At 34.9% G+C, this 144,179-nt stretch overlaps 1 protein-coding gene across 7 annotated transcripts; it reads right to left on the reverse strand.

The window, feature by feature from the left end:
* Positions 1-2,191: 2,191 nt before the first annotated feature.
* CEP162 (centrosomal protein 162) lies at positions 2,192-82,112 on the reverse strand. 7 transcript variants are annotated; one of them, XM_016158106.2, is made up of 29 exons: positions 81,822-82,111; positions 80,664-80,776; positions 77,219-77,330; positions 74,193-74,339; positions 73,686-73,869; positions 71,645-71,712; positions 69,306-69,424; positions 67,760-67,790; positions 62,812-62,928; positions 58,095-58,286; positions 57,437-57,521; positions 55,462-55,527; positions 53,028-53,310; positions 51,880-52,141; positions 45,464-45,594; positions 44,992-45,219; positions 44,320-44,460; positions 42,432-42,544; positions 40,271-40,370; positions 35,744-35,870; positions 34,306-34,469; positions 33,598-33,702; positions 30,534-30,746; positions 29,048-29,495; positions 28,846-28,963; positions 26,163-26,304; positions 24,115-24,213; positions 13,688-13,822; positions 2,192-3,756 (listed from the first exon to the last, which is right to left on the reverse strand). In XM_016158106.2, the coding sequence occupies exons 2-29, from the start codon at positions 80,715-80,717 to the stop codon at positions 3,547-3,549; spliced, it is 4,194 nt and encodes a 1,397-aa protein (XP_016013592.2). In that variant the 5' UTR covers positions 80,718-80,776; positions 81,822-82,111; the 3' UTR covers positions 2,192-3,546. The 7 variants fall into 7 exon arrangements, with proteins under 7 accessions (XP_016013592.2, XP_016013588.2, XP_016013589.2 ...); XM_016158102.2 differs by having other exon boundaries at positions 28,846-29,495; positions 81,822-82,112; XM_016158103.2 differs by having other exon boundaries at positions 28,846-29,495; positions 81,818-82,112.
* Positions 82,113-144,179: the final 62,067 nt, after the last annotated feature.

Here is a 144,179-nt window from a genome sequence, read left to right on the forward strand (position 1 = left end):
GCATTTTGTTATAGCAGCCCAAATTGATTAAGGTCAAAGAACGCCTCAAAGTTTATAACTGACTGACTGAAGAATGTTGAAACCCAGGGGAGTGGGCAGCTGGATTCAGGGAGAAAAAAAGCTGGTTTTAAACATGCTGACTTTTTTGAGGATGATGAGGAATTGGGAATAAGGGCTGGCACTCAGGAGAGAGGAGAGGTAGAGGTGCAAATCCAACATTATCCTGCTATGCTGCTGGTAGTGGTAGTTGTGCCACGAGCATGAGAGTAGATACAATCTCAGGATTGGAGGAAACAGAGGGTTGTATTTGTAGATAGAGGTCATGGGACAATAGGAGGTGATTTGTTACTAAGCTCCTACTGTGTGTGAACAATTGGGCTGTAGTGAATGCTCCCGCCCCAAGCCAGGGGAGTGAGTGCCTCGTGGCTGTTCTTATTAAGGCTCCTTGCATGTGACTATAATAATGAGCAAAACCGCTAGCTATTAGAAGACTGAGGGCATGCACATGTGTAGTTATTTACACTGCCTGGAGGTGGTGAGAGTTAAAAAAAAAAAAAAAAAAACTTCATTCCACTCAGCCTTCTCTAATAAGCAGGCTCAATTTAACCATTTTATAAATATTCTTCCCCTTTGACTTCACTTCTGGCCTTCTTCACAAATCCTTCCCCCAAATCTCTTCCAGACTTTTCTCCAAAGTTACTAAGGCCATGTACAATTCTGCATATCTGTCCTCTGCATCATATCTTTTTCACTGTAATATAAATACCCTAAGGTGAGACCAACTGGCAGGTGACCAGGAGAGGTTCAAGTGCAGGGCAGGCTCTGACACTAGCTCCACTGGGCCAGACTCCTGTTGTGTTCCTGCCTCTTCACTTTTGTGCTCCAAGGATGCACACCTGGTACATTTGCCCTCTTTCTTTTTTTGATCTGCTTCTCCACAAAGTCTAGTTCATTTCTCTTGTTCCTGAATTTATTAACAACTCATTTTATTGTAGTAATGAAGCTCGATACTTCTCTACCTCCTACAGACTTCTCTGATCGCTACTTTCAAATTTATTTTTTACAACAATCTATAAAGGAGGTGTAGGTGGGGAATAATACGTTTCCTCCTATTTATACTATTTGGGTGGTTGTGATTGAAGCTTTCAGCAAAAACCAACTACGGTTTAAGCTTGAGGGGGAGCAAATAGGTTAATTAGGGCTAGGATCTACCTTTATCAAACTGCAGAGGGTGCTGAGGAGTATATTTCTTCTATAGAAACTGAAAAGAAAGGCTGTTAATGATTCAAATACTAAAAGAGAATGATTAGTAACTTGGAAGGATTAGAAAATATTCAAACTTCACTTTTCCTACCATTCACTGCTAAGGAGCTCTTTAAAGCATGATGGCCGTTGAATGGCTACATAACTACAAAGTGTCCATCTTATTCTGAGTAAGATTACCTCTGTTATTTAATGTGCCTGTAGGTCTTGGACCTACCTAGAGTCCTTACTATTATGGGTGAGAAAGAGGAAGGTTTCGACGTTTTAGGCATTTGACAGAAATTTAGAGTTTTTGCAATATGGAATGGACCCTAATGCTAAACCCGGATTTCCCAGGGTCGACGGGTAGACAGAAACTAGTTGTAGAATGCTATGGTCTCATAAGTAGTAGTACATCTGATCACAAAGTTCTCCACAAAAAAGCAGTGGTGTCTGCCACAAGCCACATATTCTGATAAGGTTCTGAAGAGAAGGGCTGTGCCTTATGAAACTGAGAGAGGATGGAACTGGCAGCAGAGTATTGATATTTTCTGGAGCTTAGATCTTCATAAAAGACATCCTACTCCAGATAGCTCATTTTCTGTGTTCTCACCCTGGACCCTTAGTGCAATGACTAAGGAATAGAGTATGTATGGTTCCTGAGGTTTTTAGTTGTAATAGTTCTTATAGTACTTATGGATCTTTAATCTGTAAATAGAACTGAAGAACTGTCATGTGCACAGCTTATTCCAAAAAATATAGAATTCTCATCAAATAGAATGTACTTTTGCTCTAAGTAATCATCTATAATTGTACTTCCTTGTGTCTCAGAATCAGCCGTTTGTGCCTGAATGAATGGTTCATTAATAGAATCAGCCAAAAGGACAAGGGATGGTGAAGCTATGAATTAATAGGCTTGCAGATAAAAAATACACAAAGTACACTCAAATAATAACCAAAATAGTTTATAACTTAAAATAAGATTTTACATAAAAAAATAGCAAACTATAATTAATGCTTTTTCCTACTCTCTTAAGAAAAGGACATCAAAAATGCTGGACATTAAGACATTAATTGTATTTCTTATATTTTAATTTTCACATTTCACATTTGCTACCCATAATTCCACCAAGATCTATTTTACCTGTACTTTATAAAGTATTCACTTTGTCATTATTATTCTATAATTGCATTTATTGGCATGTTGTTATTGAGCACACAGAATGTGTCTAGTCCAAACTGAAATGTGTAAATGTAAAACATATCAGAATTTGGAGACTTAGTACGGAAAAAAAAAAATGTAAAACTCAAGTTTCACATTCTGGCTACATTAGATTACATAAATTACCAAAATTAATTTCATTAAAAAAAAAACTTTTAAAATGTGGCAACAATAAAATCAGAAATTACATGTGGCTCACACTGTATATGTACTGGACAGAACGGGGCTAGGACATTTGAGAGAAACTGGCTATAGCTTTAACTTACCAGTATTTTATATACTATCTGCTTTTGGAAATGGGAATTGTAAAATAAAATAACAATCTGGCTACTTTTATGCATGTTTTAAGTTTTCTAATGGACATATATTATTTTTTAATAGAGAAAGTAAAAATGTTAATATTGTTTTAAAGTCTTAAGTTATAGAAAAGAACTGGAATTTAAGACATGTAGCATGAAAGATTAAAACAGTGACTAAATCAAATTCACCGAGTACTTGTGAAATATATTTTGTACCTGTATCAGGTACAAAAATGAGGCACTTACAGTTAGGAAAAGAAATCTGGGAGAACACAAGAGTTCACTGTCTACTTGTACAGAAGTTACAATTCTCATCAAAATGACGGTGGTAGCTCTATTAAGGTGACCGTCAATGTCACTGTCCAAGCTACTGTGCTCTCATATTCCTTCTTGCATTTCCATAAGAGGACCTGTTTTTTTGCACCAAGAACTGAGAATGAACACTTAAGTCAACAATGACAGAGTACGTGCAATTTTCTTTTCCTTCCATATCTAGCATGTGAGAACTTTTACAATAAATCTAACATTAATCACCTGGCATAAAGGGATTTGTTCACGAATTATTTTAAATAAGACTAGTTACTGATTTTCAGTAAAATACACCATAAAGTTTTTCTGTTTCTTATTGGTTAAGGGCAATTTATTCTGAAATGTTGCTTTTGTGTTTGCTTTCTGGCAACATACTGGAACACTTGTTACCAAAAGCTTCCTTCTGACAGTGGCACAATCTCAGCCATCATCCATCTTCAGGCGTTCCCAGGAGGTCACTGGAATTCTGAGTGTCTAGTAATACTCTGGTGCGTTTACTTCATCTGCAAAAGGAACTGGCACAACCACCCCCTGCCGGTGCAGCTCTCTGAGAACATCTAATATTGAGTCTAATTCTGTGCGGAACTTGTCCAGCTCACGATTCTTCAACTGTGCGAGTCTTTTCCATTTCTCAATTTCTTTGTTTTGCTCAGTTTCTACTACCTGGTGTGTTTGCTGTATTATCTGTAAATAAAAATCCATATTACTGTTACAGTTCATAGTGGGGGTGAAGAACACTTAACAATCTCAAGGAGCTAAAGGGGGACAATGCTGGCTATGGTAAACTGGTGACCTATGTATCAGAGGGGAGTGGGAGGAGAGGGAGCCCTACCCAACCGGCTCTACTATGTCAATGAACAGGCTTGCAGGTGAAGAGGGTGAGAAGTGGGACATTTAGAATCTAGTTCTGATAGAAAGTCTAAGTTTTTATTTTTTAAGCTGTGAATATATGAGTACCATATTGCATCAGAAATTTCTAATAACTTGGTATGAATCCAAACATCTCCAAAAACCTCTTCCTCTTAAGAACAGCACCTGAGATGCAATCAAGATAGTTTTAATATACAACATATGTCATTATGTTATAGCACTAGAAATGATAAGAAAAGTACACACATGCAGCATCTGTCATGTGCCAGGCTTGGTTTTGAGAATTTTATCCATGTTAACTTATTTAATCCTGCCACCACACTAGAAGGTGAATTCTACATATTTATCCCCACTTAATAGGTAGGGAAATGGAGGCACAGGTAAGTAAAAAAAAAAAAAAAAATTGGTCAAGGCTAACACATAACCCGTTGAAGCAGTCAGGATTCCCACCTAGGCAGCCTGGCCCCAGAGTCCCTGCTGTTAACCACCACATTAAACTGCCTTGCTTACGTGGGTCCATTTTTTCAGCTATGAAGTGAAGGACCCATTCCAGTACCACAGGGGAATCATTAGTCACAAGCATTACAAACCAGAGAAAGAGACAGACAAAAACGATTACTGAGGGCAACAAAACCAATAACATTTCTAAATATTGAATATGCTGAATGAACATCTCCAATATAATTTTTATCAATAACCCTGCCTTGCTATAGAGTTAACTTCTTAATTCTAACATAAAAGCATTTCAGAAATATTGTTAATAGGTGCTTGAGTTCAGGGGAACACCAAATGGTACATGAATTTTTAATTCTAAGTAAAACATTATACTTAAATTTTAAATGGCTATTATATGGTGGAATTAATTTGGCATTTAACATTTTTTCCAGTTATATTGAGATATTATTGACATATAATATTGTATGTTTAAGGTGTACAAGGTGGTTGACTCGATACACATACACACACATATCATTTTATTATGTGATGGTAAAATTACAGTAAGTTAACATCTACTGCCTCATATAGCTTCAAAATTTTGTCCTTGTGATGAAAATTTAAGGTTTACTTTCCTAGCAGTTTTCAAATATACAATCCAGTATTGTTACTATAGCCAGCATGCTGTACATTACATCACCAGAACTTATACTGAATGTTGTACCTTTTGACCATCTTCACCAATCTATCCCATACCACCCCTCCTCTGGCAATTACCAATCTGATCTCTGTTTCTACGAGTTTTTTTTTAGAGTCCGTATATAACGGAGATCATACATTATTTGTTTCTGTCTGATTTACTTCACTTGGCAAAATATCCTCAAGGTCCACCTATGTTGTTGCAAATAGTAGGATTTTCTTTTCTATGGCTGAATGCTATTCCACCATAGGTATATACACATTTTCTTTATCCTTTATCCACGGATAGACATTTATGTTTCCATGTATTGGCTATCATAATGTTGCAGTGAACATGAGGCACAGATCTCTCTTTGGTATAGTGATTTTGTTTCCTTCAGATATATAAAGTGGAACTGTTGGATCACATGGTAATTCTATTTTTAATATTTTGAGGAACTACCATACTGTTTTCCATAGTGGCTGCACCAATTTATATTCCACCAACAAGAGTTCCTTTTTCTCCACATCCTTACCAACACTTGTTATTTTTGTCTTTTTGGAGGACAGCCATTCAACAGATGTGAGGTGACATCTCATTGTGCTTTTGATTTGGATTTCCCTAACAATTAATGACCTTGAGCATTTTCATGTAACTGTTGGCCATATAAATATCTTATTTGGAAGAATATCTATTCAGGTACTTTGCTCATTTTTAATTGGATTTTTTTTTTGTTTTTTGTTTTTGCCATTGAATTATAAGTTTCTTGTACATTTTGGATTTTAACCCCTTAACAGATAATGTGGTTTCCAAACATTTTCTCCCGCTTCATAAGGCTGTCTTTTAATTTTGTCGCTTATGCTTTAAGTGCCATAATCAAAAAATAATTATCAAGACCCATGTAAAGGAGTTTTTTCCCTATGTTTTCTTTTAGGAGTTTTACGGTTTTAGGTCTTATTTTTTATTTAAGCCCTTAAATCCATTATGAGTGGTGTAAGATATGGGTCTAGTTTTATTCTTTTGCATGTGAATATACAATTGACACAGAATTATTTATTTAAAATGTCATTTCTCCATCAAGTATTCTTGACTTCCTTATCAAATACTAGTTGACTGTATATGCAAGAATTTATTTCTGGGCTCTTGATTCTGTTCCACTGGTTCACAGTCTTTTTTCAATGTCAAGACCATAATGGTTTGATTACTATGGCTCTGTAATATAGTTTGAAATTTAATAAGTGTGATGCTTCCAACTTTGTTCTTTTTTGTTGAGATTGGCTAGTTGGTGTTTTTTGTGGTTCCATACACATTTTAGAATTTTTCTTTTTAAGTCATGAGTCACTTAACAATGGGGATACTGTCTGAGAAATGTGTCATTAGGCAACTTTTGTTACTCGGTGAACGAACATCATAGAGTGTACTTATGCAAACCTAGATGGAACAGCCCACTTCACACCTAGGCTATGTGTATAATCTTACGAGACAACCAGAGTATATGCAGTCTGTCACTGACTGAAATATCATTATGCAGAGCATGGCTGTACTGTAAAAACTGCCAATGGAATCTTGTTAGGAATTATACTGAATCTATAGATTGCTTTGGACATTTTAATAATACACGTATCTCCTGCTTCTCAAAAGTTTGTGCTATGCTACTTTGCTTTTATGGGAGATCAACATTAGTACCTGTTCTGGCTAACCAAAAGAAATGCAAAGATTTTTGTTTTTATGAAAAAAGCAAAATAGTGTTCCATGTCTGTTTTGTAAGTTATTATAAATGCAGCATGAAGTAAGAGTGGCAATGCTGTTACTATATGTTAGTGTTGTTTTAGGTTTTACATGACTAGGTAGGTTAGTTTTGGGATTGGTAAAAATTTTTACATATAAATTTAACAAGTAATTGCTTCTTTTTATGCCATTTCAACTTATCAAAGGTTTCACAGGTCGGTCTACTTTTGGATAGTGTGGAAAATCTGCATTAATTCTCCCAATCTATGAATATAGGATACCTTTCCATTTATATGTATCTTTAATTTTTCTTCAATGTCTTATAGTTTTCAGTATACAGATATTTTACTTCCTCAGATAGACTAACAAATATTTTAATGTTTTTGATGCTACTGCATACAAGATTTTCTTACTCAGATAATTTGTTTGTATATAAAAAAATTAGTGTTTTTTTTCCACTAGTAGATTTTGTATATAGATTTTTATACCCTGCAATTTTACTGAATTTGTTGACTAATGAACAATTTTTATGTGAAGCCTTTATATACATTTTCTATATATAAGATCATGCCATCAACATAGTCAATTTTACTTCTTCATTTCCAATTCTGATGTTTTTTCTTTCTTGTTCTTGCCTGACTGCTCTGGCTAGGAATTCCAGTAGTTTGGAAGTCCAGTACTGTAGGTGTGGTGACACTGAGCACCCCGGTCTTGTCCCTGAGCTTAGAGAAAAAATTTTCAAACTTTCACCACTGAGTATAATGTTAGCTATTGGCTTGTAATGTATAGCCCTTACTATGTTGCAATACATTCTTTCTGTACTTCATTTGTTAAAGAGTTTTTGTCATGAATGGATTCTGAATTTTGTCTTTTTTGTATCTATTGATGATCATGTTTTTATCTTTCATTCTATCAATATGACATATCATACTAATTCATGTGCATATGATGAACCATCTTTACAAATCTCAGGGATGAATCCTACTTAATTATGGTTTATAATTTTAGTGGTTTTTTTTTTTGTTTTGTTTTGTTTTTAAGAATTTTTTGCACCTATATTCATCAGAGATAGTGACCTACAGTTTCCTTGCAGTGCCCTTATCTGGCTTTGTTATCAGAGTAATGCTTGACTCGTTAAATGAGTTTAGGAGTGTTCTCTTCCACTCTTTGGAAAATTTTGAGGACTGGCATTAATTGGTTTTTAATAGTTCGACTGAATTCACCAGTGAAGTCATCTGGTCTTGGGCTTTTCTCTGTTGGGAGGTTTCGATTACTGATTCAGTCTCCTTACTAGGAATTGGTCTGTTTAGATCTTCTGTTTCTTAATGATTCAGTCTTGGTCAGTTTTATGTTTCTTGGAATTTATCTATTTCTTCTAGGTTGTCCAATTTGTTGAGGTATACAGACACACCTCTTTTTACTGAACTTCACTGATGTAGCATTTTTTACACATTGAAGACAAGATACCCTACCAGCAAAAAGATTATGACTAGCTTTATTATAATATTCATGTAGTTTTAATTTGCATTTCTCTGATGATTAGAGATATTGAGCATCTCATTCATATGTCTATTGGCCATCTGTATGCCCTCTTTGGAGAAATGTCTATTCAGATTCTCTGCCTATTTCTTAATTAGATTGTTTGCTTTTGGTGTTAAGTTATATGAGTTTTTTATGTTTTTGGATATTAACCTCTAATCAGATATATCATTGCAAATGTCTTCTCCCACTTAGCAGGCTGCCTTTTTGTTTTGCTGATGGTTTCCTTTGCTATGCAGGGCTTTTTAGTTTGATGACATCACATTTATCTTTTCCTTTGTTTCTCTTGCTCACGGAGACATATCCAAAAAAAAAAAAAAAAATACTAAGCAATGTCAGAGTTTACTGCCTATGTTATCTTTTAGAAGTACTTAAGTCTTTAATTTATTTTGAGTTTATTCTTGTATAAAAATAAGGAAGTAATCCAGTTTCATTCTTTTGCATTTATCTGTCCAGTTTTCTCAACATTTAATTGAAGAGACTGTCTTTACCCCAGTGTATATTGCTCCTTTGTCACAGATTAATTGACCATATAGGCGTAGGTTTATTTCTGGGCTCTAGGTGGTAAGCTTAGATTCCTTTATCTTTTGTGTTTCTACTAGAAGTTTTTGCTTCATGGTTACCATAAAGCTTACTTACATAAGACAACTTTCATTTTTAACAGTTTAAGTTGATAACAACTTAAGTCGAATGTATTCTAAAGTTCTACATTTTTATTTCTATTTTATGTTTTTGATGTCACAATTTGTATCTTTTCATCTTGTGCAGCCCTGAAATTATTAGTTCTATTTTGATTACATTTACCTTTTAACCTTTATATTAGATTTATAAATGATTAGCCCACTATCTTTACAACATGAGACGACTCTGAATATTAGCATATATTTACCTTTACCGGTGAGATTTATACTTTCAGATGTCCTGTTACTGATTAGCACCCTTTTGTTTCAGCTTAAAGACATCCCTTTAACATTTCTTGTGAGGCTAGTCTAGTGGTGATTAACTCCTTTAGCTTTTGTTTGTCTGGAAAACTTCTTTTATCTCTCCTTCAATTGTGAATGACAGCTTTGGTGGGTAGAGTATTCTGGTTGGAAGTTTTTTCTTTCAGCACTTTAAATATATCATGCTGTTGTTCCCTTCTGGACTGCACAGTTTCTGCTGACAAATCTGGTAATGGTCTTAAGAAGGTTCCTTGTATAATATACCAGGCTCTTTTACTCTTGCTGCTTTTTTCTTTCATTGTCTTTAGATTTTGGTAATTATAATGTGCTTTGTTGTGGGTCTTTGGGTGTTTCTTATTTGGAACTCTGGGCATCCTGGATCTGGATGCTGTTTTGTTCCAGGTTATAAAAGTTTTCAGCCATTATTCTTCAAATTGTTTTCTGCTTTTTCTCTTTCTCCTTCTGGGACTCCTGTTTGATGGTATTCTGTAAGTCCCTTAAGCTATCTTAACTTTTTTTTCTTATTTTTTGTTGCTCTGATTGGATGATTTTCACTACTCTATGAGTTCACTGATCTTTTCTTCTGCTTCATGCAGTCTACTATTGAACAACTCTATTGTATTTTTCAGTGCCGTTACTGTAGTCTTTAGAAGTTACAAACTATTTGGTATTTTCTTATAATTTCTACCTCTTTGTTGTAGTTTTCACTTTGTTCAGAAAAATCATTTATTTGTTTCATAAAGACCCTTTTCTGGTGTTTAACTCATTCTTTCTTTTGGAATCTATTTTCTTGTTTCTTCATTTTTAAAAATTCTGTTAGTTTCTATGCATTAGATAAAATAGCCACCTCTCCCAGTCTTGAAGGAAGGAGTGTAGTAGATGAAACTATTATTCAACCTTGCACTATCTTCCCTAGTTCTTAGTTCTATTTGTAATTGTCTGAGCAGCCTATTCTATTTTCAGTGTCTCCCATTAATTAAGAGTATGTCAAGATCTGTATATATCTTAAGGTGAGGACCTTAGCACCTAGATTTAGGTTGAATGAAATCTAGACCCTCAGGCAGCAGATTTTAAAGTATGCAAATATATACTGTCTTGTGGGACTTCAAGTGTAAGTCCTGCTGGCCACCAGATCCAAGCAACCTAGAGATGATTCCTTGGCTGTCAGCCAGGAAAACTGAGGTGCCAAATGAGGGTACAAGCTCCTTTCCAGGAGATGCTGGCAAGCTGTAGCAAGGCAAAAGGGAGAGTGCCAGCCTCCCACTAGCCTCCGTCCCCAGAAAATATTTCAGTAGGCTCCTTGATGTGTGTTGTATTAGATGCCTGCTCCTCAGGTCAATGCTTCAAGATAAGCAAATAAACCTCTTTCACAAAAAGCCTGGGCACTTTCTAGTCAGCTGCCTCTGCATTAAGCCCTGGGGTAGGTGTATAAATTAGCTCTTTTCTTGAAGAGCTGTTTCTCAGTTCACTATAACATTGTGGGTCTCATGGACACAAGCCCCATTGCCTTCAAAGCTAGATATTTTGGGGGCTCATATCTCAGGTACAGGTCTTTTTTTTTGTTTGTTTAAGTACCCAATGTGGGGTTCAAACTCTCCTCATCATGGAAAAGCTTGGGGGATTTGAGCTCCCTATTGATTGTGGGTCACTGCAATGGAGGTGGGGAGATTATAATAAGGTTGTGTCTCGGCCTCTCCTACACACTTTGATATCGGTTTTTTCCTTGTTCACCTGATGCACAGGAGTTGTTCAGCTAGTTTTTCATTTCCCCCCTGAGAGGAAATTGTTCCATATGTAGCTGTAGATGTAGTGTGTCTATGGGAGATGAATTCAGGAAATTCCTATGTTGCAATCTTGAAATGGATCTTGTCTTTGACTTGAAGACTTATTTATAATGTGTCTTGGTGTAGACCTTTTAGGTTCTATTTAGGGTCCTTCAGGCCTCATGATTTGAATGTCTGTTATCTCTCCCCAGTAAGTTTTAGCCATTATTGCTTTAAGTATACTTTCCATTTTCCTTTTTCTTCTTCTGGAGTTTTCAAAATGGAGACATTATTTTTTCTAATTGTGTCTCAAATTCTAAATTTCATTCTTTTATCTCCTATGACAAGATAATTTCAAATGATCTATTTTCTGGTTCACTGATGCTTCTGCTAGGTCAAGTCTACTGTTGAACCTCTTGATTCTTTAGTTCTGTCCTTTGTTTTTTTCAGGTGTACAATTTATTTTGATGGTGTCTATTTTTGTTGAACTTGTGTTTTGCCTATGTATTTTCTTATTTTGTTTAGATGACTCTGTGTTCGTCTAGTTCCAACTTCTTTAAGAGGACTCTTCTGAATTTTTTTGTCTGCGAGTTCATAGAGCTCTAGTTCTTTAAGATCCGTTATTAGAGCTTTATTAGTTTCCTTTGGTGGTGTCATGGTTACCTAATTCCCATGATCCTTTGTGTTCATATCTGTGCATTTGAGTAAGTGATCTCCTTTTTAGGAGGTTTACTTTGGCAGAGAGAGTTGTTTGCCACTCAATTCAGCTTGGGGTTTTGGACAGGTTGGCAGTAGTATCCTTGGGTAAGTCTCTTGGAAACTATTTTGTTGTTTTTTTTTTTTTTTTTGACTGCTATTGGAATCTTTTGGGGGGGGGGGGGCAGGGCGAGGCCCTGACCTCATACCTTGATTCTGCAAATGAACACAACTGTTGGTTAGTATCTCTACTTGGGCACTGGTTCGGAGGAAAATTCAGTCTATCAAGGCGTCAGTGCTGGTTGCTGTAAGCTCTGCCACCCTTTCTTGTCACAATATGATCTCCAGGGCTTGAGCCCTACAGATTCACTCTGAAATCCGTATGAGGTGAGACCCACGTGGGCCTCTTGGAAACAACCCACAATTGTGGGCAAGCTGGATGTTCACCTTGGGCTCTTTTTTCACTGTAGATGCTGTAGGCTCCAGGGAGCCTCATGGTGCACATTGTGCCAGCCTGGGGGAGGGGTGATGCTGTCAGAGTATGAGCGTTGCTCTTACCCTCCTTAATGCACTCTGTGGTCCAAATGGGTACTTTAGCCTCATTTCTGTGTTCTTAGATTTTAAGGATGGTTGCTAGTTAGTCTTGTGAGGCAGACTGAAGTTGGAGTGACTAATGCTGCCATCTTGATGATATCTTAATTTATCATTTTACCACGCTGTATGTGAAAGTGAAATCCGTCACCTCTATAAATCAAGGATGTCCTAAAAATCCTACTATATTTCTCCTTTAGTAAATAAAACAGTCAAAATTTACAAACCATACTAAAATAATGTATACACGATTTTTTAATATATGTACATACGTTAATCACATTTATTTACAACAAGACTCCAAATTATCAGCTGCCATAAGGCTATCATACAGTGTGTACAGGTAATAAGTGAGGAGGAAAATGTTAAACATATTTAACAACTTACAACCGTTTCCTAGGACAGGCATTAAAAAGTGACACATGGGGTAGGCTCTGGTGAAATGGGGATCCATTAATTCTATTATGGATAAATGGCTTCTTGGTGTACAATGTGTTTAAAAGAAGTCCACAAATAAGGATGAGTAAGAATGAGAAATAAATTTCATTAATCTCTTTGTTCTCCAATTCACATTTTGTAGTTCTGATAGAGATAAAAAGCTGGAATCTTGATATGACTAAATCGAGCTAAGGTTTCTCTATGAAGTTTTGAATGATGGTATTTTTTGTTTTCAAGGGATATATAAAGTTACACTGTTTTAGAGTGGACCTTGTATGCTTCCCTCTTCAAATGTTAAAGCCTTAAGCCACAATGTGGCTGTATTTTGAGCAAGGAACTAATTAAGGTAAAATGAAGTATCAAGAGTAGGGGCCTGAACATTTTAGATGGATTGGATTAGTGTCTTTATAAGAAGAGGCATCAGAGTCTCACCAGAAAATGAGAAAATTAGTTTTTAATCCACCCAGTTTGATATTTTGTTGTTCCATTCTAAGCAAACTAAATATCAGCACCGAGGCTCATGCCTAAAAACATATCGTGTCCTTACTTTTGTCATTTTTGATTTCTATTAATTTACCTGTTTATAATTAAGTACGGTAATTATTACTAGTATTAGGCACATAATAATTTAAATGATCACATTTTAATGTAACTATATTTCTTACAAACTTTTATTGAAATGGACTTTTTAGGTACCATCAATCATTATGAACATGATATAAGTTGTATCTTTATTTCTTCGGATGTAAGGTAAACCAATCTTCAATATTTGAGATTTAGTCTTCCTCTTAAAAGGTATATATTTATTTTACAAATATCAATATATAATGGAAACACTTTAAGAAGTTTTGCTAAGAACGACAAAACCTTAGCAAACTGGAGGTACTTAAAAGTGAAGAACTATATAAATATGTAAATGTGATTTACCACTTTACCTGTTGAAGTTCCTGCTCTCTTTGTTTATGTCTCATTTCCATCTGTTTAATTTTCTTTTCTAAGCCCATGAAATGTTTCATCTCTGGTGTATGGCTTTCTTTGGCCTCTCTCAATTCTTCTAAGAGTTTTGTAATCTAAAATTGAGTTATGAAGTAAACGAAAAACTATGAGAACAAGGAAATAAGTAATTTTTAACAAGTAGTCTTAAGTAAGAATGTTTACCACATCTTTATATATATATAAAAAAAATGTATATAAGAGGCTTCTTGTTACCAAAGGTATCTTGAGTTTTTAGAATAACTAATAGCCTTCATTCTCTGTGCCCATGGCAAAAATGATAGTCTACGGAGCAAAGCCAGTGTGGCCTGTTCAGGCAGCAATCTTGGAGTACTGGTTGGCTTGAGTAAAGACCACAAATAAAGAGCCTTACCAGCACTTGAGCTGGTTCTCCCATTATGCCTAGGCAGGGAAATATTTTGTAGCCCCTCACATTGCTGAATAATACAGCTTTCAGCTTCTCTGACCAGGGAACCTAACTAGAGCACTGCCTAAAGCGGCAACTGAACAGTGAGCACAACCTGTGGGTCTCCCTATCTATGGAACAAAACAGATGGCCCCATTTGTCCAGAGAATTCAGCGCACAGTCTTGCTTGATTCAGGTCCCCAAACAAGGTGAGCAGGCCTTGGGGTCTGTCTTGCTGCCCTTCCAGGGCAGAGAAGCTAAGTGTAATATTCAGTCCTGACTGTCTAGTAAGCCTGACCAAAGAACCATGGAGCCCTTCCTACAGGTAACCAAGCTAGATAAATGTCCAACTATACTCAGACTTCAGAGTTTGGGCACTGGTCTTGCTCCAAGTAATAGGTGCTGCTTAACAATGGGGATATGTTCTGAGAAATGTGTTAGGCAATTCTGTTGTTGTGCGAACATCACAGAATATACTTATATAAACCTAGATGGTATAGCTTATTACATATCTAGGCTATAAACCTTTATAGTATGTTACTATACTGAATATTATAAGCAATTGTAACACGATGGTATTTGTTTATCTAAAGCAAGAAAAAGTACAGTAAAAAATACAGCATAAAAGATGCAAAGTGGTACACCTGTATGAGGCACACACCTGTATGAGGCACTTACCATAAAGCTTGCAGGACTGGAAGATGCTCTGGGTGAGTCAGTGAATGAATGTGAAGGCCTAGAACACTGCTATATATTATGGTAAATCAATAAACACTGTACACTAACACTACACAAAATTCATAGAACATGAGATTAAATCAAGTATAAGAGAAAATTATGCGATCAAGAGATATGAACACGAGATGTATGAGGTTGCTGCCAGTGTAACAAGGTATACTGTTTTACAGCAAACTTTTTTTTGAGTAGAGAACACTGTAAAATAACAATTAAAAAGTATAGTAAATATATAAACCAGTAACATGGTCAAGTATTATCATCAAGTAGTATGTACTATACATAATTGTGTTAGTTTTATATGATTTAGAAGCAGAGTATATTTATACCAGCATTTCTATAACCAGGTGAATAATAACTGTGCTATATTGCAATGGCTATGATGTCACTATGCAATAGGAATTTTTCAGCTACTTCATAATCTTATGGGACCACCACTATATATGCGGTCCACTGTTGACTGAAAAGTTATATGGTACATGACAGCATACCCTTATAGCAAGCCCCACATGTTACTGGTAGACATGGCTAGAAAACCAAAATGAGCTTGTTAAGAACTTTCTCTGCCAAAGTGAACCTGTAAAGGCTGGAAGAGGAGACCACTTACTTGAATACAAAGATACCAACAAAGAGAATCAAAGATCAAGAAAATCTGGTAAAAATGACAACTTCAAAGGAAACTAATGAAGAAAAGATCTATAAAATATCACACAAAAAATTTAGAGCAATCATCTTAAGTTTAAAGCACTACAAGAACACACAGACTTAACTAAAAGAAATTAGGAAAACAATGCAGGAACAAAAAGACAAGTTCAACAAAGAAATCCTAGGGCTGAAAAATATGAATGAATTGTAGAATTCAATAGCTTTGACAACAGACTTGACCATGCAGAAAAAAGGCAGTGATCTAACAGGCCAATTTAAATTATCTCATCAGAGAAGCAAAAAGAAAAAAAAAAAGATTATAGAAAACCTATGTGACTTATGGGCCATAATCAAGAGAAACGATATCTCTATTTTGGTAATTACAGAAGGAGAAAGAAAAAGAGACAGAAAATATAGTTAAAGAAATAATAGAAATTTTCCAAACCTGGGGGGAGAACTAGACATCCAAATCCATGGACCTCAAATATGTTGAACTCAAATAGGGTTACACTGTAACAAATTATAATTAAACTGTCAAAAGTCAAAGAATTTTGAAAAACAGCAAGAGAAAAGAGAAATCACATACAATAACCCCATTAAGACTATCAGTAGATTTCTCAACTGAACCATTCAGGACAGGAGAAAATGGGAATGATATACAGTCATGCACTGCCTAACATTTAGGTCAATGACATTGCATTAACAACGGTGGTCCCAAAAGATTATAATGGATTATAAGCAAAAAGTTAGTTTACAATGTTGAAAGTAAAGGCTGGATCCAACAATGATGTTGAATTTACTGCTGGATCTAGGAGGTTTAAATATGTGAAGAGGCTCAGCATGCTGTCCACCCACTGTGTATCCATGGACCTGACTTTGCCAGGGGTAGGAGTTGACAAGGGAGCAAGAGGAGTGGGTGGGGGAGTCTGGAGCCACTCCCCACACATGTGTGCACATACTCGCTTCTCTTCCTTTATCTCTTTCCTCCCAGTCCCCTTTCTCTCTCCCCCTCCTCCTTCCCTCTCTTGCCCTCTCTCTTTCTCTTCAGCCTCTTATTTCTCATTTTGAGCTATCTCTCTGTATCTTTTTCAATTCTGCCTCCCTCCCTCCTCCAAACATCTACTATCCCTTCCCATGGTGCCTTTTTCCAGTCTTCCCCTGCTCCAACATGCATAGCATACACGCACAGTTTATTATCTAAATGTACCTCTTTTATGTTCAGATTTGTTTAGATACACAAATACCATGATGTTACAATTGCCTACAGTATAAGAACATGCTGTACAGGCTCATAGCCTAGGAGAAATAGGCTATATTATAATAACCTAGGTATACAGTAGACCATACCATCTGGATTTGTATAAGTATACTATATAACTTCCCACAAAGACAAAATCGCCTGATACATTTCTCAGAATCTATCCCTACTATTAGTGGTGCATGACTGTATTCAAAATATTAAAAAAGACCTGTCAATTAAGAATGCTATAACCAGCAAAGCTATTCATCAGAAATGAAGGAGAAATAAAGGACATTCCTGAACAAACAAAAGCTGGGGGAGTTCATCATCAGTACACTTGCCTCACAAAAAATATGCTAAAGAGAGTACTTTGAGTGAAAAAAAAAAAGAGGTAACATCATAAAAACATAAGGTACTGTAAAAACTCACTGACAATGGTAAATATATAGTAAAAGTTACATTCTGTAATATGGTAATAGTGGTGCATTATTCACTTACAACTCTAGTTTAAAAGTTAAAAAGCAAATGTAGTAAAAATAATCACAACTACAGCATCTAAAAAGAAATTAAAGGGGAAATAAAAAAGGTATCTTGAGACAAACAAAAACAGAAACACAATATACCAAAACTTAAAGGATGCAGTAAAAGCAGTTCTAAGAGGGATGTCCACAGCAATTAACGCCTACATTATGAAACAAAAAAGATCTCAAACAACCTAACTCTATGCCTCGAGGCACTAGAAAATGAAGAAATGACCCCAAAGTTAGAAGAGGAAAGAAATAATAAAGATTAGAGCAGAAATAAATGAAAGAGAATAGGAAAACAATAGAAATGATTAACAAAACTAAGAGTTGGTTCTTCAAATAGATATTAGCAAACCTTTAGCTACACTAACCAAGGAAAAATGAGACATTTCAACTGATACCACAGAAATACAAAGGATCATAGGAGGCTACTATAAACAAATGTGTGCCAAGAAACTGGACAATCTAGAGAAATGGAAAAATTCTTAGAAACATGCAACATACTAAGACTAAATCAGAAAGAAGTAGAAAATCTGAATAGATCAATTATTAGAGTAAGGAGACTCAATCAGTAATCAAAAACTCTCAGAAAAGAAAAGCCCAAGACCAGACGGCTTCAAAGGCCAATTTTACCAAACATTTAAAAAAACTCATGTTAAACTTTCTCAAACTATTCCAAAATATAAAGAAGTAACATTCCCAAACTCATTTTACAAGGCCAGAATTCCACTGATAGCAAAGCTCGAAAAAGACACTACCAAAAAACTACAGGCCAGATCTCTGATGAATACAGATGAAAAATGTCTCAATAAAATACTAGCAATCTGAATTCAGTATATGAAAAAGAGCATTCACCATGATTAAGTGAGGTTTATCTCTGGGATGCAAGGATATTTCAACATATCAAATCAATTAATGTGATACATCACATTAATACAATGAAAAAAATCATACTATCATCTCAATAGATGCAAAAGGAGAATTTGAAAAAATTCAATATCTGTTTGCAATTAAAACTCTTAACAAATTATGTATGGAAGGAATGTACCACAACATAATAAAGACCATATACGAAAACCTACAGATAACATAATACTCTACAGTGGAAAGTTAAAAGCTTTCCCTCTAAGATTAGGAACAAGACAACTCTTACCACTACTATTCAACATATTACTGGAAGTCCTTATCAGAGTAATCAGCAATAAAAACACAAAGAAAAGGCATTTGATTGGAAAAGAAAAAATAAAATTGTCTCTATTTATAGATAACATGGTTTTATATATAGAAAATCCTAGAGTAGACACACACACACACACACACACAAAACCAGATCTATTCAATGAATTCAATAAAGTTGGATACAAAATTAACATACAAAAATCAGTAGTGTTTCCATATACTAAAAGAATTATTTGAAAAAGAAATAAAGAAAATGATCCCATTTATAATAGTTTTGAAAACAATAGTTAGAAAAGAATTTAACCAAGGAGGTGAAGACCTCTACACTGAAAACTATAAGATATTGATAGAAATTAAAGTAGATACAGATAAATGGAAAGGCATTCTATGTGCATGAATTAGAAGAATTAATATTGTTAAAATGGCCATACTACCCAAAGTCATCTATATATTAATGCAGTCCCTACCAGAATTCCAAGAGCATTTTTTACAGTCATAAAAAACAAAACAAAACAAAAACAAAAACAAAAACAATCCTATAACATAAGGAACCACAAAAGACCCCAAATAGTCATTAAAAAATCCTGAGAAAGAAAGGCAGGAGGCAGCCCACACTTCCTGATTTCAAGCTATGTTATAAAGGTATAGTAATCAAAACAGTATGGTAATAGAATTAAAAACAGACACAGACCAGTGGAACGAAATTGAGAGCCTAGAAATAAACTCACACATATACAGTCAACTAATATTTGACAAGGGAAAAAGACAGTTTCCTCAATAATTGGTGCTTGGAAAATTGGATAGTCACATGCAAAAGAATGAAACTAGATCCCTATCTTACAAACTTACACAAACTAATGATAAATAATTAAAGACTTAGATGTACGACCTGAAATCATAAGACTCTTAGAAGTAAACATATAAAAAAATCTTGACATAGGTCTTGGCAACAATATGTAGAATATTACCTAAAACACAAGCAACAAAATAAAATACAAACAAGCAGGACTACATTAAATTGAAAAGCTTCTACACAGCAAAAGAAACAAGAGAATATGAAATGAAAAAAAATTTACAAAACGTATCTTATAAAGGGTTAATATCCACAATAAAGAACTCATACAACTCAATAACAAACAATGATAACGACAACAACAACAACAAAAAAACAAAATAATTCAATTGCAAAATGGGCAAAGGACTTGAACAGTTTTCCAAAGAAAATATGTGAATGGCCAACATGTATATGAAAAGATGTTCAAAATTATTAATCATTATGGAAATGAGAATTAAAACTGCAATGTGATATTACCTCAGGCCTATAAGAATGGCTATCATCAAAAAGACAAGAGATAACATACTGGAGAGGATGTGGAGAAAACAGAGCCCTTTCTCACTTTTGGGATTGCAAATTGGTGCAGCCATTATGGAAAACAGTATGGAGGTTCCTCAAGAAATTAAAAATAGAACTCACATGATCCAACATTTCCACTTGTGGAAATATATCTGAAGGAAAAAAAACCCCACTATGATAAAGAGATACCTGCACCCCCTTGCTCATAGCAGCATTATTCACAATAGCCAAGATGTGGAAACAACTTAAGTGTCCACTGACAGATGAATGGTTAAAAAAGACATCACAATCACACACACTAAAAAAGAAAAAATTCCATTGATGAAAAGGAACCCATGACTAGTAAAATACATATACTAACTGCAGAACATGAAAACAAACAATAGCATCGAGCATCTCCGTTGTCTCTAGGGAGTCTGAGTAAAGATTTAAGTCTTTGCTCTATAACTTCAGGGTGCAAAGAAATAAAGGAACAGATTGTTGGAGTCAAGCAGGAAGTAAAAAAACAAAACTGAAAATCTATGACGAATGCTAAAACTTGAAAAATTAACTGTTTTTATTAGAGTATAAAAAAGAAAAAGCGATTTGAGAAATACATGAGGAATATATAAGTTAGCATCAACTAAATGAAGACACACTAGAGGCTCAATAAAGTTTTCACCCCATTGCAGCAGATATGATTTTAAACAGATGAGGTTTTAAAACATTTTAGGTAACAAAGTCATGGAACAAAATGCAGAGTATAGAAACATCCTTTTGGGTTTCCAGAATTAACATGCTAAGTGGGAGATGGTTCACTACCCAATGACTTGAACTATGTTGAAAAATTTGAGATCACTAAGTTTTCTAATAGTTCTACATAATTAGTTAAAAAACAAACAAAGAAAACAAGCAGTTTTAGGAGGTGGGTCCAAGATGGCAGCGTACATGGAGGCTCACTCCCTTTAAAGAATACAATGAATGTACATCTATTTAGAGCAATTCCTCCTAAAAAACAGCTATGAACCAAATGAACAACTTCTACATAAGCAAGACAGAGGGGCCACATAGAGAAGGTCAGGGAACCACAAGAACTCTCTGAGAGTTGAAAGAACCTAGGACTGTAGGAACCAGTGAGTGCTGTTTATGTTTCCCCTGAACATGGATAGAGGGTGAGGGCACCATCTAGGTTCTCTGGTACCAATGAGTACAGAACTAGCAAAGTGCACACATGCCTGCCCCACTGAAAGAGCAGGCGGAGTTAGTGGGGCATTGAGATGCAAGCACGCAAAGCAACCCTGCCTAGACCCTGCTCTGATCACAGACAGTTAAAGCAACTGAGCACAACAAAAGTGCCCCAAGAGCACACTGAGCAGCCCTGTGTATATCAGGAAGCCCCCATTCCCGACCCTGCAGCCCAGTCCACCCAAGCTGGCAAAAGCAATGTGGAGAAAGAACAAAGTTGTAGGTATCATGATCCCTGATTTCATACTATTCTACAAAGCTATAATAATCAAAACTGTATGGTATTGACACAAAAACAGACACACAGATCAGAATAGAGAGCCCAGAATAAGTCCCATTTACACAGTTAACAATCTATAACAAAGGAGGTAAGAATAGGCAATACTAGAGTAATGAAAGTCTCTTCGACAAGTCGTGTTGAGAAGACTGGATACATGCAAAAAAAATTAAAGTGGACCCCTCTTTTATACCATACACAAAAATAAACTCAAAATGGATCAAAGACTTAAATGTAAGACCTGAAACCAAGAAGAAAACTTATGTAGTAAACTTTTTGTCATTTGTCATTAGTCTAAATAATATCTTTTTGGATAGGTTTCCTTGAGCAAGGAAAACAAAAGGAAAAATAAACAATGGGACTTCATCAAACTATAAAGCTTCTGCACAGTGAAGGAAACAAAACAAAAAGACAACTTATTGAATGGGAGAATATATTTGCAAAGGATATATCAGATGAGGAATCGATAACCAAAATATATTAAAAAACTCACACAACTCAGTAACAACAAAAAATAATCTGATCAAAATATGGGCAGAAGACATGAAAAGACATTTCTCTAAAGAAGACATACAGATGGCCAACAGACATATGAAAAGATGCTCAACATCACTAATCATTAGGGAAATGCAAATTAAAACCACAATAAGATACCATCATACACCAGTCAGAATGGCTATTATTAAAAAGTCAATAAACAATATGTGTTGGCAAGGATGTAGAGAAAGGAAACCTTTGTACACTGTCGGTGGGATTGCAAATTGGTGCAGCCACTATGGAAAACCATATGGCGATTCCGCAAAACATCCACCAAACAATTCTGGATAATTATCCAAAGAAAACAACATTAATTTGAAAAGATAATAAAAGATCATTTACAATAGCCAAGATATGGAAGCAACCTAGTTGTTCATCAATAAATAAATGGATAAAGATGTGGTGTGTGTGCGTGTATATGTATGCATATGAACACACACACACACACACACACACACACACACACACACGGAATATTATTCAGCCATAAAAAAGAATGAAATCTTGCCATTGAGAAAACATGGATGCATCTAGAGAGTATTATGCTAAGTGAAATAAGTCAAACAGGGAAAGAAAAATACTGTATAGTTTCACTTATATGTGGAATCTAAAAAAACAAAACAAACAAAACAAAAACAGATTCATATAAAGATACCAGAGGGATGGTTAACAAAAGGGGGAAGGGTTGGGGGACTGGGTGAAAATGTGAAGGGGAATATAATAATAATAATGCTGTGATAAGTCTGCACAGTGGCAGATGATTACAAGAATTAGTGGGGTGATCACATTGTAAAGTATAAAAGTGTTTAATCACTATATTGTACACCTTAAACTAATAGACTTACATAATATTATATACCAAGTATATTTAAATTAAAAAAACTTAACAAAAATCTAAAGAAACAAACAGTCAAAAAACAAAACAGAATTTACCACCATTTAAAAATGTATGTGTGCTTTCACCTGTGGCACAATAAAGTAAAAGAGACAGGAGTAATTATACCCCTTTCTTAACCAACCAGAAAAACCAGACAATACATGAAGCAACTATTTTCAAACACCGGTTAACAGCATTACAAGACTGTGCTTCATGAGAGAAGGTAAACAAGATGAGCTCTATGACTGCCTAGTTTGTTGCCAGGAGGCAGTTTTGCAGCCAATGTTAATAGTAGCCTGAACAATTCCTGGAGCTCATATAGGGCTGGGAATAGTTCATATTTGCACAAGCCTGAGAATTGCCTCCTAACAACACAGGACATCAGGAAGGGGGCCTTCTGTAGGTTATTAGTGGTGGGAATAAATTAGCCCTGTTACAATAACTATTATAAATATACTTCATATTAGAAGGCAGATTATCATGACCATTATTCAAGAGATAAAGTGCTTTACTTAAATTTTCCAGTAAACAGGCTTGAAAATCATGTATTTGCAGCTCTTCTATTTTCAAATATTTTAGCAATTCTTAAACTGAGAACACTGTAACCTGACTAAAACTGACCTTGATCTTTATCTTGCAAACATGAACACATACTTGGTTTTACTGCTTTTCCTAAAAATGGTACTTTAGGTATGTGAGGTTCTGTAAACTTACTGCTTATACAACAAGGTTTATGTACATCTTAAACATTAAAAAGAATGCACAATGCCTTTCAAATATTAGAAAAATTTTTAAATTGACAGTTGTGTAATTATGGCATACTTTTCCATTAATTAATATTTTCATAATGTAATCAGTTGTATGTTTTGTGATTCAATAAATCCTTAAATAATAATAAAATAGTTTATGCTTCAAAGAATAGAATACACAGCTTATTTTTTCACACTTTCTAAAATCAAAAGAATTTTAGAGTAATAAAAATAGTGAGTTTTCAGAAATATTTATATCCTGTAATGGTATTATGATTGGTGATCCAGCATCACTGTCATGATTGGTTTACCTATTTCTTAACCAAATTAATTGTCTTAGTACTTAATGCAGAAATGACTTTTAACCATCCAATTTTACCTTCTAAATAATCAAACAAAAGAACCAAACAATTACATTTCCCCACCACCCAGAAAATATCAACAAATGCAAACATATAAATAACTTAATTGATATTTGAGGTTCATCTGGGGAAAGCAGACTTTCCATAAACAAGTTGTTAATATTTTCTTTATGTGATATTTTCAAATTATATCTACTTGGACATTTAAGTTAAAAATTTATGAAAAAGCTTGTTAGCCCAATATTTTCGTTATTTCTTACCTCTTTCTGTAGGATTTCTTCTCGAACTTGAGAAACAACAAGAGACTCTTGTTTATCCTGCATCTCTTTAACTTGATTTTGGAAATGTTTTATCAGTATCTAGGAAATTATGTTAGAAGTACTATGTTAATAAAGCTCTTTCTTGAATATTATTTGAAAAATATAAGAAAGCCAACTAATGACTTTTGTTTGTACTAAAAGTAAAAAGGATCCTAATATTTTAAAATTACCAAGTTCTAACTTAGAAATAAATTGTCATAGGAATTAAGTTCATTGAATGAATTAAATTCATTGAATAGATTCATTTTCTTGTTTCATCATTTAATATAAAGTATCATATATATTACAAATTAATAACTGTAACTACTTGGCTTTTTTATCTCTAGTACTTTTCTTCTGAAGGCCTGAAAAATACCTTTTAAAATAAAGTCTAAGCAATCTGAAGAAAGTGGCTAATATTATCTTTATATTTTGTTAAGCAAATAATAGTTTTTATTAAAGAGCTATTGACTAAATAAAGATAACACAAGCCTAATACTACGTGAAATAAATGTCAGTCTCATATTTTGAGACAAAGAAACTGAAATACATAAATTCTTCCATCAAGTAACTGCAAAAACTTAGGAAAGATTCATATCATTTATCTCTAATGCTTCACTGTTATTGTTGTTATGATCAGACTATAATGACTTCCATTTAACTCATAAATTTCAATATTACATTTAAAATTTTAGGAAAATAACAATTTATGGCACTATGGCATAATGATACTACTTTTTCCACCTCTCCCAGACCCCTCCTTACTACATAATTACTTGATATAATGTTTATACTGCCCACTGACACCTTTCTTGTATGGGGGGGGAGAAAGCTAGGCTGTATAATGGTTATTTTGAAAAGCACTTAAATACTATTCATTGAAGCATTAAAAACAGTCAAAGTTCTTTATTTCTGAGTTACCTGAGATTAAATTACAGACCTAATTACATTTCACCCTTAAGTACTCCAAATGAAATTTTCAACATGCATCTCCTTGTTATAAGGGTATTTTGTCACAAAACCATAGTGACATTTTTATACATAAGAAAATTTACAACAATTTCATAATATTTAATATCCAGTCCACATTCAAACTTCCCCAACTGAGGGATTTATTTTTATTTAAGATGCTATTAAATAATTATAGGTGGGAGAGATAGTAGTGAGATAATTACTTCCTGAAGTTTTTCTCCTTAGCTTGTTTGTAAAATTAAAATCTACAGAAAAGATGAAGACCAAAAAGAACATTTGTATATTCTTTAACTAGAACTACCTACTGCTAACATTCTGCCATATTTTTTTTTCCCTTAGATCCACCTTTTGAAAGTTGTAAATTCTATTTTAATGCTGTTTTTTTTTTCCAACTTACTAATACCACAGAAGATGGGCCACAGAGTAGACATTCATAGGTATTCCAAGGAGACATACATAGTATCCAAAGCAGAAGACACATTTGAGGAAATGTGTATGAGCTATCAGCATACCCTGTCACAATTCTTAAAGACTATGCTTCATAATGGCTTGAGATGTATATATCTCTCTGTTCATTATTTTATCCCCAGTGCCTAAATGTCTATAGACCTCAAATCATCATTTGTTTAATGAATAAAAGCTAACGAGGCAAGAGGAATGACTAGGACAATTACTTGTCAGTTGGGACTTAAGGGTGGAGGGAGATGGTTCAACATTCAAGTTCAGGTACTAAGGTCCAATCATATTAGACATATCCCTCAGTCATTCATTATAATCTATTTAGAGGGGCATCTACTTGAGAAATGTAGGGACAAAACTGTAAAAACACTTATTTAGAGGTATTACTTTAAAGTAGAATTGTTAAACACATGGTAATGGCATTCTCTCATGTAAAAATACAATCAAGCCAACACTAATTTACCATTTCTATCACCAACCTCAAAAAGCGCAATTAAAGTATTTCCAAATTAATGTTCTGTTAGCAGTACTAAAAAAAGAAAATCACATTAAAGTCAAAGTCTGATAAAGTCATCTACCTCTTGAGTTGCTATTTTACGATTTAGTTCAGCTACTTTGGAAGAAGAATTTTCTACTGCGTTTTGGCAAAGGAGTTTCTCTACTTCCCTCTGATGAGATGCTTTGAGAGATGTAATGTGTGCCGCAGTATCTTCCTTGACCCTTTAGGGCAAACGAAAGAAAACCACATATAAAAGCAGCTCTTCAGCCTCAAATTCAGAGTTAGCACAAAAATAGTGTAAGCAGCCTAGAAATTAAAGCAGCAAAGGGAGAGAGGCACCAATATCTACTGTATTTGCTACGTGCCTTATACATGTCTGTGAGCTCTTACTAGCACCCCATAAGCTCGCTATTATTTACTGAATTTTTAAAGGGCAAACTTTAATTTAGTAAAGACAGATGCATCTATGGTCCCAGATAAGTAAGTTGCAGAGCAGGGGTTTGAATCCAGCAGAGTTGAACCTTAGAGTCCTACCCCCAGCCTGGGGCTGTACTTCCTGAAGGAAATGAAGGTTCTAAATGTTCTATTTGGATTTAAAACAAAGAGCCTGTCATTTTATCTTTTAAGATAAACTTAGATTTCTTGCCCAGATTCTTATTTGGATAAGCACAGTTGTTCCCTTTAGAATCTCCAATGCATTGCCTCTAAGAAAACATTCTCCAGTTTTTGGTCCATGCATATAACTCTGGGCTAGCTGTATGCTGTGAGAATAAAATGATTTTTTATAATAATTCTTAGGACAGGATAACTGAAACTAATTATTTTGGACCATTAAGTGTGAGACACTATTTATTTGTCTCCATGACAAAATTTATGTATTCAGAAGCAGTTTAGTAAATGGTAAAGTTATGACTAAAGAGTTGATACATTTCTTATAGATAACCATTTCCTCTCCTATTGGAATATTATTTAAAAGTGAAAGGACTGTAATCAAAGCAGATAGTAAATCGCTGTTGATACTTATTAATATGACAGTTCCCAAACTATAAACAAATATATCAGTTGCTTATTTGACTATGTGAATATTTATTCATGGAAACAGTTTGATTAAGGTTCTAAAAACATAAAAATCTAAAATACCAATATTAACTGTAATACAAAACCACCTAAATCTGGGACTAGGAAAGGTTAATACTTCTCAGACTCAGAGAAACAGATTAACAGTACTAAAAAATTTTAAATTATGTACAGAAAAATGTATAGGAAAAGCCTGCATTTTAAATTATTGCTAGGAAAGAATATGATTCTTTCCAAATAGCTTCACTGCTACAATCATTTTCAAGACTAAAGAAACAAATTTTCAATTTGGAAGCTATATGGTTACCATGATGACTCAATGAGACATGGCTGCCAATTCATCAATAAGCACGGTAGGCACTTCCGATGCTCATTCTTCTAGTAGAGGCCCTGCATTCTACAAGACCTATCTATTCCTCCATTCAGGCACTTATTACATATACTGATGCTGCCAACTCTGTTCCTTGAGTCAGTCAAATGTATTATTAAAGTCCCAATCTTTGAAGGGCAGAACATTATATATTTCCAATAATGTTATATAATTTCATAATTAATATGTTGCTTCATAAACATTAACTTACACATTTTATATACCCCAAGACTTTAAACCTCAAATCAAACCTATTATTGTTTGCAGGCTGCAAAAGAAGTATAATCTTATATCAGTTCTCAAGGAGCTACAAAGGCAGTGTTATGATTAGTACTTTCTTGGCACATAAATTATATAGGAGTTGGAGTTGAAACAGGAAATTTTCTAGGAAACTCTAGGAATAATTTGGGAAAGAGGTAGGACTTGAAATATGAATAAGCAAAAAAAAAAAAAAGGCAGGAAGAAATTCAGCAAATTAGGCATAGAAAGTCAGATTTTTGAGGGGGGTGAATTAAGAGGAGTCAGGAGTCAGTTAAAAGAAACAGAAAAAATGTTTTAGTTAGAACTGCCAAGTCATGAACATTGAGAGGAAACCATTTCAGGAAAGGCAGTATAATAGACAATGTCAAGGAAAATGAGAATGGAGAAAACTCCACTAGACTGGGAAAGGTCATAATTAACTGACCAGGTTTAAAAGAATAGTGAGGATGACAGCCATATTTAAGAAGTGAGGTGGAAATAAAAGAAGAGGCTACTTGTGGAAAACTGGTACAAGAAACACAAAGAGGAAAAGAATTTGGTTTCATCAGATGAAAAAGCATGTTAAAAGGCTCAGAGGAAAAACAGGAATTAAGTACTTGGAAATTTTGAGATGAAAAGGGATGACTGTAAAAGTTCTTCAAGGCATGAACGATGTGATCACAAGATTAATTTGAAGTTATTTTGGGAAAAGGACTGTTTCCTCTTAGAATGTCAACAGCAATCTGCCTATGGTGATAGTAAAAAATGATACTCATTTTCAAGAAGGCCCAATGGCCAGCTTATTGATACCATTTGGATATATGCAGAAAGACTAGTCAGATCAAAATCACTGCTTGGGTTGACATGAAGATTCAGGTTCTCAGAATCTGGGCTTCCAACAGGTACAGGATTCTACTCTGAAACAGATCTATGCTTAGCAATGTATAACCCATTTCTTAAAATTTGGTTATGAATTCAGTTCAGGGTTAAACTAATTATCTAGAAGAAATGCATCTTATAATTTTTAAACTTTTATGTTTTTATGTCCCCATATATTTACAAATTCACATTTTACCTTTTTATGGAATTCTCAAATTGGTTCATAGCTACTTCAGATTTCATTTTCAGCTCATTTCTCTCCACAATTAATTTCTCCAGTTCATTTTTCAATCTGCTGTTTTCTTGTAAAACCTCTGAAACATGGGAATCAGTAAAAGTATGTGGTTGGTAAAGCTTGCTATTCAGGGTTCCAGGGAAGGAGTTAACATTTCCTTTACCTGGATGCAGAACATCTTTCTTCACCCTTTTTGCGGCCATGTCCTCCCTTCCCTTAGAATTCTGCTTAGATAGCATCATTCTCCTCTCCTTCTGAAGCCTCTCCACAGTTTTCGAAAGGTCTTGTATTTCTCTCCCCTTTGCAGCCAGCTCCTCATTGAGTCTTACCAGTTTAGCTTTAGCATGAGCCTGTTCCACCTGGAATTCTATAGACTGGAAATCTTTATCATCTTTATCATTTTTCTTGAGTTCCAATTCAGCATTTTGATGTTTAAGCGTGTCTATTTCAGCTTCAAGGTTTCTTACAGTGATTTGATGGGCTTCCTTAATGTCATCGAGTTCCTTCTCTAGTGCTTTAACCCTGGATTTGTCACGTTGGTTCTGGGGTGCTTCCTTCAATTTACAGGCAAGTAGCTGCTCCTGCTCCTCTAGCCTCTGTTCATACTGAATCTGAAGAAAAGAATCCATGTAATGCCAAACCACTGTTAACAAAGTTAACCACTATTAATGAAGCCCTGCAATCTACCAGGTCCTACCTATTCCTTCATTCAGGCACTCATTACATATTCTGATGCCTCCAACTGTGTTCCTTGAGTCAGTCAAATGTATTGAAGTCCTAATCATTGAAGGGCAGAGCATTATATATTCTCAATATATATTAATTTCATAATTAATGTGTTGCTTCAAAACATTAATTTACACATTTTTGTATACCCAAAAACTTACTTTAAACCTCACAATCACATCTGTTACTGTATAACCTTCTCTATGCAAATTGATAAACTATACTTTGAGGATAAACAGGAAAAGTAATTGGGGATACTGAAGTCTTTAAGAAATAGCACATTTTTAGCTTAGTAATATCAATTTAGAAATCTTGTAAGGTGTTAAGTCAGCCTGAAATGTGAATCCTGGAGATTTAGTATTATAAATGAAATATCCTAAATAGTTTACTCTGTGGAAAGAGGTACCCATGGTGTTTGTTCATTCATTCAATGAATATTCATTTAGCTAGGACTTTATACTAGTCACTGGGCCAGAATCTAGGGATAAAGAAATTCAGTTCTTGCCTTCAAACTCACAGTCTAATGAGGAGAGCAACATGGCAATGGTTTCAATGTACTATGATAGCTATGATAATGTGTCAATGAACATGTAAGTTCCAGTGAAAATGTTTTCAACCATGGTAATTAAAAAACATTTATACTGAATATATATCAGAGATGCTGTACTCTGACTTTTCATGACTTCATTTCCACTAATTTTAATAACACTGAGAGGAGCTTATGTAAAGATTATACTGTGCTTGATTATTCCATGTTTGAAATAAGAAATTGTTGAAAGAAGACAAAAATATAGGATGAATCTAGGTTTTGTTAGCATCTGATACTCATGGTAAAGGTTTTGTGAGAAAGGAAGTTTAGAGCTACTTATTAAAATGAGATTTAAGAAGTCCCAGCCCCATCTCCATGGCTACCTGGCACTTACTTTCATTTTCTGAAACTGTTGCTCCATGGTACGAAGGCTTTTCTTTGCTTCTTCATCTTTACCCTCCAGATCTGCTTCTAGTTTTTTTATTCTTTTTTCCATAAATTCCACCGTATTTCTATCCACTGTATCACCAGCTGCTGATGCAGCCAATATTAAAGCAGGTAAAGAATTAGGATATCTTCTCTTTAGAATTCCTTCCATTTCCTTAACCTATTAAAAAATTTTTGTAGAATATGCAAGGTCACAAATATATTAAAATTAAGCAGTTTATTATAGATTATGCCATATGAGTCACATTTAGATTTCAAAGTGATGTTTACATCATATCTCAGGACTGAAGCAAATGCACAGAAGCACAAATCAATTTCAAATTATATATCATTAGATTATCTGATTAAAAAACCCTATAGTGCAATGTCTAACTAAGTACTGGTTATTTCACAGAAATCTTACATTCATTTGAAATAGATCTTGGTACAATTTTACTAGTAATAACCAGTCTTTCTGAGACAAAGCTCTTCCCCTCCTTTTTTCCCACAGATCCCCTCAAATGACAGTACTTATATTATCTACTGACTAAAAAATTACTTACATACACATGAATGTACAAACTTATGTCCATAAATATACAGCCTACTAAACACCTGCCCCTGCCTGTAACAATCTCCATCCTACCCCAGCCTCCCTCCAAATGAAGTTTAATCTATTTTAAAATGATGTCTTTCCTCCATTTAGGAAGAAGGATTAGATGATAAAAACCTATTTTCATTTGGTCTATAAAACATTACATGGCCTTTCTCAAAGAAAGAACGGCACCAGTGTTCACAGAAATGAGAGCTTGGCATTACATATGCACATGTGTGTATATCTGCTTTTGTTAAAGATATTATGATCAAGATATCTTTGAAAAACATAAAATAAAAAATTAAGTTCTTTCGTTGAAGTTTTCTAGTTTTTGAGCATGCAATCAAATAAAATAACACCTGAGAGGCAGTCAGTCTAGTGCAGTGGTTAGAGCACATGTGGAGTTAAGAGTACACACCAGCTTTATGACCTGTGTCAAGTCCTTAGTCAAAACTTTTTCCTGATCAGGAAAATAGGGACAATGACAATACCAATTTCACTGTGCAGATACAATTAAGTGAGGATCAAGTAACATTTGTCTTCATAAATTTGCTTAGCAGAGTGCCCAGCATATAGTGAGGGCTTGATAATATTGGCTTTTATTATAATCAGGTCTCAAAAGCTATCTTTCATTTAAAATTTTAAGGAATATTTTCTATCTAATTTTGATTTCTTGAAATTTATTTTTTATTTCCTTTTTTTTGCAATTTATATTGCATTTTTTGGAGAAATCGGATTTCATTTAGATCTTTAAATTTACTTTTTAATATTATTCTTTAATCACTGATACCAGTGTGACTATCATACAAAATAAATGTTTTTGTTTTTTTTAAATCCTCACTGGAAACCAAACTGTGGAATATTCCATTAAATAAAATTATGAACCAATATGTACAATCTAAAATTTTCATTATAATGTGCATCTAATTAGGCCCATTTTTACTTATGTGTTATATAGAAAAGGAGAGATTTTATTCTATAATCTATTTCATAATATGGCTCCAAAATGATTCAGAATATATTATAATATGCCTTGATTATAACATATGTTTTAAAATCGTTAGGACAGAAGTATTCATTGGGATAAAATTAGATCTAAAATATTCATGCAGCAAACTATACAAAATACTATTAATAATATTTTAGAAGGTATAATCTAAGATGATAAACCAATACATTTTCAATGAAAGTGTTATTAAAAGAGGGAGGTTATTTTTATAAATGTTGTATTTCTGGTCAATATTGATCACCATTTCACATCCTAATTTTGCTATTAAGCATGCTTAATATTCTCACACATTAAATTCTATATTATTTCTCTTAAAATAAAATCATCTATTAGAGAAGTAGTTCCTTTGGTCTTTTTTCTCTCATAATTCTGGATGGCTTCTTCTATGTTGGCTAATCTACATCTTAAGCATTGAAAAAAATAAACAAGCAATCCTGCACTATAGTTACTTCAAAATATTCCTAGTTCTTCAAATTGCTTCTGTGGTTTCTTTCCTGACCACTGAATGAAAATACCAAATCATACCTTTTCACAAAAAAACAGGTCCTGTAAAAGTAACAAAGTTATTTTTTGCTTAAGTTTTCTTTCTCATAAAACTGGAATAATATTCAGCCCAGTGATGACCTCACAGTTTTGGGTTTGTGATGGAATAATAGCCATACATTTAAGTGTCATAACTTCACTACAGAATCATGCTCTCCTATAAAAAGGGCTGGAAATTCTTATTTTGTTTTAATATTTGGTTATGAATAGAAACACTACATACAGACAGTTTTAAAAACAGAAGAAAAAAGTTAACATTCCACTCCACAAAACAACTACTTCAATGAAAAAAATCTTTATCCTAATAAGTGTCATTACAGGATTTTTGAAAAGCCTCCCAGCCAAACTGACTATGAAATGAGTATTTCTAAGTCTAAATAGTAAAAGCTCCAAATATGGCCAGCTCTTTTGGGGGGTGAATGTTCTGTTTCCACGGTGTCTTGCAATACTTCCCAAGCAGTACTAACATATTCCCAACTCAAGAATTTCTTTTCCTGTTCTCCTTCTCTTTCATCAGGAGAAGGAGTACTAGCTCTATACCCAGAGTTTCAAAATTTTGCTTCCTCCTCCTGGAGGTCTAATAGAGCTGTAATGCAAAATTACCTTTCATCAACAGATCTACCATCTAATGAGACACACTAGTCTAAAAATTCATTATGCATAAACCATAGATTATATAAAATGGTATTGTTCACTATTTTTATTACTGTTACTTTATCATATATCAAGTATATTTAAAGAAGGGGCAGTTCTATATTAAAATAAATATATAAAAATAAGAATTTCCGGATTGATTATATCTTACAGGAACTCCTGAAACATAAGAGAAAACACAAATGCACTTTATATAAAACGTCTTAATGAAAATTTACCCTGAACACATACTTGTCGCTCTAGGTCTTGAATTTTTTTGACATCAGCTGCTCTATCTTTTAAACGTATCTTTTGCTGAATAGACGGATTTCCAGATTCAGCTTTTAGTTTCTCAACCTATCAATAAGTAAAAACATGTTAAGAAGCATATTTAAAACTTACCAGAGAAACATCAGGAGAAACAAGCATAATGGTAGTTCATTCATTCATTTATTAATTTCCAGTTACAGTAGTGTGCTGGAAGAATCAGAGGGCATGGAATTGGCAGCTAGCTATATTAGATAAAAAGGTCAGAAAACGTCTCTCTGGAGAGTAGAAATTTGAGCTGAGACTTGAATGAGAAGGAGTGAGACATGGGAAGAATCAAGGTCAGAGCAATCTAGGCCAAGACAACAAGTGGAATTATCTTAGTATGTTCAAGAATCAACAGGAGGTTTGGTGTGGCTAGAAGAGAATGACTTGTTTGAGTGTGGTTCTGATGAGGCTGGAGAAGCAGGCAGGGTTCAGACCATGTGGGGATCTGACAGATCATGACATAGAGTTTGAATTTATTTGCAATCTAATCTAAAATAAACTACACATCTAAAAGCGAACCAAAACCCAAATTAGGTATTTTGATAGAATTTAAAGGATTGATTCAATGACACAACGCTAAGAAGAGCTGACTGCTGAAGAAAATAGGGCTCATCTACAGAAATACTTTCTGAAATAATCTATTACCTCAAGTTTGAGCTTCTCAATTTCTTCATTTGCTTCTTTAAGCCGAGTTGCATCTTTATCCAGAAGTTCCTGATTTTCAGCATACCATTGTAATCTTTTTTGCAGATGGCTGATTTCTTGTTTATGTGTTTCTTCTAAAATTTTTATTTCATATAATTTTTCACCTATAAGATAAAGTAACTCAATAACTTGATTGTAATTTTCAAAATATGAAAATAAAACTTTAAATGAAAAACAATGGCTATCTAAAATAAAAACACAATGAAAAAAAATAAGAGGCAAAAAATAACTGATGTATGAAAGGTAATGTCTAGTTTAATTTATTAGGAGGGAGACAAAGATTGTGTTCATAATCTAAATCTTCAAACTCATAGCAAAATTGACTATGTAGAAATTTTTGACACACTGTTTTCCCACTGACTGTTATAAAAGTAAACTTGTTTTCATGGAAAAATCAATATTGGATTCAAGAGATAACAAAGAATCCCTACAATTATACTTAAAAGTAACAATAGCAAACATTAGTGAGTGCTTACCATGCATGATTTTACTTAATACAACAAACATATGGTGGATACTAATATGAATATTCTATTTTACAGATGAGGAAGGTAAATGTAATTTTCTTACAAATAGGTAAGTGGATTTTATTATACATATTTTACACTGAAGATGATAGCATCACAAAGAAGAACTCTTTATTTTGGCAAATGAGAACTCCTGTGATCTATTCTCTAGCCCTGTGTTCTGCTATCCTAAGCTCCAATCCATAGGTGTACTCAGTAACATGCTGATGAAACACACGTGGGCAGCTTCCCTCCATTCCTTCACTTCTGAATCTTACCAAATGTCAGGACCTAGCTCAAATGTCATTCCTCCCTCAAACTTTTATTTAGCAACCTGTCTCATGCTTACTTGTAATTTCTTTCTTTTTCTTTTATTTTTACATTAAACTTTTCTGTATTCTTCTCTTACTCTTTGTTTCCTTGGTGGGGAATGCCATATTTATCCTTGTGTTTCTACAAGGATAGTGCAGGGTTATTTGTTCATTTAGCAAATACTTGAGAGTTACATTTCAGACTCAGGGAAAGAGGATAGACCATGCCCTCCGGAAGGTCACAGTCTAGCTAGGGTGAGAGACATGTAAAGCACTAACATAAAATACCAAAAATAACAGAATAATCCTTGATCTTCTTTGATCTTGCCATTATTCCTGCCCAAACTAATCCAATGCACATACCTATTAATAACTAATATTTGTTAGTTAATAGGTACTAATATTTATAAGTTATTAATAGGTTTCTAATAAAAAGTTTCTACAATTACAATGTACTTCAAGAAACAGCATTTTGAGTGTACTATCCAATTGCTATTATCTAAATTCAAGATTAGAACAGTTATGGGTATAAAGGCAAACTGTTTTAGATCAGTGTTTTACCTGTGGCATAAGCAATCTGATCTTTGGCTTGGTCTCTCTCTTTCTTCATTTTTTCCAAGTCTACTTCAAGAGCCTGTTTGTCTTGCTTCAGTCTTTTGATTTCTTCCAATAAACTGTTCTTTTCTTTCTTGATATTCATAGAAACAAAAAAGCAAATATTTCTAACTACAACAAATTGTGGTATAGTCTCTCCTTCACCTAATCCATCACAAATACTGCTAATTATTCTTCCTAAATTTTAGGATTTTATCATGCCCCAAATATTAGTAGCTCCCCATAGCCTACTAAAATCAGTTCTAATCATCTAACTCAGCACAGCCTGAAAGACCTTCCAACCTACTGTTCTAATGTTTCCTGTCCACTTTATTATGGTAATAACCTCCTAACTAGTCTGCCTCTCCACCCTCAGCACCTAGTCTATTCTCCTCACAGTAGCCAGAGGAATTGTTTTAGAGTCCATTAATATCACTCCCTTGAAACTTTCTGGTGGTTCCCATCCCTCTCAAGGTAAGCTCAAAGTCCTTACTATGATCTCCAGTGTCACATAACCTAACTGAGCCCACACCTCTGACCGCATTGACTACATATCTTCCCCCTCCCACTCCACTCCAGTCGCAGAGACCTCCTAGTGTTCTTTGAACATGCCCAGCACACTCCTACCTACCCCAATGTGTTTGCACTTACTATTTCCTCTGTCCACAGCACTCGGCTCCTAGATAGCCATGTTGCTTGCTCCTTCACTTCATCAGGATTTCTGCTCAAATAAAGCCCCAGGAAAACCTCCCCACAGTACTCTTTCTAAAACAGCAACCCCTGTACTGGCCTCCTGGGTATGTTGTTTTATTTTCTTTTCACAACACTCATCACCACCTAACATAGTATATATTTACTGGAAAGCAGGACTTCACTTTGCTAACCTTTGCATCATAAATGCATAAAAAATGCTTGGCACATCAAAATAATGTCGAATGAATTCTCAGTATGCTTCATATTCCACACTACTCTAAATGGGCCCCATTTCACTACTTGACAAAATCAAACTTACCCTTCAAAGCTTCAAAAGAGGCTATTCCTGATAATCCCTTTCTCTGAGCTCTCACAAACTGTCACTGTACCTCTACTACTATATGACACTCGTTAATTTACATTTCATATGACATTGATTTGTGTTTATGCCTCTTTATTAGGTCAAAAGCTCTATGGGGACCAAGTCTGATGGCTACCAGTTTATTTTATTGGACTAAGTACATGGCGGGTAATAAATGTACATTGAACTGATCATATAACCACTGAAGAAACTCTTGGACTCATGGCAGCACACTTGTTATAATTAAGTTTCAGAATAAAAATTCTTACAAATTCTGTGTTATACTACCTTACAATTTTAAATTCAGTCTAAGAAAATAATTCAGTCATCAAGTATTCTATAATCTCGGTTTCTAGCTGCATCACAGATTTAACTGTATCATTTTACTGTTTCATCTGTGTGATCTTCTGCAGACAGATAGATGTCTTTTCAGGAGAGCACTGAATTTCTTCATTTTAAATGCTCAGGTATCTTTATGCAAATACTTTTTGTTTAATTGGATCAATCAGCTTAGAAATGTTCTCTTGCAGTGCCTACCTCATGGAATTACAGAATTTTAGAGTTCAAACAATAAGAAAGCAAGACTGGCATGGACCTTACTCACAGGGAATGTATATTCTAATGGGGAAGACAGGTAATGAGTAAACAAATGAAATAATTACTAGTAGTGGTAAGTTCTTTGAAGAAAATATATAGAGAGGATAAGGTGGGCAGGGTAAGGCAGCACTCAATAGTGTGATCAAGGAGGTACTCTCTGAGCAAGTGATGTCTGGATTGAGAGCTGAAGAGAAGCAGCAGCTAACTGCAAAGATCAATCCTTCCAGCTAGGGTGAAAGTCTAAGCCCTGAATCAGGAATGGGCTTGTTGCCTTCCAAAAGCAGAGGCCTCTGAGGCAGAAGTGGTTGAGTAAGGACAAAACTGGCAGAAGATAAGGTTAGGGAGACCCTCTCTGAATGTCTGTACATAAACATTTAAGGGAGGGAAAGTACTTGCAGCCAAAAACCCTGTGCCCACAGGATTGACATGAGACATACTGGCCTTCTTAAAGGTGGGCAGTCTCAGTCCCTGGACAGATGGAAGAATTAAATGGACATCCTATCCGATTAAGCAGTGATTGCATGTATGGACTCAAGATGTTTAAAGTTCCTTTAAAACCCATGCTCTATCTGGCATGATCAGAATGGTAGACAAAGGGTTTGGAAGGGCAATGTGTCCTGCAAAATCAGTACTATTTCATTTATTGAAAATGCTGTAATTTTTATAATTTCTAGAAAATTCTCGGTCATTACCTTTCAAAAATATTTAAATATATACTATAGCATCTCATATTTCTGATACTTCCCATCTCTCTATTTTTGTGTCATGTAGTTTACTAATTTCTTAGTTGTGTATGATCATGTATTTAGCTTTTCTACTTAATTTCCAAAAATATACTTCCAGAGCTGTTTATTTTTCTCTGTATTTGCCTAGTCTGTTTTCTTCTTACCTTATACCTTCTCATTTATTTTGTTTATTTAATCATTATAAGTCTATTTATTTTATAGTCTGTCCAAAAATTCTATTAGGGTTCTAATCCTGCTGTTTATTAAATTGTCCTATGCCTGCTCATGGTGAATTGTTTCTCTGGATTTTATAATTTTGCACTATGAGCATAATGTCAGCAAGATTTTATCTGTATGGATACTTTGTGAGTCGGGTTAAGAATGTATACCTCCTAAGAGTTGTGTTGTATTTGTTTCTTCTAGACACTCTAGAAGTTATCACTGACTTGGGACCACAATTTTTGTTATTTTTTCACTTTGAGCATGACCTTTGTAGATGTCAATTCAAATACTAAAACACAAATGAAGGCAAAACGGATGACATTTATACTGAACAATCAGTAAAGCATGGGCACCAAGCGGATGAGACTTTTTTTTCCCTTCCTACCTGGAGATTAAGTGAAGACAGAAAAGCTTTCTTGACATCTCAGCCCATTATGAAAGTGGGTAGATTTTTTCCTACTCCACTGTTTTACTGAAGGATGTGACCCTCTGAAGTCCTGGTACCCTGTCTCCACTCTGCTGTTAAAGCTCAAGCCCTGTGGTCACTGAACTGAAAGTCTAGAAGCAGGTGCTTTTTACTGTGAGGTTTTCCCCCTGTTCATTTCTGACCCCTTGAGACTTCCCTTATTTTCTTGATAACTTGGCCATGCATTTACAAGATGTTTACTATATTTTATCCAGCATTTTCCAGTACTTTTAGTGGCAGTTTCAGATTCCCATTTGTCAGAAAAACATGTTCCAAACAGCACTTTTGAAAGGTCACTAATAACAGCCTTTGAATGAAGCTAATGCTATGCTTAAAACCTTACCAGGTTTTTCCATAATGTCATAAAATAGAGCAATATTAATTTCTCTTTTAACTTGCTAATTTTGAGGCCTACTGATAAGGACAGGTGTCCGATCATGTATTCTTTTTTCCTATCTGCCCACTTGCCTACCTATTTAATCATCTTGTACATGCATGCATCTGAAAAAACTTATCTAGTGGCTTCATATTTGAAGCTGCAGTTTAGATATTACAATTTCTATGTAACCTGACTTTATATAACAAATATCTAATTAAAAAGTGATATGTAATTGGAAATTTTCTAATTTACACAATCATTCAAATAGATTGGAATGACTCTTTAGTTTAGTGCCATGGTTCTTAATGGAGGGAGTGGGGAGAATTGCCCACCCACAGGGGACGTTTGGAAATGTGGTAGTGGTTTTGATTATTACAATGACCCCATGAGTGCTTTGAGCACAATGTTCCTAAAGACAGAGATAACAAAAATCATGCAATACATGGAACTGTTCTGCTTGAAATAGAATGAACCTGCCCCAAATTCCAAAATGTCTCCCACTGATAAATATTGCTCTAAGAAATTCTATGGCATATTTTATAATGTAATCAATAAGAATAAAGAAAAATTAGGGAGCATCTATTGCATTTCACCCTTGTGTTAAATATATCAGATACAAATGTTCATAGGTATTGTCTCTGACCCATAGAAGTGCATAGTCTACTTAGGAAGATAGGTAAAAAGCCAACTAATGTTTTAAGGTGAACAATATCTTCAAATTATTTTCCTATTTTAGCTGTATATTTCAATGAGAAATTAGTTTGAAATAAGTACACATGTCCTAAATAAGGTTATGCCTCCAAAATGGCTCCATGTGATAAATACCTGAAGAGAGGTTGGATTATAAAGAAGACACCATCTAAAATCAGTATTACATTGTTTCCAGCATGTTAAAGTCAGACCTATGCTAAACACTTCTCTTTGATATTTCTTAATTTTTAAGTGCTATAAAATTTATAAAAAGAACTTATTTATTCACAAATTAACACATATAGGGATTTTTACAATAATCTTTTCTATTGCTAATAGTTAAAATCCTTATACAACTTACCTGTGCCAACCGTAATTCTGCTAACAAATCTGTAAAATTCTGGTTTCTGGTGGGCTCTTCGACTGCTTGGGACAGCAAATGACTTTTTTGCATCTGTTCTCTGATTTATTTTGAAAATAAAGATTTTTTTTTAAAAGGAATTTTCAATACAAAATATTAAAAACTCTAATGGATGTTGGAAATCTTCAATACAAAGAATTAAAAGTAATTCTTTTCAATAAAATTATAAGGAACTCTTTTCAATACAAGAAATTAAAAACTCTAATGGATGTTGGAACTATATGAGTCACTGAAAATAAAAAGATTATTTAGTCTAAAGACTAAAATACCATTGAAAAGAAAATATGTGTTAAGGGAAATGTTTATGTTTAATCTAAAGGAACTGAAACCCTAGGATTACTGGTTTATTTAACATATAACTAGATAATATAACTATTAAAATATTTCCTCCTCATTTTCAGAGAAAAAAAATCAACATTCCAGAAAGATGTGCTGCATTTTTCCTGTGGTGTTATGTACTCCCTGCTAACATCATTCTAGACTTTCTGAGAAACACAAATTGCCAATCATAGACATGGAAAACAACAAACAAAACCAAACACAGGCTACTATTTGTACCTAACATCAATTTTTCTGTTTTTCATAGACATTATATAAGAATTTAAGAATCCACATACGATCATCTAACCCTAATGTACTAAAGAAAGCATTTATTTCATTGTGAAAGTTCATTTACAATTTCAGTTTGGGATCTTGGAATAGACCTTCTCTTTTAAAAGCTGGCAGTATAAGATGTGATATTTTGAAATACTTTATTGAAGTACCTGGGAAGAAAGCAGATTTAAATGCTTTCACGCCATTAGAACTATGTAGATGATGACATTTAGCCTGGGGTCACACTTATCCGAGAAAAGGAGCATAGTTTTTCTTTTTTTTTGTCTAATTTCCACAAAAGTGCCCTCGCTTGCCCAACCTGTGTATCTTCTATCCTTATCAGCTAATAAGGTGTACCTTTTTCTATTTTCCACAAAAGATCAGTATGAGCTAACAGCAGCCCTACCTTTTACATCTTAGGTTACCTAACAAAACAATTGGAAGAGATGTGAACATATAGTATTCCATGACATTCATAGCCAAAAGACCTTCCTTTTGATAGCAGTCCTGAGCAATTATGCGTTTATGTGAAATGATGCACAACTAGTAGTCATTTCCTAAAAGCAGATAGCACCTTAGCATGCCCATGTCTCTAGGTTCAGCTTTTTCACTTAAAATGTTAAAAGTTGGATGAAGAACATTCAAAAGAATTTATAATCTGAAATATAATTCCTAAGGAGGTGCTGGTGCTCCATCAGCCCACCATGGTGTTGGTTGAACAACTCGGAGGTTTTCCTTCTTTGCAGAAATGACTTAGCCAAATAGCAACTTCTGCTCCCTGGGCTAGAGGATGTCCTTGGATTGCTTCCTGGGCATACCTCAGCCAGTGACAGCCTGGCTTGGGATACAAAAGCCTGCCACACTCCCCCCACCAGGGGAAATCCCCTACACCTTTCTAGGGCACCCCTTGGCCAGTGACTAGCGGGCTTGAGAGAACAAAAGGCTGTCTCTGATTGCCTTAAGTAGAGACCAACTGTAATGCAATCTGTTCTCCTGAGCATCCTGGTGAGAGTGGAATGAAGCCAGTCTCCAGCTGAGACCACATTCTCACTTCCCTTCCCTCCTCCTACCAACCCCCACCTATCTTGCTTCTCTTGCTCCCATTCTCCTGAGAGTTATCCTCCAGGAAATCATCTCCACAAGGATTCCCATCTCTGGCTCTACATGTACAAAACCTGACCTAAGATAGCAAGTGATAATATATTTTTTTAGCATTATTACTAAGATGCATTACGTAAGCTTCTCAGGCTTAAGGACCTATTCAAGAGGAATACTGTATGTTCAATTTTCTGAAACTGATCTTAGACTCAAATATGAATATGCTGAAACTACAGTATATGGTAGTCACCTAATACTAAAAGAAATCTATTAAATATTAAAAATGTTACAAAACTGTAAATCAGTGTATAAATTTTTTCATTTCTAACTAAATGTTATTAATATAACAATAAAGGGCTTAGAAACAGTCTAAAGTATATCTGGTTTTAAGAATTTAAAAAGAACTTACTTTAAGGAAGCTAACTCGCTGAATAAACTCTGGTTTTCCTTAAACATTCTTTCCTCATTTTTCTTGTTTTGTTCTTGGAGAGTTTTCACTTGATTATATAATTTTTCATTTTCCTTTTTATAAATAGAAAATTACATTTTAGTTAAAAGCCAGTAGTACCTCCATAAGAATATATGCTCATAACATATATATCCTTTAAACATTTTTAAGGCTTTAAAATTTCTTGTTCTTGAATCTTTTTAAATCTTTTTAAAACGCTTTATGTTATCTCAGAAGGAAACTTATTATCAGAAACAATACTTTCCAAAATGCTTACTCAAAAAAAAAAGTTGTGAAAATTTCCAAAGCCAACAAGCATAGTGTCACTGTGAGAGACTGCATTTCACAGGAGTAAACTGGTGAGTGACTGCAGGAATACCACATTACGATTCTGTGCTCCAGAATGGCAAGGCCACTGGGACTGTTTGCACCCTCTTTTTTTGTTTTTAGTCTGCCTTCCCATGGTGAGGTAATTCAATGTAGCCACAATGGGTGTCCATGCTGTTTCTGGAAATTTCTGTGAGCAAGGAGTTAGAGACTGGTTGTTTCTGAACGATCAGGACAAGGCAGAGCAGAAACCAGTCCCAGTACACTACCAGGCTTACCTAAAGAGTGACTCAAACACTGAGATCAGAGGGAAAAAGTACCAATCTGTGCTTAGGTACTCTGGCTTATTAATCTCCTTAAAATTAAGAATCTGATGAATACCAAGGATCTTGGAGGACCTAATGAAAACTAGGAACTGTTTAACCATGTCTGGCCTAGTGCCTGACAAATGGCCTGTGCTTAAATATCTGCAGAACTAATAAAAACCCAGAAAAATACATAAATATACATATTGATATATAAATTTTGTGTTATCTTTGTGGAAAGAAGTGGTTGGCAAACTTACAGGTCTGTGAAATCCTCCTTAAAACCCATGCTCTATCTGGCATGATCAGAATGGTAGACAAAGGGTTTGGAAGGGCAATGTGTCCTGCAAAATCAGTACTATTTCATTTACTGTAAATGCTGTAATCTCTGATGTGGTAATGCTTCCTTTGGGATATACCTGAATGACAATGTTTGTTATTGGTAGGCTCAATGCTTAGGCTATGGTTGTCAAAAGAGAAAAAGGTAATGCAAGGGGTGGGGGTAGGATGAGAGAAAAAACAAAGATGAAGTCTCATGGTAAATGTGTTCTGGCTGATAGTCAAGTCAATGTCACCTAGATTACATCACATTTCACAAATGTCTGCTTTCTGTGGGAAACATAAATTTCCTCAATTCAATTTTTTTCACTCAACTTCAGATTCATGTATTTAAATATAACACAAAACTAGCCAATATTATCTAGTGAAAAGTAGTATAGGAAACTAAAGATAAATAGGAACATTTCTAAGGAACACAGCCATTAAAAGTGAAAACAGGCAACATTCATTGATTAGGTACTCTGTGCCAGGTACTAAGAGGTTGGTTTACACTGTCTTGTTTTAATTTCATAACCACCTTATGAGACAGGTACTATTATTAACTCCATTTAACAGATGAGGAAATTAGGTTAGAGAGGTGAGTGATTTGCTCAAGGCTGCACAGCTGGTTGTAGACCTAAGTCTTAAACTATATTTTCTGAATCTAGAATATATGCTCTTAACAACTTCAATTCTGCCCATGAGAAATGGGCAGAGTAGTCAAAGTATTACTTCTTCATATTTGTCAGAATTCCCATTATCTGTTAAATGAGCATATAATATTTTACCATGCCTAATTTTTATAATATAATGGCTTCACCATGTCTGACCTAGTGCCTGGCGAATGGAGGGATCTCCAAAAAAATTTTTAAAAACTATGTGATGAAAAATCACCATACCTGCTGATATCCCTGAAGAAGTGTCTCTTGTTCTTGTATTTCTTTTTGGATTTGCTTCAATTTTTCTTCAGTGACAGGATCAGTTGTTTCTCCAAAATGTAACCACCTTTGTTTTCTGTTTGTTTCTCCAAAGCTATTTAACTTGGAGAAAATGCAGAAATTGTTTTATGTGAAGGAAATAATGAAGTGAGAAGTGAGGAAGAATAAGAGAAAACTCAAGGTACATAGACCTAAAACTATCTTGTAACCATGTTGGAATTAATGTAACACCGCTATAGTTAAATAATTAGAGTTGTTTTGTGCCGATGGTTCTGATGATGAAAATAACTCAGAAATGCTACATAGTGTCATTCTCTGAATCTAGACCTTCTATAACAGTTCTTTCTGAATTGTCTTTTTTGAAGGTCATAGTGAACTAAGGGACTTGTTTCAAAAAGGAATGCTAACAGAAGAAAACTATCAAAATGAGCCAATTGAAATTTCAATGTTTTTCCTCCCAGGGAGTTGGATTTAGGCTCTTCTGAAAGGAGGCACTCTCAGGAACCATGCTCATGTTTTATATAGCAAATATATCAAGCCAAACAGCTCCAGGAACAATGGATGACAATGCATTTAGCAGGGAGTACAGGTTTTTAAATAATAAAAGGAAAAATGGAACAACGTGTCTAGTACCTTGGTTTGAAGAATGTAATTGTCTTGATTTAATTTGAAGAGCTCCTTTTCCTGTTGTCTCTTTAGTTCTTCCATCTTATTTTCCAGCTCTCTCTCTTTTTCTGAGTATATGACTTTAATTTGCTCGATTAGGGCTTGTGCACCCCTCCATTTTTCCTCTGCTTCCTGAACTCTTTTAAACAGAATTAATTCTGTCTCTGTGTTCCCACCACAGCATCCTAAAGAATCCTTTTAAGGAAAAGTATTACTTCATTACAGATTGACAAATAAGATGCAAACACAGGTGGTTAAAAAAGCAAACACACAAAGAATTAAAATGACAAAGTTAATAAATTTAAAAAAATCACTGTATTCAATGATTAGAATCTCATCCTTGAAGCAAAAGAAATATCATTTATTTCATTATTTATAATTGGCTTTAATTTCAGATCAGGAAAACATTATGAATATTAGTCTGAAATTCAATACCTACATTCTGTAACTGAACACAAGAATCAGTTTCTGTAGGGTCTTCAGACTTCTTAGGAGTAGCCAGGCTACTTTCACTTTTGAGAGCTGATTTACTCAATGCTGCAGGCTTGAGTTTTGTTCCAGATAAGGTATCTAAGTATTGTAAACAGTAGATAAAAATACCACAAATGTAAACAAAATCAAATATCTATTTAGCAATTATGTAACAGTAAGTATGACTACAACAGAAACAATATAAAGGATCTCAAAATAGACCAATGTATAACACTGTAATACAGCTGTCTCACCTATTTCACCTAACTCAGAACTGCCACCCATAATCCCATAATCAACGCACTACTCAATTAGACACAGAATGCTAATTAACCTAAGATTCATGTCAAATGGAGCTAAATAAATGTGAGAATGTAGACTGAGATAATTTTAGGCTTTATTACTTTTAAATTATTCTTTTAAAAGTTCACAGCAATAACAATTAAGAATATCTAAATGATGAATCAAAGAGCCAATTGATGACATTATGAAGCATGTTAATTTGAGACTGTGTGCCTTTAAAGCAGACTTTTATAAGTAGTGTATATCAAGATAGTATAGTATCAATAAACAACATAAATTGTGTGAAAATTTTATAACAGCTAGTTTAAATCTGATTTAAAAAGATAAAATTAGAATACTGTTCTAACACCCTGATAATACATATTAGAAAATAATGTAACTTCTGTATATTATGGTCAAACTTTCAACTTTTAAGGTACCTTGTAAACCCAAAAGAGTAGAAATAATTCTAAGGTCAACAAATTATTCAGTTAAATATAAAAATTGTTTAAGGGAAATAACCAGAAGAGATCTGAAGGCCCATATTCAAATACTACAGATTCTGAGCTGAACACTCAGTAAACATTTATCAAGATGCTTAATTTTTTAAATGTAAAGTTTACTTTTTCATTAAAAGGAAATAAAGTTATTAAAGGTTTGGAAAATTAGAAAAAGTCAAAAGAGGAAACAAATCACCAATAGTACCTCACCTAAATATTTTAGTCTTTTTCTCAGGCATGCAGAAATTTTCCTTATAGAGTAGTAATCATGTTTACTGGACTGTTTCATGTAGGTTTTCTGGAGAAATTCCTTAAAGCGTTCACTAAGAAACTGCATCACTGGAAAAGCAGGCATTAATCCTTCCAAATCACTGGAGGTCCATTAATGTGGTCAACGAATAGCACATGATCTGCAGGCACTGTGATTCTCCCTAGGACCTAGCAGCCGAGAGTGGCAGGTGGTTCTTGTTTAAGCTGTAGTCAGTCATTGCTTTTATACCAGAATTCTCCCTTCTTAAATTCTTAATTTTGATATAACTAAGTACTTATTTTCAATAATGGTATACAGACAGTGTCTTTTCCCTTTTCATGGGAAATAAATTTGCTTGGATATAAAATTCAAATATGAAAACAATGCAGACTTCAGAACCCATCTTAAAGAAACAATGGACTAAGAAAATTCAGTCAAAAAAGAAACTAATCAAAATAATTTCAGAATGGAGATGCTATTGATAAGGGACTAGTGAAAAGCATTAAATCTCTTTAATAATCAGAACCGAGATCTAAATTCAAAAGCTGAGGGAAATTATAGTTGCAGGAGAGAATAAATGTATCTCTGACAAGTAAAAATTTAAACCAATAAAAATGGGTAGGAGGCGCATGAGTGGTAGATGTAAGAGTTTTACTACCTTTGTATTTCATAGTGAAAATTGAAAATGTATAAAGTTGAAAAATGCCGTTAAAAACAACACGGATTTGACAACCTTTAAGGAGTTTTATAATCTATTTTCTTAAAAGGATCTTTTGGGATATAATATTTCATAGGATAAAGTTTCTTTTTCTTCTTACAGATTTAAGTAAAGCTAAATCTAATATTTAAAAAGAACTTATAAATTGTGATCCCATTAAGTTTTGTCCATTTATCCATGTCTGCTTCTCTCTTGTCTTCCATCTACTCATCTGCGATTCCTTCCATCTGTATAACTACATACACAGTGAGAAGCACAAAATGTTTACCCAGTATGACATCAGTTGTTTCTGGCTAAATTATTGCTTTCTTCTTTTTTACTTTTTTGTGTTTTTGAATTTAAATAATGAGCAGCTATTCCTTTCATGACAATAAAATTACTACTCCAAAAATAAAAACATAAAAAGAGTTAAGAGCCACAGAAAATTAATACAGAATGAAAAGGTAAACAACCATACAGGAGGTACTGCTAGCTGCCAATCTCTTCTTCCCTATCAACAGAAACCTAATTGTGCCCCTGGCACAATGTTCCCAGTTAAAAACAGTCATCTCCCTGGACTCCATGCAACTGGGGGCGGCCACACAATAGAAGTTTTGCCCAATAAATTGAAAGCAAAATTTTCCTACATGGAGATTCCTGGAAAGTAACTACTTTCCTTGTTAAGAAGCTGATGATTTAACTTGTATTACCTTTCACCTTTCCTCATTACAGGGCCTGGAGGTTGAGTGATCATCTTATGACAATGAAGACAAAAGTCAAAGACTAAGGATTTTGCACCAAGAAAGAAGCAATAGGGTTCCTTGCATAGTTGCACCAGTTCTGAAATACCTATCCCTGGCTTCTTTGTTTCATGAAAAAGAGAACCTTTTATTTTTTTCATCTTAACCAATGTTGATCCTAGGTACATTCTCTATTCTGTACACAAATCTCTATCTCAGAGTCTGCTTCTCAGAGAACTAAACCTGTTGACAAGTAACAACCACCTCAAAGAAATTACAGTTCTGAATAGAACTAAAATTGCTTTGGGAAAATTTTCAATAAAAAGATTAAAAATCATACTTAATAGTCTAATAAAAAAAGGAGGTCAGTATAAAAATAGACAGCCATAGTTTATCGTGTACTTCAATATAAATATTAGTAATGCATTTTATTTTTATTTGGTAGTCATAAATACTACACAATTTTGAAATAGGAAAAAATACTCATAAAAATATTGCCTTCATTTATCAAAATTTACATCACCCCTCGTTTCTTTTCCATCTACAGTGACATTACTTCTGTCTTCATTCTTAGTAATTTCCATATAATCATAGGTAATCCTTTCAAACCCCAGGCTTTTGGTTCCCTATATTTCTCTCCACCTCAGCTATTTACTCCCACCAGGTATACTCCAGATCTTTTTCTATTATTAGTAATGCAATCATTCCTGAATCTCAGTCTTAGGCATTTACTCTGTATTAATCCCATCTCTTACTTTCCACCCCACTGGGACCCAGTATGTTGATTCTACCTGTTTCAAACTGTATCACACCCCTTGATGTTCTTTCTTCATTATTTAGCTTAACTTCCACATACTTTGTTAGCTACCTTCTTGATCCTCTCTCAGTTCATTGTACTCATTTGGCAAAAAATACTCTCCTTGGTAAATTCAGCTATAGAACTACCCAACACCTGTACTCATGCAGTGAAATGTGGCTGGTCATGCACACACCAGTATGTACACACACACACACACACACACTCTCTCTCTCTCTCTCTCTCTCTCTGCCTCATGCACACACCAGTATGTACACACACACACACACACACACACACACACACTCTCTCTCTCTCTCTCTCTCTCTCTCTCTCTCTCTCTCTCTCTCTCTCTCTCTCTGCCTGGTCTCAATTTAAATTCATGATCATTAACTTCAAGTACACTTTCTGCCGCTCACATTCTAATCCTCTAGGATAACTATTTCACATCTTCTTCAACATCCCTACCCCCATCTTCACTGCCAGCTAATTACATTGCATTTTATTTCTCAGAGAAAATAGAAGCAATCAGAAGAAATCATCCATTCTCTCACCACCTCTATCTACCTATCAGGATCTGCACCCACACCCTCCCACTACCTAAAGCCAAACCTTCCAATGTATACTAGATCCTCTACTCAAGGACATGGCTCTAGGGATTTTTCCCCTCTCCATTATAAATTTTTTTCCTGTCTACTGAATCTTTCTAAAAAGTTTAAACAACTCACATTATTATTTCTATTAAAAATAAAGCAAAGCAAAACTAAAGGTTTCTCTTGATTCCATTTCCATACTAGCTCCTGCCCATTTTTTCCCTTGCCTTTTACACCCTTTCCTCCACAGGAATCTGTAACTTCAACCATCCAATTCTACTCTTCTATTCCTCTTATTTCCACTCAATCTGCCTTTACAGGCACACAATGACAGAAATAGCTTGCCCAATTTACTGATGACCTCCTTCTTGCTAAACCCAAAGGTCAGTTGTCAGTTCTCATCTTTCTTTATTTTCTAGCTGCAAATGATAGAGCAGATCAATTCTTTTTTAAACACTTTTCACTTTTTTCACTCGGATCCCACATACTCACGTTTCCTCCAATCTTACTCTGTCTTCTTTGCAGTTATCCCTTTTTTCCTTGACCTTATATGATCAACATGCCCAGGGATCAGCCTTGGTTTGCCTTTTTCTTGAGCCATGCTCACTCTCTTGATAATTTTCATCAGTCTCATGGCTTAAAAATATTAGTTTTTTTAAACATCTCCCAAATACTATCTATAATCCATTCCTCCCTCTTGAATTCTAGACTTTTATATCTAACTGCTTCCATGTCATCTCCCCTTGTATGTAAAACAGACATCTCAAAATGATCAACAAGATTCTTGACCTTCTCTCCACCCTGAAATCTACTCTACCTTAGCCTCCCCATCCCAGCTGGCTACTAGTACCTCCACTCTTTGTTTCTTAAGGCAAAAACTTTGGCATGATCTTTTTCTTAACCGCAAACCATTTTTTTAGATTTTTAGTTCTATCTTCTAAACATATCCTTATCCGGCCACTTCTCATCACCTCCATTGCCACCACCCTGGTTCAAGCCCCATTACTACTAGCCTAGATTCCTAAAATCACCTTCTACCCGGTCCCTGTGCTTCTTCCAATGCTCTCTATGGTATGTGTATATTTTTATATGTATATTGTCTATAACACAGCTGCCAGAGAAATTCACCGAAAGGGTAATTGAGATGAGGTCACTCCCATGGTCAAAACTGTTCAGGGGCTCAACTTTTCATGTAGACTAAAAGTCTAAGTTTTTTAAATGCCCTAGAACAACCTATATATGCTTGCTCATTCAGATCACTGATCTTGTCTACTACCCTCTTTGCTTACTTTGCCCCTAGCTATGTGGGGCGTCTATGCTGTTCTTTAAACTTGCCAGGCATTCTTTCCCACTACAGAACTTTTGCACTGGCTGTTTTAGCTTTCTCAAATATGTTACCCCCAAATATCCACACAGCCAGGTTCCTTACATCTTACAAGTCTTTGTTCAAATAGCCCTCTCTTAAGGAGGCCTATATAAAATAGTGACCTGCTGCAATCCAACACTGAAACTCTTGCTCTACTTTTTCTTTTTCCTTAGCATATAATGTTTACTTATTCTGCTTATTATCAAATGTCTGTCTTCTCATCAGATGAAGAGTTTCGCAAAATGGAGAGAGAAGGTTTCCTTGTCTATTTTGTTCCCTACTGGAGTCTAAAGGTAGCAGAAATGTTTGTTTGACCTGAACACTTTTATTTCTTTTAATACCTTCATGGGCTCTACTTTGAAAATTACCCTTTCCTACTGTCAATATAAATGACTACGTTAGGAAATCACAGAGTTACTGGGATGTATAAAAATATGCATTATGTGATAAATAAAATATCCTGCCTCTCCAAGTCTATACTGCTTTAATACCTAATCTCTCTGTCAATCTTTATTTGTAGGTTGCCATTTTCATTCTGAATATACAGCTTTTCTCTGGTAAACATTTTGTTTCCAGAGCCAACCAGATGAGGCGGAGTTTCACTCTTCTACCTTATATTCACTTCTTGTACTTTTCGGGTCTCATTCAGGAAAAGCTAGAACTAATGACGAAAAACCTCATGTAAATTGTATCACTCAGAAATGGAATGTATACCTTAAGGTTAATTCTTTTCTATGAATAAGGAAAGTTCATAGGAGAAAAGGAAACAGGGAAAATAGAAAACAAGGAAAGCAAAATAATGCACTATAGGTGACCCTTGAAAAATGCATGGGTTAGCGACACCAACCCCTCTCTCTACGCTGTCAAATATCCAAGTATAACTTGATGCCCCGAAAACTTAATAGCCTATTGTTGATCATAAGTCTTACTGATAACACAATTAACATATATTTTGTATGTTACATGTATTATATACTGTACATTACAATAAAGTAAGCTAGAAAGAAGAAAATGTTAAGAAAATCATAAGGAAATATACTTACATTATTTATTGAAAAAAAAAATCCTCATATAAATGGACTCATACAATCCAAACCTACATTGTTCAAGGGTCAATTATACATATACACAATTCTATTATGAAAAGATTATATGCTTACCTTTTTTATTAGCTTGATTTGAGGTGGGAATGGACCGCGAGTTTTTGCTTTTCAGAATATCCTTTGAAGTTTTCTTTTCGAGAGTAGAAAATGTCTTCAATAGCGAACTGGGTTTTCCATAGCCTGAGCTCCTCACTGATGCATATAATCCACTCTGGGGTTTTCTTTTAAGTAAAGGAGGTGCACTTCTGGCCTTCTTATATGGTACCTGTTTACCAATTACTCCCCCTTCTTCTCCAGAACTAAGTTGAGATCTAAAAGACTGTGCACAACAAGTACAAACTCTTTAGAATTTAAATGAATTTGAACTACAGTTATAAATGAAAATTTAACAGATGGCGAACCATAATGATTACTCAAAAACATAGATTATAGAAAGCAAACCACTACATTAAAATTCTTTAAGTCTAATTCATTGGAATTTTACTATTTTGAAGAACATCTTCAAAGCCAGAAATAAAACAAAACAATAAAATAAGCTTGCCAGAAAGCCGTAGGTGTAATTACTAGAATGATGGAGTAGAGCATTGGAAGAACATATTTTGAAATGACATAAAATCTTTTTCCTCCAGATTTCTCAAGATAAAAAAATTTTAATATCCTGCCCAATTTCACAAAGAATTTCAGATGGTTTATGGTAGACACATAACTCAAAATTGTAAAATAAAAATATTGGGAACATCAAACTATAAATCAGAATAGATCAAGAACAGAAGGAAATGGAACAGTGAAACATAAGTTTCTTAACAGTTGCTAATAGCATTTATAACAATGCCAACTTAATCTACTTTTGCAGAACAGACTACTATTACACTGGACAAAAAGCACCAGAATGAAGAATAAACTTTACTTCACATGCTACTTAAATTCTGGACTGTTTACCCCTCAAAATTGTTTTAATGTAAAAGACAGCTTCTAAAAGAAAGTTAATGCTATAGAAGTATTTTTTAATTTGGGAACTGCGGGTTGTAGCAATAAATATATATTCTTTACATATATACAGGATCTTTCTGGAGATTAGTATATAATCAATTCTACTATATTAAGTAGTACATACTACAAAAAAAAAGGATATACCTATTAATTAATAGTACTTATGTAACTTTATTTATCAATATGTCAAATCAAACTGGATTATAAACACTTACTTTATTTATTTTGTCATCACGAGGTAATCCTGAAGGACCAACAGATAGTTTTTTCCTCAAAATATCAAGGTACATTTTATCTATATGTTCTTCAGTAGTGTTTACTCTTGCACAGCTATTATCTGTATCTTCGTTTGTTGTCTTTTGTAAAACCACATTCTCCTCATTTTTGTTAAAAAATTGGTTCACATTTTCTGGCTCTTGAGACATAACATTTGGCTTCATCTTAAGGGGTAAAAGGCTTACAATTTCAGTTTCTTCACTAACAGCCAGTTTCTTATAGCTATAAAATAAGTAAAACAAAACACAACGGAGAATAAACCCTAAATGACTCTATAACTATCAGTTTTATTAACATATACACACACACATATATTTAGTATTTGTAACTATTTGAATAAGGTCACTAATGTTAAATACAATATTTACGATCCTGGTTAAGGGTATACCCACACAGTATCATGTAATTACTCCAAATTTCAGATAATAAATTTAATGCAGTATAAGGGATTAAATGAATGACTCTAAGACCTACACATCAAAGAAAAGCCAAACCAAACAAGACTAAAATTGCTTCTGTATAAGAAAAAAATAAAATATAAATTTCTAAATGAACTTTTTCTAACATATCTTTTAAAGTCTACATGAATTTGAAGCAGAAAAAAATTGCGTACTTTTTGGAAGAAACTAAAGAAGTAATCCTAATTTATGCCAATGAGGCATAGATTACAAATGTTAAAAAGCATAAATTTGATTACAGTACAGTAAAAATTTCAAAGTAATACAAAAATCATGAGGATTTAGAAATAAAGTTTCTGTGGTTTAAAACACTTAAATGCAATATAACATTTCATGCCAGTAGATTTTAAAAATATGGAAAATTTTCCTTAAAGAAAGGTTCTAAATGTGGTTAAACATCAACATATTATGGGGGCTCCAAGAATATAGATATTGTTATTTTCAAATTACTTAATCATGGTCAATTAAGTCATTTAATTTTGTAATGATAAAATAAGATTAAAGGAAAATTTAAGAGGCTACTACTTTCTTTTAAGGTAGACTGGCTTCACAGTAACTATTAGAAGCTTTTAAAAATAGAATGATCAGAAAATATAATGGTTCTTTCATTCCTCACAGTTGCAGAACCTGGCTAGATATTCATTAAAACGGCTTCCTACTTTTTGCCATGTACGAACTAAACCACATTTCCTTGCTACCATGCATCAAGACAGGGTCATTTACTAGTTCTTGCCTTAAGATTGTGAGTGCTATGGTAACAAGAACTAAAATATGTGTCATTAGCTTAGTGGTGGGGTTTTGGGTGGAAAGGAAACTGATCTAAAGGCTGAAGAAGTGACAACCCATGTTTTATAGTAGCAAAACATTTGTTAAACTATCATATACAATAGTTTATAATGCAGACAATATACTTACTGAGTCTGGGGTACTAAGAGAAATAGCCAAAGAAAACAGGAAAGTTTTAAGTGCTAGCTATTTCTGGCTACTTGGACAAGATATTATAAAAGAAAGAGATGAGACCATGTGAGGGTGAGCCAGTTTGTAAGAAGAAAGTAAATGGAACAGAGAGAGTCTAGAAACTCAGGGCTACCTCTTTTACTCTCTGTGTCTAGACTCAAACAGTAAGATCTGGCATTGAAAAATGCTATGAGAAAACAAGATTTCATGAGACTTCTCAGTTGAAAAGACTGACTCAGTTCCTTGGCAAAGATCATATTAAAGGTATCATCTTCAAACTTAAGATTATTGTTCCCAATAATATCCAGATAGCTTCAATTAATTCAAGAGACAAACAAACAAACAGAGGGACAAGGAAGCAAAGACACAAAGCAGATTTAAAACCTTTGTCTAGCTAGCACACAGGACTGACACACGGGGCTGAATGGAACCAAAAAGATCAGAATCCTACTAACATTTCTGAAGGAACTGTAAAGGCAAAGAAACCACAACCTTATTTAAACAACAAAAAAAAGCCAGTGACTGTTTGGGAATCTTAAAATCAAATGAGTGCCTCCTCTAAATGGGTATACCCTCCCTTCAAAACCACTTTAGTTGTGGTCAAAGGTAAAAAAAATACAAGAAAAATCCTCTAAGGAGTGGAACCAGGAGCTATGTGGAACAATATATTTATTAGGTAGCTTCTCTTTAAGAGCAAAATAATGGTCTATTAAGAAAAACCCCCATTTGCAAGGTGGGGGACCTTTAAAAGGTCCTCCCGTGGATTTCAAGTAGCATTACCGTATTTTCCTTCTATTTTTCCTCTCTGAATGGGAGTATTTGTTGCAGTTCTACCATTATACATGAGGTGGGGACGAGGCAGTATATAAGTTGCCTTTTTAATTCACTGATTAGTAGATAATGAGGAACCACATTTGAACCTGATGGAGAGGGGTGCATTTCACCTGGAAATTCTCACCTTACAGACAGATACAGTCCTGAATAGGACTTTGGGCTCTTTGCTTTGAGGAGGAGGTGAGTGGGTCTGTGTGAAGAAGAGTAAAATGGAAATTTGGCTATTAGAAGGGTATATTCTGATTGAGACTGCTTACATGCCTACCAAACTCATTTTTCTTTTTGGGCACACAAGCAGACTGTATTTCTCAGTTCTCTTGGACTTTGCTAGCTAGATGTGCTGGCTCTTACCAATAGAATGTGAACTGAAGTGATGTTATACTTTTGTGTTAAGGCAGTTAAAATATGCTAACCTATCCTTTTTCTTTCCTTACTGACTGCTTGAATGAGGGCATGACAACTTTAAAACCATGTGCTCATGATAGAAGAAGGCTGAGTCCCTAAATTAACTATGTAGAGTTCCACCCTAACTGCATTGACACACGAGATTATGATGTGAGCAAGAAATTTTTGATGATGTCAAGCTATGAAAATTTCAATGATTATGTGTTATTGCAGCTAGGATTATTTATCCTACAATTAGTTTACTACAGAATTTTTGGATACGTATACTAAAGTTTATGCTACTGACATTTCTATAATTACTATTATGTCTTTAATGTAAACATACTTGTTTTCAGCTTTTAAACATAAATGTAACAGTCTATGTTTTAGAATGCACATTACTAAAATGGTTCCACCTTTATTAACAAAGACACAACATGTAGAAAATCTCTTCAGGAACACTAACATGCCCAACCAGCAATGATGGGTAAGCACAATCTGCCCTTTAAAAATAATAATTAGCACTGCAGATCAGTGGAAGAATCTTAGACTTAGCATTCAAGTAGATGGGTTTTAGTGTAAGCTTCACTGCATCATTTTTGGTCAACTAGTACAAATGTAGAAACAAGGTGAAGAAATCACTATAAGTGGATTTACATAATGAGGATGTAGTACAAGGGGCTCGAAATGTGTCTATTGAAAATATAAATGAACCAATGAATAGTACATAAATAAATGATAGGCTTTTCACAGAAATATTTCAGGGACATCAAAGATCTGACAGGCTAAGTGGTTAAATACATGGACTGTTTGTGTTCCCTAGTCATAGTCATATGACCTTGGGCAATTTATTTAACCTCTTTAAGACTCAGTTTTCTTAACTACAAAATGAGGATAATAATAGAATATATTTCATGGAGTTGCTGTAAGACTAAATAAAGTAGCGTAAAAGAACTTTGCATAGTAGTTGGCCTACAGTAAGCATGTGATAAAAATGCTAGTTGTTATCACCACCATCATCATCTGGTCCTTGTGAAAGCTCAACCACTAAATTGAATTTATTGCAATTTCATCACCTGAATGATAGGGATTAAGGATTCCTGTTCTACTTGCATGAAAATCACATGGGATAATGGATGTGATGCTATAAGTGCTACACAAATGTAAAGTTGTCTTAAGACAAAGTTATTGTGATTGCTACACTGTGTATTGGAGTGAGGTCTCCCACAAGCTTCCACTAAAAAAGTATGGGAGCTGGAGTATTTTCTTGAAGCCTGTCTCTCTTGTGCCCAAAGCGCTCACTCTGTAGGATGACGGCCAGTCTATGACTAACTACAAAACTAACTGGCTTATAAAGAAGCAAATCCATGACTCATATACAGAATAAAATTCATGTTCCCCCTCTTTGTTTGAAGCAACTATCCTTGAGCTATTTAAAGCTGAAGAACTTATAAGTGGTGACAAACTTTAAGACTACTAAATGTCAGTAACTTTCTTAGTTGCATTTGGGTTTTTTTTTTTTTTAAAAAACTAGAAGAATTCTAATGAATTAATTAAGAACTAATACAAAAAGAAGAGAGCCGTGACTCACAGGTAGACACATACAAGTTATAGATTAATCATTCAATAGGAATGATTATGTAGAACAACTGATCCTATAAGTTTTCAGTGACAAAACAACAAACAACCTGCATAATCCATTCCAAAACTCATACCTGACAGGCTGTAAGTCCAAACCACCACTGATCCCAAAGGAATCTATTCTGATAGGTTTCATCAACTCCTCTACTGTGGGCAGATCTAAGAGGGGAAAAAAGTTTAAATAGCAATAAAAAATGTTAATGTAAATTACTTAATTTAATGTCTAATACCACCAAAATTTCATTCTCTCTGATTGACAGTTAACAAAATGACATATGCAATAAAGCTAATTTCCCACTGTAGACTTGCTTGTACTATGACAAATTCCGTATTGATATATATGTATATTTGATGTATAGATATATATATTTCTCAAATATATGTGTATGGGTATATCAACACACACACTTATCTGCTAAATATGTATTTAGTGGACCCTAAAATACTGTGCTCCTTTTAAAAAATAACTTCAGTATATGTACATGGAAAAATATTTAAAAATATGAAAATGGACAAGTAAGTTCTTAATTTGGTCAAGGCATACTGGAGGAGAAATTGAAATTTTATTCCATGTTCAGCTCTAACTATATAGTTAAACCAATAATTTCCAGGTTTCATTTAAACAAATCCTTTAAATAATTTCAGAGATTGAGAAACAATCACTACAGCAAACTGTATCTAAATTACACTAAAATGGAAACTATTCAGAGAGAGTCTCAAATAAGCTGTTACCAGATTCTGTAGTAGAGATGTTTTTGGAAGACTCTTCATTTTCTTGAAGATAACCTTTCACTGAGCTCTTGGTATTTTCCATGGCACTCCTCTCAATCCTTTGTTCATCTGCATCTCCCAAAGAATGGGCTATATGACAATAAGCCTGATGGAGAGCTTCAATGTCACTATTGCTTTGTCCGTAAGAAACACCTGTTGAAATAAATGTAATGTCCAGTATAATCACACAAATATATGAGAAATATAAAACACTAACATCATTCCTCTATCTGTTAGGAATAATGATCAAGGCTGTAGGACAATAGTGATATGATAGAGTTAAATACAAAAGTAGGTAATATGTAGGTAAAGCCTACCAGTATAAAATCACAGCAAGCTCAAAAATTCTTTTCAGCAAGTGGAGCTGTGTCCTGACATGTTAATTATAAAATCTGACTCCACTATTGTCCTCTCCTTTTACTACCCTTAATTAACCCCTCTGCACTGAATAAAACCACTCCTAAATTTCCCAAACTGACACAATCATTTCAAGGATTGTCTCTCCCTTACCACTACCACTCTCTCGCTTGGGTTCCCTGTAAAACCAAGCATTTTGGAGTCTGCATTTCAACTGAAATTTGCTCCTCTAACTTTGCAATTCAATATGTGTTCCAACATCCTGCTAAAGTTGCTACCATGAAAACCAACTTCCTAAAGACCAAATCTAGGCATCTAGTTCTCTTCAACACAGTGAGACATTTGACACTACCCTTTTCCTAGGAACTGTTTCTTCTGCATCCCTCCTTCTTGTTCTTCCCACCAGTCTAATGGTTACTTCTCCATCTCTTGTGGCTCATCTTAGGGCTATCTATCTATCTATCTATCTATCTATCTATCTATCTATCTATCTGCCTAATTTCATCAAGACCATTAGCTTCAGCTATTATCCATATGGTCCAGACTCTCAACTGTCTTTTGTCCTTAATTTTTTTCTGAATAAAGACATTTAGGTTTTTCTATAAGTAAATCACATCTAATATATCCCCAACTGAATTTATTACATTCCCCAATAAAAGTGTAAGGAGGGAAGAAACTACCAGTTATTTCCTATTTTAGCTAATGGTATTACTTTATTCATCTAGTCATCCAAAACAGAAGATTTGATGCCATTGTTCACTCTTCCTTCCCTATTAACTTCCTCCTCCCACCAGCTGATAAATTGTGAAAAAAAGAATTAGAAGAATCTAATGACAACAGTGATCTAAGATTTTTATGAGTATTTCCTTATTCATTTTGTAACTTTCATTACTAACAATGGAATTTTCAAAATTAGAGAAAAGAATAAGAGTCATAGGAAAGTGGAAAAAGAGATGAGAAATAGGGTGACTAGTTTCCTTTTCTCTTGATACCCATGATTAATTAATGCTTAAAAATAAAACAGTATATACAACCCCATCTTCCTCTATATAAACCATAAGTTGTATACTGTATAACTCTAAGGGGTTATTTTTTAACTCTGAATGCAAGAGGCAACAAAACGACACATATAAAATTGTATAAGAATGCCTTATAATGGGATATCTTCCTATCTAATGTTTCAGGTCACCACTACTATTTGGGGCATGTCCAATAAATAAATCAGTTTGATTAAATTAAAAATAAAAAGTAGGGGATACTGTTAGAGCAGAGTCATTAACAGTTAAGTGGCATGGACTTTCCAAGACGACTTGAGAAAAAACATCTTGCCTAGTTTTCCCTACTATAGGAAGCCTAGTTCTTGTCCTAAACCATCAGTCAGAATTCAGAGTAGCATGACTGGGGGAGAGAATTAATCTTTATGAACAAAGGAAAAAGGCACAGGTATTTCTTCCCTCCTCTACAGAAATATCAAAATACTTAGGTATTTGCTGTGTATGTACAAAAGAAATGACCCCAAGGTTAAGTAGCAGAGCAGTACTGAATGCTCATGCTTAATTTATCAGGTGTTGGGTATCAGAAACAAGAGGTTCCAGGCTTTAAAGCAACAGCAGAGCAAACATGCAGAAAAACAAACAGCCTAAAAGCTAGAGGTGAGAAATGGAGGATAGAAGGTATTAGGGGCTGCTCAGAAAACAAAGCAGAGGAAAGATACTTTTCTCCTAACTTGAGTAATTAACCCAAGTGATTTTAAAATAATTCCAGAGTCATATAAGTTAACTTTTTTCATGCATTTTATGAAGAGAAAAGTAAAGGCCTGCCTTCTCGGCCTTTTACATTAAAAGAGGGTACTCTATGTAGTTATTTTATATATTAACACAAGTCAAAAGCTCCCTATGTTTTCCCACTGAAGAAAGATGAGACATGTCAAATCTTATTTTGCAGAAGCAAGGGTCTGGTTGTGGAGCAATAGTGTCACCTTGTGACTGCTCCAGTCATATAGCCACAGCACAAAGTGGTACTTGCTCATGAGACAAATGAAAACAAGTAAAAGGCTATATGAGACTTGGTGTTAGGAAAACTTCCTTTTTATAGTTACTAAACTTTTTAATACAAAAGCACAGATTTCATAAATAATATTTTAAAAAGATGATCTTTGACAATGTAGCACCTAAACTAAGCCTTCTTAATCCAAGTAGAAACATGCTAAAAAAAAAAAAAAAAAAAAAGATAACCAAAAAAACAAAGTTAAAGAAACAAAAAAACCCACTCATCTTTTCGGTTCTTAAAGCAAGTTCAGATGCTAATTTGAAGATTTTCAAGTGAATTTCTGAAGTATTAGGTAATGCAATACCCTACAGCCAATCAGATTTATACTGTATGTTTTCAGGTTATTATAACTTGTATGATTAACAGGTGATAGATATAAATTCTAATAATAACTAGAGTTGCTACTGTTTATTAAATCTTAACAATGTATGATGCACTTGTAGCTGACCATCCAAAATCTTCATTTTAAAGAAGGAAAAACGGGCTTAGAAGCATTAATTGTCCAGTGTTATCCAGCTGATAACTGGCAAATCTGGGGATATGAAACAAAGTCTACATGACAGTAAGTTCATTCTCTACTATCTTCCAGAACATTTAAGAAATAACACCAAAAAACCATAGCTTTATATAATTGCTTAGAACGCTTTAAAATATTTTTACTTTTAGAAATACAGTTTTTATTTCAAGTTTTTCTTATAACTTACAACAGTGGTTTTCATACTGTGTTTCACAAAATCATCATGTTTCAGAGAATATTATGGGTTTCACAGGTGCTTGTTTGGAATTTTTATAAATAGTGCTTTAAACCATGAAACTGTAATAGAAGTTGATCTACACACTCAAGTGTGCCATTGATGTAATTTGAAGACCATCAGAGTGATATCTTTGTCTCTTGCTGTTTTCATACATATCTTAAAGTTTCTCTGGCCATATTGTACATATATTAACTTTCTATACTGAATCACTGATTAGAAAAACTGCGGCTCCGCACTGGTCTTTTAAAAGAATTCATGTCTGCTTATTGAAAACTGTGAAAATGGACTATCATAGCACATAAGTAACATGTAATTAAATAAATAGCAGTAAGCCTGAGGAACATGTGCTCAGCAAATGGTTTCGTCATAGCAGAATACTCGGGTAATAATAAATGAGTAACACATCTTGATGGAAAAATTCTGTTGTACTTTTTTGACTTTTCTATTTATATTTTAAAAAGGAAATGGGTGAAACAAATCAAGATAGTGTTGACTCTTAGAATGGCAGTGACTATAAAAAGGAGATCTTCGTGGACTTTTTGTGGTTTGGGGTGTGTTTTTTTTTATCTGATTCCTGGTTACATGGATGTGTTCAGTATTTGAAAATTCATCAAGTTGCGCTATTATGATACATGAAATAGATTTTCTATAGGTTATCATATTTCAATAAAAAGTAAAAAAAATAATAATAAAATTCAATCGATTGTTTGGACTTGCTTAGTGATTGATCAATTCTATGGCTTTTTCCCCACCAGTGTTTGGATTGATTTAGTTGGCTAAACAGTTTAACAGAGACTGGCAAAGCAAACTGATTAAAAAGTTCCCATTTGCAACTATTTATGTGGTAAATTAAGAATATTTTCATATTATACAACAAAATATACAAACATATTGGAAGTCTGATGGTGATAGAATATAACAAATATCTGATTTCAAAAGACTTATTGCTCTAACTTTATAAGTAAATGTTATAATGTAAACATTTATATTTATTTTATCTAGAGAGTACTACGTAAGTTTTTATTGGAAATAAGGATTACACTACTTTAAAAAAGTTTGAAAAGGCATTTTCCTAAAGACCTTTACAACCTTTAATAAAGTCTAGATGGCCTAAGCATTTCAAAATTTTGGGATGTGATCCAGGTTTTTCTTGCATAAAGGGAACTATGGAAAAGCACAAGACCAAAGTTCCATCTTTCCTACATCTGGCAAATTTAACTGAATACTCTGGAGGGGTACAAAAATTAGTTAATATTCACCTACGGTGCTGCACTTTGTATCAATAGCCTTCATTCATTTATTATTAAGTATTTATTTAAAAACATACTTTACTTGGTTGACAAGCATTGTCACCATTAGCAAGTTCAGGTTAAGTTGTTAAATACAGGAGAAATGTGAGATTTAAGATTTTATTACCAACATAGTTATTATATATGTTATTATATATCATATATAAATGAAGTCAGTCATAAAATATTAAATATTCAGAGAACAGTGAGTTTTTCAAACATTTTTACCTGTTCCTGTCATTTCATTATCAGTCATTTCTGGCAGGGCCTTTGGCTTAGTTGTTGCTCTATCCTGTTCGTCAAAGCTGACTTCTGCAACAGAGTCTAATGAATCAAGCAGCACCACTGGAACAATGCAAAGATAAAAATATTAGAAATGTAGATAAATTTCCTTTAAGAAAACATTTTAATCATATGCAATCTGCATAAAAACAAAGATAAATGTTTACATATAGAGTATATAATCTATGTAAGTAGCATGATTTTCTTCTTAGGTACAAGAGAATAGGAGTACATCAGCATACATACCTATGCTTATATACAGGTCTAATATACATTTATATTTGAAAGGCAAAGGGCCTGAGAAAAATAACAAAAGAAATATTCATTTTCTTCCAAATTTACTGAGGCATAGCTGACAATTAAGAATTACATATATTTAAAGTATACAGCTTGATAATTTGATATATAAAATATTCATCATAATCCAGCAAGTTAATATCCATCACCTTGTAGCTATCTTTTTTGTGTGTGGTGAGAACACTTAAAATCTTCCCTCTTAGTAACTTTGAAGTACACATTATTAACTACAGTTACACTGTTGCACACTACGTCTGCAGAAGTTATTTATCCCGCATTAACTAAAATTTTGTACCCTTAGCCAACATCGTCCCCTATCCTAGTCCCCTGCCTCTGGTAATGATCACTCTTCTGTTTGAGTTTGACATTTTTAGATTCCACATACAAGCAAGATCATGCAGAATTTGTCTTTCTGCATCTGCCTTACTTCACTTAGCATAATGTCCTCCATGTCCATCGATGCTGTTGCAAATGGCAGATTTTCCTTTTTTAAAAAAAGCCTGAGTAATATACATACAAATATGTGTGTGTGTGTGTGTGTGTATGTATATACATATATGTATGACCCCACATATACACTACTTTTTCTTTATCCATTCATCTGTCAATGAACATTTGGTTGTATCCATGACTTGGCTACTGTGAATAATGCTGAAATGAACATGCGTGTATAGATGTTTCTTTGAAATAGATATCAAAAATTGCTGGCTAATAAGGTGTTCTAATTTTAATTTTTTCAGTAACCTCCATACTGTTTTCCACAGTGGCTAGTTTATGTACCCACCAACAGTCCACAAAAGTTCCTTTTTTCGCATCCTTGCCAGCATTTTTCTTTTGTCTATTTAATAGTCATCTTAACAGGTGTGAGGTGATAGCTCATTGTGGTTTTAAATTGTAGTTCTCCCATGATTACTGAAGCTGAGCACTTTTTCATATCTCTCTTGGCCACTTATATATCTTTGGAAAAATGTCTATTCAAGTCCTTTCCACTTTTTTTAAGTGGGTTATTCAGATTTTTCCTATTGAGTTGTATGAGTTCCTTTCTAATTTTAGATACTGACTCCTTATCAGATATACGGTTTGCAAATATTTTCTCCCATTCCATAGGTTGCCCTTTTGTTTTGCTGGTGGTTTCCTTTGTTGTGCAGAAGTTTTTAGTTTGCTAATAACAACAATAAAAGTTAGTCCCACTTTGTTTTTTCCTTGTTGCCTTTGATTTTGCTGTCAAATCCAAAAAATCGATGCCAAATCCAACATCAAGGGGATGACCCTCTTTATTTTCTCCTAGCAGTTTTACAATTTCGGGTCTTAAGTCTTTAATTCATGTTAAACACCATTTATTGAAGAGACTATTGTTTCTTGAGTATTCTTGGTGACTTTGTCAAAAATTGACCAAGTTTGCATATACTTCTGAGCTCTCTATCCCTGTTTCATTTTGATCTATATGTCTGTTTTTAACACCAATACCATACTGTTTCAATTACTACAGTTTTGTAAAACAGTTTAAAATAAGGAAGTGTGATGCCTCCAGCATTGTTCTTTTTTCACTGGATTGCATTGGCTCTTTGGGATCTTTTGTGTTTTCACAAGAATTTTAGGATTTTTTTTTCTATCTATGAAAGATTCCATTAAAATTTTGATAGATATTACACTGGATCTATAGTTCGCTTTGGGTAGTATGGTCATTAAAATAGTATTAACTCTTTTAATCCATGAACGTGCAATCTTTCCATTTATTTGTGTCTTCTTCAATTTCTTTCATCGATGTTCTATAGTTTTCAGTGTACGTATCTTTTACTTCCTTTGTTAAATTTATGTCTAAGTATTTTCTTCTTTTGGATTTTTAAAAAATTTTAAATTATTTTCAAGTATATAGTACAATGGTTAGACATCTATATAGTTCATAAAATGACCCCCAAATTGCTCCCTCCCTTCCTTGCACCTTCACCTAGCCATTATATTAATGCTAACTGCATTCCCTATGCTGTGCTCCCTATCCCCGTGGCCAACTATCAACTACTAATTTGTACTTCTTTAACCCTTCATCTCATTCTCCCAGCCCCCCACCCCCATCCCCTCTGTCCATCACCAAATTGTCCACTATATTTGTATGTTTTAGTTCTTTTTGTTCCTTAGATTCCACATATAAGTGAAATCATATGGTATTTATCTTTCTCTGACTTATTTCACTCAGCATAATAACCTCTAGGTTCATCCATGTTGTTGCAAAGGTAGGATTTCATTTTTTAATGGCTGAGTAACATTCCATTGTATATATGAACCATAATTTCTTTGTTCAATCGTCTGTTGATGGGCATTTAGGTTGCTTCTAAATCTTGGCTATCGTAAATTGCGCTGCCATGAATACTGGGGTGCATAGATCTTTACAAATTATTGTTTTGGTTTTCTTTGGATAAATACCTAGAAGTGCAATTGCTGGGTCATAAGGTACATCCATTTTTAGTCTTCTGAGAAACCTCCATACTGTTTTCCATAGCGGCCGTACCAATTTGCAATCCCACCAACAATGTACAAGGGTTCCTTTTTCTCTACATCCTCACTAACATTTGTTGTTTTTTGATTTATTGATAGTCATTCTGACAGCTGTGAGGTTTTATCTCATTGTGGTTTTAATTTGCATTTATCAGATGCTTAGCCTCCTTAAGCATCTTTACATATGTCTATTAACCATCTGTATTTCCTCTTTGGAGATATATCAGTTCAGGTTGTCTCCCCATTTTTAATTGGATTGCTTGTTTTTTGGTTGTTGAGTTGTCTAAGTTCTTTATCTATTTTGGATATTAACCCTTTATCAGATGTATCATTAGCAAATATCTTCTCCCAGTCGGTTATCTTTTGTTTTGTTGATGGTTCCCTTTGCTGTATGAAAACTTTTTAGTTTGACATAGTCTCATTTGTTTTCTTTTGTTTTTTTTTTTTTTTTTGCCCAAGGAGATATATCTGAAAAGAAATTCCTGTTAGTAATATCAGAGAGTTTACTGCCTATGTTTTCTTCTAGAAGTTTTATGATTTCAGGCCTTACATTTAAGTCTTTAATACATTTTGAGTCTATTCTTGTATACGGGGTAAAAAGATGGTCCAGTTTTTTTTGTTGTTCTTTTTGTTTTGTTTTTTGGGGTTTTTTTGCATGTATCTGTCCAATTTTCCCAACACCCTTTATTGAAGAGACTGTCTTTACCTCATGGTATGTTCTTACCTCTTTTGTCATACATTGAGCGTATAGGTGTGGATTTATTTCTGGGCTCTCTATTCTGTTCTATTGATCAATGTCTGTTTTTATGCCAGTACTATTGTATTTTGATTACTGTAGCCTTGCAGTATAGTTTGATATTGGGTAGTGTGATACTTCCAACTTTGTTCTTTTTTCTCAAGATAGCCTTGGCTATTCGGGGTTTTTTTATGGCTCCATATAAATTTTAGGATTATTTGTCCTCCCTCTCTGAAAAGTGCCATTGGTATTTTGATAGAGATTGCATTAAATCTATAGATTGCTTTGGGTAATATGGCCATTTTAACGATGTTGATTCTTCCTACCCATGAACATGGTATATGCTTCCATTTATTTGTATCTTCTTCAGTTTCTTTTTTAAATGACTTATAACTTTCTGAGGTATTTACCTTCTTGGTTAATTTGATTCCCAGAAAGTTTATAGTTTCAACACAACTGTAAATGGGACTGTTTTCATAATTTCTCTTTCTGAAAGTTTCTCATCAGTGTATAAAAACGCCACTGACTTCTGAATATTTATTTTGTAACCTGCTACTTTACTGAATTCATTGATCAGTTCTAACAGTTTTTTGGTGGAATCTTTAGGGTTCTCTCTATATAGTACCATGTCATTGGCAAATAATGAGAGTTTTACTTCTTCCTTTCCAATTCAGAAGCCTTTTATTTCTCTTTCTTGTCTTATTGCTGTGGCTAAGACTTCCAAAAACAATGTTGAAGAGGAGTGGTGAAAGTGGACATTCTAGTCTTGTTCTTGATCTAAGGAAAATGCTTTTAGCCTTTCCCCACTGAGTATGATGTTAGCTGTAGGTTTGTCATATATGGCCTTTATTATGTTGAGGTATGTTCCCTCTATTCCCACTTTGCTGAGAGTTTTTATCATAAATGGATGCTAGATTTTGTCGAATGCTTTTTCTGCATCTATTGATCTGTTCATATGGCTTTTATCTTTCGATTTGTTATTTTGGATTTTATCTTAAATGGGATTGTTTTCTTTTTATGAGATAGCTTTGGTTTTGGCATCAGGGTGACCCTGGCCTCACAGAATGAATTTGGAAGTATTCTCCCTTGTTCTACATTTTGACAGAGTTTAAAAAAGAGTTTAAGAAAAATTCTTCTTCGAACATTTGTTAGAATTCACCCATGAAGCCATCCACTCATAGGCTTTTAAAAAACAAATGTTCTTAAACAAAACAAAGATAGGCATAAGGGACATGTTACTAAGACAAACTGTGAACTTTAATTCATTAGATATATTAGAAAACAAAGACATTGATTTATTCAAAATTATTTACATGCAATTCTGAACCATTTTGCCAACTAAAATATATGAATATAAACAATATTTACCATTAGCCAGCATGCCAGTTTTCTCTTCTTCCTAAAAGAAAATGATGATATCATCTGAAATCAAAGTTATGTAAAATCACTACAATGGAAATAGTAACAAAATATGAAATCCAGTAAAGATCCAGAAATGTTCATTCACTGATAATTCTATGAGACTAGACACGGTAGCAGTGAGGGAACTTCTAAAGGTCTTTTCAGAACCTTGGCAATTATCAACAACTAATTTAGGCCTTTATAAGCCTTGTTAAAATATCTAGATGCCACCTACTCATCTACTTTACTCAAAAAGTCATTGTTTTTTGAACTCCAGGATAACATGTATACTTCACATACGAGTCCTGCTATTATAACATCACCGGTCATTTTTCCCTTATTGTTAAAAATTAATGATCAAATATAACTTGCACTCATTGTTTCATCTACATTTTGAGAGACAAAATTTTCAAAAAGGTGGCCACCAAATGGTAACAAAATTAAAATCCATCAATATTTTAGGTTCCTTTAGAATAAGTTTTCTAATCAGTGTTACCTATATTCTCCACTTGGATAGGCAGGATGTAAGATTATCCTGTTATAATAGAGCTTTATTTACTTCCCATTTTGATCCTTATCCAGATCTCTCTCCGAGGTTTCCACATTTTTATGCAAGCTATTTTTTCTTTATAAACCTCATGTTTTCCTTTATATTGTGCCTTCTACTTATGTATTTACTTTTCATAAAATACTGTAATTTTTCATAAAATATTGTAAGGTTAAATTTCTAAGGATACTTATCTCTTAATCTTTGTATAATTCTAAGGTCATCTTGTTTTTCTATCCAAATTGTGGGAAACGGATACCCAAAGATAACCTAGATACATAAGCTAGATAAGAATAAAATAATTTTCTTAAGAGTATTTAACACCCAAAAGCGTTCCTTACTTCTTTTTAGAGTTTATGGTTTCACACATACTCAAAACATTTAGTCCTAAAAGAGACAGTGTCCAGATCAAAACCAATATAACAGTAATGTTCTACTGGTTACTATTAGATAACTCAAGGATAAGTTCCATCAGGCAAGCAATAGGTTATAGTACCCTTAACTAGTTTTGGTTAAAATGGAGAAATGAGATAGAGTATAGCAATGATAAATTTGTGGAGAATAATTTATGATCACAGCTAGCTAGGTAAATCTGGCAGTAATGTTACTACTAGCATATATACCATGGAGGAGTATTTATTGCATTCACAAGGATAAGACCTACCAGGTAAAGTGTAATTTAATATACCTGCTTAAAATTAGATTTGAGATTTTAACTTTCAACTTCTAAAGCTTAATTTAAAATTGTCCAAAGAAATCCTTTAGAAAATCATTAATTGCCATGATATTTCATTAAGATTTATACTAAACTGACATCCTGAGTTAGGAAAATGTCTGAGTATTAAGAGACATAAAACTACACAATAATGATCGAGACTATAAAGAACTCCATATTTCATGTTCTTCAAATTGCAACAGCTAAAGTGATGAAAAATTTCAAAATGTCAAATATATCACTGATTATACCTGTTTGGGTGCATTTATTTTTCCTGCTTTGGGATTTTCTTTGGAATTCATCTCTTTATCTTTAGAGGTCATAGGTACATCAGTATCTTCATCATCTTCAAAATCATCACTGTAATTTTCTGAAGAAAATGATTTTTAAAAATATGATCATATTGTCAAAAAAGTCAAATTCCAGAAAGATTAATTTCCAAAGACAGAATTCTATATAATAATAATTTACTGAAATGTTATTCATAAAGGTACCTTTAGAGAACATTTTTTTTTTTTTGCAAAGCTTTAGTAATAATTCAGTTCATAAGACTGTCTTAGGTATATTTCTTTTTTTGTACTTTAGTTATGAGTTTCATATGTTTAATCTTTTATATTAACTGACCAAAAATGTCTAGAGCTGCCCAAAAAATTTTACATCAACTTGAAAACAAACTTTAATATTTCTTTTTTAAAGACAAAAATCTCAAATTGCTTACTTATCAAAGGGAGCATTTTTGTGGAATCTTGACACTCTTCAAAGATTGGACTTTGCTCATTTTTAAGCTGATTTTTTGGGTCTCTGGAGGTATCTCTCTGATAAGCCTTAAAAAGTTCTCATGAGAGGTCTATCTCTGACACCTACCTTAGGAAACACTGGCCCTATACAACCTGTTTCCCAATCCTGGGTAATTCTCAACTAAAGCTCCAAATTACAACTCAATGACTTTGCAGCAGAGGGAAAGATATGTCCATATTAACAGGATGCCATCAGACTACTTATGGGAAAGACAGGGCAGAGACTATTTGGCCAGAATGTATTCATCCATTTTTAACTTGTTTGTTGCCCCACGAAAGATCAACTGAGATCTGTAAACTGTAGAGAGGAATGATCTTTTCAGGGTAGAATCAAACATTCTAGAAAGAAACACAGTCTTATTTGTATTTCAAAAATTAGATCACGTTCAGAAATAGGATGGCCTCATGGGACAAAGTCTACATGATGTATTGGAGTCTGCTTTTGGAAAGGCTGTCCTTTAGTCTTCTCTTAGAATAGAGGGGACAAATTGAATGTAATTATTAGTAGAGTTTGGGAATAAACTTGAGAGGGCTTGGAAGTTAAATAGAGGTGCTTACAGTGAGATCTGCCTACAGAAACATTTCCAGTTTAGTTCATAAGGAATACAAAGTTGGAAAGGCATGGGCATTGTAACCTAGATAGATAAGCTAGTTACTTAGTTAACTTTGTTAATATCTATATTCAGAGGCTGATAATCTCACCTTTGTTACTCCTCCATAGGAAAAAGAACACTGAAATTTTCTAAATATCAGTAGATGCAAATTCACAAAACAGTTACTGAGAAATTACTTTGTATTAGACATCATTCTAGGACCAATATAAAAATTATTACGATTCTAATATTCTAGGTGGAAATCACAGAAATTTAAGTAACCTAAGAGACTGGACTTGCTTAAGATAAGAAACAAGGAGAAAGGAGATATGGGAGGGTCTGACAATGAACTTAGACTGCCACTTGGGATCTGGGAACTACCTGAAATCAATGGAAAGAGATGTAGTACTTTTGACTGCAAATAGGTAGTATAAGAAACAGTGGAGGTAGTATAGCACAGTGTTTAAGATCATGATCAGGAGCCAGAAAGCTTGGATTCATTACCTGGTTCTACTACTTTCAGCTGTAGAACTGTCAGCAGTGGTATAATGTTATTTAAAAGTAGACTCCAATAAGATAAAGATGCATATTGTGAATCACAGGCAACAAAGAAAAAAACACAGCAAAGCGTATAATAAATCAGAAGGAATAAATGAAATGCTATAAGTACTCAATCCAAAAGAGTGCAGGAGAAACGCATAATAACAAAATGGAAAGGTAAAAACAAATGGCAAACCGGTAAATAACCATTACAAAAATTATATTTTTGTAAAGGGTAGAGACACTTCAAAGTCAGAGATTGTCAGATGGATAAAAAAGCAGAACTCAGCTATATGCTATCTATAAGAAAACCATTTTAAATGTGAAAAGACACACGATAAATCAAAAAATGGAAGAAGATATACCTCCCCAAATAATGCTTTGGAGATATTCATCTTGGCTCCACAGATTTCCCTGGTCCTACAATAAATCTTTTTTTCTATCTCCGTGACTTGTCCACTGCCCACTCTCAAAAAATAATGCAGCAGTGTACTTTTAACAATTTGGTAGCTCAGACTGTAACAGGCAATTCACTCTATCCATTCACAGCTCTTTACAAGACAATATAATTTTCATTTCAATTATTTTTCTATTCTCAATCTTTATTAAAAGCTATATTATCTTTTCAAATATTATTAATTTTAAAACTAATGCAATTACCTGCCAATTCTTCATGTTTCGATTCATTCTCATGTTTATCTTCAGTTAGTTCTACATTAGCTTGATTACTGAAAAAATATTTACTTAATTTAGTATTACATGTTAATAATACATTTTCATGAAATCCTATATCTTTTAAAATCTCTATTATTATATACTTCTCAAGTACTCTTGTTCTATTGGAAGTGAAAAATGTGGAGTCTGTAAAGAAAAAAGGTTTCTTAAAGCTTAATTACAGCTGCAAAATACAAAGGAACAAAATGCCATATTTTTATAATTTATACACATACACAATTCTACACATAAATATGTGCGTTTAATGTCTCAGGATCCAGATATCCTTTCTACCCTAAAGATTAGAAATTGACCATAAGCTATGAGAACCAGTGAAGACTACATGGAGGCCAGAAAAAAAAATGCCAGAATCAGCATTTACATGCTAATAAGCATTTTAATCCTGAAATAGGAGTTGAAAAGGAGCTTTAAATCAAGAAAAACTCAGCAAGGGGATAAAGAACCTTGAGCAAGTTATATTTATAGCAAATTATGTTTATTAGTTCAGATACTGCTTTCTTTCAAACCCAGGAATCAGCTCTTTCTTTTTCAGTCTGCCAACCCTGTCTTTAGTGAGACTGTTAGCATATCAAAACATATATTTAAACCATAAAAATAACAGCAGCAGCAAAAATATTGCATAGTCAATACTATGTTGTACTTTAGTCTATTTTGGAGCAGAAACAGTAGATAAGAATATTGTTAAGAAATCATAAAAAAGTTAAATATTGCAAAGGGGAAAAAACTTATGACCAACAAACCTGTACATACTTTATCTGTTGTCACTGGTAGGAGAAGCAATCACCATAGTCCCCGAGTGTCCCTGCATAGGGATGCCAAGAAATGTAAGGCATGAACCCCTCTTTCTTGGGCCTTTTCTCAGGCTTCTATTTGTAGTGAGTAACCCTGAGTGATGAAGCAATGTTTCTGGCCAAAGAGCTGGCTTGTTTCTGCTTTACTATACAAGCAATAGATTCCCCAGGTCCAATGATCCTCTCTTGTACAGCAACCCACCAAATGCACAAACAGCCATCATAGACCTCCATGGGCCTTCTGGGGCATGGGTAACTGAAGCAAATGAACCTCATACCCGAGTACTGCTTCTGTTGTGAGAAATAAAGTCCTCTGATTCTGACCCAGAAATTTTGTGTCTACTGTCAGCATCCATAAAACTGGAAATCTAACTTGTTAACTTCCGAATAGGGTAAACATCTCAGACTCTACACAGTTTATGGCAGTCACTGCTTTGTCCACCACCTATCAGAAACTAAACATCTTGAGAAGACAAGACATTGTAATAGCCAGAAGTTATGATTCTCCTGACCCTTAATATAATTATAGTCTGGTGTTCTTAAAATCTTAAAATTATAATCTTTCATTTATAACTTAAAAATTAAATGAAAATGAAGCTGAAGAAATTAAACATATCAGGTTTCACAAAAGTCTTGAGAATGTTAAAGGTCCACCATGCTTACAGGGGACCAGCTCAGTTAACCAGTAAGATTTCCAGGATAAATGGGGTTTTCTGATAGTCATTAGGGTCAAATATATACAAAGGCAGGACACAGATGAAACTGTCTTTGGTCCCTGGTTCCCCGTTCCCTTTCTGTTCCTTTCCCCCCTGAGTTTCTAACAGCTACCTGGACTCTCTTATTTACCTTGTCTGTGGAATATTACTTGATAAATTATTTTCCTACTAAGGTCTTTTTGGCAATGTGCTATTTGTCTCAACAGTATCACGGGCATGAAATTTCAGATTTCTGGAGTCAGAGAGGGCTCTCAATTACAATATATTCCATTCATATAAAAGAAAAACTCTGACCAACATAATAAACAGAGAACAGAGGAATAGAGTTAAAAATAAGATTTTACTTTTGTCTGCTATAACATTTACCCATTTAAATCCACGTATACATCAGCTTTCTAAAAATAGAGAAAAACAAAATCATTTAATGATTAGTTTAAAATATTATAATATTTACATTACCTATGTAAAGCTTTGAAATGTATGGAGTCATTAGAATCCAATTCCTTATTTAATCTTGAATAATCAATGGAAGATGTTAAACCTTTCTCAAGTCTGGCAAAAAATTGCTCTTTTTCCTCTTGTTCTTCAAATGTATCCAATCCCAAACCAAGAACACTATGGTTGAGCTCAGAAACTACTATCTCTAAATGAAAGCACAAATACGTTTTATTAACATATAGAAGTTTGGTAAAATTTTAATGACTAATTTACTGACATTATATAGTAAAATTTAAAAAAAATTAAAACATAACTTTAATCTTTCACCCATCAACATATTTATATTCATAATCAATATGCAAGGTTACAAGGTTTCTCTAGAAGTATAATTCTAAACCTTCTAGGAAGATAGTAAATCTATGTGCTTCATAAAGTAAGCTCTAAGATAGTTGTGAGTTAATTTGTGTAAAAATTCTGATTATAAGCATAGTAATTTATCTGTCAACTTATACATCTCACATTTCTTACCATTTGTTTCTAAGCTGTCAATACTTATAATAGAGGTTCCACTGCTCTTGAGAAACTGAATCCTTTCAGCAGATTCCTCTTCTATTTCCAAAATAGGCTGGGAAGTCCTCTTTGTTTTCAAATAGCTTACATTTGTTCCAAGCAGTCCTAGGGATGGGATTTAATACATTTGGCTATTTGTGCTCAGAAAATTATTTTGACCACTATGCCAACACAGTAATACTATTATATTAATTTTGTGGACGGTTGCTACAAAATTAATCTAGTCCATTAAATAAAAATCCATCAGACCTAAAATTCACAAAATAAAAAGTATACTTCTATTTGTTTACAGTATATTTAATTACTTAGAATATTTCAAAATTTTACATAATGAGGGCAATAAGAGACAAGATTTTTAAAAATTATTTTGAAGCACAAGTACTTAATTCAGTGTAACAGGCCACAGTTTAAAGAATGTCTTCTGCCGTATGTGAAGAAAGAGCAGGAAATAACTACCTACTATAAAAGGGAGACAATTCCAGGGAGTGGGAAGAAGAGGTCCACACTGAGAGGGACAGGCCACATCTGAGGATGCAAAAATGTCAGGGAAGGTAGGTTCAGAGAGTGAGACAAGTCTAAGCCCAGAGCAGGAATCCATGGTTGGACCATGTTCATCCTCACAGGCCAGGGGTATGGTTTGCTCTTTATTTCAAAAACACTGAAAAAGTTATTTGATATCAAAATACCTTTATCCTAGTAGTACATATTTGTTGTAAAAAAAAAAAAAAAAAAAAAAGACTAATATAAGAAGAGAGTAAAAAGTTATACAATATAAACATTAAGATTAGTAAAATATCAAATTTGCTTAGAAGGAAGCCTTATTAAGAAGTCACAAATTCTGACTTCAATTTCCTAATTAGCATCCTCTTAGAAAGGGTTCAGAATCTACTTTATGGCTTTTTGTGAATAATGGTTTTATAGATTGGATAACTTTCACAGCAGCAGAAAATCAAGAGATATATCTACAACATTTCAAAGGAAAAAGTGCATGCCAAGGTTGGGTGCTGTGGGCTGTCTGTCCAGAGTCTGATCTGGTTCCAAAGCTGGACTCGGGGATGTGACCCCAACTAACCGAGCTCAGAAGAGACTACTGTAACTGAAACCAAGATCCAGTTTTGTTAATTATTGTGAAGAATATAACTAGCGGGAGGATTAGATAGTTTCATAGTTTCACCCTCAGGCAGAACATTTTATCTTTATAGGAACTGAAAGAAAAAGCAAATTATAAGGCTGGAGTTGCTCATGTTGATGTTTAATGGTGTCTGTCTAAGACTGGTAATGTGTTCCTCTCAAGAGGGTGTTCACTTCTCCCTCAGAAGCTTCTATACTCTTGGTAACAGGAATCATATCTTTTCTTTGTATAGTAGTGCCCAGTACTCAGAACACAACATAAACTCAATAAAAGTTTATGACTAAACCAGCAGCCAGGTTATGCCCTTGGAAAAAGAAACCCTCTCCCTTATGTTTAAAGGGGCATCGTCAAAGTTTGTTTCCTAAGTATCCAGTATCCTACTTTGCATCCTTTACTAATCAAATCCACTTCTGACTGAAAATTATTTTTAAAAAAATTATTAATACTTTTAGCCAGGTTACATTCAAGTGCTGGTCTAGGACCTATTCTTTCTCTTTGCACATTCTGTCTTTACTTTCTAGAACAGAGGCTTTAATGCTAATTAAACTTAAAATCTTTGTCGACAATTCCAATATTATTTCATCATTTAATAAAAAAGAATTCTGCACATGCAAACTTTAGCATTATTGCATGGTTAGGTGATTTATGAAAAAATACACAGAATTTTTCAATAAGGCAATCCCTTATTGTACACTATTAAGAAGAACAGAGAAGTGATTACCAAATTCACTCTAACATTCACTTGTTGAACACATTTATTATATACTATTGAGGATCAGAGGATATAAAAAAAAGGAAGTGTTTCCTGCCCTCACACAGCTCCCAATCTCGGGAGTAGCCCTATGGCTTATGAATATCAACATGATGTATAAGTGCTATTGTGGTGTTCTGCCACGAAAACAAAGGAAAAAATAATTGTGTTAACAAGGGAGCTAAAAGAGTTCGGGTAGAACTGCAAAAAAGAAGAAATGCCAAGCTTTATGGAACAAGAAGGATGAGAGGAAAGGCATTCCAGTGGTAAGAAAGCATGAAGTAATACACAGAGGCATGGAGCCAATGGTGCTGCCAGAAGATAAGAAATAACTGAGTGTCGCTGGGGCATATGAGGCTAGAAAGGAGGATTCTAGTCAGATTATATAGAGCCTTAACTGTCACATTAAGGAATTTGAGCTCAATTTTATAGGAAAAATCAAAAGCCATGGGTAAATTCTTCCCCTATGGAAGACACAGAAATCTCTTCAGTTTATAAAGTGGTGCTTAATGATCCACAAACAGTGTGAACATAGAAGTAGTCTGGGGTTCCTTACAGATACAGCAGTACCATGTATAGTATGCTGAAAACACTCCAGAGAGTATTGTCCATTTGTAATGAAGTGATACGGAATAGTTCTGAGAAAGGTATACACATGTGCCAGACAGATCAATGAGTTCTCTATCGAGAATGCAGTAAATTATTTTTTTACTACTGTTATTGTCACACTGATACCAAAATCTATAGATGTGTTAAAATCTTCTTCATGCAATGACATTGCTATATTGTCAGACTATTTTATTAAATCACCTTAAGTCAATTTACCATTAAACATGATTATACAAATATATCTATATTATTCATCACCTTAATTTGATTAAAAAATTATCCCGATGTAAAATAACCTAATGCAGAAAGTCTCAATTATATACTCTATAATAAAGTGAAATAATAGGAAAGTCAATTTAAACCTCAAAAATTCACATTACTAGTATTATTTTCATTATGTATCTATAGTACAGTAACAAAATACAGAATTAAAAGTCTTTGACTGACCCCTTGTGGTCAAACGATTTGAAATGAAAAATAAGCAATATTTACCACCATCTTCAAAATCATCTTCAGTTATCCACCATGGCAGTGTATCTTTCTTTTTCACTTCTTTTTTAGGTCTAGGCGTTTTGTTTGAATTTTCAAAAGAATCATCTGAAAGCTGAATCAGGTATGACACTGAATTTTAAATTTGAAAATCTCAGATTTTTCACTAAAAATGCTGTTCTTGGTCATCTCATAGTTCAGCTATCGTATATAAACAATATTCTCAGCAACAATGTATAATCTCATATTTGTAAACATATGTGGCCAAAGTAATTTAAAAATCAAGCATATAGCTCTGAACACCGATTTCATACCCAGAATTCAACAAGTACACTAACTAGGGAGAAAAATATCAACAATAACAATAAAGAAACAAAGAAAACTTGATCAAGCAACTTAGGACAGAATTCAAACTGAGGTCTCTAAAATCTGTCCACTTTCTACTACATTGTGTAGTCCCCCACCTAGGACACTGCTACCAGAGTGACCTTTTAAACTTCCGACATGATATCACACATTTCTACCTACCAATCAAACAACTCTACCTCAATGACTTGTAAGAATGTCAATTCAAAATGTTCAAAAAGAACTCATTGCCTTCCCTGACAACTAGGCAGTAAGAGAAGAAAAAAAAAAACATTCTTTATCTCATCTGAATTTTAGTTGCGTCAGATTCCATTCAGGCTCTAAACTTCACTATCACCTTGAAATGTTCTTTTTCTTTCTTTTCCCTACATCCCACTGTTTACCAAATTCTGAGATTCAGTCTGCTACTAAACCCCATGGCCACATAAGAGTATGAAAGAAGGAGTATAGGTTTTGCAGGTCTGACAGGTCTGAGTTCAAATTTCTACTTTGAAATATGCTAGTTCTGTTGGTTAAGGAAAATTACTCCTCTTTTTAGTTTATTCATATGTTAAAAATAGTCATAGTCGCACTAGTCTTGCAGGGTTGTGGCAAGAATCAGAAAGAGAAATGGAGAATGCCTACTCTACTGTCTAATATGTAGTATGCAGTCTCACTTTTGACAATCTTCCACAGTGCTTTCCAGATTACTTTCATTAAAAACCAAACACAACAAAACAAAAACCTGGTCCCCATATAACACTGCTAGCAAGGATATGAATAAATTGAACCCTAATACGTTAATTCACTGCTGGTAAAGGAATGTCAAATGGCATAGCCACTTAGAAAACAGTCTGGTGCTGCACTTGGGGGTGAGGAAAACAGGAATAGGGTCTGGTGGTTAAAGGGTACCAAAAAAACAGGTCTGGTAATTCTTCAAAAGATTAAATAAACAAAGATTAACCATATGACCAGCTTTTCTACTATTAGATAATACACAAGAAGAATGAAAACATACTTCCACACAAAAACTTGTGCACAACTGTTCATAACAGCATGATTCATAATTGCCAAAAAGTGGGAAGAATTCCAATGTCCATCAACTGATAAGTGAGTAAATGAAATGTGGTAAATCCAGACAATGGAATACTATTCAGCTATAAAAAAGAATGGCATACTGGCAAATGCTACAACACGAACGAATCTTTAAAAGATTTATGTTAAACTGAAGAAACCAGTCACAAAAAAACAAATAGTATATAATTCTATTTCTATGAAATGTTCATAATAGGCATATCTTCAGAGACAGAAAGTAGATGAGTGGTGCCTAAGGCTGGGGCAGGGAGTAACTGCAAATGGGTACAAGGTTTCTTTCTGGGGTGATGAAAATGTTCTATAAGTGATTGGGACTCTGGGAATATATTAAAAACCATTGACTTATACACTTTAAATGGATAAACTGTATGGTATGTGGTATCTCAATAAAGTTGTATAAAAAAATCTGGTCCTACTAATCTCATTAAAAATAAAATGTGTAAACTATATCTTTGAACAAACTGTTTGAATAATTTATCAAAATGACAAGAGAAGTTAGCATGACTCTAAAATCATAGTTTTCATTGTTAAAAATGAAATACTGTCTTACCCAAATCTCTAACATAAGAGCTTTTAAGAGTGGAGGTAAAATATGAGAGGAAGGGCTTAGGGAGGGAAGCAGATAGAGAGGAGAAGAGAGGGGTAGAGGGAGTACTGGAGGGGTGGTAAATGAGGGATAGAAGGGAAAAAATTGACCCGTATTGCTTTTTATCTTTTACAATGAAAATACTCCCCATAAGATTTTTAAGTTTAAAAATCTTTGATATAAAAAAATCAGTTTTTCAAATGAGAAATGAGACTCATACCCTGAGTATCTAATACATCCTGGCGATTGGTAGATGTTTTTTAAAATTCTTACGACAATTCTACCAAGTAGGCACATTTTGCTTATTAGATAATGCAAATGAGATTCTTTCTATTACATCATATATCAAACTCCCTTTATGCACAAGAATGTTAGCATAATAGTTTAAAATGTGACTCTCCTGAATTCTCTACCAGGCCTCTCTTTATATAAATACATATGATATGGTTGGTGTAACCCTCTATTATTCATTCATTCAGCAAACTCTTATTAAGCACCTATTAGGTACTGCTAGTATAGCAATGATCAGATAGCCATCACATCACAGACCATACATTCTTATAATGGGAGGCAGAAAACAAACCTATATAAGTAAAACAACAAATGGTGCTAAGTGCTACATAGAAAATTAAATACATGGTATACTGAGAAGTGACTTAGTGGTTACTTTTTTACTGGAGAACCAGAAAAAAAAAAAAAAAATCTGAGTAGTGATGTTTAAGATGGGATCCTCTCCAGCTAGGTGAAGAATAGGGCAACAGCACTATTGACAGAAGGAACAGCTAGTGCAAAGATCCTAATGTGAAATGAGCTTGGCATGTCTCGGGGGGAAAAAGGCCACTGTAGCATAAGTGGATGAGAAGGAAGAGTGGTATAAAATCAGTGAGACAGACATGAGCAAAATCATTCAGGGAAGGAGTTTAGACTTTATCTACAGGTGATGGGAGGCCAACAGAGTATGTTTTACATAGGGGAGGTACAAAGTCTGATTTATGTAACAGATAATGTTGGCTGCAAGAGTGGTGAAGGAATTCTGAGACAGTACTTGGGAACTGTTGCAGTAGCTCAGGTGAGATGTTGGTGTCCTGGACTAGGATGTGGCAATGAAAAGGGAGAGAACTAGAGTTAACATCACTTCTCAGAGTTTTGTTTTTGTTTTTTTTCCTGGTTCTCCAGTAAAAAAGTAACCACCAAGTCACTTCTTAGTATACCATGTATTTAATTTTCTATGAAGCACTTAGCACCATTTGTTGTTTTACTGATATAGGTCTGCTTTCTGCCTCCCATTATATGGTTTGTGATTTTTAAACTATTATGCTGACACTTGGTGATGTACTGATTACATCTTAAAAAAGACAGAAATGAAAGATGAGTTTCTCATGAGACAAATTTATAATATAGCTTTTAAAAACATAAACGTACCTCTTTCATGAACTGTTCAAACTCTTCATCCAGTTCTTTGGAATAGTGAGCCATACTCAATAATTTTCGCTTCCCAAAGTAAACATTCCAAAGTATTTACAACACTGGAAACACTAAATAACAAGAGATAATAAACATCTTTTGAGAAAATCCGTATCACACCATGAAAACAACCTGACATAAACCTCAGACACTGCTCTCACAATTTAGTATATATGCACAATTTTGGGTCAGTAAGCTGGACAAGAGATTCCTAATTCATACATAAAACTGATTTAGAAAAGCAGCTTTCAGTCTGCCTTGTCTTAGGAGCCAGAAATACACATTTTTATTGTTAACATCCAATTATTAAAGGTGGCCTCCACAATATTTCCTAAACCTATACATATTAGTGTTAAAATTTAACATCCTTTAAACCAAGTCGTCTCAAGAAATCTCTTAAAAATATTAAATTCGCAAATCCAAAAGTCCATTTCTTTTGTGCAAAGCTCGAGACAGAGTTTGTGCTGCATTATCATTCAGTTAGTTATTTATCAATCCATATAATTGTTTTCAAAATAGACTGTTTTCAGATACGGGGACAAATGGAATTAAATGGAATTTATTAAGACTCAAAATCTAACTCAAATAAAATTAATAAAGTATACAAATCAATTATAATGAATTGTTTCTTCTGGAGCGAGGGGCGGCCAACAAAAACGATACAACAGAGACTTGCAACACAAAGCTCTCTCCCCCCTAATGAACTCCAGATCTGCCTCAGCTTCTGGACTGTAACTCCACGCACCTAACGCCGCACCTTTTCGCAGAGGCAGGTGAGAGGGGGTGGGTGTGGAGACCCGAGGAACACTTTGCCCAGCGTGCAGAATAACACCTTCTTCCCCTTATTAACATTTCTGATCAGTTCAAGGTGTATGCGGTTAAGGTTCTGGCCCCAAATTCTTGGTCAGCGGCCGATCCCACCAAAAGGGTCCGCGGCTAGGCGGCGTCCCGGCTCCAGGAAGCGCGGGTTCCAGCGTTGGCAGAAAGACAAAGCAGCACTGCAGCAGAGTTCGGGAGGACGAGGGGAGTAACCCGAAATTAAGCTGAGGAACGGGTCTGAAGAGAGTCTTGGACATGGTGAACCGGCTGGGAAGCAAGTGTCCATGCCTTACCTACCTTCGCCTCCGAATTCCGCGCTCTGCCGGAAGGTCTGCCCGGGCCCGGCAGTTGTCAGGGTAACAGTCTTCAGCCGCTGGGCTCCGGAGTCACGTGATTTGGACTGGTCGCACGACTCACGGGCCCTGCAAGACAGCGGTTAGTGTCTTCTTGCCTTAAAAAGCGAAAGTTGAAACATCTGCGGCTCAAGATATTCTGGTGGGTAAAGAGCTGTCGCTGCTGTACCAGTAGAGACTCGGTGGCTTTCTCTGCGCTCCTTGGAAAAGTGGATCCACAGACCGGCCACGGAAACAGGAACACAGGCATGTTGGGTGTTGTAGGCTTAGCCCGTGGCTTCCTGGGAAATGTAGTTTAGCAACAACCCTAGTTCTTGTATTTCCGCGCTTCTTAGAGCCTCTTCCTAACCTTATTCTCCTTTGTCCTTTCAGCTCTCTGCTTTCCCAAACATTTAATGTATTGGATTTCCTCCACGGGCGAAGTCGCGTGTGGGCATTTGAGAGAAACAAACCTGTGATAAATAACTCTGTTGTCACGATAGGGACACTGTTTTACCATCTAGTGGGCAAGAAATTGAAAATACGCATAAGCACTCTATCCCGCTCTACTTCCTCCCCGCCCTCCCCCTTCTATAGCGGCATCTTACAATTACTTTCTTGGATTTTTATTTTATTTTACTTTTGCTATTTCTTCCTCTAAAAAAAGAACACAAGTCGGAGTTTTAGAGGACAGCATTTAGGATAGTGAAAGTAAAATCGACAACAATTGAAAGGATTACTGGTGGCAGACATAAGGACAGCACCATCTCCAGCCTGAATTTCTAATTCAGCATGTGTTTATTGTGATACAAATGTGTGCATGCCAGGAGCTATGCCCTACGATAGAGTTGAATAATAGAGGTTTTTTTAAAGCTACTATTTATTGAGCACTAAGTTGATAGGAGCTTCACATGCATTATTTCACTTAATCCTTGCAGTCTACAAATCACCTCAATTCCGTTTGTATTTTGTTTGGTGTAGGTACAAGATAATGATAGGTTCCAATTCTATAGACCACTAGGCTCCTTTTCCACCCATGGCTACTCGTAAGCTTCTTGCAAATCACATTCCCTTTACATTAATTTACACATATGCATTAGCCTCAGATCTTCTTGTCCTCATCTTTTACTCTAGCCGCAACTGCTTGGACCTCTTCCACTTAGTCTTTGACCAGCTTCACACAGGTGTAACTCGACTATGTGCTTGCAGTGAGCCTGCCCTATAGACCTCCTACTCTCTGATCCTGGGGCTTCACTGATCTTTGAGGGAATCCGTTCAGCACTCAACACTTACAAGCTAGAAATGTGGAGACTTGACCTTTATGGGCTTATCCTTTATCGAATGGAGCTGGAACTGATAAATAAATGATCCCCCTTTTTAATCCTTGGGTGGACAGTATTGGTACACATTTCATGAGACTTTTCAGAATGTCCAATGTGACCCAGAACCAATTGTTCACAGCAGTGGACAGCTTGATAATACATTCTTGTATTGGCTTTTCATCCTTCTCTCCGTCATTCTCCTATTCATCACTTTTGCCACTTGGCAACCCATTCTCAAGTAAACTGTTGTCTTGGAGACCTATGTCTCATGTTCTGACTTCGGGGACACTATGGGGAAAATAGCCAGTATTGGGTTTAGTGCTAGAAAGCCAACCATTAGAATGAGATTTGGGAACTGGAAAACCCACCAGGCAGATAGCAATAAAGATCCCACTATTAATGGGAAATGAAGTGATGGTAACAGGTGTCATGCAGCTACTAAGATTCTCATATGAGGTTGATTGGGTAGAGGTGCTGGTGGAAGATGAAGAGTTGACTCATACACTTACCATTACATGAGATCAACATTTCCTGCAGATGCAGGAGCTTCTGTGGTGAAAATCAGGCCAGGATCAAATTACAAAGATAGCATAGCTACAGAGGAGACTGAAGGCACAGCCTCTTTGGGTGCACTGAGTTAGGGCCCTGGTAGAAAACAGTGTAATCTTGAAATCTGGAATATCAGCACTTGAGTAGATGAGTGGGTATCACTCTCAGATTTCTCCGAACTCTCCACACTGGCAGAGCAGTTTCATTATTCTTGCTAAAAGAGAGCATTCTCCTATTGCCTGGAGATCCTACAGACGTAGAGGCCCTTGTGCGAGGAAGGTAACTCACAAGATGATGCTTGTCCTTCTCAGGATCCAGCCCTGCCACCACTTCATGCCAGTAACTGGGATCAGATCTCAGACATTTGAGCAGGAAAATGTAATCCTTGCTCCAGGAGGAAATGGTTTACAGTAATCACAAGTCTCACAGTTATATACTAAAAGGAACCAGGGGGAATAATTGTAGGAGTCAATCTCAAGATGTTGAACTATTGGAGGGAATAAAATAAGGCTGCATAGAGAAGAATTTATTGACATAGGAACACTCACTCATGAAGGGTGTTCAATATCCTAGCAGGAACACCTGGAGCTGTTCCTAATATGCTACTGAGATGTTTCCTTGAAGGCTGGATGTGATAATGGCCAATAGAAAAATTAGATAGAGATGTTGAAATTGTTTTGGCATAATATAAAGAAAGATGTCAGGAGACTCATGGAGATGGGAATGTTAGAGTGGGTTTGTTATGTGATATCTAGAACCTAGCACCTGACTTTGTTCCCTGGGAAGATTCATAGGACATTCCCTTCAGTAAGGCAATAAGGAATTCGCTGGTGAGGGGGCATCTACACCTTTGAAAAAATTTGATGATGACTGTCCTTCACGGTTCAAGGTTAGGAGTAGATGTTGCTATGGAACTAATCTCCCTAGTATCAGTGGGGATATGGGACTTCTGAATGCAGAACCCATGTAACAATACTGAATTATCAGAGACAAGATGGATGTAATTACTGAAATTGGTAGAAGTCTGTAGTAGCAATCAGGTTGCCTTGACCTGCAGGAATCTGTGGCAATAGCTAATAAATCACAGCATTTTGAGGGATGTGACACATGGATATTTGATTAGGTGATTACTAGACATGTGTATGTCTGTGTATAACCAAAAAAAAAAAAAAAAAAAAAAAAAGTCCGGTAAGCACAATGTTATCATTGGCTATCACAATGGAAAATCCAGGTTCTTTACCCAGTTTTTAGATTTATATAATTTCGCACACCTAGATCTCATTGGTTAAAAGGGAGGCTGGGTGCAATTGAGGAAAGACTCTGTAATATCACAAGAATAATTATAAAAATTCTTTCCATCCTTCCACAGAGGGCCCTATGGCCATTTCCCAGAGTAACATTACATCAAAGAAAGGTTAGACTTTTGGTGGGGAACTTTAGATAAAGGGTATGAGCAGACACTAATCCCAGAGGAACAGAAAAGCCACCATGATCCTCTAGTTCTATTAGAGACATATGGAGGCCAGCTGAAAATTAGAAAGAAAGATGTTAGACTTTTCAAGAACTGTTGGATAAAGGGCACAAGCTGACACTGATGCCAGGGGACCTGAAACACCATCATTGTCTTCCAGTTAGAGTAAGGGCATTTGGAGGCCAGGTAAAAGAGTTCAAGCTCACAGAGGGTACGATGGGTCTGCGGCCCACCCTGTGATTGTCTTTCCAGTCCCCAAATGAATAATTAGGATATATAAAATTCTGAAACATACTTCGTAATTAGAAAAACTCTTATGTTGGTTCCCTGATTTGTGGAGCAGTTATGGTAGGAAGAAACAATTCCTGGGAGGAATGACAGAGATTAGCATTACCATTTGAAGACTTAAAGGGTGCAGGGCTGGTGAACCCTGCATATCACTCTTCGATCTGTTTGGCTCTTGCAAAAAAAAAAAAAAAAAAGGTAGATCTTGGTTGACAATGGACTGCATTAAATATAATAAAGTCCTAACACCAATTTCAGCTGCCATGTCAGATATATTTTCCTAATTTGAAGAGATCAATACATTTCATAGGACTACTTATCTGGCAAATGTAATCATTTAAATTCTCTTTGGAAAAAGCCTCATGTTTCCTCCCTTGGAACTTTTCTGACATAGAAGTATGGAATGCCAATTGAATTGCCACACATGTGCAACCTACAAGTTATGCAGTAGTCAAATTTTAAGGAGACACCTACACCCATGAGGGATAGAAGACCATGGAAAATCCTTCTCCTTTCTATTTCATGGATTTCATTAAGGCTTCTCAGAAGGCCTATGGTATCCAGCACAAGTTGGCCATAGCCATAGCCATTTTAGCATCCTTATTTCAGCTTTTTCTTCTTTGTTTTTACTTCCCTTTTCATTATTCCTGCTCTCTAGGGTCATATTCCTAGATAAATTACCTGTGAGGAAGTCTTTTTTGGGAGGAACTCAGGCTGAGACAGTAATCTTATTACCTAAGTGGAAATAATACATACATATATACATACAGACATATATACATACATACAAATAATTCAAGTCTTAATATACAATTATGTTCATTATTCATATGTACAGAGATTTAGGAAGAGTGATGATTCTTTAAATTAAAATAATTGTTTCAACTTTTCCAAAGCTTATTCTTTTTTCAATTTACATTTGAGGGCTAGTAGTCACAGTAACAAATTGCGTTATCATCAAAATGTTCATTCTGTTATATAAAGTGCACACATATATTTAACATATATAGAGATTTGAAGACTGAATAAGAGGGCTTTTTGCGTGTGTTTTAAAGTAGTATGAAGTTGTCTAACATTTTTTTTATATTGTTGAATAGTTGGTTCCATTACTTTCTCAAGATAAGTAAGTATGAAAAGAAGGGAAAGATTCTTCAATAACAAGGTAAATGGAATTAGAGGCATTATTTCTTTTAGTATTTGTAATGTCAGTTTACACTTTCACCATCAGAGGTCATGAAAGGACAATGTAGAAGAGAAAATTTGAGCTTTATTGAAAAGAAGTTTGAAATTTGAACTGTGACTTTCTGAGAAGACATTTCAAAAATCATAATCTACTTAATGTCATTTGTAATGGAAGAAAAATAATTTTTAAGAGTAAAATTGTCTGATGGGTTACAAAAACATCAGGATATTATTTGACTTTGGTGCTCTCAATTTTCAGTTTAAGAATAAAATTTTAAATGCAAACTATTGATGACTACTTGTCTTGGAAATATATAATATTTAACTTCATTTGGGTTTGTGGGGTCTATAATTGACAAAAATAAAGGAAATAAATAAAATTAAAAATTAGAAGTGCCTAAGAATACATTTCTCAGTGAACACATCATATACTTTATAAAGCATAGTAAACTGTGCCTCAGAAACTTTGCATCTGAAAAATCAACAATGAAAAATGTATCAAATATATTATTGATAATAATACATTTTATTTGAAATATAGACTATTGATATGTCTTAGGTAGTATGTGTTGATTTTTTTGCTCTAGGTAAATTATTAGAAATGCAAAAAACCAGTATGTTAAAATAACTTGCATTAGGGTTTAAAAAAATTACGAATTATCAGTTATCATTGCCCCTTTTTGTAATAGTAATAAAAATTCTCCTTATAAAATGATTGTTAATATTTTGGCATTAGCATAGTTTTTTACGTTTTCAAAAATTCTGTAGCACATAATACAAGTGAGTCACAAAAAGACAAATACTGTGTGATTTCAATTATATAAAGTATCTAGAGTAGTCAAATTCATTGAGATAGAAAATGGTGGATCTTTAATGGGTATGGAATTTGAGTTTTGCAAAGAGTTCGAAAAGTGTTCTGGGGATTGGTTGCACAACAATGTGAATGTACTTAACACTATTCAACTGTATACTTAAAATGGTAAAGATAACAAATTTTACATTATGTATATGTTACCACAATTAAAAAACAATGGGGATTTAAAAAAAATACTGTGGCACATGAATTGACATTGGACAATCAAAACTCTTTCCACTGAAGCTGAAGTCCAATGTTACCAGCACTGTGCTCACCTGTGCAGCTTCTCAATAGTCCTGGGTCTGCCCAGCCAAATGAGCCACCAGTGGGCAAAGGGACCCCTGCAGGATAAGGGCCTGGGTGAGAGAAATTATATTTGACTTATACAAGGAGTTAAGATTAGAATGTGACACCATCCATTCCAAATTCCTCTTTGATTTAATAGATACAACATAGCATTTACACCATAGTGTTTTGAGGAATAAATGAGTTAAAATATGTAAAAATTTTGAATGATGACTTGTATGTCATAATGCTCTATACATGTTAACTATTGTGTTGTTATTTATGGAGCATATCATATAGTGTATGTGGTAAACAATGATCTAATACCAATTATTTTCACCACTATTATTTGTTCCATTTTTCCAATGAGTATACAAAGACATTGTATGTCCCTTGGAGCCCCAGAGGCACCACGGTTATTGAAAAGCCTTAAAAATAATAAAAACACAACTCTTTGACTAAGTAGAGGAATCCTTTTTTGTGGATTATTTAAACAACCAAAGCTTTGCCTTAACTAACGTCAATATAATTGTCTCTCCCCTCACTTCTTTCCTCTTTTTCGAGTTAGTTCTATCTTACTGATTTACTCTTTAATCTTTCAGCAGCTCTCAAGTTCTGGAAACCTCCATACTGAAGCCTCCATACTGTTCATACAGCCTGCTTCCATCTGAAAGTACTCTCTTTAAGTGACTATGGGTGTGTGCGTGATGGCTGGCAGAAGGTCGATAAATACTGATCAAAATCTGGAGCTCACCACAGATGTTGTTATTTTAGTTCACACTCTTTTCTTGATAATAAGAACTATTCTGAAGTCATTTGTTTTTTTTTCAAAAATTAATTTCAGAACTTTTGCTGTTCATACCTTCCGATTCATTAGTAAAGTTAGGGTTCATCAATTTTAACATAAAAACAGACATTTACACATGAAAATACATCTGCTACCTGTGCAAATACTAATGTGTTCTGTTAGTTGAGAAATATTTTACTCATTTTTTGTTTGTTTTTGGTTATGTAATCAATTTAAAAGAAAAAATATAAATAAACATTTGATATGAAATGGGAGACAATTTTGATTTTTTTTCTTGAAGTCCTTATTTGAAGAACTTCTTTATCCAGAAAGTCAAAGCACACGTACCATTTTCTAGTCACCATATAAATCTCATTGATGGAAAACAAGGTTTCTTTGAAAGAAAAAGAAAATATAAAGAGATTGTTTCTACAATTCTACCAAACCTTTCACCAATGCTTCTAACAAGTTTCAAAATGAATTTCATCTCCATCCCCTCACTTCTTTGCCACTTGCAGGAGGTTTTAATGAGCAATGAACTGGTTCTCATGGTGAAAGCCAAAGGAAAAAAATCCTGAATAATCCACCATCTGTATTATTCTACATTCAATATTCAAGAGTACTGAGAGTTGCATTAGTTCCGTAACACCACTGCCTTATTAAAGGAATCCATTAAACTTTGAGAAAAATGTATAAGGGGCAAAATAACAATGTATTCAGATTTATTTCACACTTACACCCAAGCCTTCAGTGACCTTCTAATACTTCAAGTTGGAAAAAACAGTTCTTCTTTTCTTATATCTCAAGTGGAAAAGTTATTTGTTTTATATTATTGATTGATTGACTGACTGATTGAATGTCTGCTCTTTCTCTTTCTTTTCTACTAGATTACAAACTCTTTGAGGTTGGGTGTTTTGTTATTAATCTTTGTGTTATATTAATGTTTTATGCAAAGTGGGTTTTCTATAGTTATTAAAACTACCGACTTAATTTTCTCTTGGTCCCATTTTATTATCTAATGGGTTAAGTTATAACTTGACACTTCCTGAATGGTTGTCACATATATGGAAGTAATGTTCAATCCACCATCATTTTCTAGCCCACTGCTGTGTATTTGAAAGATTATTCTTTGGTATGGGCATAGGAAAGCACATCATTTCTAAGCAAAGCTAATTACAATTACAGTAGAAATGAAGTGACTCAATATATTATTTTTTCTAATTTCAATGATAGCAACAATAACAAAATAACTAAGGGTAGGACAATTAGAAATATGAGCATTGTAGAATCTCCTCTATCAGTTCAGCAGTTGCTCAGAGGCAACCCAGTTGTTCTCTACCCTCCCTGGGTCTAGTAAATAGATGAATAAGTTGTTTCATTTAACCTGGATAAATATTTTATCAATGAAAAAATTTGTTCATTTTGTGTTTAAATCCTGAAGGACTCAGAAGTAATAAAAACTCTAAACTAATTGCTTACTGCTCTGGAATAGAGTCATTAGAATGAAAGTCGTTAGAATTAGAATGACTATTAGTGATGATCTTTGAGATAAGGTACCTGTCTCAAAGTCTTTGAGAAACTTGAAGAGGCCCTGCTATTTTCACCACGTTTTCCTCATAAGTTCCTGTAACTTAAAGTAACTTTCTTCAGGAGTTTTATTTCCCTCCTCTTACAAGAATTAACACATTTAGGCTGTTCATTTACTCTGAAAAGCTGTTTTGTAATACATAGTAAAGATGCAGGATACATGCTCCCTCTTCCTCCCTGCCCTACTTCCTGTCCAGGAAGAGAGGTGTTAATGCTTTATTTTTCTTAAAAAAAAAAAAAGAATAAAACTCATGAGATTATGACCTCCAAATTTCACTGTTGTTTCTGAGTTCTTCATACTGTCTTAAGGAAATAAATTTGATTGAACTTAAGTTAAAATTGAGTTTTTTATTTAAAAAAAAATGTAACAGACATTGCAAGAAAAGAGAAGAAATAAAGTCACATGTTAACATTACTAACATTAAGCCTGGGCTTTTAAAACACACTTTTCTGTGTAAATCTGTGAAAAGGCAATAGGCTGATTCAAGAGGAAGGCTTCTCACAATAGTTCCAGTTAACTGGTTTAAGTGTGGAGCTAGGCCCTCTATAGAGCTTGGAAAGGTCACTGTCACGAATATACTTTGTTTGAACCAAAACATGTTGTAGGTTTGTTTTAACACGGGAATATGGCAGACAAGTGACCAAAGATGAGTACCTTCATAGAAGATTAAGTTAGACAGTCTGAGAACTCCCAGCCCTCTGTCACAAAACCACAGCCCAGTGAATCATTGGGATGAGGAGGCAGGCAGGGCTAGCAGGAAATGGAATGAAAACCATTTATGGACAGGCTACTGTGAAGGTAACATCTGAACATTAGAGAATAGTATACTTCTGGCTCAGATCTACGACCTTTTAAGGTCTGGATGATACAACCAGAATATTCTACCGATCTGAGTTCTTTTTATATTTTTAATTCTAGCAACACTTCAAGAACAAAAGTCTATTTTCTTTTCAATTTTGAAAAGTTCCCTAGCCTTTAAAGAATGAAATAGTGGGATATAATAGAATTTCAACTATCATATTTAGAGTTGTAATTCAAATTTCATTAAATACATATACATATAATCTCACAGAAAAAAATGCATAGGCCATATATAAAAATTATCGGGACCGTGGTCAAATATGGAGGGCCATATTTGACTTATTTTGTTAATACTTTATCATAGTTTTCTAATTATCTGCATTATAAGTGTAGTCTTTTTTGAAATTTGAAAAAAGAAAGAACAAGGTAGTATAGGAAACAGGCAAATGTGTATTACTTTTGTTTACATTTTTTAAATTTTTGATTGAGATTTTTGGGGAAGAAATAAATTTGAGATAAAATTAAAGTTTTCTGTTTCATTTCGACTTAAAATATATTTATAATTAGAAAAAAGTAATAAAGCTTTTAATTTTCTGAGAAATTATTGTTAATAGGGTTGCCTTTCACATATTTATGCCTAGTCCATGGGCAGTTCCTAATGTGAGAGTTTTACATTTTAAGAAATCCACAGACTACAGAACAATCAGTGAATTTTTAAGGACATTCATAGCTTAAGTGAAAATAAAATAAATTACTGTATATTTGTAATAAAGATTTCATGTTGTGGAAGGGGTCCAAATTAATAATTCTCTAATAATAAAATAAATAAATTTTAAAATAATAATAGTAGATATGCTAGTTGAAACTTGCAACAAAACTCCCTCCTTCCACTGTTGTTTCTTTATTCAGGTCATGGTGTATCAAAACATTTTTTTCTAAGGCTGAAAGTTTGCATTATTTGATTTCTTGGAATACTGGACCAAAGGCAGGAGCCCAGGGTAAAGATGAGAATGCAATTTAGAGATAGAAGTAGCGAAGGACAAACAATATTTTATAATAGGTTCATAAAAATACTGTGCACACCTACACTGGTAGTACATATAATAACAGAACCCAAGCAAGACTAGATGGAATTGAACATTTGTTCAAAACCTGGGTTAAAATTTTTTATAAGAATAAATTTCTGAGTTCTGCTAGAGTGCCAAAGCCTCCCAGGCACACCGGTGAAAGATGTAACTTAGGCAATGAAACAGTAAGTTTACATATGTAGAAAAACAATATATCACTGACTCTTACAAAAATGAAATAATTACATTCCTGCCTGAATTCATACATGTTTATTTCTCATGAAATTTTCCCATTTCAACTGTTGTATAGTTTCTTTTTCCAAAGTTAGCTATTTCAGTTCGATTTGGTGCATGTTAGTGGAATGATTACCATGCTTTTTGACTACTGTCTCTCAAATGCCTGAAGAACAATAGTTCTCTGTGTCTCCAACAGGCATCCAGCTGATAATTGACCATGGTGTTTGTTGAAGAATCATATTGCTTTTTTTGCCAGCATCTAAGTAAATACCAAGTAAGAAAATCTCACCTGTAAAACAAACATTATCACCAATGATCTCTGTTACCTCTCAGTTAATATTAATAGTATTAAGAATCCTATCTTCTATTATGTTATTGATCAAAAATTTAATACTTAGCATAAAATTTATTGCCTTTAGAAATTTAGTAACTATGAAATACTGAAAATTATCAAATTTTATATTGTACTGACATTTCATACAATGTTAAAGAGTTAAAAAAAATTTATATCATTTACAATCTGAAATCTAGTTAGACAATTGGTTCTCTACTGTCTCCAAAATATAAGAAGGGCTATATAAATTTTAGTGCACATGAGTATTACCCATCAGAATTTGAATACTTTTGAAATTGCTTTAACCTTCATCTGTAAAATAATAAAAAAACTTTTCACAAGCTTAATATACTATCCAGTTTATCACAAGTTTAGACAATAAAACAATGGCACAAAATCTTTGATATATATGTAACCTTAGCTACATGCCAAAGACCACATTTAATAAATGTTAGAATTGAGAATGTCATTGAGAGGTACTGGTTATGAGGCTCTGGACAATGTTCACACCAGGAGCAGCTTCTAGCTTCCAATTGTCTCGTAAAGTTCTGGGAACAGCCAGTATCCCACTGGACAAGAGAAAGATGCTGCCTCTACTACTGGCAGCAGAGGTTAGTGTCTTGTAGGGATTGCCAAAGATCCCTAAGCATTCTCCCTAGGGGAAACCACAGAAATTATTCAACAAACTTTACTGAGGACATATTTTTTCTCAGGCACGATGCCTGGCTCTGAAGGCAGAGATAAAAGATATAGTCCCTGCCAAGAGAAATTCACTATTGAGATAGGAAATGAATTGTGAAATGACATCATAATTACAACATCCTGTGAGAAATGCTGCATTTAATTGTGGTGACCACAAATGAAAGAAGCACTAGCTCTGCCTGGAGGTACCAGCCAAATGTGTCACAGAGAAGGTGACTTTAGACCAGAAGTAGATAAATACACCTTTATTAGAAAATAGGAAGTGTTGAGAACAGATTTTTTAAAGAGGCAAAAGGAACAAGTCTTCTCTGGAAAATGTTGTACAGCCTGAGTAAATGAAGTATAGATTGCACCTCTGTAGATAATTTTGTTGTCCAGCATCTGATTCCACTTTTTATGTCCAGCCTCTCCCTATGAAGCCAAAAAGTCTGCCTCCTGTTTTTGCAACCCTTACTACTTCCCCCTCTCTTGGCAAGGAAAGGAATACTAACAGGCTCTGCCAGTCAGATGAAGCAAGGGAAGTTGGACAACAGATTGAATGGAGAATTCTCTTGGTGTGAACAGCATCATTTGGGCTGCAGTTTCCAGAGGGATAGTGGCTGCAGGGTCAGCAATCAGAGACAATATCCAGGAGCAGCTGCAGTGGTGATATAAAGCACAGGACCTCTGCGGTGGCAGTACTAGTGGTCCCAACTGTCTTGGTTCTATAGTCTGCTTTTAGCTGTGGTTTTTCTGCTTAGTTTCCATTTCTCCCTGCCTTCCATGTGTCTGGTTCTTCAATCTTCCCAAGATTTTTGTGAGCTACTTAATATATGTTGTCATAATTTCTTTCTTGTTTTATCAGCCATAGTTCTTGCTACTAATGACCCTGTTTAGGTCAATAGTGTTCACATCTGAGTTGAGAAAGTGAAGGTGGAGTGTGAAGGATCTCATAAGCCATGCTAAGTATTCTTTTCACTTTGAAGGCTTTAAAATGGGGGAATTGTATAATAATATTGGTGTTTTAAAAGGGTAATTTGTTATCTGTGCTAAGATTGGTAAGGAGGAGAATGAAGAAAGAGTCCAGGTAGAAGACTATTGTGATGATCAGGCAAGAGATATGAGGGCTTTAAAAGAAGAGGGTAGTGAGGAAGAGAGAGAGGGAGATTTATTGGTTTGGGTGACTTGTGGAATAAGGTAGAGGGGAAAATCGTTGATGACAGCTTTGAGACTTCTAGCTTAGATTAATAAATATATTCCTAGGCAACAGGGCCATTGACTAAGTAAGCTGAGGAGGTTTCGAATATATTGAATTATTGAATTTAAGGTACTGTTGGAGACATCCAGCAGGCAGGTGTATGTGGAACTGAAGAAGAGCAGAGAAGCGAAGGATGAAAAAATATAAATGACCTTGCAGGTAGTAAGATTAGATGAAGCACTTTTGAGAATTCTAGATAGGTTAATAGCTGGCTAAAGAACATATCGTCAGGAATATCAATGCAACCACTCTCAAAGCCGCTTTAAAAGGTTTTTCCTTCCTTACCAGTTATTTTGCTTTATAACTTGTGAAAGGATATTCAAGTTAAATTTTAGTTGCAAAAGGAGGCATTATAGTTTAGTTTTGTAATTTACATTTTTAAAGCAGCAGAATATTTTCAAATGTCTTATTGCATTGAACCTCGATTTATGAAACATTTGAAAATAGAGAGGCTCTGGTTGAAAACAGGCATGAAGGCCAGGAGTCGCCCCGCCGTCCCCCCATCTGAGCCTTCTCCCCAATTCCCAAGACAGCTTTTGAGGTACCTTCTCAGAATCCTAAGGCTCCAGGAATAAAATACATCTGTAGGTATACATATGTAGAGCTATAACAATAGATCCACCACCTCTGAGGTGTGCTTTAGCTCCTTACCTGTGCTGACCAATGGGCTTGCCTTGTTTCTCTTTTCCTGCCTGGCTCCTCGTTGTCTGGTAGCTTCTTGTGATGCTGCATGGAGGAGCTACACACTGCCACTGCTACCAGGAAAACATAAATGCCCACAACGAGTATCTCAGGGTACTCTTAAAGCTCTCTAATGTGGGTGCCAGAACAATGCTGGGTGTCCAAAAGAGGTGGGCATGAGGGCCTTTCTCCCATGCTCTGTCATAACTTTTCCACAGCCCAAAGCACATAAGAACATTTTCATCTGCCTATAACCGTTGCCTTTTAAATAAATCCAGTCTACTGGTCCAGATGGGAACAGATACCATACAATCCTTTCCATCTATACCTTATTTTACTGTCCTTCGCCTTGATAAAAAACAAAAGCAAACAAATGAAGTCAGACGGATATGTCTGTAAAGGAGTGCTTGTGTGTGGAGGCATGTGTGTGAGCGTATGTGCCTTGGAAGAATGTGGGGTGTCTAAACTGTCAAAATTTCTCTGCTACACATGGAACACAGCTTAAACATTCCTAAAACAGACTGTTTTGGAAAGAACAATAGCTTTGTTACCAGAACAAGGTTAAAATCTTATTTGTGCTATTTACTGCCATGTGGCTTGGGTTTTAAGCTACCTCACCTCCTTGAACGTTAATTTCTTTATCAGTAATATGGGAATAACAACAAAACCTATCTCTAAGGACTTGCTAAAATACAAAATGATGTTAGGAGTGTACTTGGCACAGGTGCTTGGCAAATAATTAAGAAAATGGGTCTGATCTATTTCCCTAGATATTTAAAATGGATATACTTAGCATATGTCCTTTGAAGTGGGCTTCCACTTTGTTCTATCTTTTTCATTCAAAATTGACTTCTATTATATGTGTGCACATATGTATTACAGAAGAAATATGTACTTACATACAGATGAGAGAGATGCTGAATATGTGAAATTGTTTAATATGTATGGGAAACTATATCATGTCTTTATTATGAGATAAAGTATTTTCTTAAAACTTTGTGTGGGGAAGATCCCCTTTCAAAGTAACTTGAACTGCATAAATATATTCCCAACTAACAATCTGTAAGCAAGGGAGGACCTGTGGAAATATTGTGCAAAAGCGTTTGTGCCTTTTGCTTCCAAACACCTACCATGGTTGGAACAAACTGGATTGTTTTAAAAGCGTTTTTCAGGAAAACAAGCTTTTGAAATGAAAATAAGCACACAGGCCATTGGACAAGACAAGCTAATACAGATGTTAATCATTTTAATTTTGGTAGATAGTATTTCGTGAGTTGATTGTGGCCTTTTTGTACCGTATACTTTTCACTTCATCCCACTTTATATCAGACGCAGAAAGTTCCTCAGAGAAATTTCCTTTTTCTTGCTAATCTATTCATCGTTTTTTTCCTTTTCAACAAAACCTCGCGTGGAATAACTGTTTATTAACAGAGGCTCCAGTTTTACAGATAATGACTCTAATTTTCTATTTCACTGCTTGCAAAGTTTTAGATTGGAAGAATATTTTAGAGTGAGAGGAAAAGTAAAATGTTATCATCAATACTAACAAAAGTTTTATGTGTTTCTCATATTTCTCAATGAAAATATATCACCAGGAATGAGACCATCTCTATTCAAGCTTTTCAGACATTCATTTCTTTATTAATTTATTCAACAGATATTTTGTGAGTACCAGAGAATGATAGGCTCTGGAAGAGAGCTTTGAATAGGGTAGAGATGGTTCTTGCTTGAACAGAGATTAAATATAGTCAGGATTGAAAAAATTTTGGCAAAAATCACATAGAGATCCCAGAATCTCTACCGAACATTTTTTTTTAATCCAATGTGGAAAACTCAAGACATCAGGAACAATACACTTCCTGTTCTCATATACTAATGGTCTTACTCATCACTCCCCTATCTGCTGCTTGAGTCAGTTTTATTATTCTGACTTATCAATTGAGACAGCTCTGATATATGAAATAATTTGGCAAACCCGATGATTGAACTCAACTATTTATATTTATGTTATATCTAATTATATGTTATATTTAAGATGAATTACTTATTAAAATTTCCATGTTGCATAGAAATGCTTTTTGATAACAATGTTATTTTTAGTGTTATCTCGAAGAGCCTGTCTTTTTTTATTGCTTAGTTTTGTAAGGAGGGATTATCACTGTGAACATGACAAAAAACAGTTTGAACAAAATTCTTAATTTACCACTGTTTGTTTGCTTTTAATTCAGTACAAAACTGTTAACCTTTGCAAAAAGACAACTAGGAATATGGCTAAATATTTATTTTCATAATCTCTAGTTTCACATATTTGTAAGTTCAAAACTGAAATCCTATATCTCCTCTGACACCCTAGCAGAGTTAATGGTACAAACTCTTTTTGAACTTTTTCCCCTGACTTAGTCTCTTAATTTTTTATGGCTCTAAAAAATAAAACATGAAAAGGGAAAGCCAGATATATTTTATCTTTCATGTATGACAGATGTTCCTTCACCCATGTTTCATGGGCATAATCCATCTTTAGAAAACATAGAGATGGATGTTTCTGCCCGCAAAGCCTCATGAATAGAGGCCTGCTTGTCTTGATTAGCAAATCCTTCATAATGAATCTTAGGGCCACACACTATTCAGGTTTCTGGATGAGATTTGACATTGAGTGGTAAAAGAATTAGCATGAAATTAAAATCTAGAAAGTGGCTAAAAGTGTACAAATGGTAATAGAACATAATCTATTGGTGCCATTTTCAATTTATTTTACTGTTTTTTTTTTTATTTTTATTTTTTTTTTATCTTTCAGCTGTGCAACGAAGAAGGCCACACATGACTTAAGAGCAATTTCATTTTAAGATGGTCATGGAAGAATAAGTGCTTATATGGATATTTTGAATGGACAAATAAGAAAAAATAAGCTTATTAAATTCAGACGTAAAACAAATCAGAGGCTCTAGCTACAAAACTAGTATCAGATACAAATTTGCTTTAATCGTTGCAGAAGACAAAGATACATTCTCTTTTGGTTAAGCCTGATCCTATCTCCCTATAATGCTGGCAGATAGAGCAGCTTTGCCTTTCAGATTTTCACCCAGTTATTTTTAGTTCTTCTGAAGCCTGGGAAATAAGAAATATAACCTCCTTGAAAAATCCAAGTGAGCCAACCATAGCAGGGCCTCTGAATCTGATTAGATAAAACAACAAAGAGGTTCTGTTGGGGCAGAGGCAGGAAGAACCAAGGTGGGTGGCAATCTCTGCTTAACTCAGGGGAAATGTAGCCTCAAAGAATTCAAAAGTGGGTGAAAAAAATAACATAAGCAATAGACAACTTTCCCACATCTCAGGTCACTCTCTAAATACAGCTAGAAAAATTTTCCCCACGCTAAACTTTAAAATTTTTTTTTGAAGTATAATAAACAATATATGGATGTATGTTTATCCTAAGCACCACACTGAGAGAGATATTTGCTCTCTAGTCATGTTTGTGCTCTTTATTAACCAGTTTTTATCCCTCTTATTAGCTCAGAAGCGAAATCAAGACAATTTAAATTATAAAAGTAGAACTTTATTTTAAACTTCCTAATATAATATTTGAGTAATTTAATATAGCCTTTTCCTTCAATTACTAAAATGGAAGAGAATCATGGGAGCAAGAGTAGGTGAATATTCTCCCCTCAGTTCTGCCACTGGATTCCTGGCTTTGCCAGAGTTTAGCCTGGTGAATAGGAAACTGTATCCAAACCGTGAGGTGGGTGGGGGTGGTTGATGTGCTGACAGTTGTCATCAGTAGCTTTGGCAGAATTACTGAATAAGCAACATTTATGTGTCCACCACCAGCACCTCCATTTAAAACAAAACAAACAAAACAAAACAAAACAAAACAAAAACAAAACACACACACACACACACACACACACACACACACACGCACAAAACCAAAAAATAAAAGGTGCCAGGTACTGAAATACAAGATAGTAGACATCTGGCATCTTCTGGGCTATGGAAGTCTCTGAAGTGTCCTGTATTTCAGTCTCACTGTTTAAGATAGGCGGGTTGTTTTACCTGTCACGTCCGTTTGATAACTTGAAAATCATTCCAAATTCATACCCATGTCTTTCTATATCGCTGATGACCATGGTTAAAACTACGGAGAAGCTAAAAAGAGTCAAATTAAAGTAAAGCATTTGATTTGTTTTTTAGGTATGAATAAAATCAACCCTGGTACACTTCCTTCCATTTTCTCTCTGAGTTTCTCAACTTCTCTCTTCACGTATTACTTCCTGATTCTTCTTTGATGCATATGAGCAGCTGAGAGGCACCATGGCAGATATGGGAAGGGTTTTAGTAAGAGAACTGGAGCATGCTTGGGCCAGGGAATCCCCAAGTCTGTGCAGAGGTCGGGAGGTGTTTGGGCCATATAAGAGGATGAGATAACAGGATGATAGAGTCAGCCAAGATCCCAGAAGGGACCGTGACTCTACCAGCCTCCACTGTTAGCCTGGTCTCTGAGCTATTCCCTACAGACGCACAAGTTTTTTGTGTACCTTCTCAGATTCCGTGACAGTTATAGATGCTTTGGGGCATCCACAAGTAAATGAACAGTTATTCACCTTCACTGCTTCAAACCTGAGAGTAACGCTGATAGGCCCAAAGTGCATTTTTACCCATTCTCATTTTTACCCAAAGAAAACACCTCAACAAAGTGTATCTATCTGTCCTTCGAAACATATGATCTAATTCCTCACTTGCACTTCTGTTAGGCCAGACTCTGATCACCTATACAGAAGTGTTCTGGCCGTGTGGATAACTTCTTTGTTTGAAGTTTCATGTTTCTCTTTCAAGATAGACTATTCGTACTAAAAGTCCTGAATTCCTCATTCAAAATATACATTCAAGCTGATAGGTGGTCATGAGGATGGGGAGCGCAGCGTAGGGACTGCAGACGGCAGTAAGATAATGGCTGTATGTAGAGCCAGAGGGAAGATAGAACAATCAGGGGGATCATTTCATAAACGATATAAATGACTAACCAATGTACTGTACACTCAAAACTAATATTAAACTAAAATTATATATATATGTATATATATATAAATATATATATATATATATACACACACACACATTCAAAATAGAAGTCATGGAACTCAATCTAATTTTAAACTTTATAATTAAACCTTTGTGTGCAAATGTTAAAATTAATTATGCAATTATCTATCAGTCTCAGGTTTGGTAGATTAGTCATAACTTTCCAGTCCATTGTTTCCCCATCTTCAAAATAAAATACACTATTCTTAGTATTTTCACATGTGTCATTTTTTTGATCTTCTAAGAAATTTGGGCTGGGTGGTTAATAAGTCTCTCCTGGCTTTAAACTTCTATTAGTTTGTGGCTACATTTCTATTAAGGGATATAGACTGGAAGGTGGTTTCTAACAAGAAAAAACAATAGAATGAACATATCCCATGCAGCACAGTGCCTTACGAATGCTCTTCATAAAGTCCTTGTATCTTTAGATAGCACTCTTTAAAATCACCATATGGTGCTCAGGCGTTTTGTTTAAAGGGTCAGAGACTCATCATCTGGGGCTTCTGAAGTGGAGGAGACAGTCTGTCAGTGCCCTGGGAGCCACAGCAGCTGAGCATTTGAAGTCGGGCAGCCACCCACATAGTGCCAAATTTGCCACCGTGGAATTGTCTGTGCAAGCTCTGAACAAGAGCACGAAGAATATGACACCTGTCCTTTCATTGATGCCCTTTCTTTCAGCATGTTTTTAACTAATCACCTCTGAACTGCATCAATACGAGAAATAAACACTGGCAGAGACAAGCCTGCAGCAGAGCACTCATAGTCTCTCTCCAAAGTGTGTCTTGAAAGTAATACCTAGATTAAGCCTCAAAACCAGGCTTTTCTCTTTGTTGTTGCAAGCTTTTTGAAAGTGGTCATTTCCTTAATGTGATAAGAAACTGAAACATTTTCAAAGAAATAAGAATTTGATTATGCGTTCGTCAGGATCAATGGAGTCTTAAGCAGCACTTTAGGAAATATTTTCATTGCAAGAAATTCTCTCAAGCTTCTTGTTCTAATTTGGAACATCATTTAATCCATGTTGTGGAACATTTCCATTTTTGAAGTGGTATATGCAAGCATATGGGGGGTGGTTATTTACTAAGGAAAAACTTTTGCAATCTAAAAATATTATAATCTATGAAAATAATTCTAGTAGAATTCACAGTTTAAAAACAAATTTCTTCCTTGAAAATTCATAGAGGAAGGTTGACGCCTCCTAAAGATTAGGATTATTCCTTTACTCTTATGTGTGTTATTAATTCTGTATTCCATTGAGCTATGCGAGGTGTTCTCTTAAGTACCAGAGCAAAGGCACAATGGCTGACTCATCTTCGGGTTTGGATTACATGTGTGGGGTTGTGTTTTGGATGGAGCTTTCTGGAATAGCAACACTCCATCAAAAACACAGTGGCGCACCTGTGCTCCAAATGGTTGAATAAGGCAAAACACATGACATCAAAATGCTGAGAATCATATTAAAAAGAAAAAAAAGAATGCAGGCTATAGCAAAAATAAAGACAGCACCAAGGCACTAATATACATGAAGAGTAGTAAGTTTTACATATATTGTTCATGAAATGATTTATTTATCATTTAACCTCTGCTCATAAGCCATGTTTGTTCTGCCTGATGTTGACATGAACACCACATACATAGCGTGTGAAAAATTGTTCAGGTGCATGTTTCATCCTAAAAAATAAATTCTCACCACAAGTTGCATAATGAGAAATGACTGCTGCTTATATTTACAAAGGTTCTAAAATACCACATAGAAGGCAACAAAATGGCTTCTCCTGGAATTTTCAGTGGTTACTGATGGCACAGAATAGATTTCACTATTTTAAAGGAAGATGTTATAAATTAATATTTAATTTTAAGAGGGAATTTTATGTCATTGTTTTTCATATAAAACTTTCACAAATTACCTTTCTAATTTAATGAATTCTTACTCATACCTCTTAGAGAAAAGCATTAACAGTATTAATTGGATTCAACTTTTACTTTTACATAGTTTATTTTTTATGGTTATAATTCAAAACAAATGTAACATAAAATTTTCTGTTTGCATAGTCATCTCTACTTAATTGGCTGCATGCAAAGAAGTACAAGCAGGCAGGTGTAAAATAGAACTTCTGATAACTAAAAGGTTATTTCTATCTGTCAAAAGACTGATTTTTAATAACTGAATTTGAACTTTGTTCACTAAAAGTTGTTATATTACAGACCTTTTTCTTCTTGTGGTTATCTATACAGATTTATTTTGTTTTTCCTCATTATGTAGATAATAAGAGCATATTGCCCATTGGGTAATATTTCTATAATACGATTTTTTTTTTCTCACAGAATTCATCTAATTTGAGGTTGTGATGAATTTCAATTTTAATTAGCCACTTTCTCTCCATGCTCCCTGCATGAAATAGCTGCTTATCAATTCCAGTACTGCTCCTTGCTGTGGTCTGAAACACAGAAGGTGAAATTTATACCAGAGTTTGAAAATCCGGCTTTCTAGTAACCGTGTGCACCTTGACTTGTTCTACGCAGAGACCGAGGGTTGGCATTAAACACAAACTTTTTCCTCTGAAAGCATCACAAGAGAAATGGTCATTAAAAAACACCAACTATTTTTTATATTGAGCACTTAGGAAAAACGCGGCATCTAACTTGGAAGTTTACTGCCACCTTGGTCTTTATTGAGAAACATGTGGCTGACAATTGAGAAGCCGGGAAATATCATGTGGATTAAAGGAAATAAAGAGTTGAGTTATATAAATCTTGAGGGCTCGTTGCACCTGGAATCATTTTCATGGCAGTGCGTACAATTGGGCTTTCTCCTCTTTAAAGTATCCTGGCTGCAGAATGAAAATTGCTGTTTTCAGTAAAATACTATACAAATCTTTCATTTTCCCCTAGAAAAAGATATATATATATAGTTTTGTTTTGTTTTGTTTGAAAACATTTTTTTTTCCTTGTTGAGATTTTCAGGGAGTACCAGAGTATTTTTGGTAGAGATTAACAAAATTCTTTTGTCACACATCTTTGATCCCAGACCAACATTCTTTCCTTGTGCATTTTTCTTTAACTTTCACTGAATCCATTTAACTCACCCTATTCTCAATAGTCTCAGAAAATTTGGGGAATTGACATAGACTGAATTTAGTAGAGAAAATCTGGATATGGTATACAAAGTTTTAAAGTGTTTTAAAAGATGGTTTTGAGAACACTAAACATGCTGAATTTGTCTGTAGGATAACAGAAATAAACATTACAGTTTCCCTTCATACTACATTTAGGGACAAAATAAGAAAATTATACCATTTTGAGTTCCTACTTTACCATAGCATTCTGCTAAATATTTTGTGTGTTATCTAATAATATGAACATTTATTGAGCATCTAATATGTATTAAACTCTTGCTAAAGCTCTTGAAGTATATTAACTCACTAAATCTTTACTAGGAACTATATTAGATATCTTGCATTTTGCAGATGAGGGAACTGAAGCTGATGGAATGTAGAGCTCTTAACCATTTTGTTAGCTTGCTTCTCTATACTATTCTATTTTCTTACTTGGTATTTGTTAGAATCTGAAAGATAGGCATAATTATCATATATATGACACAGGAAGCTTATAGATTCAGTCACTTGCTGTAAATAACGCAGCAAGAAATTGGCAGAGCCAGAATTCAACCCAGTACTGAGTGAAACCCAAGCTTGTATTTCCCTATCACAAGAGGCAAGCTTCTTCTAGAAGCCTAAGTCAACACCTTTAGAGAGCTTGTTGCACCAATGTGTATCTGGGAGGGCTCTAGGACCCCCACCACAAAGCGGTGTGGCAAGGGCACTGCAGTCTGTCCAGAGCTGTAGCCCATACACATGGTTCCAATTGGCCTCCTTACCCGTGCTGCAGGGTCAGTGCTCATAGTGAATTGGGAATTTCAGAGCGGGTTGCTTCCCAGAGTGGACATGCGCCTTCAGACAGACTCTTAGTGGAAATCCCGCTGGGACTTCCACATAGCACACATATTTGTAATGCCTTCCCCTGCCTCGGGCTACAAGGGTGCTTTGTAGTTAGAACCTCCTTCTTTTTAGTATCCCATCTGGTCTTTGGTGGAGCACCAAAGAGAAAGTGAACTATAGATTAACCTCCAAGCCAGAAAATATTTTCATGGTTCCCATTTCCATAGGGTCACGAGGGTGTATGAGAATAGAATGCTTGGCAGGAAGTAAAAATCTATACTCTCAGAAATATTCTTTTCTTTAGTTCTAACTATATCTCTTCAGACCTAGCTAGTTACTTATAAGATAATAATAGGCTACAAGTAGGGACCAGTGCAGAAAGAATCATATTGTTCTTATGGCAGTGGGTTAAAGAGAAAAGGCAGCATATTCCAGATTCTCCATGTTCAGGTCACACAGAAATAAAATTTTAACAATTGCCTGTATAGATGTACTATTTTTATATTATGGGGCTTCCTATCAATTTGGGGGATTACAGTAATAAAAGATAGCAAAATATACATTAGAACTACTTTTCATACTGTTTTTATGACTATAAATGTATATATTGTCAATGTGGTTCCTTATAGTTTACATTATCTTCCAAATTCATGGGCACCATAAGGTTTGTGCTTATGTATTGAGTGCCTAGCCTGCCCTCTTTTACAAGGTAGAGATTAATATAATTTCGCCTGCCACTTTAATCCAGCAAATACAAATAAGTTAAGTCGTTTGAATCTGTTTCTACTGTAATAGAGACCATGAGTCCACCATGGCCAGATTCTGAAATCTTATAGAACAGAAGTTCTTAACCTTGTGTCTACAGGACATAGATAGACTTCAATAGGTTCATAAAACCCTGAAACTGAATGCAAAATTTTATGTCTGTTAATTGTGGGAGAATTGGGCCATATAGTCATCAGAGTCTGTAAAGGGCTCATAACTCCCAAAAGGGCTGGCAGAATACATAGGAATTTCATTTTTTTTTCTTTTAACCAGAATCAAAGATGATGAAAACAACAAAACAACAATAAAAAAATACACATATAGGCAACTTTTTTTTAAATGTTTCCTCATGGACAATTTTATTATTCTTTTTGCATGTAGGGGGTGTTGTGTATCAACATGGAGATGTCCATTTCCTTTTGATGTACATAGGTTAGCATAAAATTCTGTGAATAATATATAAAATAAGTGTGTCACATGCATTGAATTCTTCAGCTGTTTCTTAAGTGGACATGAAACATAGTCAATAACATTTCTAGAAAAAATATTTTCAGTGATTTGTACATTATTCATAAACAGCTACTGAAGGTCACAAAATGAAATAAAATTCTATGAGTGATTTTTCATATTAGAAAAAGAAAATGCTGTTTTCTTCAAGATGGAGTTTAAAAAAATATACCAGGATAGAATTAGAGATTAATTCATAAGAAATTCTTCTCTCTTCAAAACATTATAGAAAAAAAACCTTCAAAAATTGTAATTCAGATAGTGTACAACTTTTACACGTTAAAGATGAATATCCACTCAGGAGCAGCAACCCTGTGCAGACTGTTAGCCAATACTTCTTTCTGTGACAATCAGTTGCCATTTCCTTCCCTTTGTGCTCTTTCATTCCTCCTTCCCTTCTGCTTGAGACCACTGGCACCCTCCTTGACATTCCAATTTTTGCTTCTCAGGACTAGTATCTACTGATCTCTGGCATAGGTATGACTTTGATGCGAGAAAAGGAGATGAGAGATTAAAGTCAAGCCTTGCTGCTGTGCCCTGTGTGCATCTCTTCTCCAATCATGGCTGCTTCCCCAATCAATGCATGGTGCCATCAGTCATTTCCCCAGCCCCCAAGTCCCCTGACAGCCATCTTAGTCCTTTTCCTGCTCTCTTGTGGAAGGTGCTACTGCCATAAAATGCTCAAGAAGATATAATTTTTTTTTTGTCTTGAATATAGGTGAATCTTGCTTCAGTCTTGTCCTAGAGAAACTCTTACTTAATGAGAATGTTGACACCCTCTCTGTACTTGTTTGTGTCTAAGCGTTCTCTCATAAAGATACCAGTCATATTGGAATAGGACCCACTCTAATGACCTGATTTTAACTTAACACTTTAAAGGCCCTATCTCCAAATACAATCATATTCTGTGATACTGGAAGCTAAGACTTCAACATATGAATTTGGTTGGGGGGGGGGCGGTGGCACAATTCAGTCCATAACACCCATCCTAATGTCAAAAACCTGGTTAAGTAGATTGGCTTAGACTGAAATTCTGAACCAATGAGATCATCCCCACTGCTAAGTTAAGTCTACCAGCAAAACACATTGGCAGCATCAGAGAGAGTGTATGATGAGGTGAAAATTGTGCTGACAGAGAGAGTTGGCAACCAGCAATGTTCACTATAGGAGGATCATGCTATGAAATTGCCCAACTTCAAGCTCTAAAGGTAACATCTAGATATCTTCTAGCTCTGAAACTCAATGATTCAAAATTCCGACTATTTTTTCCTCATAAGGTACTATCAAAGTTAATTCAATACAAAGCAATAGGTGGAGCTCTGATAACAGTAGACCAGAAATCGGGAATCAAAAAGTTATATTGCCAGAGAAGCTGGCAGGGCAGGATGACATTACAGTTATGGCTCTATTACCTTCTGATAGGGCAATGGAAAACAAGACCATAAGCTCCAGTGGCTGTATATGGGCAGAGGAAAAGATGGCTCAGTATATGCTATATTTCATCATATTGAATATGGTAAGAGTTCTATAAATGTCAAAAGGTGCTGATAAATACAGTTGACAGAAAAGCTCTTCAACTTTTGACTCAATCTTTGATTATTAGGTTAAGCCAGGAGAAATTGATGTTTAAAATATTGGTAATTTCACGGTTCAACTAATAAAGACCTTTCTCGGTAAACTCTAAAAATCTGTATTTTAAAACAAAGCATTGAATATAAAAGATTATGAAAAAAAAGATATTTCAGAATGTAAATTCACTTTCAGCCTGATGCTTCATTTATTTCTTTATGCCTAGAACAGTGCCTGACCTGTAGCACACACCCAATAAATATTTTAAGTGCATTGAATAAACAACACCTAACACTGCCTTGTAGTTTGCAAAGTACTTTCATATTTATTACTTTATTTAATGCACCCCAAACCCTTGTTATCCTCATTTCATTAATAAGAAACCTGAGGATCTACCTGTACTTTGTAACATCAGATTTCTATTTTGGAGTTTTAACTCCTTGAAGATGTTTGTTTCTTATTCTTAGGTTCTTAGCTTATACTTTCTCTTTTGCTTCTCAGTTCTGTGTGTATTTCAGAAATTTTTTGCCCTGATTGCCCAGTAGAAGCATCTTGGAAGCCTAAAAATACCTTTCATGAGGCTTAACAGACCAATTGAATTATAATGCAAGAGTAGGTTTATATATTCTATTAAACAAACAAACACCTACTTGGGTGATTTTTTTAAAAAGTAGTTTATCTATTCAGGTTCTCTGGACTTTTTAGTCAATTTATTTGGTGGTAGAGATGTGCTCAGATTATACAGTTAAGTTACCTTTGTTTGTGAGGCAGATTTTCCCCTTAATCTTAATATATTAATAAAATTCTTGATGTAGATTACTCCTGTGCCTTTGTGCAGCCAAAATTGAGAACTATTGGTTTTTTGAATACACAGGCCCATTTTCCTGGAGCACCAATTTTACTAAATATTTAGAAGAAAAACATTGTGTTTATTAAGATAAATCCAGTTATATCACAGTTTCTTATTCATAATTTCTATGAACTTCAAAAGGTAATCCCTAAGACTTCAAAGGAATTTTTTTGCTTATGGTGGCTCCAGTTATAGTGCTGATTTTCTCTTCTTGGCAAAAGTGAAAATTTTACAGAAAAGTAACTGTAGAGGAAGGTTTGCGAGCCATAACAAAAATTAACATTATTCTGTATAATGAGACAAAGATAAGAGTTTTAGATTTTAATTTAAAAAAAAAGGAAAATGAGAAATTAGTAAAAAAAATCAAGGGGCCCTATATAAGTATTCATTTATTGAGTAAATCATTCCACATGCATGTACCAAGACTGACCTCGGCACCAGAGCTAGAAAGAATCGAAGAAGTTTACAGGCTAGTAGGAGGAACAATCACGTGGAAGTGATTACGGTATAGCGTGGTCAATGTTGAAAGAGAAGGATGTATAGTATGCAAATGGAGCACAGAGCTCCAACTCTCACAGTTGAAAAAATTAAGAGTGGGTGTTGCGGAGAAGGTTAGGAAGAAGAGTCGGAGTCTGGAAATGCTTTTACTAACATGGATAAGGGAGAGGGGATGAATGGCAATGCTAGCTTCCCCTACCCCTGTCTCCATGGCCTTTTATTAAGTTCTACAATAATGCTGGCTTTGTAATTAAGCAATTGTTACTCTAAGGTCAGTAGATATTAGCTGGATACAAACTACAGCTAGCTCCCAGATCCGGTCTCAAAGCTACCTCTTTGTTCTCAGCTATCTCCTCTTAAGTATCTTTTCTTGTTCTAGTCACTATGTTATCCTTGTCCCTAGAGCAAGACGTCCCAGAATAGGTCAGGCATGTGCGCCCTCCCCGCAATGCGTCCTTGTGTGCAAGTCCACATCTATTAGGTCAGGCGTGTGCGCCTTCCCTGCAATGTGTCCTTGTGTAAGTCCACATGTGCTTCTGATGACAGTGTTGCTCCAAGCACTAGGCATCCCGCCAGAACTATGGGCGTTTCTCACAAGTGGGGACTAAAAGTGAATATCATGTTACTAGGTCCATTCCCTGGTCTTCCGTATCCTATGATACCGTATCCCATTTATGCTATTTAAATGTGATGCTACTGGCGATAATTAGAAAATTGAAGAATCTCAGTGTTATTTATTTTCCTTTAAAAAAAAACAATAAAATGTTAAATTTCCTTGGATATGAACAAATCTCTCACTTCTTATCATTTTCCATAACACCTGTATGTTACTTATGACAAAATTGCTTCTTGACTAATAAATGAAGTGATTTTACTGGTATCGAATGTTGGCGAATAAAACCTGTCTAAAGAACAGAATTTCTTTCTTTTTTTTTTTACATATTTAAGAAATCCTTTTTATAGTTAAAGGCTAAAGCTTGTTCCATTTGTTTCTCTTAAAATATGTTTTCTAACTTCTGCTATGTGTGTTATTATACCAAATAAAAACATTAGAAAAAGCTCTGGGTATGTTTTTTTCTTTTTGATAAGTGCTATGCTACTAGAACGTATGACATCATATTTGGCTCCAATGTTTGGAAATGAAACAGTATGAAATGTGACAAGTTCTAGTAGCCACGTCATAATGGGATGAAATTTAAAACAAGACTGACAAAATAAAGTTCGAGGAAACTGACTATTTTTTAAATTGTACATTTATCATGACAGTTCTGGAGTTAATCTCGGGAACCAGCACAAGGATGAATGAGGTAATAGTTGCACATGTTGTGGATAAGATAACCAAAGGAGGGGAAAGCGCTTTTCCAAGCTAATGTGCAACTAAGATTATGTGCCCGATGGCTAGAAATTGTTATGTGGTTAGGAAATATAGGATTCAAAAAAATGATGCTGATGGAGTGGTGAGTAGTCACATCAGATTTGAAGCTTTCTGAATGGGGGGCATGAAAAGAGGTATGCTGGAACCTGCCAAGAGAAAGATTTGAGATGAACAACAAAACTCTCTCATAGAAATGACATTATAAGGGTTGGTAATTAAAACTTCACTGAAAAGTGAAATGTGATGATAAAACTAGCTTAATGCTGTTCATGTGTACATTAGGGTATGAGAAGAGATTGTGACTCTGATTTCCATTCCTGACTATCCAGATGTTATTACCATCAGAGAAATGTTCAGAGGTCGTGTTCGGACCCACTTTGTTTTTTATTCTAGGACTTTGGGGGAGGGGAAAGAAAGCACTGTGATGGACGTGTTGACCAAAATGCACCACTAATTTTGTATCTCTTTTGTAAAAAGCACTTTTAAAGTGTGCCAAGATGTTTTTAATGTTTCGACAACATGCTTTTGTGACAATAAATGATGGTGCATATTCATGCTATCAATAAAAATATCGTAGTAATTTACAGAGTTGGACTGAACTCTGTGTTGGGTCACAATGAAGCTCTTTCAGTGCGAACAGAGATAGCAGCAACTTCTGTTTTGTTCCCAAGCCACTGAGATCAGCATAAACATGATCTCTGACTGCCTCTATGATCTGAAGTTTTGGTTGCCAGAGGGCTTGAGTTTTATGGAGGTCTCCCATTTTTGGAACTCTCTTTTTTCCCCCCTACCCGACAGATCCCAGATTTATAAACTTTGAGGTCTTAAAAGGGAAGGGGGGGGGGGACGCATAGTTGTTTATTTCTTAACTAGTGTAAGTTTCCAGATGGTATTAGAAGCTATTATTGGCTGAGAAGAAACACTTGTTTGTGTCTCAATCTTGTACTTGGGTCCGCAAATTTGGCAAATGGCTTGCTTTGAATATCTAAGCAAATAAACAAAGCATTTTCAGTATTTGCCGACCCTCACTATTCCTTCCTTCTCAAACTTTGTTGGATGCAAACACCAAGGGCCAATTTCTTTAGTTCTTGTTCTGTTCAGAATCTCTTTAGGGAATTACACGAATGAGGTTCCTAAACCTGATTCTTTGTATTGTCTGTGGACATATGATTGCATGGTTGTTTACTAATGAACTAAGTTGCATATGGCAACAAGATAGAGGCTCGTTGTTCCAACCTCCTCAGTGTCATACAGATGGAACACTTTCACACCAATGCCACATTATTTAAATTACTACTATTCCATGCACAGAAGTAGGCACACTGGTTTGCAAAGATGTTTAAGACCAAGTTTCTGATGTGAAAGTATCCATAATATTATAGAGACATTGATAAGTTACATGTACCACTTTTCAAGTCTGTTGCTCTAAGAGGAATAATGAAGGAGTCAGTGGGGTTTGATGGAAAGAGACAGACATGGGCTTCGCAGTCCAGATGTACTTGGGTTGAAATTCTGACTGTGACACTTCCTTACCTAGAGCACACTACCTTACCTCTCAGAGCCTTAGTTTCCTTATCTGAAAAACAGGGAAACTGATAGTTACTTCATAGGGATGTTATGAATGCTAAATAAGATAGTCCTTGCAAACTTCCCAACACTGTACCTGATATATAAAAGATGCTCAGCATAGACTGTTTCCTTCCTCCAAACAAGCAGTAGAGGATCCAAAGCTGAGGGGATAGGGAATATTCTGCCTTTTAGCAACCAAGGATGCATAGAATTTCATGCTAGTGATCTCAAGAGAACAGTACAGGAAGATAGAATAGCATGAGAAAAAGTAGCATATTTGTGGAATAATACATAGTTCAGTTTAACTAATAAGGGAGTTCTGTATAGGGATGGGCTACAGATATAGCTATGGAGGGCCTCCAAATGCGAAGTGAGGAATCATTATAAATTCTGAGAGCACAAAGTATCAGTGACATTAATGTGTGTGTGTTGGGGAGGCCACTATATAATTGGAGTTGTCCTAAAGAAATGCTAATCTGGCAGCATTATATTCATTAGATTACAGTGGGGAGAGGCAGAGGCCAGGAGACTGGTTAGGACAATTATAGAGAAGTTCAGAAGAGAAGTAATGGTTTCAAATGGGTGGCAGGGGCAAAGGGGATGCAGGTGTAAGACAAGCAAAAAGGAAACTGGAATTGCTCCTTTAACATTTCCTAGACAACATTCTCCTTACTCCTTACGTGTCGCTTTGTATTTATCACACTAGACAGAATTCTATTTCTTGTAAATAGAATTCTGTCTAGTTGGCTGAGAACCGTATTTTACTCATCTTGATATTTCTATACTCTATCACAGAATCTGAGATAATTAGACCTTGCAAAGAGTTTGTTTAGTACAAGAAGAAATGTTGAACAAACATGGAAGATAGACCAAAAAAAAAAAAAAAAGAATGACAAGAGGACAATAACAAGAAAGGAAAGCTTTCTTTTTCGCTTAGCATGAAATAATCATGCTAACTGAAATAAGCTAGACAGATAAAGTTAAAAACCACATGATATCACTTATATGTGGGATATAAACTGAAAAGCAACAAGCAAACAGACACTCATGGACATGGACAATAGACTAGTGGTTACCAGAGGGTAGGAGAGGTCAGGGGAGGGGAGAGGTAGGTAGTTGGGGTAAAAGGGGTCAAATATATGGTGACAGAAAGAAATCTAACTATGGGTGGTGAACACACAATGCCTTACTGTTCAATTGTACATCTGAAATTTACTGGATTTCTTTAACTGTCACCATAATAAAAATAAATAAATAAAATTTTTTTAAAAAGTAAAAGATAAGTGCAAAACGAGGGGAAGGAAGAAAAGAAAAAGATGAGAAGGTAGTTTTGGAACAGCTTCAGTCCATTCACAACTGGGGATGTGAAATTGTAGCCATTAAAAATTAGATTAACACGGCCCTTCTTTTTTTCCTTTACCCTGAAGCCTTCACCCCATGCACTGCTCCTAATAAATAGTACTTGATGAAGATGGTGATGATGTGTCCTCTTCATGTTAATCCAGGCAGTTCCCCATTTGTGAATGGGTTAGTTTCCAAATGTCTGTTGTAAGTCAGTTGCTTGGCTATTGAAATGTATTTTTCCTTTGAGATAATGTAACATTCAGTGGTTAAATTCTCCAACTACTTTGCAAAAGACTATTTAATCCACAAAGTGTTGGAATTATAGTGCTAATGTACTGTAGAGTAGTAATTCCTTACAGGCATATTATATACTTCTTGATGGTTTGCAAAGTGCTTTTGCATACATTTAAAAAATAGAACGTCTCTGCATATTATTTTTTTCCATGGAAAAATGTGTTCCAAGTTTTAAATGAGGAAGCCAGTAACACATCCTCCACCCACTCTGATCTCTGTGAAATAACTTGGCTTCCACAGAGAGGCTCTCACACTGCCCTTCCCAGAAGCTCTGGCTCCAAGGGAGACCTCAAGACAGGGAAGTAGGATGGGTGTGTGTCAATGCAGGAGGGCTCTGTGGTGAGGGGAGCCATCGTTGGCTTTCTCATCAGAAGAGTCAGTCTGTGTCTAGATTCTGCCACCACCATCAGGTAACCTGTGTGAGCATTAGTTTCCCCTTATGTAGAGTGCGGATAAAGATGCCTACATCACAGGATTTTGTGATATGTAAGATGAGATAATGTACGAACACACAGTACAGTACCTGATCCATAGTGGATGCTCAGAAATGTTTTCCTTATCCTCCTCTCTACTCGCCCACCACAACTAAACTCTGCAATGAAATGGAAAATGAGAAGCTCCTGTAACAGTCGGCTCTGCTCATGGGGCCAGACAAGGGGTTAGAAACACTGGAGAGGCTCTGGTGGGGTGTTGCTCTTGTGCGTAACCCTTTCCCAGAGCAGAAGCAGTGAGGGCCTAAGGGTGCTGATCCCCGCAGACACCAGTGGCAGCTGCAGTGTCTGTTTCTGCATCAATAGCGTGTGGAGCTCTATGAGAAGTGGGAACTAGCATCAGGTTGCAATTCACCACTGTAACTGATATACCCCAAATCTCAGTCACTTAACACGGTAGAAATTTAGGGCTCACTCACGCTTACGTGAAGCCCTGCAGGCGGTTTTCCTCGAAGTGATGTTTCGCTGATGCGGATTCTTTCCATCTTGTGGCTCTGCCCGTCTTCACCACTTGGCATCAAGCTGGCAGCGGAAGAAAGAAAAAGAGGCATTGTAGGAAGTGCATTAGAGATTTTTATAGGCCAGGCCTAAAAAAGGCTCATATCACTCATGTGACCACATCAGCTGCAAAGAACTGAAAAGTGTAGTTTTGTTGCTTGCTCAGGCAAAAAATGATTTAGGTGGTCAGCTGGCAGTTTCTGCCACAGATAGGAGTAAGAGTAATAAGTAGATGCTGTTGGTACAAATTGTTTGCAAGTGAGTACAAGTAAAAACAAAACAAAACAAACAAACAAACAAACAAACAAAACACCTAACTGCAATTCAAGATAAGTAAGTCAAGCTGAATGAATACCAGTATATCTACAATAAGATAAAGACCTGAATACTTTGAGAGTAAATCACGACATCTATGTTAATTTTTCTTCTCTGGAACAAAAGAGATGAAATAGATCAATATTAAACAGTTTCAAAATGGATTAAAACATAAAGATGATGACCCTTTAAAGTTGTTCTACCAAGAAAGTGTTTAAAACAGTGCCAGACTTAATAATATAAATTAACTTTAGGTATTTTAATATACTGGCTCTGTCTGAAGACATGAACAGTCGCTTTTCATGTGCTTTTCTTTTTTTGAATGATGTAACGCACTGACTCAAGGTCTAAATATTCAAGTCACACCCATAGCTGTGGTTGATTAGGACAGTTATCTACATTCAAACCTTCCCTGACTTGTGTTGCAAAAGGTACTAGAAAGAGCACGGATTTTGGAGTCTAATCATTTTAATAGTTCTAAAGATTTCCAGGCCTCTACACTGCTCCAGGTGTTAGCAATAAGATCCTTAAGACATGGGACCATCCAAAAGAAGCTTATAGTCTAGTGATGTAGACAAGAATATAAACAAGTAAGGGAAGCACAGTGGGATTAGTACAGCAGTGGCAGCACGTTCATGGGATGATGGCGTCGCAGAGTAGAAGTGCTGAGGGTAGAGGGGGATGGAAGAAGGGGAAAGTGAGGGGCTTGGTTAAGAATGGAGATGAAAGTAGGCAGGAGCAGCCAGAACACAGAGGATCTTGTAAGCCTTGTGAAAGGACTTGGCCGTTATCCTAGCTGGCTAGGGGCTAATTTCACTCTGGTGCACAAGCTCTGTGAGCTCAGAGAAATGTTATCTATTTATTCAAAAATCATGCCAATTTATTTGTAAAAATGGCTTCTCAAAATATCTCGGTGTGGTGTTATCCTACTAAATTATATTAGCACAATGTGTGTGTGTGTGTGTGTGTGTGTGTGTGTGTGTGTGTGTGTGTGTGTTTTCTAGAGCATACAAACATTTTTCAGAATATGGGCATGGAACGTCTCTATATAACAGAGTTAGTGAGAGTTGCAAATTTTGTTCCCTGTGTCCCCTGGGCCTGAGCTTGGAAAATATTTTTTTCTAGAAGAAAGTTTACTCAAAACTAACTTAAAATGCAATATAAATGCATCCCATTGAAAGTTTGGGACATTCCATGTTGCATTGATTTAAATATGGGTCTAGAAGCCAATAACTAAAGAGTAATCACTTTGCTTATTTCAAAAGAGCAGGGAATGGGACCATAGAGGGAGGAAAATAAATATCAATCATAATTTAAGACATTGCAGTTTTCCTATAACATCAGATCACTTGGAATGTTTCTCAATTGTGAAGCATATGGTTATTAGAGTGATTCTCAACCTTGGCTTCACATTAGAATCATCCAGGAGCTTTAAAATATTTCGATGCTCAGGTCACACCCCAGACCAATTAAATCACAATCTCAGGAAGTGGGACTCAGGTACCAGCATTTTTAGAGCTCCCAGGTGATTCCAGTTCACAGCTCTGTTTGAGAAGCACTGGTCTGTTAGCTAGGATTACCTGTTCTATAGAAACAGCAAGTTTCAATGAATCAACTCAATTCATTTAAGTTATGTGTCAGACACTGTGCTTGGTCCCAGGGTCTAAGACATGTACCCTTCCTTTCTAGAAGAAAGGCTGAGCCTAGTGGGGCTGCAGGCTGAGGAGACAGTGGTGAGCAATAGACTAAGTCTGAAACATTGGTTCAGATGTGCATTGGTGAAAGGAAGAGGGGAACGTCGTGGTAAATATTTGCTAATAGTCATTTTTTGTAGTTGGAGAAATTGGAATATAAACCTAGAAGAACTTACTAGTGGTAAAACTTTATATTGTGTGAGGATTAGGAGCCAAGGAAACCAACTTCCATTCTTGTATGCAGCAGACCATTACATTTGCCTATCTACTCCAGACTCTGCTAAGGATTTAAAAACAAAACCTCCCTTCCTCCAAAATTCAAGTAGCCTTTTTTAATAAAATTGCTCAAAAACAGCAATACCTTTCTAGATAAAATTTATACAATGTAATTTGTTTAAAATATATTGTTAAAAAGAACACTAACTTGACAATAATTTTCTCTTAAATGTTTAGAACTAAAGAGCTTTTTGCCAGACAGCAGGACAAGATTTCATTTTAGAAGCTGATAGCAACATTTCATAGGGTTATAATCTGTCATATGACAAAGATATTAAGATACCTTTGACCAACATCTGATGAATGACTGATAAACCATACCGATTCTTATTTCTTTATTTTATATTTCCTTCATGTGTCGGACTACTCTAGACATTTTCCAAACTAGGGTCTGTAATTATGCTTTCTTTTCTTATTTTTTATATGAGTAGGTATCATGGAAAAAGCATGAGTGTTGAGCCCAGTTCTGCTAAAGATTTCTGGGACTGTGTTTCCTCAAGTGTAAAATGGTAATAGTAAAAGTTTGGTTGAAAAGCTAGAGTATTAACCCTAACAAATGTGAAAGAACCATATCCAGGAGTTTATGCTTATTAAATAAATACTAATAAATGTATGAACGGGGACATACATCACTCTTTATTCTGTAAAGTACGTTTAGAATATCTATTTGATATTATGTATTAATTCTCCCTAATGAACTTTGCTCAGGTACCTTTCTCTACTATCTGCAAGAAGCCATGGTAATATCCAACAACATTGAAATGACAGATTCATAGAGTTCCTGTAGTGTTAATGGGGGCAAAGGGGCAAAGGAAAGAAACATCCAGGTATTAGTGACTAAAAGCTAAATCAGAAAAGAATGTTAATAGCACCAACAATTTAACATGTCTTGCAACAGTTTAAAACATAGGTAATTTATATTATAGTTTACAGAACATAATTGGATTTTCAAGTATTGTCATAACCAACATAAAATCAAAAGATCGCTTTTGTAATTCAATGTTTTAACTAATGAAAAATCCGGTTATCTTAATGAGTTATACATTAGTTAATCATTTTAAGGCATTTATTTCTAGATGCCAGGAACAACAGGTAAATATAATTTATGTGTGATTCTCTGTGACTTGGCCCATATAATAAAAGACCTTTCAACTTGATGCTGGTGTTTTAAGTTAAAGTATCAAGTCAGTTTATACATCTGGCCTTACTTGGTGGTTTTCTAACTTGTCAATGCTATATCTGAAATGTACTTATATTAATCATAGTTTAAAATAGCCACATCATTAAATAATAACTTTTTTGAAAATATATATTCTTAGAAATGGTATGTACACCCGCTTCAGTTTTTGTTGTCAAATCATGGGCTGAAGAAGGGGTAAGGAGGAAAAGAATGCCAAAGCTACATTTTGGACCATCAGCTAACTCTCAGAGTTTTTTCATGTGAGTCTCCATTATGTTGCCAAAGAGAAGATGGAGACACATGTGACCACACTGTCATACTCTCTGGCCGGCTGCAAACCTCATCACCGTTCCTATGAAGTGCATTTCCACAGATCAGGTTTCTGCCAGGGAAGTCTTTAACAATCTTCTACTCCGCTCTCAACCAACAATTAGTATTAGCAAATGGTTCAGACCACTGCCTGGGATTACATATGATTTCTATTCAAAAGAGACACACTTTTATTCAAACCAGACTCACACGCTGAACATTTGAGCTCTCTTCTTAGATATAATGAAGTTGAGAGAGTTTCTATCTTTCATTTAAATAAAAAGTCACTCTGACATTTGAGATTAAATTGGCTGTCTTCCCTCTTTGGGTTTGCCGTATGGCAAGGAGGACTTTTGGAGGACTTATGTTCAGGCCAGAAGATTAGGGGAAAAAAATCATTATCCTTTTGTCCTTTGGTGCCTTACTCTTTTAATGTGGTCAGACTTCTTTTTTTTTTTTCTTTTTTAGATAACACATATGGCAAATAAGTTAAATTCTTAATACATTTTACAGCCCAAATTTTCTTTTTTCAAGTGCGGATCAAACAAGCATATATACCTGATTGAGGTTACTATGGCTCATTGTAAAACAATGAAGATTTAGCGTGTTCACTCTCTTGATTTATCACATGCCTGTGGTTCTTTTAATACTGTTACATTATTTTTCTGGGTAAGGTATTTCTCAGGGCAAGATAGCATCAGTCCTTAAAACAATTTCAAATATAAATTAACTTTCCACGTGTTTCAAAGGTTTGTGATTACCCCAAATAGAGAGACTACAACTTAGTATTTCCCGGGATTTTACTGTTTCTTCCCAGTTAAGTTCTTCAAAACTAACTAACTAACTAACTAACTAACTAAAAACTAACTAACAAACAGGTTTTGATGGCTATTATCTCTCCAGTCACTCCTCTGGCTTTTCTCTTGATGGATACCGATTATATATCAAGGAATTAAGAAACTTTTTCAGAAAAACCACCTCATAGTAATAATTCTTTCCATCACATTTCTTTGACTTCAGAAAATTATAAATTAAAAGTTATAAGTTTCATGGAATTGAAGGTAACTAAAGAGATCATTCCTATTTTACAGATGAGGCAATTAAATTTCAGAGAAATGAGGTGATTATTTATAAGCCCACCTAGGAGACCTATGTTTGCCTAAACTAACCTGTTGTTAGTTTAGGGAAAAGCTTACTTTTTCTAAGTCATTAAACTAGTACATTTGTATATAAAAATCATATTAATATTTATGCATAGTACCCTAGAGTCACAGGATATATATATATATTTTTTTTTTGCTTTTTTACTATTTTTAAAGAAAACACCCTGTATACATTTAAACATTTTTAAGATTAAATTTCAAAAGCAATCAGTTTGATGTTCATTTCCTCAAGGGAAAGGCAAGAAGGAAAATCAGAGATCAGAGGTGAAGCCAACTGGCATGGAAAGGCTACATGATGCCTTTGTATGTGACAATTGGTTGGGCTAAGTTCAATTTCCCAGAATCCTCTTTCTTGTGTAACCTGGGCCACAAAGTAGATTCTTGGGAGATGTGGAAGTAGAAGGGAAGCGGCAGCCCTTTTGTCGCTCATACACATGGCTGCTGATCTGCTGACTCACCTTGAGAGGAAGCAGCAGCTCCACCTTCCTCTGGGTCTTTCTTCAGCTTCTCTGACTCCTGGGTCTGATGTGTGTATTTACTCTGTGGCTAAGGGGTCTTATTTCTGGAGGATTCTGTATTTGTTTTCATTGCTGCTGTAACAAATTACCACAAATATAGTAGCTTAAAATGATTTATTATCTTACAATTCTATAGATTAGCTATCTGACATACCTCTCACTGGAATAAAGTCTTTTATTTAATCCTGTGTTTGTTCTGATGGGGAAAAGAACTTTGCTTCAGTGAATCTAATGATAACAGCATTATTTCTACCAAAGCTGGAAAAAGATAAATTGTGGGGAAATTTTTATGTAAGCATTTTTTCATGACTCTCTAAAAATCTAGGTTGCAATATGAAAAAAATATATGAAATATTGTGGGATTAAACACTTCGAATATAAAATCACTTGTATTAATCACAGTCAAATAATATATTTCTTTAAGTATTAAGTAAATAGATAATCATGGGAAATGAATTTGAACACCTTAGAGTCTTAGAGAAATTACCAACTCTTTTTCATGAAGCAATGAAATTCTTCATGAAAGAGGTGGAATTTAAGGATGTTTCATAAGGAATTAAGAAAAATAATAGTTCGGGACAGGTTGTTCTTTTTCTTTACTGTATTGTAAATCCACTAGAAACAACTAGATTTATTCCTGCCCCCTGATCTATCCTGCCATCTGAGCAGAAGTGGAAGGTGGTCATAGTTCTGCCTGTGCAATCAAATCACATTGGTAGTTGTGAAAACATAGAATGTAGAGATAGTCACAGAATTCCCTCTTGTGAATCTCCCAGAAAAACGTTGATACTTACTTACTCAGAACTGCCTAAAAATTTGATGGTCCAGAAAAATTTTGCCATTTGGTGAATGTCCACACTTTTACACACTGGAAAGAACATATTCAATTCATCCTTTTATCTAACTTCATTCAAAACTTCTGCATTTGTTGATCAGCTGGTGTGCTGACGTGGTTCCCAGAAGAACATAGCTCTCTCCAAGAGCTCGTGTTTAACCACCCACACCCTGGCCTGTGGCCCATTGGCACACTTATTCCCCTTTGTGAATCAGGACTAGAGTGTAAATTCAGTCTGCTACACACACAATGGCACATTCTTGGAGTGTGGCTGTCTAGACTATTTCCTTCACACAGTGGCTCAAGGGTCTTTAATGGAGCGATTACTGGAATGTTAAATTGCGGATAGTGGCTTCTTCAACAGCTTCCTTATCCAGATTCTGACAGCGGCATTTTAAGTGGTCTTCTACCGATTTGTATGGCCATTAATGTGCCTATTCACATTAGCTTTAAAGTGAGTTTTTTGGCAACTAAAACTCTTTACCTCTCACCTGTTCTCTCTCTAGAAATGAAAAGGATATTTGTCACTATTTTTGTTTTTGCTCTTTTTTTTTTTTTTTTTTTTTTGGTTGGTTCTCTGGACTGGGATATAGTTGTTTTTTGTTTTTTGGTTTTTTTGAGGGTGGGGTGGGGGAATGGGATAGAGTATTCAAAACAAGCCTCAGACACCTAGATATTCTAGCTAGCATCTGTGAGTTTTGAATTAGTTTGAGGAAGTCCAAGTACTTGAAAGAACAATTGGCTTTGAATTCTGGAAACCATGTTCATAGCACCACACTTAATAGCCAAGCAAATTCATTACCATGTGCACTTTTCCTATCTCAAAAAAATAAAATTTCCCAGTTAGTAACAATAGCGAAATATGTGTTAACAGTAAGGACAGGGATAGGAAAATCAGAACTAAATAGGGGGAAAATAACTAAGTATATGTTCAATACGGTGTAATTTGTAAGATAATACATATTTCTTGGCACTTGAAGGTACAGTTCACTTTTGTTTGGTTTAGGAAAGCCTACTCCTCCTAGTGTTATAAAAATATCATACTACATTTTCTTCTATTATTTTTATAATTTTTTTTTGCTCTGATTGTTAAACTGTCTGTAATATATTCTTTTATATGTCTTAAGGTAGGCATTATGTCTGATTATCTCAACATTCATCATTGAATCCTCTTCCAATTAGTTCACAAGATACCTTTATCAAATTCGAAATTTCTCACAACACACGAATCTGTTTCTGGTGCCTTGACTTTGTCTGTACCATAAAGGATATTTTAGTTACCATTGCTTTAGATTGTATTCTGATATTTGATACATCTTTTCTATTCTTTTAGGCATGAGACTTAGAATCAACTGTTTGGTTCTGATTAAGATTATGTTAAATTGGTAGATGTATGTGGAACAACTGATGATTTTATACTGTTGAATCATCCCATGTAAGAACATGGTCCGTTTAGGTGTTCCTTTGTGTCAGTCTGTTTTTGCCCAGTCTAGTACATAACCGGATTTAACTACATTTAGAGAAGAAACAAACAAAACAAAACAAAACAAAACAAAACAAAACAAAACACCTTTATGGTGCTTGAAGTCGGACAAACTATAAATCCCTTTTGTGATTGGTGTTCTATTGTTGTTGTATTAGTTGTAAATTTTTTTAGAAAAAGATCATCACTTTGGCCACTTTCCAAGGATGGATAATCTCAGTCTTCTTTACCACAGAATATCACTCAATAAATGCTTGTTATTAGATATAAAGTGCTGAATATTATTTCCAGGCCTGTTGGCTTCCTCTTCCAGTTTTACGACACCTCTCCTTGTGGCCAGTAGGGGTGCTCCTGAAACAACATTCCTTCTTTCAGTGCCATTGGACCCTAACAAATCTCAAACCTGCGGAAGTATTGGTTTATAAATTATCAGCTGCAATTCTCACACATTCTAACAGACCCACATCTGTGGACATTTTATGTAGAAGACAAGTAATGGGAGAAGGTGAGATCTTCAAAATACCTTGTAATTGAAGAAGGCCTGTATTGTATAAGCACAGAAGGCAAAAAGGATTATAATAACTTATGTCTGGGCTACAGAGTAGAGCCTCTGCTTTGAGGGGCTGTTCTTCTGGGCTTTGGAGTCAGCAGACTGCTTTGTGAGCTGTCAGCTTTCTAATCTTAGTGCTTTAAGGGCAACATTTTTTAAGTGGTGGTTTAAATAGGGAAGATGGGCTCAAGAGAGCAATGAGTTGGGGGCTGTGGAAGGAAATGGAGCTGGCTGTAGACAATTCTCTGGGAAAAATTTTGATTCTGTCTTCTGGCTTTGGAAGAGTTTCCTCATTGTTGATGGTGGTGATGTTCAAAGAGGTGTGTCATTGTCCACTTTTTCTACCAGCCTGAGTTCAATTTTTCTTCCTTATGCTCCCAAACCACTCAGTGTTTATTTCTATTTTGCAGATATTACATTTTGTGATATTCACTTATGTATTTGTTTATATCCTCTTTTAGGTTAAACAACATGAGGGTGGGATCATGCTGTATTTGTCTAGTGTGGGGTTTGGTATACTGTAGGCAGTCAATAATTAGTTGTTCGATAGATGACAGAAGGAGAGAAAGGCAGGTAGAAGGAAAATAGGAATGGAGGAAAAGTGTCACAGAGTGGTAGATTGATATTATAGGGTAAGTGAATTTTTAAACTGATCAAAAATCTGCAAATAACAACAGTAACAGAATTTACATAAAACATTACTGGGTGTAATTCAATACAAATGATAACAACAAAATGCTTTCTAATGAGGTAGGTAATACTTGTAATAGCCAATATGTAATGTGATTATAATCACCTCATTGTGAAATGAAGACCATTTGATATTTATATAAAGTCTAAAGATTGATTGCTTAGTGTAAAAGTGTCCTTAAAAGTAGTGAGGTTCTGGAATGTAGTGTTTTATGTATTCTATTGAAATTCATATATTGCAATGCCAACTCACAAGTCCAATTGTGGCTCCCATTTGAATGAAATTTTTCTTACCACTGCCTTCTCCCTATCCCTCTCTCTATTAATAAAGCATCAGTCATTTACTAATTGAGGGGGTTAGTTCAGGTGTTTGCATTCAGAATTCCTTGGGTTACTTTCCCAATAATACTGCCAACTTTCTTTAACTTCAAAAACTGCAAAATGAGAGTATTTCAAGAGTCTTTATTCTTCTGGATAGTTCATTATCTAATAATCTAGTCTATATGAATTGCTCTTAGAACACCTAAGGTTAAATTGATAATTTAAATGCTATTTTGAGTAGAACAAATTTTTAAGATGCTCACACTCAAAAGTTTTATGGTTATTAATTTGATAAAAATAATTACATTATTTTTTCTGGATATCGATTTCCTATATTTACCTAGACAGACAGTTAAAGTCATGAAAATCACCTGTATCAAAGATTTATATTGACACTAAAACAATGTATATGATGCATGCAGCCAAAACTGAACAATATTTTATTTTGAATGTTTTAAGCACTTAAGCAAATCAGAAAAATGATCAATATGATCATTGATTCTTCTAAATACCCTTTGGATACATTTCACTTTATTTAGTGTTTTTTAAGAGGATCAGTGGAAAATTTTAAAAAGCTGTTGAGAAAGTAGGCCTGAGAGATTAAGTGATTTTCCTAAGGATTTCAAATCTGAAGATGGGTTTCTTTTCTTTCTTTTTTAAAAAAAATATTACCAGGCCCAAGCATTCATTGAACATGAGATTATATGCTTCATGAAAATTACCAAATGTTGTTTGCTATATTCTCACCCTTGTGCTAGGCCTATGGGATAACATAAAAGATATTTAAGGCACTGCTTATGTTTTTAAAGAGGTTATAATATTTATAATATTTTCTCTGTTCTACTGAGAACCTTGGGCTCTGTGCGGCAGGTTGGGACATTACACATGATTCATTTAAAAAATATTCCTGCCTAGAAAATAAACATTTCATGTAAACATGTAACTTATATTTGATATGAGATATGCTTTTATTTTATTAATTTATTTCCTTCTCTTATAAATAATGCACAGGTACAGAAAAATACACACCAAAAATGTACAGCTGAGAAAATCACTATAAGGTAACCAGCCTGAAATCACCCTCATTTTAAGAAGTAGAACACTGCCAGCTGCGATGGTTAATTTTATGTGTTAACTTGACTGGCCACGGGGTCCCCAGAATACACATTGCTTTTGGGCATGTCTATGAAGATGTTTCCCAATGGTATTACATTTGAATCTGTGGACTCAGTAAAGTATGTTGTCCTGTTCAACGTGGGTAAGCATTATCCACTCTATTGAGATTCTGGATTGAACAAAAGGTGGAGGAAAAACGTAGTTACTCTTTTTTTCCTGCCTCACTGATTGAAGGGAGATATCTTGTCTCATCTTCTTCCACTCTGGGACTAGGATTTACACCATCAACTTCTCTGATTTTCAGGCCTTTGGACTTGTACCGAATTATACCACTGGCTTTCCTGGGTCTCCAGCCTATAGATGGCTGATAGTGGAACTTCTCAGCCTTCATAATTGCATGAGCCTATGTATCTAAATAGTCTGTATCTGTATCTATATTAATCTATCTACATATCTTACTGGTTCTGGTTTTCTAGAGAACTCTAACTAATATGGCAGCCTCTCCAGAAAGACCTTCATGGATCTGTTCTAATCTCAGCACCTCCCTTCTTCCAAAGGTATCCATGATCTTGATGTATACAGTGAGTGCTTCCTTGCATTTTTTAATGGTTTTATCACTTAAGTGAGAATCTTTATACACTAAAATTCATCTTGCCCATTTTTTCAAACTTGATACATCTCTTATGCTTCTGTTAATCTGCAGGTTCCTTAGCCATTCCTTTCTTTTCCTTATAGCATATCTGTGAAGAACCCAGAGCATCGAATCTGTCCAGAGTCAACAGTCTGGATTTGGCTGACTGCATACTCAAGGTGCAGTTCAATGTGTTCCTCTGCCCTTTTAATCTTCTGCAGATTAGCAGCTGGATCCAGACATTCAATTAGACTCAGGTTCAATCGCTTTGACAATAGTATGGTTTTCATCAGGAGGCATATAGTATCTGATTTTTGCTCTTTTTTTTAATGCTTATAGCAGTTGATATTTAAAGCTTAGATGTATTAATTTATCAGGGATGCAAAAAAAGGTAACATTTAATTATAACACTTCATTCTCAAGGCAGCTCTGCTATAGGACTAGTTTGTCTTTAGTATTGTTTTTGAGTTTTCTATAGTAGAGAGCTGATGTGGATGGCAAAACCAATGTAGCTAAGAAGCCATTTGCAAGGCTGTATTTGCTGGAGCTCTTCAGTCTGGTTCTTTGGGGTTTATGCAAGAAGCTTCCCCTCCTTTTGCTAGCTTAAGCTCAAGTATAGGTGTCCCATGAAAAATGGGCTCAGGCTCACAATGTCACAGCTTCCCTTACTATACATGCATTGCTGGTCTCCCCCAAAACAGCCTCATTGTGCTTAGTAATGGTCCTTCCCAAAACTCTTGGTTCTTGGTTTATGTGCAGATGATCAGTTCTGACTCCTCTTTTCTATGTTGTGGCAACAGATAACTAGAACATTGGCATTCTAGATCATACAATGTGATGCCTATAGGAAGCTTAAAGATCATTCATTGGTCCTAGCCCTACCATTTTACTGATAAAGAAGCCAAAGCCTAGAGTGAAAAGGTACCCAGAATAAAACATCTATAGTGGTGCTTAACTATACAGATTCAAAACTGGATAGCTTTACTCTTCTGTGCTATAACTTTTCTCTGGTTCTTGAACAAGAAGTAGGATTTAGAGATGCAGCTTCACGTAATAAAATTTCTCACTCATGCAAAGTCCAATGCAGATATTTCTGGCAACTCTCCTCAGATGGAGAGTTCTGTGATGCTGCCATCTTTACAGATGGCATCCAAGGTTGCAGCTCAATGGAGAAGAGATAGTGGAGGAGGCACATTGCATATGTGACTATCTTGGCCTTCTGACCCCATTCCATTGGGTAGAACTAATTTTATGATTCTATCTATGAAAAGGGAGATTAGGAAATATAGTACCTGGCTGGGCAACCATTTCCTCAAAACACATTATAGAAGGTGAAAATTAAACTTTAGAGGTCAGTTAACTATCTAGCTACAAAATCCTTTCCCAAATATGTGCTTATAGACTTCCTCTTACATAGCAATGGCCACACTCAACGCTGGCAAAAAGAATGGGAAAACTATTATTGGGTTTTAACTAATACAAATTTATCTTTCAGCTGCTTATAGAATTATCCTCCCTGAGTAATGAATACCTGAATAAAATTGAGGTTCTGTGGAAGAAGAGGAGGCCAACTAACGGGATCTTCTAGTTATCATGGCTAATATCTTTTTCCAAATAGTTACACTCAGCTGGACATGAGCAAAGAATAGATGTTACTTTGGCTGCTCCTGCAAAGCAAGCTGATATGGAAATAATTAGAGAGAGAGAGAGAAAGAGAGAGAGAGAGAGAGAGAGAGAGAGAGAGAGAGAGAGAGAGAGAGAGAGAAGGAATGATCCTTGAATGATCATTGAATAATTTTGTCTAGATGTCAACAAGGGCCATGCTCTGCCTACAGATTCATTTTCAATAGGATATTTAGGCTGAGTAGTTTTTATAGCAAAGTCATTGGATTTTGTTTAATTTAGCTGTTATGTTTTGTCTAGATCACCTCAAATATATTTATGAGATGCCTAGTCAGACTTAAGACATGGCACATAACCAGATTAACTGGTTCAAACAAGAATCAGTACATAGCCCTGATTTAATTAGAACTATTCCTAACTGGATGTTCAGACAGAAACTTTTGCTTAAAGGAAACAGCAAACAGCAATGTGAACCAAAGAATGATATAGCTGGTTATGAGGCAATAAAATTATAAATGGTGGCTGCATAAACAGATGCACTAGACTTCACATATATATCAAGAGAGCATACATTATGCATCATTCTTTTCCCATTTTTAAACATGAAATGTCACTTAATTTGGATAACTTTTTTGTCTGCTCTGGGGCTTAAAAAGAGAGGGTTGGATTAAATGATTTCTGAGGTCTCCTACTCTGTAATTTTTTAGGCTTTTGGTCTTAATTTTAAATACATTATAACCTACGGTTAAACTGCTGATGTTACTTCTCTTGGATTCCTGGGTAGCTAGTAGCTACTGGATCTTCAATACATGTTTGATAAATAAATGAACTTAGAGTCCTTTTCATCAGATTTCATAGGAGAAAGGAGGTTAATTAGAGTCTTTGTCAATGGATATACTAAACCTACAGATTTTATTTTGATGAGTGCTATTATGCTTTTAAAATATCTCTGCATGATCAAGTTACTATTACACTTGCATATCTGAGTGACAATAAGTAGTCAGAGACAGATGTTCTTATCGTTGATTTTAAAAGTTCATGAGATATGACGTATTTTACTACAGCAATTATTGTAGACATCAGAAATTGGGTGTTTTTTTTTTTTTTTTTGGTCATAAGAAATCAAAATGTAAATAAAGTACAATAGGACATCATAAAGTTTTACTTTTAGTGTGGTTATTTTTATTTTATGACTGAAACATTTCCCAATCTTTTGTGAGCTAAGATAACCTGTCTAAAGAAAATCCAATTCAGAATTAATCAAAAAGATTCTTAGGTAAACCTGAGTGGTGGGTAGGATAGAGGATTGGTGGAGATTATAATACATCTTGTATTGAGTTTTTTGGTGACATTTCTATGAAACTAATGAAATGCAAACTAGTGTCCATATTAATCAAATTTTTAATTATTTCTTAAAATGAGACAATTTATATGAATAACAGGTCAACATGTTGTTCTTAAATTTGTTCTTTTAGTGGCAAACTTCCTATTCAAAGAGAATCAGACAGTCCCTAAAGGAAGGGGCCACCCACATTGCTCTTAAACAGGAAAAAATACTCAAGACCAGTATCTTTTTTACATAAGTCATTAAGAAAAAAATAGGAAAAAATTTAAAAATAATACATTTCAAAATAAAGAAATACGTTTTAAGTTAGTTTTACCACCCTCCAATTTCAATTTAAGGTATATTCAGAAACACTAAATTCTTTTATATTTTATCTCAATATTTTATTTACAGAGAGCCATTAACCGATGCATTATATCCTATGATATTGAATCCAGGTTACTACAGGAAATGTAGTAAGACTGAGAAGGAAAAAATAATAGGTCATTATAGCTGCCTGTGTTATTAAAACATTGCTTCTTTGGATGTGACCAGGTCATTAATATTAAAACTGGTTTTTGATTACTGTCTGCTTTTCTGGGGTAACAGTTTTTCAGACTGCTTTCTTTGCTCTTCTATGAAAGCCTATAAAGGGGTTTAATGTAGGAAATTATTTATTTCAGAAGAAATCTAAAACTTAAAACATTTGTTTTCTTAAGTTAGAGCTACAGAACATCTCATAGACTTATTACATGAGGGAAAAAGTGTCCAGGTCAGGCAATTCATGTTTTCCAGTCTTGAAAACATGCAGACGGTGTGGTATCAAAACTCTTAAAGTGAAAACTATCCTAGGAAAACATTTTTATGCAGAAAACAATTTTTAGAATATTATTTGATCCTGAATAATACTTTAAAATGTTCAAATGGACTCTTACGCATGATTATGTTGAAAACAAAAAAAAAAACATATACCAACTTATGAGACATTAGTTTACATATTTGCTTTAGTACATGCAACACATATTATTCATTCACATGCATAGTTTTATATCTTCCATAAATATTAAAATGAAAATCATATGCAGATAACCTATTTGTGCCTTCTAATTTATACTCTGCTTATGTACTGCTTCTGAGGTGTGGCATACTGCCTCATAAATCGGGGTAGGTTTACCCCTTGAGGAGATGGATCAAAAAATGAGAAGCTATGGACCATTTTGCAGCTCAGTGGTCCAGATGAGTGAGGATTTTCACTGTGAATCAGGAGGACCTGGTTCTGTTGTGGGTCTGCAGAATGTCTTGAACTGTTTTTCAATGTTTTGGGTTTGGCAAACCCAAAGTGTGTTTTGCTAAGCACTTTTTTCTACATTTTAAGCCCATGTGTATTATAAAAGAAATTTAATCCGTATGTTTTTGATTCTTTTACACTTAACTCATCAAAATGTTGTTTTGCAAGAGCTATTTGATGTCCAAGAAGACTTTGAGTCTTTTTTATAACTTTTAAAAGTTTTTGTCCCTTCTTAGGAACAGGAAGTTGTGTTTTTCTGAGGGACTAAAAAAATCTAGAGGCTAGAGTGAGTTAAGAGACTGCAAACCTACACTAAGCATTAAAACTAATTATACAGAACACACATATCATACTTTGTGATTGGTTTGTTCTAAGCATTGTTGATGTTTTAACTTATTTAATTCTTGCAATTACCTTGTTAAGGTAGGTGCCATTACTATCCTTATTTTAAAAGAGAAGTTAAGTTTACCTGCCCAAAGGTCACACAACTCATAAGATTGAAGCTGGGATTTGAAACAAGACAGTCTGGGTTCCTGAGTCAACACTTCTAACTACTATACTGTACTGCCTATTTCTACAGTGTTATCCTACAACTTAAGAACTTTGGACATTCCTTAAAATTAGTTATGCACCAATAGTGTATTAGATACTGAGATCATGTTCTTGCCCCTAAGAGAGTTAACTTTGTAATGAGAACAAATAGACAAAAACAAACAAACAAGCAACGCACACACACACACACACACACACACACACAAAACAAAAAACAAAAACAAAAAACTAAAGAATCTTGACTAAAGTACTGAAATCATGTTTCATGAATATCATTTATCCATTCGACCATGACTCTTCTGGTCATTAGAGAGACAGCAGTCACGGAGCCATTTAAGACATTATTTGAGTACTCAGAATTACCACAACATTGCTCTTAGTAGAGAGAACTAACCCAGGAAAGTGTAGGATGAAGTCATAGGAAGAGATATGTGATATGGTGAGCAAAAGTCACTTGAAATGGTATCTTTTCCTCAGGAATTGTGTCTGAGATTCCAAATAAAAATTTCTTTAAAATAAATTGAAATGGTTTCTAAAGAACTGATGCTACCAACTGTATAAGACCTAAACAATGGTTTGAAATAATAAAAATTTATCGATTCTATTACAAATTTATGTCTTTCTTCCAAGCCCTCAAAAGAAGTCTAAGATTAACTGTATTTTGTGAAAATTACTTTTCTCATTAATATTGTATATGAGAACAAACATCTTTAAAAGACAGCCTTTTAAAACTGCCAATATTCTCATATAAGTAAAGCTAAAATAAAATATGCCTAAATGTTAGCTGAAAGTGTTAAGAACTTTAAATTACCCCAAGGAAAAGAGAAAGCACATTAGTATTTTCATTTGTGTTGAAAAGTAATACAGAAATATACTAAATAGAAAATCAATATGTTGAACAAAGACTTATGTTTTTAATCTTTCTATTAAATACTTCCAAGCAGCCAGAATTCTTGTTTCACATGATTTTCCAGAATCTGCCAATAAGCCCTTATTAGCTTTGTGATTTTTTAAAAAATGTCAAGAGAATTAAGAAAAGTGAACTTTCTTTGGTAGCAGGAGGAGGGGCGGGGGGAGGATGAAATCCCTGAGCCATACCTGTTTGCATGTTTCAACCTTCGAATTATTTTATTTAAATAATTACTTTTTGTAGGTTTATTGAAGTTTTTCACTTGTCTTAAAATAGTTTTCCCTTAACATACTTCATTGTCTTTTATCATATTTGCCAGAGCTATACTCATCTTGTCCTCCAGATCTTGGAAACTGAGAAAGTTGCTCTGGATATATATAAAATGGGAAAATAAAGTCTACACAGAATTTGAAAGAATCTCAGTCTTATTTTAGCTTTACAATTATAAGGTATTCTCTCACTCTTGGTATATTTTCTTCTAATAACACAAACCACAACAATTATTTCTTGTGATTCTCAAACATACATTTATTGATCTTTTTATTATTTCCCTGCACTGTCCCTGGGAAAAAGAAACAAAAAGCAACTAAAAGCAGTTGGCTTCTGGGCTGGCTATCAAACATAAAGGATGCACTTACAAAATGAAGTTCTCACTTCTAATCCTACCTTTCCAACAATGTTGTATCTTTAATGTAAAAAAGTCACAAGTATTAATTTTTAATGATTTGAGTACTTCGGTCTCTGCCTATTAAAAAAATACATACAGAAACCAGCTCTAATGGGCTAAAATTGATAACAGTGTCACTACTGCAATGATAACCTAGAGTTGGCACTTTGAAATTGGTAGCGGGAGTTCAAGTGATTTAGTTTGCCAAAAACATGATCTGATTCTATAGCTAATTTATGCAGCCTGGCTTTCAAACTCTTGGGTCCTTTATCTCTGTTAGACAATTGTCTGGGTAAAGACAACTGCGGAAGTTTGCCTGCTTTGTCTCATCTTTGTTTCGGTACTGTGATCGTGCATCTTCTCTACTCAGGAGAGGAAACAGAGAGCTGAGTAGGTGAGTAAGAATCGTGGGGAAGGGCAATATTCCTGTAACTTCCTTTTTCAGGAGCATTGCCACACATCATAAGTCCGTTTGCCTCAGAAAGGATGAATGTCCTGTAAAACACAAACAGAAAGTGTGCAAATATAATTACAGAAGTGAATGACTTCAACATAAAAATCAATCCAAATAAGCTCTTTCCCTCACCAAAGTAAGAGACCAATTTAAAAAATGGAAGACAGTTGCAGAAGAGCAAGAGTGGGACTAGACACATGAGAGGAAAAAGGACACACGAGAGGTGACAAGCTCAATTAGAAAAGAGGAGAAACCATGAATTTGAGTTTTGGTTCACTGAATCACAAGGTGGCTGTTATCTTCTCTAAGCCATTTCTCCTCTCTGGACAGGATTACAACATCTCCTATGAGCCTTCCACTTCAGTGAAAACTGGGCAGGAAGTTTTTTGCCGTGGAAATTGGATGGGAGTGGCCAAGGTACTTGAAGTTTTAGAAAGACTCTGAGAAAGTCGTTCTTTACCTACGTTTGCTTCTCTGGCCTGAGCCTGTAACAGATCTTTGATGCCTGCCTTAGGCAAGTTGTAACTGGGTCAGTAGTAGAGGGAGAAGAAGATGAGAATGAAGCCAGGAATTGACGATAGTGTAGGCCTTGACATTTCCTCAGTGCTCTTAGTAAACAAGTGTGTGGACCAGACATGGCTTCCTGCCGGGGCAGAAGCTGCTGAGAGCGTAGCCCGCAGTGGAAGCATTTCAGAGTGGAGGAGGCTGCTAACTGGGGACAGAAAATGACACAGATAGCATGTAGGCTGGGGTTTCTGTGCCCCACTTCTGGAGCCGAAATGAAAGGGAGGGAATAGCTACTCAGCAGAAATGTTGCAAAGTCAGGGGAAAGGGAAAGAAAGATAGAGTGAATATTTGTTGCGTACTTATCAGGTGTTAAGCTCCATACCAGCCACTAGAAAAACGTTAAGTCATTTAAGCATTACAACTTGACAAGAAGGGGAACTTTAATTCCATTTCCATAGATTTTCACATCTTTTGCTTCTTTGGTAATTTTTATTGCCAAAGAAGTGCCATATATTATGAATATTACCTCCCAGGGTGCTGGATATTTTTCTATTTCTTTAAATATTCTTGAGCTTTGTTCTAGGATGCAGTTAAATTACTTGGAAACAGTTTGACCCTTTCAAGGAATGCTTTTACACCTTGTTAGGTGAGAAAAGAATAGCATTTAGTCTAGAGAAAATTGTTATCTACTACCGAAGCAGTACTTTTCTGAGTACTCTACCTGATTCCCTGTGTATTCTAAAAAAAATTTTTATATGGCTAATGGGAATATAAACTCTTCCTGCCCATTTTCTTCCTGAAGTCCTTTCCTCAGTATCAAGCAGTTTGCCCACATATGTGTGCTGACAAGAATTTGGCTGAAAATTCAGGGAAAGTCTTTCCGGTGCTCTGGCTTTCTCTCTCTCTCTGCACAACCCTCTCCTTTCTATGAAATTTGCCCTTCTCCAGGAAGTTCTCTTCTCTTTAGTATGCTATCCTCTGAATTCTAGCTGCCTTGGGTTCCCTGAATTCTCAAATCTGTATCTATAACTCAGGGAAACCAATGGGTTGTGTCTGCATCTCTCCTCCCTGTGCTGTGGCCTCTATAAACTCTCTATAAATTTTCTTCCAGTCTCCTGCTATTCCTGTCCAGTGTAGGGCTCACCACAAATTTGTCTTCATTTCCCCAAGGATACTGTCCTGTGCTGCCTGTGGTCTAGTGTCTGAAAATCATTAATTCATATCCTTTGTTCAGTTTCTGAATTGCTGAAAGAGGGAGGTCTCTGCTATTTCATTTTGACCAGAAGTAGTAGTTATCTCATTAATCTTGAGTGATTATTTGTTCCTTCCATCTTTTTCTATGCTCTACTCGCTTTATCTGTGACTAAGATGTCTCAAGAGCTACTTACTTACTCACTAGGTGGACACACTCATATTACAGAACAGAATAATTTTTAAAATGTTTTCCTTATTACACGAGTACTACATGTTTATTTTTTAAAAAGTAGAAAATAAGATAACCAAAAAGAAGACAGCAAACATTACCATTAAGTCTTCTACATTAAGTTTACTATTTTGACGTTGACATTTCCTGATATGCTGACATACGTAGCAGCAGAAAGGTTATTTAGGGCAAAAACCTCAGTACTCACTCTAGAGTTTGGGGAGGGGCAGTGTCATCTCAGACCTGGAGGATTCTTTTGTAGAGAAAACTGTCACGTTTCTTGGTGGGCTCTTCTGGGTTCAGTATTATGTATCCAGTTTCGAGGTCCTGGAAGTAGTTGGTGAAACAAATGAAACAAATGAAACAAATACCACAGCACACACAAGGTTTTGGATCTGGGGAGGGTGACAGATGTTAGGATATCTGTCTTGTGCTTTTAATGGAGAAGCAGCATTTAACACTATTAGGTGTTTAATTTATAAGGCTCGGAAAACATGGAGTTTAGAAAGATAGAAAGCATTTAGGCATTTTTTTTTCTTCCTGTAAACTTGGAAGATTATGCATTCGAATTACCAGATAAAGGCAAAATCTTAGAAGTAATTAGCAAAATCCAAACACCTGGAATCACTCAACACACTTGCAACATCCCACTAAAACAAAGAAAGAAACATTTCAGGATCTGTGACTGTATCTTTTGTTTATCCTTTCTTTTACCTTGTAATGTTTCTACTCTATGGGTCTCAGAAGAGCCCTTTTGGTCTGCAGCAAGTCCTGTGTTACCACTTTCCAGGTTTTCAAGCTCAGTCCTGGCTCTAATGCACTATCCTGTGATTGGTTTGACCTACTTTTGTAGCTGACTCAGCAATAATGGATTCCAGCATCTAAGGGAAGTCTCTGCCTCTTCCTTTTACTTCCTTCTCCTGCTTCATACTCCAAAACATGTTGAAATGCTAAAAGAATGCAAAAGAACAAATGAGAACTTGAAATGACAAAAGATACTTGATACATCTTGCTTTTCTGTTGCAACCCAGTGTGTTGAAGCAGTTGTGAATTCTGAGTAATCGAGCACACTCTTTGGCACAATGTGAGGAAAAACATCTAATGATTTGTCAGTCATCTCAAGTGGTCAAGAGAACAGCCTCTCACCACTGATGCCCTGTAGAAACATTTCGGCCAAGTGTCTGTTGCTCCAGTGTTGTTGTTGGAGTACAAGACATACCAACTGGTTCTGTGTGACAAACATGTGGAATTAATGGTGTGGTACTTAAATAGAACCACTCGTAAACTGGAGGTCCAGTTCCTGATTTAAAAACTTGCTGCCCTCAAAGCTGCACTAGAAGTCTTTGTTAAGGTTTGCCAGTTTTTAAAAAATTCCAATATTTTCATCATTCTTTTCTTAAGTAATATGAGTTACATTAAGAAGGAGCAAGATTAAGAGGAAATGGAAACACCACAGAGGTGAAAAACTGATGAGTAAATATGTGTGCAGTTCCTCAAATGATGGCAAAGGAGAGAGCCATCGTTAGACACAAGGAATTCCTTTTGGTCTCCTCTGTGGATTTTCCCACATAAGTATCATAAACTGCTACAGGATTTAAATGTTTTGGCTTGTTGCAAGCTTCCTTAATTTGAACAGCTAAAAACATCACCTTTCCCTTAGTTTCTTTTCCTTCCTCTTTTCACCAAGAATCTATAAACAAGGATTTACTCCCCTCTTTTAGTTAAACATTCTTCTTGGTGTATGCCAAGTCACAATGTTTTCCCCTTCAAAGACAGAGCCCGCTTTCAAGGTGAACAGACATCTTCTCAATAAGATGTAGCTTCTTACTATTTTCTGTTTCTGTGTGAATACTAGATTCTCATTTTTCTTCTCTCTCTCTCTCTCTCTCTCTCTCTCTCTCTCTCTCTCTCTGTTTTTGGATAAGCAAAAGAGTCCTAGACACTCATTAAGAACTTTTCAGAAGGTAATTTGTGGGACAGTAGTGCCTTGTAATGGCACTAGCCCGCATTTTGCCACTTCCCTTCCATGTCCATGGTAGACATTACATAGCACCTGTGGCACAGCTTCGCACAGAGTTTGAGTGTGCCTCAGAATCTCTCAGTGGCATGCTCCACACAGCTACTACCAATCAGAGCTGGTACACAAAAGAACTCTTCTTTGCCAGCCCTTGGCTCCAGTGTTTCTGGTCAGCCTCAGCAGAGTCAAGGCTTCTGGATGAAAGGAGGTGAACAGGGATTCCCCTACTAGAAGGTACTTCCAAAATATTTATTTCTTGAGCTCCCGAATCAAAGCAGCACCTGGCTTTAGGGATTCTGGACGAATAACATCTGGGGAAGTCATTTCCAATCATAGGGAATTTCAATTCCAAGTAGCCAGGAGCAGACAACCAGCACGAGAGTCTAATAAATACTGATATCACAGGCTACTTCTTATTTAAATAACTTCTTATTTAATTGAACATCAATTATCTCTACTCCCTAAAGGACTCCAGGTATAACACTGTTCTAGGATGTTCCTACCACAACAAGAAGAGGACGGTAGGCTTAGAAATAGGAAAAAAACTGTAGTTGCCTTTCAGAATGAAAGAGGGAGCATGAGGCAGCCAGACAGCCAGAGAAAACCTCAGTAACTGCACTTCATTAATAAAAAACTTTTGATCATTTGGACAAGACAGGGACTACAGTTAATTTCTACCTTATCTATGAAGAATTGTTGGTAAATAGGAGGGTAAATAAGATTATGTAAGATAACAGATTGTTTTACACATTTAGAGAAACCTGTGTTGTTAAATATACGTAAGAACATAAAGATTGCATTTTATTTAAAATATTCTCAAATTCAGACTCTTCCGTAATTAGGGCCAGCCTCCGCCGAGGTGGTCTGAATTTGTTTGTCCCAGTACAGCTCTAAAGGGCCCACTCTGGACTTAGCAGAAAACACTGCCAGTTTGTCCTAGTGCCCCCACTCCTCACAGCTCTGTGTTAACAAGCCGAATTCCTGATCACCTTTCTAAACCAGCTGCTGTCTAGTTTTCTTCTGTTCACCTCTGCGTCCTCTACTCTTATCATCATCTCTGTCTCATTTCTTCCATGTTATCTCTTTTAAAGATGCAACATCTTCCTTCGAGCTCCTGACCCTCAGCTCCACTTTCCAGGATTCCTAGAGTGGTGCTTCCTTTCACGCATCAAAGAGTAACTATGTCCTTGATCCAAACAGTCTGAAACAGCTTATCCTCATGACTTTTCCTCCATGTTGATCCTCAACAAGCCGGGGCACAATTAGTGAGGTTTCAAGACAGAAGAACCTGTTTTAAGCAAATTTATAAATGTGATGTGTTTATGTTTATTTTGAAACTTCTCACTTTCCTTATATTTCACTCCAGTCTTGGTAATTTCCTCTTTTTCTCTCTCTCTCACACACATTCAAACAAGAAAAAATATCACCGCAAAACAAAACTTTAGGAATCTCCTTTTTAAATTGTTAGTTATTACTAAAGTTTTTTTTTTTAAATAAGCATCTCTAATAGCACAAGAGAATAATTGACAAACATTACTTATTTTTGTGTAAGTATGTATTTTATCTGACAGCTCTAGTGGAGGTCGAGGTGCTTTCCCTTGGGACTATCATTTCTGGAATCCAGCAAACTAAAAAATACTGACAATGCAACCAGATTTCTCGAGCATCTCAATATTTCAAGGACTTGGAATCAATATATAAAGGCACATAGTAATTTGTGTTTATGCTGAGCACAAATAGACCCCAAATAGTTATTCACGATTTACAAATAATACAGGTTAGACCTTTTCACCTTAAAATAAGATGTTTTCAATGAAATCTTATCTGATCTTCTGGTCTAGATTATGTTTCTATTTATACTCTATCACACTATTTCTCTTCATGGGTTTTATCCCTATGGTACTGGTGTGATAATTTATTTACTATGTGGCACTACCACTGTTATTTTTGGCTTTACGAGGGTAGGGAGTTTATTTGTTCTATTCTGTACTTCAGTGCGTATTATTGTACCTGACATACAATTGGTGATTAATAAATTTAGAAGCAACAATAGAAGATCCCATTTTTCTATAGCAACAAATAAAAAAAAAGTCATAAGAAAAATATAACAATAACTATGTAGAGCACATATGAAGAAAAGTTTGAAGTACTTTTGAAGGGTACAAGAGAAGAGATAAATAAATGTGAAGGCATACCATTTTATTAATAATCACAAAGAGGCCAAGACACACTGAATTAATTTACATATTTACTCTATTCCCCTAATTGTACCAATAATTTTTTTAACTTGAAAATAAAATTCTAATGTTCCAGTGAAAACAAAACAAACAGAAATAGCAACATTTAAAAGAAAACAGGAATAAGGAGGAATTATACCTCCCAAATAATATAATACTAAAACTTTAATAATTAAACTTTGATACTGGTACATGAACAGGCTAACAGATCAATAAAACAGATGAAAAATTTTAAATTGCATCTCAAATTAATGACAAAAGACACATTTTTATTAAATGATATTGGAACACCTCGGTAACCATCCAGAAAAAAATAAAGCTAAACTCATACTTCATGTCATACATCAGTATAAAATTCAATTTGGATAGGAAATTTAAATGTAAATCTGAAACCCAAAATGTAAATGAAGAAAATGTAGAAGAATTTGTTTGAGATTTTAGATTAAGAAAGGCCTTTGTGAAAGATAAGTGAAGACTGACCAACAAACTTTGTGAAAGAAAGATTGACAAATTAATTAGACCATATACAAAAGAAAAAAAAATTTCTGCATGGTGAAAAGATAAAACAAACAAAATCAATCCCTTAAACAAAATAAAAAAGTAAAAACAAAACAGGAAAAAACTACACAATTTTTATCATAGAAAAAGAAAACTGATCTCCCTAAGGTATCAAGAGTACCTAGAAATCGTCAAGAAAGAGACCAAGAACAGTCCAATAGAAAATTGACTAGATTTTTAGTAAGTCTGTGGAGAAACAGGCATGTCTATACCTGTTGGTGGGAATGTAAATTGATAAACATTTACAGAAAGCAACTTAGCAATAGTTATCATAATTACACATGCATAAATTATATAAAATACATAAAATACAAAGTTGTGGATATGGACCTGGTGACCTAATGTTCATTTAAAAGAGTCTAGTTCAATAAATTAGAGTATCCCCATATAATGAGATATTATTGAACTTAAAAAAGAATGTCACTCTTTTATGTACTGAGGGAAGACTTCCAAGATACTCACGTGAAAAAAAGATAAGATGTAAAATTGGGTGCACAGTGTAAAAAACATTTTACATATGTATATGTTTGTGTGTATGCATGCACACATGCATGTAATATACATATATATTAAAGATTCATAAGGAAACTCACAAAAGATACATAAGAAAATTCCCAAGAGTGGTTCTTATTAGGGTGATTTGAGAGTAGGAAGAGAAAACCAGCTGAGTATGAAACAGAAAAGACAGACTTTTTACTGTATGACTTCTTATTGTTTATTTTATTTCTGAAATAAGTTAAGGTAATACACATTTAATAGATTAAGTAAATAAATTGAATTAAGAAGGAAAAAAATGACATCACCCAAAAAAGACAAACTGTTCATTCTATGAAATCAAGTACCACGGATTGAAAAACAATGCAATGGAAGGCTACCAAGGCCAGTGTCACAATGTTTTCTGTTCTTTTTATTTTAGGGTGTCTTAAATCAGTTTTAGAAATAGACAGGAAACAAGAGAATAAATAAATATGTATGTTTATGCTACCGTTTGTTGGTCAGACTTCCCTTATCCAGACAGACCAACAATTCCTTAAATTAGGAAGTGGATATCATCTCAGAATCATGGCAAGACTCATAGAAGGCCTAATTAGTGCCCTCTCTTTGGAGATGTTCATCGGGGTTGTGCTGCCGAAAGTGACAGAAGGCATTCTGGCATCTGTAAAACAAGAAAAAACAAATACGGTAAAAACCAATAACTTTTCACTAGAAACTAAGCTATTTTGAGGGGACACCAAATATACTCTTTCCTGGACAGTGCCAACAATAGCCTCTTGACAGTGTGATGTGAAAAGAGCACCACAATTAGAAATTTATTACTGCAGTCGTACCATTTCACTTTTAATAACGGAAGAGCTAGAGATCATAAAACAAATTTCCCTTCCTATACACTCTTCTATCACAGGGTTACTCTTTGTAAGAGCATATAGTGTACATATGTTCTAAACCCAAACAGAATAGTTTCCCTGATATTCTGTTTAAAATAGAGGTCCTGATGAAATCCACATGGCTCACATTCAACCAAAGTGATGTTGATTGACAAGAGAAAGAACTTCAATAACTGGCAAGAAATAGGACTTCATTGTGGATTGAGGAAGTTTACCTCCAAATTATGAGGCTGAGATGGAAATCTTAAATTCCTTAAGTTTTAACTTGAGTCATTCCAAACTCCTGACTTCCTTTGACATCAATGGCTAAATTAGTTTCCAACCTCACCTTGCCAAGAAAGCCTGCCAGATCCATCTTTGTGCTCATCATCTCTTGGATGAACTATCATGAAGTGATAAATGGGGTACAGAGACAAGGAGCAGAGAGAGGGAAGGGAAAGTAACCCTAAATGAGCAGAACAGATTACAGAGGTTTTATTAAACTACTTCGGGCCTTGGGTCGAGAGAGTTTTAGGATGCCATCCCAGTATCTTCTTCTTCTTCTTCTTCTTTTCTTTCATAGTGTTGTTAACTGTTTCTAGGAGATAATTTAAACTAAATTGCTACCTTAACATATTTTTTCTCTCTTTTTTTTTAAGTAATACAACCTCTGTTCTCAGTAGCTCTGTCCCTTTGAACCCTTCAGAAGGATTAGTTTAATCAAAAATTTGCATTCCTGTTCACTTCGTACATTTGAAATATGTCTGAGATAGATATTTACAGCTCTTTCATTTTCTGAAATGTTTATATGTATCTGTGTGTGTGTGCGTGTGTGTGTGTGTGTGTGTGTGTGTGTGTGTGTGTGTGTGTGTGTATTTACTGGTTACTAAAGACAATATACAAATAAAAGCCTGTTTGCCTTATTCTCTTCTGGATTCCCCATACCCAGCCCAAGTCTTGGTAATCTCTACATCTATAATAATAATACCTTTCTCGTAGAGATTTGTTGCACTTAAATTGTGCTTAGTGAAATGCTTGGCACATAGTAAGCACTTACAAATGTTAGCTGTTTGTGTTTGTTCAGTCTGTGCCACTCTGCCTCTTTCAGGAAATTTGTGAGAGGACAATAATTTCCAACATGACATATTGTGTACTTGGTTTGCTCAGAAAAGAATTTTGATTGTTTTTAAATGATACTTAAGTAAAGTCTCATTGCCTGTTTTAGTATCTGTGTTTCCAGCTACCACTTATTTTTTCTCAACATTTTGAAATTTTGAACACTAAGTGATTATAGAAGTAGAATATTTGAATGGACCATCATCAACTATGGAAGAACACTCTAAAAAGTAGAAAACTACCTCAAAAAAATAGCAGGCACAGATTTATTTTCAACTGGTGTGTACTATTATTTTAAATTACTGAAGAAAATATTCTTTAATCTGTTATAATGAATAGAAAAAGATAGACTTGTCTTTTTAATTTTGTGATGCTAGAAAAATCCCAATATCAAAATTTGACAAATACAGAGTCCAAAGAAAATTATAGACTAGTTTATCTAATAAAGACAGTTACCTAAAAACAGTGGCAATTGCAAAATTTATAAATTAAAGAATTAATCATGCTAATCCATGAAATTTTTCCCTAGGAATGAACAAATAGTTTAACATTTAAAAAATAATTAATGCATTCCATCGATTAGTCTAATAATAATATCTATAACAAAATTTCAATAGATGTTTGAGAAGACTTTTGATATTATTTAATATCCATTTCTGATTTAAATGTTTTTAAAAAATTGGAAAAGTAGGATATTTCCTTGGTGAAGAAATACTATCATATTTAATGGTTGAAATCATAGAGACATTTCTGTTAGCATGAAGAATTTGATGTTTATGATTATTATTATTATTTAGTTTTATCCTAATGTCTAACCAATGAAATTAGACATGAAAAATTAAATAAGATATTATAACTGGAAAAGTGATTACTTCTTTATTTCAGACCATCTAAATATATACTTGGCAAAAACAAAAAAAGAATGAAAAACTCTGAGAAATAATAAGAATATAAAATAAAATTGACAGACAAAATAAATGTAAACAAATAATATTTTTTTACATTGCAAAACAACTAGTGAAAAGATATTTAAAATATAACATTCTAAATAGCAATAAAACAAAAACAAAACAAACAAAAATACCCTAGTCATTTTACCATGCATACCTAACTTTTTAAAGTCTACATTTAATCAATATCTAGAACTACATTTGAATATTACCCAGCTCCTTAGAACAATGGAACTCCAATTTTGACAGCAGATTTACATGCTGTTGGTGGTATGTATTTTAGGACTATTTTTCACCTCATCTTTGCAAGAAATTATTACTCAAAACCTGATGATTTAGCCATCTAGTTACCTTTTTTTGCACATCATTCCTTTCTCTTGCATCTCAGATCTTCCATTTATAATTACTTTCTCTCTGCCTGAGGTACACCATTTAGAAATTCCCTGTTGAGTATCTGTTGATGGGAAACTAAATTTATATTTATTTAAAAATGTCTTTATATATTATTCTTTAAATATATTTTGTTAAGGGTACAACTCTGTATATATAGTTATTTTTTCCTCAACATATTGAAGAACATACAATTTTACTATCTCTTTCTGTTGTTTCAGGGAAGTAATTTCATAGACTAGTTGTCATTTCATTTTAGGTGAACTGACTTTTCTCTCTGGCTACACTTTTTTTTTTTTTTTTTTTGCCTTTGGTATCGTATACTTTCATCATGATGTGTCTAGGTGTGGGTTTCTTTGTATTCATTCTCTTTTGAACTTTTAGGCCTACTGGATAAGAAAGTTGAATAAGTAGATCAGTTGTGAAAAATTCTCAGCATTTATCTATTCGAGCATAGCTTGTCCCCTGTGTTCACTCACTTACTTCCCTTTGGGAGCTCTGTCTGAACTCTTCTTGTCTCCTCTGACTTTCTCTTCTCTTTGACTCTGTCATTCTGTGCTGCATTAGATCTGTCCTTCTGTTCATTCATTCTTCAGCTCTATTTAAGCTCTAATGAACTTTTCCATTGAATTTTAAATCTAGCAATTATATTTTTTCTTTAAGTTCTGCTTTCTGTATTTTACATCATTTTTAAAGGCTCATTTACTTCATTTATATTTTTAAAGCTTCTCACTTTATTTTGTTAAACTTATAGACCATACTTAACTTACAATTTGCCTGACGATACTGATAGCTAATGGTATCTTGGGCTGTTCATGATACCTTATTTCCTTGTGCCTGTTAAGAATTTTACTAAATCATGAATTTCAGTTCCTTGGAATTCATCTGAGTAAATTATTTTAGGATTGGTTTGAAGGTGGATTTCTCCAGGGATGATTTGTATTTGTTCTGCTAGCCTACTGGAACTGCTACCAACTTGGAATCACTTTGAATTAAACTCTGGATTGAAGTTTTTCACATTCTCAAGGTAGAGTAAATATGGGTTATAACCCACATAAGGGAAGCTTATGGTTTCAAATTTTCAAAGGAGTTTATTTCCCAGCACCAGCAGCCAAAATAATTTCCCTTGCTGTTCTTTGGAGAATAGGAGAAGGATGTGTTTATTTATAGCTCCCCATAACACAGATGATACTTTTAGGACATCAAATATATATATATATATATATATATATATATATATATATATATATATATGTATATGTATGTATATATATGTATATATATGTATATATATGTATACGTATATATATATACACACACACACACACACATACATACATATAGTAGGTGGACTCCAGTCTTTGTCTCTTGTTTTCTATAACTTGATAAGCCTTGAGTGCTGATGCTCAAGTTAACCTGGGATCAGCCTTCAGAATGCAAGCTGTTTTTAGTTTTTGGCTAATAGCTCTAGGTTCCTTCTTTCCTTTAGTTATTAGAGCCTACAAAGTTGTTACTTCCTGATAAATTACAGATGCATTAAGAAGATTCTTTAAAAAAAAAAACACCCAGCATTTTAAGTTATTGTTAGCAGAAAGGTTTGTCAGGATCACTAGGCAACCATATGGAAACAGAATTTCCAGGATCCACTTTTGAGAAGGAATGCTCTCTGTATCTCATATCTTCTGGATACTTGCACAATTTTTG

The sequence above is a fragment of the Rousettus aegyptiacus genome, unplaced genomic scaffold (assembly GCF_014176215.1).
Source record: "Rousettus aegyptiacus isolate mRouAeg1 unplaced genomic scaffold, mRouAeg1.p scaffold_m13_p_1, whole genome shotgun sequence".
NCBI lineage: Eukaryota > Metazoa > Chordata > Mammalia > Chiroptera > Pteropodidae > Rousettus > Rousettus aegyptiacus.

What these genes read in the sequence shown, in the direction of transcription:
- CEP162 (XM_016158102.2), bottom strand. Translation starts at nt 80,717, where the DNA reads ATGGCTCACTATTCCAAAGAACTGGATGAAGAGTTTGAACAGTTCATG. An exon ending in AAATAAATGCACCCAAACAG is followed by an intron (nt 67,791 to 69,305) that starts GTATAATCAGTG and finishes ATTTTCTTTTAG; the next exon opens with GAAGAAGAGAAAACTGGCAT. An exon ending in AGCGAGTTAGCTTCCTTAAA is followed by an intron (nt 40,371 to 42,431) that starts GTAAGTTCTTTT and finishes AAAATAAATCAG; the next exon opens with AGAACAGATGCAAAAAAGTC.